The 139,370-nt window shown below is 41.7% G+C and overlaps 2 protein-coding genes across 5 annotated transcripts; one reads left to right on the top strand and one right to left on the bottom strand.

Moving 5' to 3' along the window:
• The first annotated feature begins 19,366 nt into the window (after nucleotides 1-19,366).
• Nucleotides 19,367-44,624, top strand: LRP3 (LDL receptor related protein 3). 2 transcript variants are annotated; one of them, XM_014881969.2, is made up of 7 exons: nucleotides 19,367-19,479; nucleotides 24,467-24,514; nucleotides 31,780-31,918; nucleotides 40,041-40,249; nucleotides 40,535-41,621; nucleotides 42,756-42,888; nucleotides 43,793-44,624. In XM_014881969.2, exons 1-7 carry the CDS (start codon nucleotides 19,413-19,415, stop codon nucleotides 44,597-44,599), a joined length of 2,490 nt encoding a protein of 829 aa, XP_014737455.2. In that variant the 5' UTR covers nucleotides 19,367-19,412; the 3' UTR covers nucleotides 44,600-44,624. The 2 variants fall into 2 exon arrangements, with proteins under 2 accessions (XP_014737455.2, XP_088027950.1); XM_088171824.1 differs by lacking the exon at nucleotides 19,367-19,479 and adding an exon at nucleotides 21,107-21,128.
• Nucleotides 44,625-53,195: 8,571 nt separating this feature from the next.
• SLC7A10 (solute carrier family 7 member 10) lies at nucleotides 53,196-93,437 on the bottom strand. 3 transcript variants are annotated; one of them, XM_014881981.2, is made up of 11 exons: nucleotides 93,305-93,437; nucleotides 69,956-70,160; nucleotides 63,575-63,726; nucleotides 62,738-62,863; nucleotides 61,665-61,818; nucleotides 59,957-60,080; nucleotides 59,758-59,861; nucleotides 58,644-58,740; nucleotides 54,947-55,096; nucleotides 54,511-54,688; nucleotides 53,196-53,544 (listed from the first exon to the last, which is right to left on the bottom strand). In XM_014881981.2, exons 1-11 carry the CDS (start codon nucleotides 93,435-93,437, stop codon nucleotides 53,420-53,422), a joined length of 1,548 nt encoding a protein of 515 aa, XP_014737467.2. In that variant the 3' UTR covers nucleotides 53,196-53,419. The 3 variants fall into 3 exon arrangements, with proteins under 3 accessions (XP_014737467.2, XP_088027951.1, XP_088027952.1); XM_088171825.1 differs by lacking the exon at nucleotides 93,305-93,437 and adding an exon at nucleotides 92,984-93,005; XM_088171826.1 differs by lacking the exons at nucleotides 59,758-59,861; nucleotides 59,957-60,080 and having other exon boundaries at nucleotides 93,305-93,410.
• Nucleotides 93,438-139,370: the final 45,933 nt, after the last annotated feature.

The raw sequence follows: 139,370 nt of genomic DNA, 5'->3' as shown, positions 1-139,370 counted from the left end.
GAGCAAGTCCAGAGAAGAGAAAACTCATTAAGTGTCTGGAGAATTAGTCAGATGAGAAGTGGCTGAGAGAACTGAGGAGCTGGGGAGCCCAGGGGAGCTCTGTCACTGTCCACAGCTCCCTAAGGTGGGCTCAGGCTCTTCTCACAGACAGCCAGGGACAGGACAAGGGGACACAGTCTTAAACTGCACCAGGGAGGTTAAGCTGGACATCAGGAGGAATTTCTTCACAGAAAGGATTCTTAAACATTGGAAGGCACTGCCCAGGGAGGTGATGGAGCCATCTCTGGATGGTTCAAGGACCAACTGGACGTGACACTCAGTGCTCTGGTCTGGTTGACAAGGTGGAGTTTGCTCCAAAGTTTGACACAATGATCTCAGAGATCTCTTACCACCTAATTGATTCTCTGATTCTTTGAAATTAACACCTGGTAAAGACAGGGAATCCTTTCAGGTGAAGTATGATAAACTATAACCTTTTATAAAAGGATTTTACAGGAGGTCACATATTACCCTGACCAATCTATACGATAGACACAAATCCCTAGAATTGTTAACTGTTGTCTGGTCTTTTTATCTAAAAAGCACACAGTGTTCTACAGTTTTAGAGCTATAATGAATCTCTGAAATCATATTAAGGCAGAACCAAAAAATAATTTAATTGCCAATAGCAAGAATCCTGTTAAATTATTTGAGCAGGAAGAGCAAATCCACCTGCCTTCGAAAATTTGTAATAAAGTTAATGGTATAAGTTCTTTAGCAGCAATTGTTTGGGCTGGCTCTGGACATAACACATAGGTAATTTAACCATGATTTTCTTGTATGGTTCCTAAATTGCACTGTGTTTTCTTAATCATTGCTTTCCTTAATTTTCCAGCTTGTGTGGGCAAGGACAAAATATACGAGATAAAAATTCATGAAGAAGTCAGGAGGTTCTGGATTGTTCACGGTGACCCAATAATCATACAGTCAGTCATACAGCACAATCTCAAGCTCAGCAAAAAGATTTTCAGCACAGAAAAGCAGAGTTTTTTTAATCAAATATGTTACCTTTATGTATTTAGTGGCTATTTCTATGATGCCTGCCTTTGACTTGCTCTTGCAGGGTTTAAATGCAAGACACTCAAAATAAATGCCAAAAGAACTCAGTCAGGTGACTCCAGCCTGAATCAGTACACCAGTGCTCTGGCCAGAATCTTTTCATGTTTCCATGTGACATTCTCATCTGTTACAAGTTGAAAGTGAAGTCTTGGCTTGAATTAGTCTAATAAGACATTTTCCTTCTGGAATAAAAAAGACAATAATTCCAATCTTTTCTGAAAGCCTTGCAAATTAACTTGGGAAGAATAAATAAAAGTTGTTTTCATGTGTGTACTTGGAAGAGAATTTTGTGTTCCAGAAGCTTCTCATGATTTATCCTAATGTTGGCAAATGTATTGAGATGAGAAAGAGAGAAGCAAGGAATCTGCCTGCCTGTGTGTTTCCTCTTGCTGTCTAACAGCAGCTGCATCACTGGAAAATGTGTTCTAACGAGAATATTTATTTTTTCTACAGGAGACTAAACTGCTTTATAGAGTTCTGGATTGAGCCAAATGACTTTTAAAGCCCAGAAATTAAATTTTGAAATGTGTCAGCTTAGATTCTAGCTTTGTTTTCAGCTGCTGCAGGTTTTCTCTTTTGGTGTCTAACTCACATACTGTGTGAGCACTTAATAAATAATTTGCACATAAGGTGGTGGAAAAAGATGATATATTGCCATACTTTCTTTGACTTAATCACAGCCTATGCAGTACCTCTATGGATTTGTAGGGAATAAATTTAAGTTATCCTGATAGGTATATTTTTAATAAGCTTTTATCCTAGACAGTTGCCAGAATGTGATCTGTATCTGTTATTGATTAATAGCTGAATTAGGAGCACAAAACTAACCTGTTCTTGACAATCAGCTCCTGGGATTCTATCAAGCTGCTATGGAAGAATACCAAGTGAAATAATATATTAGCAGCTTAGTATTTATATAAAAATTTGAAGTGGTGAAATAGAAAGCCAGTATCTGACAATTTAACGAATTCTACAAGTGCCAGAATTGCTGCAGAAGATCTTTAACTCCTGTGCTGTTGTGATTAATAATTTTCTTAAGCATTTCATAGCCAGCTTGCTCTGTGAAATTGTATCCAGAACTTACCACAATAACAGTTGAGTATTACTTAACATAAGGAAGAATCTAGACTCAAGTTGAATCAGACTGACAGTGTATCTGGCCCCGTGTCCCCTCTAATAACTGTGCCCAACAGCACATATCTAGGGCAGAACATAAGCACAGGGCAAACAGGCAGCAATATTTTGCCAGAGTACCCTACCAGCCTCTGGGGATTTCCAGCTTGGGGTCTTGAACTTTCAAATACAGACCTGATCAAATTTAATTTTTCATTCTTCCATGTCCGTGAATAGGAAAAAGTGAAGTGACTCCTGCAGGCAGATTTGCTTATTGGAGATATCTTTTCTCAAAGTGGCAGTTGCCTAAAGAAGGGAAGTGTTAGAGGCTGCCAAATGTTTAGTGGCTGTTTATTGCAACACTGACTATTGGCTTGGGGGAAGATATCTCCAGTTTGCCTGGGAGCTGGCACTGCTGCCTGCACATTATTCACAAAGATTTGGGTGAAAACATTTGATAAAAACATCAAGTGAAGCCACATTGCCTGTTGACCCCCGTTTTTGGGGCTGCTTTTTTGTCTTTGCTGCCACGCTCTGCTGTGATGTGTCACTCCTCAACAGACACGTTCAGCTGCACGGTGTCATGGCTGTGCAATGTGATGTTTGTGTCGTGGAGGGATCTGCCACAGTGTCAGCTCTGGCTTTTGGGGGAGAACTGTTTGGGATACTGCAGTCTGCACATGGGGAAACAAAGACATTTTCTAGTTATTCCTTTGCTGCTTGTAGAAGATATTGATGGTTTGGTTAGTAAGTAATTTACACAACATATACCTGTTGCTTGTATGCTTGTTTTAAGGTTTTCATTGTCTGTTCTTTCAAAGGAAGCAATGACATCAGAGAGTCTTATTGAGCAAAAAGTGACTTGCCTCCATCACCCAGCAGAGATGTCCCTGATGCATTTTGCAAGTGATGTTTACAGAGATGAAACTGGCCTGTGAACTTGGAGACAGATATGGTAGCTATCCCATAGTGTCACTTAAAAGACAAAATATGCAACAGAGGCCACGAGGGGAGAATGAGCAAGGAGACACTGAGCAATTTAGATTTTTTAGGACCTGTGCCGCTCCATTCTCCAGGCAGCCCAGCTCATAAGTACACCAGATTAAAGGAAAGAGTTTTTGAAAGTTTGACTGTATTTTGGTTCATAATAAAACACACGTTTGTTCAAGCAGGGAGCATAGCTGGCTAGTAAATTGCAAGTTGTGTGCCTTCCTGCAGCAAAACAGAAAAATTTTCATCTAAAAGGCTGAAATCCATAGCCACAAAACATGAGGTTCTGTGGGACTGATGGCAGAAGAGAGGCGGTTTTGGAGGTGTTCTTTGACCTCTTTGAAAGATGGTTTTTCATTAGCTGTGCTTAGCTCGTGTGCAGAATTCTCTCCTTGTGTAGGTGTTGTTTTCACTTCTTATATTTTAAATGTCTATTACCCTACCTTGGCAATTTCTGTTTGTATTTTTTTAAATGGTGAAGCCATTACACTTCAGTTTATTTTCAGTTTACCCTTCTGCTTGAGAAGTAGTCTATAGGGATTCAAGTAACAAGCAGTCCCCCATAGATCCAGATGAAGTCCAGTGGTGTAAGTTTCTCTGGAGTGCACCATTGTCATATGCCAACTCATTGCAGTGATGGCATGCACAGAAGGAGAACAAACTGTAGATAATTTGGTTGCCCACCTCTGGTGAGATGAAGAAAGTTTCTCTTCTCCTTTGGGCCTGCATCTCAGCTGTGAAAAGACTGTCCAGGTTTGTCCAGCAATGTAAAGAAGTGTCCCATGCCCTGCCAGTACAGACCAGTCTGGGACCTTGGTATTGGGAGCAAGTGCTCTCCTGCTCGAGAGAGAGGGGTGTCTCAGTTTAGAGACAAATTTTAGGAGAACCAGAACATTTCCTCTAAAGAGCAGGGCTCCAATAATCCCTTTCTGCCAATGAGAGGAATGAATACCCGGGCATGTGTGGGAAGACAGGTTGATAGGATAATACAGAAGGCAATTTCTCCCAATGAATTCCAGCTGTTCTGGTTACTGAGCAGTGCAAACATCTGTGCCTGCCCAGTGAGTTTGGGTGGTATCAAAGAGTGGCTGGCTGGCTACAAGTTACAGTTTGGGTTGGAGCTTGAGACCCGGAGTGTGCTGGCTGTGCTCTGAGGAAGGGACATGTGGTGGTGTCAGGGACAGACAAGGTAAGAAGATGCTGTGTGAGGACAGACAGGGTTAGGTGGCTGGGAAAGGGACAGGTTGGGGTTTAGTCAGTCATGCAGAGAGGAGACAAAGTCAGAGCTGTGTGGAGCTGCCTGTGAGGAAAGGAGTCAGAGTTGCATGAGAGAAGTTCATTGAGAGAAGGCACGTGAAGTTTTTAATAAAGGACTGATGGTGATGCTAGTCCAGTCTGTCTTGACATAATTGCAATATGAAGGAAAGTAAAAAATAATACAACTGTTAATTACAAAGCAAGATACCCACAAATCATGGGAGAAGAAATGGAACCTTACACTGCAGCCCCACGTTGCTGCATGGCCAAGGGGCAGATGTTGGCTGCCCTGTTTGTCTCAGGGCATGGGAGGAACAGTGTTCACATCAGCCTGTTCCTCAGCTCGGGCAGAGCAGTGGGAACTTCTCTGCTGTTTGTCTCTTTCTCACAGCAGCAAAATTGACTGGTGGGTTTTAGGGTGCTTCCTTGTGCTGGTTCAGATTCTCTGAGATTGGCTCAGGACTGCCCTCCACCAGCTCCCTGGATGGGCTGAAAAGAAAAGCAAGCCAAACTGAAACAGCTCAAGGGATTAAAAAAAAATCTAAAAAAAAAAATCTGTCAAGAGGATTCCTGGTACAGCCTCCAGGCTAGAGGAAAGGAAGAAAAAAACCTTCTTGCTTCAAGGTAGCAAAAAACCGAATCCAACAAAAGGAACAATGTAATGTCCCAGTCTGTGCTGCTGGAGCACCTGGAGAGAGAGGGTTTGAACAGAGCCTGCCCAGCTGTCAGGCTCCAGCCCTGTGCCCTGGTTCCTCCTAGAGCTGCAGCAGCTTTTCTGGGCATAAAGCAGATGCCTAGGGAATAGAGTACCACCAGAAAATCACCCCGAGACAAGGGGACACACCAAGAGGTAACCCGTGGTTTGATCACAGAGAGTGCATGAAGAAGTGGGATGGAAACCCCACCTCTGCCCTGGGAGCACAGGGATGGGAGTTGAGAGGAGGAACAGCCACCACAGGAAACTCTTCAAGGATGCCATTGAGACCTGCAGGGGCAGAACCCATCTGTTTCTGGGCTGGCAGGGGTATCACCACTGCTGACTGTGCTGGAAGCTGAAGTGAGCCTGACCAGCAATGAATGGCTAAACCCCCCAGCACGACTCTCCAGAGGCCAGTGTGTATCCTTGGCATAGATGACCTCAGGAGAGGGCGTTTCAAGGACACAAAAGGACATCACTGGGGTTTTGGGAGAGCTGCTGTGGAGACAGGGGAAATTAAACAGCTGAATCCTTTGACTGCTATGGGACTGCTGAGGCTTGAAGAACAGGTACTGATGGCCACCCCAACAGTCCCCTGTCAGCAATATGGCACCAACCAGGATTTTGGGACACCATACGTGGGATGATCCATGAACTGGAGAGCTGGGAGCTCTCAGCAAGACTTGCATCAGTCCAGTGGAGACTGACAGTGGACTGTCATGGCCTGAATCAAGTCATAAACCAAAGTAAGGTTAAGAAACCTGCCCAGGAAATTCAGTTTCTAGGAATGAATTAGCAAGATGGATGTCATCAGATTCCAATGGATGTGATTAACAAAATCTCAGTTATGTCCCCATAAACCATCAGGAAGGAAACACAGGCTATCCTAGATGCTGTGGGTTTTTGGAGGATGCATATTCCAGATGACAGTCAGATTGTCAGCCCTCTTCTCTGTCATGTGACATGGAAGAAGAATGCTTTCAAGTGAGGTCCTGAACATCCACAAGTTCTTGAACAAATTAATCAGGAGATTGTTCATGCAATAGCCCCTGGGCTGATCAGAACAGAGGCTAAAAACTGTACACTGCAGCTGAGGAGAATGGTCCTTCCTGCAGCCTCTGGCAAAAAGGACCTGGGGAGACTGGAGAATAATCTCTGGGGTTCTGGAGTGGGGGATACAAAGGATCTGAGGCCTGCTATACTCCAACGAAAAAGGAGATCCTGGCACCTTATGAATGGCTGCTTCAGAAGGGATTGGCACTGAAGCCCAGCTCCTCCTGGCACCCTGACTGCCAGTGCTGGGCTGGATGTTCTGAGAAGTCCCTTCCACACATCCTGGCCCTGATGCTATGGGGAGTAAGTGGATCACTCTGATCCCACAGCAACCTGGAATAGGAAACCCCAATTGTCCAGGGATCTTGAAAGTTACCAGGAACTGGTCTGAAGGTGAAAATCTTGGATTATCATCATAAGAGGAGAAGATGATGTGCTGAGGAGGCCCCACCATATAATCAGGTACCAGAAAAGGAAAAGCAATTGCTCTCTTCACTGCTGTATCATAGAGACACACTGAAAATGAAGAGGAGGAAATACACTGAAAATGGAAAGCTGCTGCATGGGGTCCTACGGGATGAGTCACAAAAGCTCTTTGGGACAAGGTGGATCAAGTCAGGTTGCAGAGCTGAAAGCATCCAGATGGATTTGGATATTGCTGAAAGAGAGAAATGGCCAACACTACCTCTAGACTGACTTGTGGATGGTGGCAAATGCCCTGTGGGGGTGGCTGGACTGATGGGAAAAGAGCAGTTGGCAGCACAGCGGGGAAAGCCACCAGGGCTGCTGAACTGTGGCAAAACATCAGTGCCTGGGTAGAGAACAGGGCTGCCAAAGGACATCACAACAGACAGGTGCCTTGGGCTGCCGGGTTAAAGTGTCTCAGGTGGATCTGGACTGGCAGCACAAGGCTGAGTTATTTCTGCTTTGATGGGCCCATGACACCTCAGGTCATCAAAGAAAAGATGCAGATGGGTTTGTGCTCGAGGGGTGGCTTTAACCACAGGCACCATGTCCCAGGTTATCCATGACTGGACCATGCACTGCAGTCGAGCAGGGCCAAGGGGGCAAAGCCTCTGTGGTGTGGGGGACAATGGTGGAAATTTCCCCTGTGCTCAGCACTGGTGAGGCCACACCTCGAGTGCTGTGCCCGGTTCTGTCCCCTCAGTTTAGGGAGGACCTTGAGACACTCGAGCACATCCAGAGGAGGTGACGAGGCTGGTGAGGGGCTTGGAACACAAACCCTGTGAGGAACGGCTCACAGAAGTGAGAGACCACTTGTGAGCTCGTGCAGCAGGCAGCACACCAGCTCTCCTGACCTGGGGGACATCTAGGATAGATCACACCATGGACCCAGATGTTGTTTACACCCCTTCATGTCATTGCTGGGGCCAGGAGGAAGGGACCCTCTTGCTTTGGAAAAGAAGGGTGTTCCTTCCTGTTAAGAACCATTTTGGGCAGAACAGTCTCGTGTTTTGTTTATTTTTTTTTTCCAAGTAAATTGTTTCTTTGTCTTACCCCTTTTGTTATTAATATTGTTGCTGTTACTGTACGTTTTCTTATCTCATTGCTGTTTCCAGTAAATTTGTTTTACCTCAACCCATGATCTTTGTATTTGCATTTTGTGCTTCCAGTTGGAAGGGAAGGGGGCAAGTGAGTGGCAGTGATGCTGTGGCTCTAGTGAGAGCACTAAATTGGAGAATACTATCCCTAAACCACAATCCATGGACAGTGAGTGTGGATTGCTCAGATACCACTTGTGAGCTCCTGGTGCAACTTGCAACCACCAGACAGCTCATATTGTCCTCCCCTCTCTCCCCCTCCCTCTCCCTTTACATATACATGCATATAAGTCTATACACATACATGTAGTTGGAAGGTGTAGCATCTGGCCATGATGCAGATGCTGTGGAAAATGTCCTGGTTCCAGCCAGTATGGCTTAACTTTTGCAGCAGCCTGGAGGGGCATGGCCAAGACCCTGGGGTTATCCAAAACCACCCCACACCATCTGCAGTGATGTTGTGTCTCTGGTTTTCTGGAGTGTGGGCTTGGCACAAGGTTCTGTAAGTGACTGTGTGTGAATAGTTCATCTGTTTTGTACATGCCCTTATTGCTGTTCTTGTTAATGTGCATTTTCTTACTTCATTGCTCTTTCTAGGAATTATTTCTTATCTCAACTCGTGATCTTTATATTTCTGTGCCTGCAATTCTCCTCTGTCCCACTGCAGGGGGAGGGAGAAGTGAGGGAGTGGCACATGGGCTGGGCTGTTTCACTGGGAACACGAAATCGTTCCTGAACTGTGACATAGGGTCTCCTACATGTAGCATTCCTGTTTGGCCAAAGAACCTTTCAATCCACAGATGAGTTCGAATTTAGTATATTTTGAAGGCATTTATTAATGGCTATGGTCTCTCTGTACATCTCTTTCATTATGACAGAGACGTGCAGACAGACTTGTGGAACCTGCAGCACAACTCTTGCAGGTTTAAGGCTTTTTTTTTTTTTTTTTTCTAATCCTAGAGATGTGAGATTGCTCAGATTGCATGGGTGTACGTGTGCTGCTAGAGGCCTTGTGGGAAGCTCTGTTCACATACTGAAGGGCCAGCACGAATGTTACTGTGCAACTATCCCAAAGCCTGCAGCTTCTCTCTTGTTTTACATCATTTGAAATATGACACCTGGGGGAGGCATCTGTCTCTTCTTTTTTTTTTTATTTGCAACAGGACTTTTCTTTCTTACAAAAAACTGTAGTTAAGCTGTGACTAAGGTTTAAATATACAAGGTCATTTTTAATATTATTTGGAGAGGTAATCAAGCAGTGACCTCACTTGACGCTGATGACAAAACTCCCACTGACTGTGCCATAATGAGGTTTTCATTCAATAAAAATGCAATAAAGGATCTGATTCATAATGAAGGGAGGAAAAGATGAATCAATTCAAGCTGTGTGGCTTTATTATTTCCTGTGCTGTTAACTTGTTGTTTAACAAAACAAGGTCTGTCCTTATCTCCTGTAGTATTTATGGTTGTTCTTTACTTACAAATGGCTAAACACAATTAGCCCCTATAATTAGCTGTTTGTTGTCTATGGAAACTGTTGGGTGATGTTTTTTTCTGAGAAACCCCTTGTTAATACTTTAACATGAAAAATATTTCGAAATTCTCTGAATTACAGCTTTTAAAAAATAATGTAAGGTTTCACCACGTATTGTTTGTAGACATTATTTTAAGCAAATAAGATTTTTAGTATGTATATTAAAAAAAGAAATATATATTCACTAGTATGTATACATCAGAAATCTTTCTCTTTTTATCCAGTAATAATAGTTTAAAATATCGTAATAGTTATAACCATCATAAGAGCAAATACTGTGACCATTTATACATATTATTTCATTTGACATGTCTTGGTGAATAAAAATGCTAGAAAGTCATAGTTCAGAAATAATTTATTATAGTGTGCCTAATTACTATGAGTATGGCTTAATATTTGAAAAAATTACTGACATAAACTATTCAATTAACTCTGCATGTTTATTTCTGGTTAATTATACTATATATAGTGCTTCTTTATTAAAATAAATACTTACTGTCAGTAACAAATATGCAAACTCAGGTCTGTTTGGCCAGCCCTGTGTTTTTTTCTTTCAGTACTAGACTTAAAGTTTTTTTTTAATTAACGTTTTTATTTGCATATTATTTTCAGGCAGAACAGAATCATTCTCTTTTTTTCCTTCTTATGGGTTATGCACTTTTATTATGTGTTTCTCAAGGTAATTTGAGTTATGTTTATGTAATAAATATGTATTGAAGCACTATCTTATTTGATCAGGGTACCACTATCCTTTTATTTCCCGACCTTTAAAGCAAACCAAACCCAATCCTTATTCAGTATTATCTATACTGGCTGAGTTCTAAAGTTTGCATCTTGAATTAAAAAAACCCTCAAGACTTTTACTTCTTGACTGTAACCAGCTGAAAATATACTCAGGTTCCTGGTCTGCAGTTCTTTGACTACAATCTTTGAAAACTAAAGCTTTGGCTGAACAGTTAACTTGGGACACTTGATCAAAATGAGTAAACTGCCTTGGCTGCCACGGGCAGAACCTGCCACCCTTCTAAGAACAACGTGAGCTTCATGTGCTCCTTTATATTGTTTGCCATGAGGTCAATTGTGATTTCTTCATCATTTTCTCTGGCTGTGGTCTGTGGAAACAAAACCCAGAAGATTAAGGGAGAATCAATGAATTTATAGTTGCAAACACAAATTTGGAATTATTAGAGCCCAAGGCTGTTATGAGATAGCACATCTCTAAAAAAAAGGTGCTAGTAAGACCCATAACACTGTTGTTTAGATATTGTGGTCCAAATTCAGTGTCACATGACTATAAATAAGAGAAGGATTTAGTCCCTTCTTTTGATACTGTCTTGTTGAATCTCTGACTTAATAGTTTCCAAATGTTTTCACATAAACTGATTATGCAGCTGCTGCTGGTTTCTGTATTTCAGCAGCTCTAAATGTGGGGCCCTTAGGAGAACATAAAAATAGATTTGGGGCTGCCTTGGCACTTTTGGCTTTAGGCCTGCCTGCCAGTGATCATGGCTAATGTGGCTGCAGAGCTCTTGGTTGGTACTGTACAATCTAAAATTGATCCACACATTTGCTCTGCATCTGCTCTTCCCTGTGAAGAACTTCAGGATGAATAGTAATAATAATAACCATGGGAGTGAAACTTGCCCATAAGGAAGAAGAGCATATGTTATGCAGTAAATACAAATATTTCTGAAACAAAGTTACATTGTGGGAATATTAAGATGGCAAGGCTTGCATATCAAGATTTACATATCACTGGTGGGTTTTGTGTTAACGTTTTGTGCCCTTGACTATGGATAGAGCTTTGCAGAAAGCTGAGCCCTTCTGTGCTAGGATACCTCAAGTAAATTACCAGCAAAACCAGTGAGACTGATGCCAAGCTAAATGTGGGCACTGCAATGAATATTTGTCACTGTTTCCAGCTGGGATTAGTACACTTACAGTCGATGTATAGACACAGGATGAAATATTTAAAGTTGCTTGACAGTTAAATATTTGCTAGTGTGCCTTGCTTTTGAGAAGTAGGAAGCCTTTGTGATTTTTCCTTCTGTATCACTGTAATAAATGGACACTGCTTTGCCATTAAGTTCAGCAAATATAGGATTGAAAGCAAATTAACTCATCACTATACACCAGTTCTTTACAATAGGGGAGGCAAAAAGAGTCGAATTTGTGATTGCTGTACCTGTGGCCGTGGAAAAGGATCAATGCCACGTTAGTTAATTAAATAATGGTATTAAATATTATCTCTTTGAATCACTACCTTTGTTCAAACTAGTACAATGCCATTTTGATAAACATAGCTAGTAGTTAGAGCAGAAGAGCAAGGAATGATTAAAAAGAACAATTAAAATTAAAATACGATTTTATTACGATTAAAAAATAACGATTGTTGTAATTACTGTCATTTATGAAAGCTGCCAAATTACTATAGTAAAGGAATATTTTAAAAGGTGTAGTGCCATATTTTTGGTAGTCAACAACACAAATGCATACACACATTTTTGTTCATTTGTTCCAAGGGGGTCTGTGAGTAATGATAGATTCATAAAAACTAATTACAGTTATCGCCCAAAAAATCTGGTTATGTGGGATAGTAACTGAAAAATCTATAACCATCTCAAAAGTCTGTAAGTGAGTCTGACAATGTGAATACAAATTTAAGTGGAAATGAATACTTGGGTATTTTATTCAAACAGGTTTTACAACTGGTTTAATCTTTACAGCACCTCCCCTGACATGGACCAAACAAACACTATAATGCCATGGGAAGAAGTGCTCTAATGAAGCACTAATTTGAACACTGATCACTGTAGATGTATACACCAATCTGGGGATCATGGGATTTTCTGTGCTATGTGTACCTCTCAAATCTGTACAAGATCAAAGAGCTTTTCTGTTAGCTGCTTTTAATTTAGAATTTGTGACCCCAGTGGTTCTATCAGCTTGACTGCTTTCTGTTTAAAAGAATTTATAAATGTGTAATATATAAATATAGAGCAACATATGTATAAATTGATTTTATTATTGTTGCCTGTTGTAGGATTTTCCCCTGTGCCCTCTGAAATGTGATTGGCTCTGAGGTTTCCCAGAATGAAAACTCTGTACAGAAATTATTTATTTAGAAAATTTGTAGTTTCCTTCATGTAATTCTGATTTTAAGTAGGTATCCTTTTGCAACATTCCTGTTCATTTGCCACTACAGGCACTGGTGGATACTCCTAAGTGCTTTCACTGCAGTTTTCGATTTTATTTCCAATTTTTTATTAAAATAGTATTTTTCATTAATTTAGTTGACTTCCCTATCTGGCACCTTTATCTTCAACAGAGGAAATAGCTGGAATGTATTGAGACCACATGGATATTCTGGGAGGGGATCCTCTGCATGCAGCCCTCAAGGAGAAATGATTGAGTGTCAGCTCAGGGGAGCACCACTGATCCCTCTGGGAAGTTGATGCATATGAAAGAGGATCTCAGATGACTCAACCTTCAAAAACATGGAAGTGCAAGGGCAGAAACATTCTCGATTTTGTCTTTCAGTTTTTGACAATATCTCAGTGCCTCAGGCATTGGGTTTACAGATGATGTTGTATCCTAACAATATGTATAGTTAAAGCTTGCTCTCTTAAAAGTTTTGATCATCTCAATCACTCTTTATTCTCATACCCACTGTCTTTTTTTTTCTCTCTAGGCACACTTACAGCCAATATGTATATGAATCCACAGGGCTGCCAGTCTTGTTCACTCATCGTTCAATTGTTGAAATTATTTTCTTTTCTCATTCTTCAACCCATTTATCACAGGCTCTCCTTTTATTTTCATGCTTTGGTTGGAACATACAACTAGGATCCACAGCTCTGCTGCACAGACTATGTTATAGTTAATGGGAATATTGGATTACAGGGTTTTCTTTATGCACAAGAAAATGTGACTTTTCATGGTTTTAAACTCCATTGAATGTTGAAGCAGCTCCAATTATTCTACAAATCTCTGACAGTAGTTTTGTTCCATGATTTATGCTTATCCTTTTTTTTATCCTGTCTATAATGTGGTCTGAATAAGCATGCTGATTTGTGAAACTATTAATGGGTTTTATATTCAGATTTATAATCAGATAATTTATATTTATAATCAGATTTCACTTGTATGCTTCAGACAGATATTACTTTTCAGAAATTTTGTACAATGTGCCATGATAAAAACAGCCTAAGTAGCATGGAACAGAGATGAAAACATGACACCTTCAGGGCAGGTATAATTTCAGTAATAATTATTCTAGTTGATACTGTAAAATCATTAGGACATCTAAAACTATGTGGGGTATTGCAGTGAGTAAGAAGTGCAACACTTCATGTAGAATACTGTAAGAGAAATTTATACTCTAAAACATACCAATGGAACTTTAAAAATATAACTATAGTGGACAAGAGAAAGAAAGCCATATATCAGTCTTAATGACAACCCCTGAGACAGGTGAAACACAAATTGCATTTTCTAGCACCAAATAAAATCTAAAATCTAAAAGTATGTATCTGGGCCAAATTTTAATGAAGACTAGCTAGAGATGCTAAATTTTAGTTATTGGTAACACAAATAGAAAAAAATTTAAAAAGAAAAAAATATTTGTTGATGAAACAGAAGAAGCCTGGTTATCCATACCTTCTATTGTGCTTTTCCTGCTGAACTGATAATTGTGTACAAATAAAATGGCAGTCTATAATAAGTATACTGTGTAGACTGTAACTATTATTCAGGTTACAATGGAATTGCTGCAGTGCATGCAGTCTGGTTCAGAGCTGTACTGTCAGTATTGCTGTGATTTTTTAACCCAGTGCTTCTTGGTGAAAGAGCAGAGCACCAGCTCTGAGTTTCTTGCTGCACCATTCCTCAGACAGCAGCTGCTGAACAGCTCTGGCTAACTTGTCTTTGCACAAGTTGTAAGAATGGATGGAAGACAGCTCTAAACATTATTAGTGCTCCTCACTAACATTACACCAAAGAGCATTTTCTGGGCTGGTAGGGGGAACACTACAGGGTGGTGTGCCAGGGGAGCTGCTCTGCAGCCTCTGCATCTGCACTGCAGTAGTTTACAGCCCTTCTCCACAGTACAAAAACCAGCCACTGAACTAATTGGAAGGTGTCTATCAGTCCTAATTATAAGTTTTGCTTTTCTGTGCATGCTCCATTTTAGATAAGCCCGATTGTATGTAACACTTTGATTAATTTCTGATTTTTTTTCTTTCTTTTTAACAGAATTGGAGGCTGGGAGCACATTGCTGACCAACCTCAGGTGGCTATTTTCATCTGCTCTGATAACAATATGCATTCTGAGCAAAGGTATTTGTTCTCTCCCTAGGAGATAGCTTTAATGCACATTCACTGTGTTCATTTTGTGAGTTGAAGGAGTTTTATGCTTCTAATTCCAATCTGTTTGATCTCCTACTTAAATTCTAAAATAAGTCTAGCAACTCTTGCAGCTAGTGTATGTTGACTAAGAATGTATTGATAGTTTGTTCCATTTCCTTCTGTAGAAAAGAAGTAATATAATAAAGACAACCTCAGGCCCTGCTGAGCCTGTTATTTCTCTGAATTTTTGTAGGTGAAGGGGAATCTGAAAACACATTAATTCACCTAAAATGCGATTCAGCCTTATTTTGGTACTGCTCTTCTATCATTTACAAGCAGAAAATTTACTTTTCGAGTTACTTTAGCCTTCATTTACCAAACATTTTGTATGTCAAGGAGAATAGTAAATCCTTTAAGACTCCAGCTACCAGAGACAGTAAGCCCCTAATATAAGCAAAGCACAAAAGGATTTTGTCATAAACTAAATTAAATCATCCCAACTCATCTAATCAATAGATATGAAGGAACAGCCAGAAGAGAGAAATCAGTTTAGCATCTTAGTAGATATGGGGTCTCACTATTGTCTTGCAGTGCATTTCTACTGTGTAGATAATAAAACCCAGCATCAGCACAGTTTAAATCAATCCAGATACAGTTATTAAAAGATTAAAACCACCAGGGAGGCAGGAGATGTGGTGAGATGTCGAAACAGACTTTCACTGTGGTGTCACGAGTGAAATAAATGTGTAGGAGCTGTGTCCTGGTGTAAAGTGCAGAATCCCTGTGCTGGCAGGGGACTGGGAAGGTGCTCAGGAGATGCCAGGGCACAGAGCTGAGGAGGGTGCTGCAGGGAATGAGTGTGTGCTGGCCTGGCATGGATGGCAGCCTCCTCAAACAGCTGACAGAACTTCTGACATAAAGCAGCAACTTCATATTATGCTTTAAAAATGGAATCATACTGAAAATATTTAAAGCCAAAAAAAAGAGAGAAATAAAACAGTGCTGGCTCTGGCCTGGCTCTTTCTTTCAGGTGTCTGGAATGACTTGTTGTCCAGTGGAGCTTATTGATAAAATGCAGCTTTAAAAATTTCTTAAGGAACCCTGATAAAATTCCTCTGATATTTCTGTAAGTATTTGACATGCAGACAATTCTAATCCTTTCCTGTAATTATGCTGCATGTTTCAAAAATCTGATCTCAATAACACAAACAAAAATGAGACATAATTTACTAAATGGAGCGGGTTGTGTGGACTTTCAGTTTTGTTAAGAGAGCTAAGTTACAAGTGTAAAAAAAAAAATATGCAATTAATGGCACCTTGATAGTAGTTACAAAGATAACTGAACCCTTGCAAGAGAGAGTAATTTTATTTTGTTTTTCAAGCAATTAGCCTAATGTAATTGCCGCTTATGATCTGGTCTGTTGATACAAACTCAGGATTTCATAGAATGTTCAGAGTGTCAAAGGAATATCACAGCTTTGCACTCTCTTTGGCAAAATGCCTGTTCATTGGTGATGTTCTTGAAGTATTTCTCCATCAAACGATTAGGATTTGCCTTCCTGTGACACCAAATTGCTCATATTTATTCCCATCACATTTCATAAAATGAATGTGAATTACAACAGGGTTTTTTCAGCTCTACACAGAATTCATGAATAATAAATTCCTAAAGAAGAGGAAGGAAAATAGATGACTGTGAAGTTTAGTAATAATCTATAATGGATCAAGGCAGAAATAGTGTTAAAGTTGGTGCAGCAAAGTACCCTTGAGAATTTTCTTCTCTTTCAGGGAGAGTGTAGTTGTCACTAAATGTAAACCTTATTAAATGCAGCTTCACAGTGCTGTGCAGTGATACAATAAAACTAGAGATGAACAGTGTGAAGCTGAGACAAATAATGTGTTACCACATCTACTGTTTTCTACCCAACTTTTCTTTAATGCTGGCTGTCAAAAGAGAACAACGGTGATTATATAGGATTGCAGTCTTGCTGATCTGCACAAATCTGTACATGCATTGAAGCTGATATATGCTGATAAAGAGATAAATGCATATAAATTACTTGTGGAACTGGTAAAATTATTGTCTTAGTTTAAAGAAATCTCAACCAAATTAATCCATAGATAGAGATGCTTATAAAAGAAGCATAAGCTTTAACTAGTTACAAAAACTAGCTACAGGGGGAACTGATGTGAATACAGTAATAAAATGACATGTAATCAGAATAAGACAGATATTACACACATGGACAGGCTAAGGTTCCAAGTTATTTTAATGTTTTCAGTATTAATATTGACAGAATCCATAATCTTTGTCAACATTGCTGTATCATTCTGTCTTCATTTCTCTACTGCGTATTTTAAAAAATTGTAGTATCTTTTGATTACACTCAGTAAAACTTTACAAAACTTTATTTTGGTGGTGTTACATGACTTTTTTGTGATCCAGTTCTGTCAAAAGCATTAAAATGAATGAACATATATAATGTATAATGTCTACCCCTGGAGCCATCTCGGTAGCAGACGTTTTGAAATGAAGGCTTGACACTTGGCTTGAGTGATGGTTTAGATTGGTGCAACTCTTTCCAAATAATTTTAAAACAATCTGCAAACTGCTCAGAAGCAGAGCACTTAGGATGGGTTCTGCTGGTTATGTTTTCAAGGTGGATGTTGTGATGTAATAATTAATTCCCCATGGCCAGTAGGTGCTGGAGCATACACGTGCATACCTTCATATAGAGTTTTATAATATATATATATTTATGTGAACACAAAAGTGTGTGACTGAAAATTAGGTCTCAAAATTTAAAATTAGTCCTATATGAACATCAAAGTAGGACTGTAAACTGAGTGGATTTTCTCTTAAGTTAGTTCATGGACACAATCTGTTATAAAAAGAGTGTGCATCCATGATTCTGCCTTCAATCCTATACAGTCTACTGTTTTGGTGAGATGCAAGGGTGTTATTTAATGAAAATGAGATGCAATTTACTCATAATTATCATAAAAAGGGTTAATGCAGAATGTAGAGGTGAGTAGATTTTTTTTTAATTACAATAATAGACTGAGGAAAAATTATTTTATGAAACATTCCATTATTGCTTTTACAGACCCATAATTTGAGGATTACTGCTCAAAAACAGAGACGAACCGATTTTACAATCATGGGTCCATTAAAGGTTTAAGGATTGTCTGGTTAGATTAGGAAGAATTTAGTTGTGAAAAAATGTGTGATTTACTATGCTATTTAAAATTGCACAGACACAGGTGAAATAGGCTGTATCTGCAGAGCAGTGCTGAATGTGGGGCCTTCTCACCTACAGGTCAACTTTGCTTGTACTGACCCACTTATTATTTCTGCATCTTTAGCCCAGCAGAATTGTGACATCCCTGTTATTATGACATCCGTTTCTCTCATTCCAGGTACACACGAGATGATACTATTGATCCTCAGGCCAATCATCCACCAGGCACTCATTAAGAGCCAAAGTGACAGGCAAATGCGAATTACAATTATAATAATTCCAACAAAGGAACTGATAAGGAAAAGATAAGGCACAGGTCTGTAGCTCAGTGAGGGTAAGGATCCCCTCAACCCCTGATGTGCTACTACAGCCACGTTTTATATTGCTGAAATATAAAGGCCTAAAGCACTGGTACTGGTTCTCAGGAGCAGTATGAGCATCTACAAATGGGAAAACAAGAAGTTCAGCAAACATGTGAGGCAGAGCTGGTTCACTGAAGCTGTTCAGGGCAACCCGAGCAGGGGTACCTGTCACCTTGCACTGTTTTGCAATTTTCTTCATTAAGTTCTCAGTTAACTTCTGTCGTTTTGCTGCTTGTAAACACATTAAGCTTTGTCCATTTTCAGCGGGACAGGACGGGTTTCCGTCGTTTATACAAATCCAGTCTGGCTGCCTTGCTGTGGATGTTACCTGTTTGATGACCAGACTTGTTTCACGGTCGGCAGGGCCTGCAAGGGTCCGGGCCTGGGTCCCAACACTGGTACGAGTGAAAGAACTGCGAGAGCTCTAAGGACAGCCGGGTTCCAGGGGAGGCTTTTCCCCCTGCGCCCATCACCGATCGCAGCGTTCACTCTCGGCAGCTGCAGCGAAGCCGACTCAGCGCAGCACCGGAGGAAACTCTGCCGGGAAAAGGCATCCGGGTGAGCGACCCGCTGGGCCGCGCCTGGGGGGCCGGAGCGGCTCTGGGCGCGGCTCTCGGCACAGGGGCGGCCCCGCGGGGCGCGGCGCTGGGCCCGGCCCGGCCCGGCGGGCGGGAGAGCCGCCTGCGCCATGGCCTCGGGCGCAGGGGCGCGGCGGCAGCGGGGAGAGCCGTGCCTGACAGGAAGCCCGGCGGCCGGCGCTGCGCGGGCGGGCTCGGCCCTCGCCTTCCCTTCCGCCCCCGGCCGCGCTCCGCCCGCCCGCTGCCGGCGGCCCCTCAGGTGTGCGCGGAGCGGAGCGGAGCGGGGCGGCGCTGCGCTCGCTGTCTGGCCCGGCCGCCGCAGCTGCTCGGCGGGCCTGTCACGTGGGGCAGCGGCGGCGGCGCTGCGGTCGGTGCCGTGCCACCTGCCCCGGAGCGGCAGCGCGGGCCGGCCATGGGGCCGCCGCCGCGGCGGGCGCCCGCGCCACTCCCGGCTCCCCGGCGGGCGGGGGCACCGCGGGCCGGCGGCGCCGCCGGCTCCTGCGGCTCGGCGTAGCGGCTCGGCGGATGCGGAGCCATCGCGGTTCCCCCCGCGCTGAAGGGCAGGCGACAGCGGCCCGCCATGGAGAAGGCAGCGGCCGCGGAGCTCCGTCAGGGCGCGCTGGCGCCGCTCACTGCCATCTGCCTGGGTGAGTGCGGCCCGGCCGCTCCCTGGCGGCGGGGCATGTCCGGGCACGGCGGGCATCGGCTGTGGTGACTGCTGTGGGGACAGCCGGGCCCCCTCCTCTCCTACGGGAAGTGACCGGGACGGGACGAGGCTGCCACACACGGAATGGTGGCGGCGGAACCCCCTCCCGTCACCCCGCTTCCGAACGGGGCGAGGGGCGGCGCGGCCGCGGGTCGCTCGGCCACCCGCTCGGGCTGCCATGCCCGGCGGTGTGGGGCCGTGCAGAGCGCTGCCAGGTCCAGCGGAGCCCATCGCCTTGCCCTTGGCTCTGGGAGCGCTGCCATAGCTCTGAAAAAAAAAAAGTTCAGGAGGCATCACCGGTTCTTCCTGGGCTATGCGAGCAGCGGCGCCGGGGCTCGCTTAGGGACTGCCCGGTACTTGGCCCCGCTGCGCGCCCGCCCGGCCCTTGAGTGCAGCGGAAAGAAACATTTTCTCTCCCTTCGTGTCTCTGCCACATTCTGCTCTCATCCCTCCCTTCTGCTCGAAGCCGTTGCTCTCCGCTCTGCTTCTCAGCAGGTGTTAAGTTATGGCAGCGTGATGAAGCGTGTTACTGGTTTCCAGTCTGTCAGCCCGTGCAGCCAGGAGAGATGCTTTTTGTTAGGCAGAGGCATTGGAGCCTAGCTGTGACTAGAACGAGCGAACGATAGGCCTCGCTATTGTTTAACGAGGCACGTTGAGTAATTTTAACATTTAACAGGGGCACTGAAGTTAGGAGTTAGCAGAGACGAGTGCTCCGTTCCTGCGCCCTGCTAGAGGATTCTGGTGGGGCAGCTGAGCAGTGCTGGGGCTGCACTCGGCCCTCCTGACACTTACTTGGTAAACTGTCGCAGCTCCTTGATCCAGAGTGTTTTAACCCATCTCTCTTTGCTAATGAAGTGGATTAGAGTTAATTTTTAATAATCCCAAGTGACAGTTACTATTCGTTATGTAAACGATCACAAAGGGTTATGCGTGGCCAGACTGCTTGTTCTGTTTTTGTGAAAGTGCTTCCTTAACACCAGTGCTTACCTAGAAAAATGTAGGAAGTTGAAGTTTTAAGGTTGCTGTGGTTATTTCAAATGTAAAATTAAAATCTAATTTTGATTAATGTAAGTACAATAAAAAGCTAGCTAAACTACAAAACAGTTTGAACATCCAGGTCATACAGCTCTTGTTTTTTGCCGACTCTTAATAGGATTTCAGAGATGTGCACAGCATGAGAATAATGTGCCTATTTAAAGTTAGAGAAAGATACATAGTTTCCCTGTATCTCTGAATTTCTTTTTGTTTTTGGGGGGTGTTTTTTTCACTTTGTTTAGGTTTTGGTGGGTTTTTTTGGTTTTTTTTTTTTGGTGGCCCAGTCAGACCTTTGTTAAACCTTTTATTAGTTGACATAAACAGCGTGGTTATTGTTAAAATGACTAATGAGATAATAAAAGATTATGTAAACTCCAGAGCTGAAGTGAGAACGCTTCTTGTGTTTAGGTGTGGGTGATTTCAGGTTGGAAGTTTAGTAGATTTCTGCTTTCTATGACTTCTAGAATTTCACTGTCTGGCTCTTCTTTTCAGCTGGAATGTTTTATTCCTATTCCTTGCACAACTGACAGTAGTGGAAGTTGAGAAACATGAGAGGTGGGAAGCTTGTAAGGTATTTTGCTTCAGTGAACCAATAAGAATATAATGCTGCTACTTTAACTATATTTGTATTTTACTTCCTGCTTATCTGTCCTTTGCTTTCATCCTTGTTTTTGGTTCTTGCTTCCTGCCATTCTTTTCTTGTTTTCCCATGGCCTGTGTGTGGGTGTTTGGTGTCTGTATCAATGCACTGCCACTGACCATTGCTGTGTGACTTCATCTGTAAACTGCTGCTCCAAAGACTGGAATTGGGTTTGTTTCAACCCTTCCTTTGTGAAGCCATTTTGCTTCTCATTCTTAAGAAATTCTGGAGGACATAGAAAGTTATCAAATAAGAAGGAATCAGTGAAGCTGATGTCTCTCCTTCTGGCTGTGGGGAAAGCCTGGTAGCTGTCATTTGGTTTGGACGTGCCAAGATGTAAATTTCCCTTTTGATCCAAACAGCCGCTTTCCCAGCTGAAAACCTTATCCTGGGATTTATTTAGCAATCCAAATGAATGGCACAGTAAGTTTCTTACATGGAGTTCAAGCCAACTGAAGCACTTCCGGGATCTTTTTCTGGCTTTCCCGTAAATGCTCAACAGTTAAAAAAAATGACATCTAGAAAACTTTTTAATACTCTAGTCTCTCACCTGTTTTTATTTTGACAAGGTTTTGTTTTGACAAGAGACAAGAAAATCAGCAGGGAATCGCTCTTCTTTCTTATGAGCCTCTGACAGTTTTGAGATGTATGCTGGTTTAACAGTGCTCTTGTGGTTTGATTTGATGGTCTTGAGTGAGCAAAATCGATACCGGAAACTGTAAGCTTATTCAGTTGCTTGTGAAAATTTCTGGTGTGAGACTTAGATTTTATTTTAAAGAACTATTTCTGCTGAATTCTTGATATAAAAGAATTTGAAAATGAGAGCAAAGAACTTGCAACTGAAGCCAGTAAAAGTTTTTTGCAGAGATAAATGAGTATTTTGGGGGGTTCTCTTAGGTATCTGCCAGGTGTGGTGTGCAAGGCTGCCTTTTTGCATATGTGGTAGTAAACTGGGGCTTTCTGTTAAACAGTCCTCAGTAATGTAGCTCTGAGTTGGCTGATTTCACTCTATTATGCCCCTTGTCTTTATCCTACTTATTTCCCTTTAAAGGACATAGGGGCCTCTTACAAGCCATGTGAGGAAACCTCTGCTTCAGAGCTCGTTTCTCTAATGGCTGTTGGGAGTATTCAGGTAGGGAACACATAAAGAAAGATTACAGTGGTAGTACAGACACAGACTCTTCCATATAGTGTATCTTCAAACACTGCTTTCAGTTGTGCTGATACTAGTTATGCAGAGTATATTCATGTACTTTCTTTGGAGCAAGACCAAGTATTTTAATTCTCATGAATATAAATTTGTGACATAATCACGGATTAATTTCATATCAGTCTTTAGGACTATATTACTATGGTTACAGAAATAGTGGCACTTCAGTATTGTATGAGGAAATGTTGAGTTGCTGTTACTGCCGTGATCCAGAGTTGGTCACAAACGGATGTGCTGCTGTGCCAGAGTTAACAGAGCTGTTGTTTCCTGGTACAGAATGGTATTGTTGCTTCCAGGTAGGCTTACTCACCTAACAGAGCAAGCTAGCACTGTGAAAGAGATAGTTACGTGGCACACTGTTACTATCATATAACAGTTTTACTAATGTTAGCTAATTATGTCATAAAATCAGTGCTGTTAGGGTCCTTTGAACATCATAATAATGCTTATTAACACAAATCTATGGTCAGCTGTGTTCTCATCAAACCGTAGCATTACATACACTGCCATTTAATGTATGTAATACAATACCCAAAACCTCCTTGTTCCTAAAAGCTTAATCCCGAGGCTACTTAGAAGGAGGGAGAAGTCACTGCCCTTGTCCCTGTGGTAGAGCCCTGAAGCCTGTGACAAGTGACACCAGAAGCAGTCTTCCTCTCTGTTTTGCAGGGCCTGGCCTCAGCCTGAGGTCTGTAGAGGAGAGGAGGAGAAAAGAGAACATCCAAACTGTGGATAGCCAGATATAAGTCAGGGAGGGCCAGCTGTAGGCGCATGGGCTGCTGCAGTGTGGTGACTGAAAAACGTGACTGGGCCTGAACTGGAAAGCTAAGGGATTGTTATTTATTTCCATCCATTTAGTGTCCGGTACTTTTTGTACCTCTTGTGCTGGTTTAAGTTATAACAGAAGGTAGTCGGGGCAAGGGTCATTGTTTTCTGATGTGTTTAGACAGTGTAGAAGACAATGGGGGCCCACACTCTGAGCCATAAATAGTGTTAATTGTCAGCTGCTTCCTAAGTGACTGTTGGGAACAGGGACGGTTTCTCTTCCTCTCTTCTCCTATTGTTGATTTCTAAATGATGTTTTTAACTAAATTCTTGCCTATTGAAAGACTTAGGACTTAACGTATTCAAAATAAAGCCAAAGTGAGTGCTTGTGCTGGGATATTGTAAATTAAGTTTTTGGTAACATTTTAAACCTTTTTAATCCTTTTAAGCATGTGTCATTTTACTAATAGGCTATCTTTGTAGATTATAGATTACTGTTGAAATGAGAGCAGTCAGTGGAACATGTAATTTTTAAAGAAATGCCTTAACGAATGTGTGGGGAAACTAATAGGGAACTCCATGTTAATGCTGACTTCTGGAGCAACAATGACATAGGATAAATTTTCTTTGGTGATAACTACTCTTTCCAGATAACTTTAATGGTATACACTGTGAGAGAAGACTTGAGAAAGTGAAGAGTCTTTGGAACTTAATTTGCAAGTCAGATCTGTATTGCAAGTACTGCCTCATCCTGTTTTGATTGTATTAGTGGACCTCGTTGAAAACTTCATTGCTTTTGCTTAGTCAAGGCAATCATGTTAGCTTTAGCAGCTGATTTTCAAGGTGACATTTACCTGAGGGGAACAAACTTTGCTTTATTCAGAGAAGTATTTAAGGATAATAATTGCATTTTTTATCAAGCATTTAACCAGGTAAAGTCACTAGCCATGATGATAAATGTTTTAGTGTGATTGTTCTTCTGTGTTCCTCAATTAAAATTAATCCTATGGAAGATAATTTAGAATAGATTGGCAGTTGTTTCTTTTGGTAGTGTGTTTCAGAGATACTAAACTTGCATTGTGTATTGACTTGTTTTACCTACAGTGAAGGATAATAGTTGATTACATGACTTGCGTGTGCAGATAAGCAAAGTTCTTGTTGGAAAACTGCAATGCATTTATGCTAACACCCCAGCAAACACCTAGGAATGGTTAACTATTGCCTGCCACCCTGTACCACTAGAATTCGTCTGAATGTTATTTTTTTATCTTTACACAGTGAATCTCTTCCTGACTGGGAAAATAGAAAGTGCTGTTACCTCATTAGGTAAGACATACTTTCCTTACCTGTATTTACTGTTCATTTGAGCTATTACTGTTTCTTCCCCATACAAAGAGATGTTCTAATGAAAGAGTGACTTTTTAAATGATGTTTAAGACAGACTAATGAAGACGTCTTAGGAAGTTTAGGACTTTTAAGTCTTCCTGGGCTTTGTCCTGGTGCCAGGCAAGGCCAAGGATCGCTATCCCCAAGGCCCGGATCGCTGTCCTGATGTCCCCAAGACCGGAATCGCTGTCTGTCCCGCTGTCCCCATGCCCGGGTCCCGTTGTCCTGTGCCAGCAGGCCCGCGGCGCCGGGCACAGGCCCAAGGCTCCGTGCTCAGGCCCCAGCATTGGGCTCAGGCCCGAGGCGCTGGGCTCAGGCCCGAGGCGTTGGGCACAGGCCCCAGCATTGGGCACAGGCCCGCGGTTCTGGGCTCAGGCCCGAGGCGCTGGGCTCAGGCCCGAGGAGCTGGGCACAGGCCCCAGCATTGGGCTCAGGCCCGCGGTGCTGGGCTCAGGCCCGAGGCGCTGGGCTCAGGCCCCAGCATTGGGCTCAGGCCCGAGGCGCTGGGCTCAGGCCCGAGGAGCTGGGCACAGGCCCCAGCATTGGGCTCAGGCCCGCGGTGCTGGGCTCAGGCCCGAGGAGCTGGGCACAGGCCCCAGCATTGGGCTCAGGCCCGCGGTGCTGGGCTCAGGCCCGAGGCGCTGCTCAGAGGCCGCGCCGCCGTTTCCGTCCCCTCTGTTCTGTCCCAACTCAGAGCTCAGTGCGGCTTCACCTCTGTCACCGCTGCTGCCCTTAGTGGGGCTGCTGCCACTGGCTGCTTTCTTACCTGGTCGCTGTTAAATTGTTATCTCAACCCTTAATCTGCGTTTTATCTCTCACCTGAGGGGATGGGCGGACAGGAGTGGCTGCCTGGGGTTTATTTTCCAGTTGGTCTTAAACCACAACAGGATTATAGACTGCATCATTGTCATTGTGATAGATAAAAATGGTCAGCTTGAGGCTAAGGTCATAGCTCATGCTGATATGTTTAGGGGAAAACTCTGTGTTTAGGAAGCGTGCCTGGGAGCATCAAGTCAGGGAGAGTGGCTCATTCCTGAAGAAGCTAAAACAAGAATGTTAAAAACGTCTCATGAATGTCAGCATGGAAATTCAACCAGAATTACAGCACTTATTGTAATTACCTTCTCTCTAGCAGTGCTGAGACTTACTGACATTACAGGGATATTGCAGTCAGGGTCCTCTTAGTGATAAGGACCCCCTTGTGACTGTCAATACACTGTCATACGTGTAGATGTACTTTATTCCCAAAGAGACTGCAACTTATATTTAATTAAAAAATGGCAAATAGGGGAGATGGGAGGAAAAGATACTGGAAAACGGAAAAATAATTCTGGGACAGTAGATTAAATGATGTGGGAGCTTGAGTGTTCAAGTCATTGAACATTGGGGGTTGAGAGAAGGTTTAAATCAGGAGAAGGTAGTAATTTTATGGTTAGGTAACCTGCTTAAATTAAGCTTAGAGGAAGTGTGGATAAACCATGTGGACAAACATGTGTTGTTTGCAGCACAGTATTTTCCATTCTTTCCTTGGAAAAAGTACAGAGTGTCATTTATATCCTAGTATGTTCTGCCTGGATGGTTCTTTAGCTTTGATGGAGTTTGGCATCTGTTTGGTGTATGGTACCTGAGTTTACAAAGTGTAAATTAAATAATTACACAGTTGCTTACTTAGACTGGTGATACTGCCTCAGCCTAAAATATGTAGGGCTTCTTCCAGTTGGCTTTGCTGCTTTCTAACACTTTGTTTCACTATAAATAGTGTTGTAACATCTGGCTTTTATTCCACAAATATGTTGAAAACCTATGAGTATGTTCAGTTACCTTGTCTCCTGATGGTTTAACTGCAGCTTAGGATGAAAATGATCATCAAAGATCATTGCTACAGAAGGATCCATGTGTAACTTCTCTTGGCTGTGCTCTTACCTAGCAGAAAGCTAGGTGGGCCTATTGATGGAGCAGCGTGAACTCGGGTTTTGTCACATCTGTGAGTGGACTCTGCCTTGGCTGGTTCTGATCGGGGCAGAAGCAGCCAGCTGGAGACTGGGCAAAGCAAAGGGGAGCCTTAAGTCTTCTTTTTTCCACAGGGATCTGCATTGAACCATGTGTGCAGCCCCTCCTGGAGGGAGATTGCAAGAACTTGGGGAGAGTTTCCTGCTGATTCTGAGACAGCTGCTTGAGGAAATGTATATTGCCAAGCATTTGATTTTGAGAGGAGGTTCCTTGTGCAAAGTACAAAACATCTTTATCCTGGAGCAGATGGTTGGGATGTGTTCCTTGTGACTGAGACGGGCCCTGATGCCAAATTATGTGAAGTTGCAGGATTTATTTTCATCTGAGATATCTGAAAATTTATTCCAGGATGGCATAGTGCTGTCTTTCGGTGAAGCTCAATGTCTGTTTTATTACAGTTGCTGTTGCAAAAATAAGAGTAATATTATTCATGTAAAGTTTTTGGAAACATCATTGCCTGTATTTGTGGTGTATTTAACTGGCAGAGGGTATCTACTGCTGTTTACAGTATAAGAAATCCATTTCATTGTTACAGAAAGCCTCATTAAGATTTATGCTCTCTTGACAGAAACTCTCTGAACTCAAATATCTTCTGGCATTTGTTTAAAGTGTGATTTTTTTTTTTTTTTTTGCTTGGTTTTTCTTGTTGTTTAGGATTTTTTTAACTGTGGAAGATTTATTATCGTCTGTCATTATAATTTATCTTTTCTTTAAAAGCACCATCTCAGTAAGATTTTTAGTGGGTTGATTTGCCAATCCAGGAATTGGTATTTTTATGTTTCTTCACTAATGCTAAATATGGGAGATTTAAGCAGTTTTTAGGTTTTAGTGAATTGGGATTTCACGTTTCTTCTAGGTTTGTGTAGAAAGGCACAGAATTGTTGAAAAAGTGTTATCACTGCTATTCCTACGTGTTGTCACTGATGATAAAGTCTTCAGAATCCAGGACTGTTCCTTTCTATTTAGGAACTTCCCTTTCCTTTAGATGTTTTGGCAATTTGAACAGGCTTTTGTTTATTTTCCTTAAGGAATCACAGTGTCATGCTGAAGCCCAACTTAATAAAACACTACTTAGGCACGTTTGTGATTTTGCAGATTTCATGGTCAGGAGCTGAGGAGGGAAGTGGGACCCTTTTATTGATATTGAAACCCCAACAACAATAAAATTCTGCCCTTGTGTGGTTTTACCATTTTGTTGTCAGCACTGAAGGCTGTGTTTAGCCAAGGTTTTTCTTTCAAAATTTATGTGTGTGAAGAAAGAGCTGCTGAAAGCTGTGCTCGAATACTTCACCTTTTCTGCCTTGCAGCAGTCAGTGCACCAGGAGGGGAGAGGCAGGAGCTGCTTTAGGAAGGAGCTCGATTGATGTTTGCAAATGCTATAGTAATGAGCCTTGGTGGGGAAAAAAAAAGGCGTCAAAAACATGAGGCAATTAAGTGAGGTTTGGGTAAACACTGCAGTAGTTTTGGCAGGGGTGCATATGTGTGTGTCCCCGGTTTGCTGCGACAGTTTTAGGGGACTGTGGACATAGCGTTAAAACAGCGTAACTAAGTTTTGGCAATACGGTCTTGATGTCATTGCTAACGATAGTGCACCCCATGACCATCTGTGCCCCAGACCCATGGCTGTGTGTGTCAGGAGCCGTCAGTGTCTGTGTGCGCTGGGTGTGAGTTCGCTTTGGCGCAGGAGTTTCTAAAAGCCGCCCGAGCAGGCTGCGGGGTCGGGGGTGACACATGAAGGGAAAGCTTCTACAGCCCCAGACTCGGTCTCCTGTCCTCTGGCCGTTCAAAGCCGTGCTTAGCCCTGGGCTCGGCCTGGCCCCCTCCCCGCGGGCTCGGGAGCCGGAGCCCGGTCCGGCTCAAGGCCTGTCTTGAATGTCCCCGTCTCCAGCAAGACAAATTCCCTCCGTGACTTCCCGGCCCCTGAATCCCAACAACTTCAGTCAGGAGATAAGGGGGGCGGTGGGGGAAAGGCTGACACCGTCTCCCCCTTTGTCCTTTGACCTGCACGCTCGAAATCCAGGGCACCGTCTAGGGGGGTGTTGTGAGAAACGACCCTCGCTTTTAGAATTTCAAAGGTTTATTAAACCTTAACAAAAATGCAATAAAAGACTGAATAAGATAGGAGCACATGTGCTCACCTACAGAATGGATGCTCTGATTTTATACCCCTGGGCCCTCCCAAAGTCTTGTCGATTAACCCCTTCTCTGCCATCCATTGCTGGAGACTGCTTCCTTACACCTTGGCTGCAGGTCAGGTGCAGTGCAGAGCCAGCCCTCCCCAAATGGCCCGACTAGCCCAGCTAGCCCATGGCCACAGCACAACGGGGAGGGGAAGAGGACTAGGGGAGGATATATTACAATAACATAAACATCCACAGAACTTGACATACACACACTATTCATCCCTTAATTGTGAGAGCCAACCATCACAGTACTCATCTATAACTGTGCCAGGCAATTTGTTTTGGGGAGTCCCCAGGATTAAGCAGTTCTGTATTTAGTCGTTATGTGCTGTTGTTTCTGACTTTTGCTATTCTGCTTGTTAGTAAAGGGTTATTTTTTCACTTAATTTACTTACATTCTTTACTTACTTGGACCCTTAAGGGAGATAGCTAGACCCAGAGGCTTCTCCTTTAAATTGTCTTAAACCAAAACAAATACTAATTCAGATTTGTGGTCCATTCAAATCAGAACCCTTTGCAAGAGCCAAGCAATCTTCCTTTTGATTTTGAGTAGGACAAGTCTGAAATGCTTGATATGTGTCAGAGGGGATAAGGCCATGGAAAGTATTGGCAGCAATAGCCATTGTCAGATGAACTGCCAAAAATGCACGTAGTTTCAGTGCAGCCCTTAACTCGCTATGTTCTTAGATTTGCACAGCTACAATTCTTTTGTTAAAATGAAAAATCTGTTTCTTTTGTCGCTTGGTTTTTTTTTTTTTTTTTTGCCTCACATTTATATCAGATGTGCAGTGTGAATAAGAAAAAGCATTTCTCACCGAACACCTGAACTGTGATGTTACAGCAGATCCTCTGTGTTAGAAAACGACATTATTCCAAAAGAAAAAAAATGCAGTGATATTACTTCAAAAAAGCTGAGATACTTAAGTGACTATTGCTCAGAGTCTTTGTAATTACTTCCTAAAACTGAGAAGCAAGTATTTGGGAGAATAACAGCTCTTCTAACTACACTGATGAATGTGTGAATGGACTTGCTCATGTGGAGCCATCAGCCTGTCAGTGGGACTTCCTCTGAATGAAAACTAAATAAGTTTTGTGTAATTTTGATTCTGATCTATTGCAAATACTATGAATAAGGGATATTAATCCAGAACATAATTTGGTACAAGGGCAGCAGAAATATTTGCACAGGTGTTACTGGAAGCTTCTGGATAGTGCTGCTGCTGTATTTGTTCTTTCACTTTGTGTATTCTGTTTCCTTCCCATTTTGAAGTGTTTTTAACCTGGCAGTTAGGAAATGCAGCCTTTCGAGCTCCTTTGTGTTTGCTAGCTCTTGTTCCTCTTTTGCTGCTCTGATATGTTGGTGCAGTAACAAGTATGGGGAGGAGCACAATTATAGACCTGAAGAAACTGAGAACTGGAGTTGAAAAGTCCTGTGGATCTTGCATTTGCTTTTGTAACTGTATCATTGCAACTGCATCTCAATATTTTCCAGCATCTGGCGTGGAGCTGCTCTGGTTTTAGAAATGTGATAACAAAAATGTTCTTGTTTTTATAACTTCATTACTGCAAAATACGTGTTTAGCAACAGATGTTTTCATGTATTTATGTATTCTGTATGTTTTTATGGCCTTTGAAACTAGTAGGAATTATATGCATTATTATTTCAGTGGAATGCTCTACCTGGAGAGTAGAAATAATAGCATTTTTATGTTTTGCCTCAGGTAAGTTACTCACCTCATGCTTTTCGTATTCCTGTGACTCTCACTTCAGAAGTGCTTACTGTGAACAGAATAGTGCCAGGCCTGGGTTTCCTGGAGGGGACATGCTGCAGTCCAGCCCCAACAAGGAGCTCTGCAGGCAGCCCTGCCACCTGGCTCAACTGCAGCTTTGCTGGTACTCCTTCCATCCATCCATCCCTCCAGTGCAGCTAAATCTGATCCTGACTGGGAATTGAGAGTGGTGTATTTATGTGGCTGGATTTCACTGTAAATACTGTAAATCTCTCATTTATAATGCAGTGTATTTGTGTATGTGTGTGTATGAGGTGACAAGATGTAGGCAACCTTTTTTTCCCTTGCTACATTTTTCAGCTATACAAGAATGTAAGCTTTTGTCAAAAACTGAAATATTCAGCTGCGGTCCACAAGTCATGCTCTAGATAGTAATTTGTTTTAAAAATAGTTTAAATAATATTTTTGGAGAATGTTCAGAATAGCTATTGCATTACAGAGAATTTTCCCTCTTGTAGTCTGCTTGGAGTACATTTTCCTATCAGAGCAGCTTTTTAACTTGTCCTTGAAACATTTAATTTTCATTTTTGAATTGCTTAATTACAAATTACAAGTATCTGATGTAGCCTACTGTTTTCCATAGGAAGAACTAAATGTGCTTTGAAAATGCTGAGCTTTATTTGGCCTTGTTTGCTTCTTTCCCTGTCTTGAAAATTCTTCCCATCTATATGGGTTCAGAAGGAATGCAGAATACTTCATTAATGTTCAGTGAAAACATTTAACATTGGACTGCAGTTTACTTTTTTGTGGGAGGGGTGGGAGTGTGGTGGGTGGTGGTATTTTTTTAACCCTTACAAATTCTTCATGTGGTTAAGAGAATAATCAACATGTCCAGGAACATGTTACAACAAAATGAGCTACTAGCTAGTTTACTTTTATTTTTGATATGGATCTTCTTCACTTGCTGGGTGACCTACCTAGGCTTTGGGAAGCTGGTAAGAAGGATTTCTGTATCACATCCTCTTGGCAGATCCGTGCAGTAATATTGATTGTAGCCTGTGGTAGATTCGTACAAGATTATTGATTGGTCCTGCATTGAAATGCAGGTTATGCTTACCTACACTTGGTGTGGGTGTCTTAAAATCCAGGGCAGGGAAGAAAGCAAGAGGATAAGCTGTTGTCTCTCATGTGTCTGCAAAAACTGATGAAAGCTCTTGAAGTGAATATGAATTGTTGATTAGGAAAAGCATTAACAATATTATTTTTCTCCATTTATTAACAGCTGCTTGCAGTGGAGAGCTGGAACAGCACACAGAGAGACGGGGAGTCATCTATAGTCCTTCTTGGCCATCAAACTATCCTCCAGCCATAAACTGCAGCTGGTACATTCAAGGAGATCATGGAGACATGATAACAATTAGGTATGGTTTGATATTTGTGGAGGTAAAGGATTGCTTTGCTGAAATAAAACAAAATGTGAGTTTAGCTGACACACCAATGTGAGCTGCTTGGTAATGGAAGAAAGCTGAAATTGGTTACATTGGAACAGGGTTCCAGCTTGGGCACCTCTCTCTGTTTAAAAATGCTTCACTGTGTCTTGTTCCTGTAGGCTGCTTCTGACATCCATTATTACAGAAGACACTTGTGGTCTTTTAATGTATTTATCTTCACAATGCCTGTGTGAGATTTCATGTAGCCCTGACAGATGAGAGAGTGGGAAACAGCAATATATTTACTCACGTTAGTCTTTTTCCTTTCATTGCTTATAAATAGGAGTAGGTGAAGGCTATAAAACCTGGAACAGCTTCAGTGGGCATGTAAAATTCTTAGAGAAAAAAACATTTTTACTAATGTATTGAAATGGTTTTATGTTTAATAGACAGTTGAAGATAATTATTGCTTATTGTTACTTGTTTACCAAAAGACACATGCTTTTCTGCTTAATATTTATTTCCAACAAATCAAATAATAGTTAGCATTTGTGGTACAATTTAGGCTCATTTCTAGAAAATGCTATTCACTAAAGACTAAAATTACTGCAAATGGTTTGTTAAGATTGTTTAGGATATAATATGAGCATACTGTGAATATGCTTAATTTCTCTGGGCTAATGGTAGGATCCTTCACGAACCAAGAATTTCTTACTTACCTAGGAAAAGTTTTTTGGGGGGTTTTAGTATTCTTACATTTGACACCATCTGCTCATTTTTTGCTCAGCTGCTTAAAAGGACTGCAAAACCTCTTCAACTGCAGATGCTTAGAAATTGAAAACAAATCTGCCACAGGTGAAATAATAGGAAGGCTCCACCATCCGTGGTTCAAAATAGGAAATACTCACCAAAAGTAATGAAGTAAACACCTGGCAGCATTTGAAATTCATAAATAGAAACATGCTTTTAAACCCCATTACATTACATTGGACGTGGGGAATTTGTTTCACAGCAGAGATTGTTGGAAACTGGGAAAGAATACAGAGGAGACACAGGACTTGACTCTGGAGAATAATGCTGCAGTTTATGCTATGAAAATGTCTCAGAATTCCAGTTAGAATTAGGGACTCTTCTGCAAGTGTGAGTGTGACACAGGAACGTGAGGTATGGCAACTGGCAATAATGTGTGTGCAGTTCAGATGTGTGCACAGCAATATGACTTGAAAGATTTCTTCTTGATGGGTTTGTTTTCTATCACTGAGTCCACAGCCATATCCTGCCCTCCTGTGCACACACAGACAATACAAACTATGTGTTTACATCCCAGGGACTAGTTGTTGTGGTGTCATGTTTCTGACTATAAATGTACTTGGAATGACTCACTCCAGTGTATGAAATGCAAAATGTTACAGCGTCTGAGGATTTCTTTACAAGGCTGATGCCCTTGCAATGCAAGGATGTAAAAGGAGCTGACTTGCCTAAGCTAGGAGATTTTTTTCTGCTTTCCAGTTGGATAGGCTTCTTATTCTAACTATGTGTTGATAAGGGCATTAGAGTAGCTTTAAAAATTTTCTTAGGAAAATCAAACATAGTTCTTGTGCTAACATCTGGGTTTTGAAAGATTCCAAAAAACCCCATCTCCTCTGTGTTGTGTCATTCAGTATGCACTTCCTTTGATCTCGTTGACAATAAGACAGCAGTTATGTAAGTGAGATACAGCAGGAGTCATTAAGGGACAAAATTGCAGTTGAAATTATTTTTTATTTCTAAACTGTTTGCATTTGATGGTTATTTTTCTAAACCTATTTTTCACCAGCTTTCAGTAGAACAGTGACCAGATCCACGTGTGTATGTGGATGTAAGATGCTGGCTTCTGTGACCACCTCCTTCATAAGCTATGTCTTAATGTCTGTCTTTCATGTGTATATTGATTTTCTTCATATCCTCACATTGCCATGCTTATTGTTTTGCTTTATAGTTTACTTTTTAGAAATCTTAGAGGGAGCTTTCCCATGAACAGGAGGTATATGTTCTTTGTGCTTATACCACTCTATATGCATATTTCAATACTTTATTTCAAGTTCATGTGTCTGATGGAATGGTTCTACTGAGACCTGTGAGCAAGTCTGTAGTCACTGTCTTCCAGGACTTTGTTATGTCTCTTTAAATTCAGGTAGTCAGTTGCTAGTTATGGTTTTGGAAACGACTTCATTTTTCCACCCATTTTCTCTATTTTTATGCTTCTTTTCACAGAGAATTACATAAAATCATGTAAGATTCCAAGATAAACATGTCATATGTAATAACTGCCTTTTTACTATTGTTTTATAGGCTTTATAGGTTTGTTTTCTCAGATCTAAGAAAGATTTAAAAAATTTTTGTTTAGAAGTTGCTCTTACTTGATGGTTGTAATTAACCCTGGTGTGGGTGGAGTATAAATTTATTGTTTTATTGCTGGAATTTAGGGGACTGTGAGTAAAATGTTCTCCATGTGCAGAATTCAAGATAAGTGTATTGAAAAGTGATGCACTTAGTGACTCACTCAAGCTGTCCCTTATTAATTGAGGTGAGGGGATCACCTTCATTGGCTTCCACTTCAGTGATTCCTAACACTGGCTTTGAAAAAAAAAAATTGTCAGATACCATTTGAGTTTCAGTTTCTGCATAAAATTGAGGTCTGTTCCTATATTCCTGCTGGTGTGGAATTGTGTGAAGAGTTAAAGGGACTGCTTCACAGTCTGTTTACCAAACTCATAGTGCTTCAGGACTTGACATTAATTGGAAAAAACCTCATAATAGCCATTTACTTGCTCAGCTTTTGAAGAAATAGTCCCAGTGTCTCTGCCTAAGGTTATGCAGTTAGCTGGTGCTTTGGAGCTGGGAGTAGAATGGAGCTTTCCTGACTTCAGGTCCTTGTGCTTCAGTGGTTAAGTAGAAGTTTTTAATGAGCCAATTAAGTAATCAGTTGTTCCAGTCTACACTTTCTGTGAGAAGCTGGCAAATAGAAGTAACTTTTCTTGCTTAATTGGTCGATTGGTTTTATTTTGGGACTGTGCTTTACTGACCTAGCCATATTTATTGTCCTATTTTTAAAATTAGTTTAGAAAGCCAAATTGGACATTTACTTTTTTATTTATTTACTAATTGCTTTCATTCAGATTTTGCATCCCATGTTTGTTCTTTTCCAGTTACTAAGAAAGCTTTCTTTTTCTTTAATCTCTCATCCCTCGTGCCTAAATTACTGAAAGGGTTGTAGAGAATTCCCTACATTATTTAGAGATGTACTTTTTTTTTCCTAGCTGCTACTGTTCCTTTCAGTGCAGATGGCAAAAAACTAAGCTCTGCTAAGCATTAGTTTTGCAGGAAGCACATTTTTCTCATATATAGCCTGTTAATGTGTGTTTATGATAGTCTGGTTTAATGAAGTACTTTGCAGCAATGTAAAATACTTGTCAGATAATAGGAAGATACCACTGTAGGCTATTACTTCATGTGAATACATAGGTGAGAACTGATATATATGACTAATCCTGTAATTTTCTGTAAACTCCTGGAGTTCTGCTCACTGTTGGAGGTAACCTCTTTTTTCAATATCATGCCACTGGAAAAAGAATCAGATGAGTTTACTGATTTCTGCAGAATTCAGTAAAAACAAGACCTGGTGCTGTGTTTCTCAGTTCACATTGAGTTGTTCTGATCCTCAAATTCTGAATACTTTCAGTGGTTAATAGGCTGTTGTTGTACTATTCCATAAAAATGTGGAAGAGACATTCCAAGAGCAAGATAATAGCATCTTTCAGGAGAAACAAAGCCTGCAAAATTTGGTCCAATTATTTTGGTCTTGTACACCAGTCTCCTTCTATATTCCTATATTGTTTTGGAGATCCACAGGTAGCAGGGAGAACAGCCTAAGGGCCAGGCCATTTTAAAGGATATTCTGTGATGGGTGTTGTGTTTTGTTTGCATTGCAGTTCTAGTGCTGGAAATATCAATGTTTAACTGCTTTTCCTCACCCTGCCCTGTGAACTAGGGCTGTGTGTTCTGGTTGTGAGAGGGGAAAAAAATCCTGGAGGAAAGCCAGGTTCTCCTTCCCTTTATCACTGAGTGCCAGGATGCCAGAGCAGGGGAGCATTGCTGTGGAAGTGAAGCTCTTGTGTGGAGGGCATGTCTGGAGCAGGTGGGTGCAGGGGGTAAGGCTGTAGCTGAGGAGTGCCAGGGCTGCAGTTCAGGTGCACTGTGCACTGCAGCTTGCATGGCAGGATGGACCCCTGCGTCCCCATTGCAGTCCTGCAGAGCTGTCAGAGGCCTTTGCTGGAGAGGATTAGTGGCTGAGCAGACCTGTCTTTTGCTTTTCCTCTCAAATCCTGTGCTTCCCTGCCCAGGGTGTTTAAAAATCTTGTGGTACAGACTGGTGCTGCATGAGGTATGGATGATGTTATACATGAGTCCTCTCGTTTCAGTATGGCTCCTGTTTCTTGTTCTAGTCACAAAAAATGATGCAGTCTTTTGATGCCCAAGGTCTGAGACTTCCCTCAAGAACAGCAACTACAGACTTCAGTACTTTTCCAAAGACTGTGCACTGTCTGAGTAGTCCTACAAGCAACAAGCACAAGTCTTTGTCCCATATTTCCACTGTATACCAATGCTCATTCAACCACTGGACTTACTCTTTTGACAGAAAAATTTGCATTCCAATTTGAGAAAGCTCAGCTGAATAAATAAATGTTTTGTGGGTAGCAGGATTAAGTTATTCTTCAGACTATAACAGAGCAGCTCTAGATCTAATTAGAGATGATGAAAGAAGTAAAGCAGTAGAGGCTGAGTGCAGTATTCAGGACTCTTGGCTAAAATAAATCAGTTGGCTACCAAATGTCAGAGTAGAAGGGAAGAAACTTCTAACACAAAACCTTTTTGTCACAAAGGCATTATAAAGTGAAGACAAATTTTATATATTTCTAAGTGCAAACATATGTATTCATATTGTTTTCTTATTTCTTTAGAGGGTAGTGTTTTTTGTGGTGAGGACATGTTCAAGTATATCATGCTTTTGGTCTTGTGTAAAATCACCATCAATGTAAATGAGGAAAAATTTGCTTCTAGTAGGGGAAATATAACTTGAAAGGCTGCTGAAATAAAGTGACAATGCCTCATCAAAGGAAAGTTTGTTGAAAATACATCTGTTGATTAGTTTGCATAAGGGAGACATAATTGCTTTGACTTTTATTTGGCTCTTAGCAGAAGAAATTTTGTATCTGCTGTGGTATCTATTACACATAAAACTTCACATTAGAACTAGGAAATACACAGAGAAATTGTGTTTGAAACTTCTAGGCACTTGGGATTAAGATGTTTGTTTTTGTAAAAGAGTTTGTTCTTGTGAATATTCTGTATTGCCCTTTTTGAATACCAAGGCATTTTTTTCAGTAGCTTGAGGCTACTGAAGAGGCATGGTGTTCTTAGGAAATCTGTTAAACACTGTGTTTCCTTGCAAGTCTATTCTCCTTCATCACCCTTGTACTCTGTGGCTGAAGTTTGGATTTTTTAGTGAAGAAATGTGGGGTTCTGCTCTGAATCTGTCTGAGATCCACAAGTGACACTCAGGAAAATCAGTTATCCTCTGTATATGCTTGGGCTTCTGTATTGGAAGCTGGAACTAAAGGTTCTTCCTCTTCCACAACTAAAAAAACCTGTTTATTAGCAATGTACAGTGCTAGACTTTCAAGGTGCCAGTAAAAGGTATTAATTATACACAAATGCAGGTTGTTGAGAGGTATTGCTGTCATCTGCAAAGGAGCTTATCAACTCCTTTGGTAAAGGTATGTGCATGTAGCTGACTTTGCTGTATTCTTCCTTTGTATGAATTTTAAAAGTATTAATTTTTTTTCTGGAAAGTATTATTTTTTTTCTGCAGTCTGTGTTGTGTAACTATGCTATGGCTGAATTATTTACTTGATAGACAAAAGCAGCTCTTCAGCAGAGTGAGGAAAATGAGTGTCTGTGGGACCCAGCTGGAGTGCTGGGAGCTGGGTAAGATAGGAGAACAATTTGTTTGCCTCTTCAAGGTTCATCTTGGCACATCTAAAATAACTACAAAAGTAAAGGATTTAGTAAAAGAACTTGTTTGTATCATACAAACAGAATATTTTTAGTTATTCCCACCCCTCCTTCCCAGTTTTGAGTTTCCATTTCTCGATTTAGTGGCTGTTCCCTTTTCTTAAAAACTTCTGTTGTTGGGCAGATAGGTATTTCTAACAGTCAAGAAGTTTTCATTTAGAAATTCCTATGAACAATCCTCCAAGTAGATGATAGAAACCCTCCATGATGTGCGGTGCCAAAATGAGTTACAGACAGCAAAACTGATGTGGTAGCTCAGTAATGCTGTCTCACATTTCATGTAACAAACAGACTACATGTGAGAACCTGTAGTTCTGTGATGCTTTGGGTAATTCCTTTTCATGATGCAGTGGCTGTTCACTTTCTTGGTCATTACAAACATTTTAGGCAGAACACCTCTAACAAATACTCTGGTTTATCTTTGAATGGCTGAGTGCTTAAATCTTTTTATTTTGGCTGCACAGTCATATAAAGCTTCCTTGCAAAATATGCTGGTTGCAGAAGCTTGTTGAGATTGCTTATAGCAAAGAATCAAGTGCTGTGGGAATATTTCTTCACAGCTGTGAAGACACACTGAGGTTGGTGGGAGAAAAAGAGTTAGAAGAGGAAGGACATTTCTGGGTGGATTGTCCTTGCACATACATTGTTTGTCATCTCTTAATTTCCATTTTAACTTATCACTTTCGTGCTCTCTTGCTTCTCATGCACTTGCTGATAAAATTTTTATTTGAGTTATTAAGCCAATGTGTTTGGCAGAAGCTACAGGCAGGCTGAGTCTCCTGCTTAAATTAATTAGCTAGTTTACAAAGTTGCTGTTCTTTCCCTTTCAACTTCAAAGGTCAAGATCTGGCAAGTATTGACAACCTTTTGTAAATACACATTGATATCAGAAAATTATCTTTCCATATATCTTTTTCAAAGAGTTTGATGTTTAGGAAAAACCCTTTAGGGAAGGAGGTCTGTATTTTGCAGCAGCTTTTCTGCCTTTTTGAAAATTCTGTCTATATATTTGCATGGAGTATGCACAAACTTCTACCAAGTTTATTTGATGTAGCTGAGTTACATAAAAAAGGACCAAAATTCATTTCTAAATGTTCTGAACAGTGTGCCCTTTCCTAATGAGTGTGCTTTTCTGTGCAGTCTGCAATCTGCTATTGTCGTTGCAGATTGCTGAGTAGAAATGCAATCTGTTTCATCAGAGAACAAGTACCACGTGTGGTTCCTGAGCCACAGGTTAGGGAGTATTACCCTGTTGTGTTCAGTGTTCTGCAAACAGGGTACCTCTTTGCACTAGATAAGCTTCTCTTGAATAATCACTTGGCTTGTGTCAGCAGAAAGGCAAGAAAATTGACTATAAAAGGTTATAGTCTTGTTTGTTCTGCGTTTGTGCTCCCAGAAAGGCAATATTTAAATCTTTGAATTAAAAGATAATGGGTTTAGATTTTAAGTTCCATTTCCACCCCTATTCTCTTCTTGATCTCTCCTTGCCCATCCATGGCTCAAAGAGTGGATTTGTGTCTCTCATACTTAGCCCCTTAGGGTTCTTTGTACTGCTTCCTATGGTTCTTTTTCCAAGACACTAGTCAACCCTGTCATCTCTAGTTTCATAGCTTTTGCAGTTGGAAATAACTGGTGAAATTAATCTGATTTCTGTATAATGTATTCTGGTATTTTGCTTTTCCTCATGTCTGTATTTTAGGAAGCAGTTTTGTTTAAGGACTGAGAAAAGAGGGCTCATTCTTTCAGCTTTTGGAGCTACTTTGGTATGATGTTTATGCTTGTGAGATGGGTGCTTTTCCAGGTTGGGGGATGTGCTTTGTTTCTGTGTACTCAAGGTAGTACATAGAAGGTAGATGTTTCACTGTCTTTGAATGTGATACCTTTATGTCGGCACTGCTTGGTGCAGACAGTGAGCCATTAGAGTCTGTTCTTTCTCTGTCAGGTTTTGTTCCAGATGCATGTTCTCTTTGTAACTTGTGCTTTCTTTTGTTCCTAACAGTTTTAAGAACTTTGATTTGGAAGACTCTCAGAAGTGTGCAGTAGACTGGTTGATGATTGGCCCATCTTCCAAGAGGGAGGAGTACAAAGTGTGTGGCTCTTCCATTCCTCCATCTTTCATCTCTGCAAGGGACCATGTGTGGATATTTTTTCACTCAGATGCATCAAGCTCAGGACAGGCTCAGGGATTTCGCCTTTCTTATATTAGAGGTAGAATTTTCCCTTTGTTTGTTGGCTTCCCTTTATACTTTCTCTGGCAAAACTTGGAAGACAGCAGTATTTGTTTTTGACAGGCATCTTGGGCCGTTGATGACTGTAAAGTATTGGTATGGTACCACTGATATTATTTGCATGTGACTTTTTAACAGTATTGCTGGAGTGTACTGGCCTGACTAATTAGCTTGTGACATGCATGGTAGTAGATGTTGAAAAGTGATATCAGATAGTTCCAGAAGTTTTGATAATGATTTTTTTTCTCCCTGTCCTCTTTCACAGGAAAGATAGGTCAGTCTGTGTGCCAGTCAGATGAATTCCGTTGTGCAAATGGGAAGTGTATTCCCAGTACTTGGAAGTGTAATTCCATGGATGAGTGTGGTGATAACTCAGATGAGAGAAATTGCACTGTCCCTCCAACAGACCCTCCATCCAGCATCTGTCCCTCAGGAATGTTTCAGTGCAGCGGAGCCCACTCCACCAAATGCTTGATGAACGAGCTGAGATGTAATTCAGTTAAAGACTGTGGTGATGGTTCAGATGAAGAGAATTGTCCTGATCTTTCCTGTGGCAAAAGGCTGGGTAATTTTTATGGATCTTTTGCTTCCCCAGACTTGTTCCGTGCTGATCACAGCAGGTCAGACCTTCGTTGCACGTGGTATGTGGACACACAGGACAATCGGCATGTGCTGCTGCAGCTCGATTTGCAGTTGGGCTACAATGACTATGTAAAGGTGTATGATGGCATTGGAGAGAGAGGTGATAAATTAATGCAGACGTTTTCACACCACAACAACAGGCATTCTGTGAGTGTGGAGTCGTCCAAGGGCCAACTCACTGTCTCCTATCATGCCCGCTCCAAGAGCACTGGCCACGGATTCAATGCAACCTATCAGGTGAAAGGCTACTGCCTTCCTTGGGAGCACCCTTGTGGCAGTGATGAGGAGTGTTTCACGGACAAGCAGCATTGTGATGGCTGGTGGCATTGTCCAAATGGCAAGGACGAGGAGAACTGTCCTGCTTGCCAGAAGAATGAATACCCATGTGAAGGAAACAGTGGGCTTTGTTACTCAATACTTGACCGCTGTAATAACCAGAAGAACTGTCCAGATGGCTCAGATGAAAAAAACTGCTTTACTTGCCAGCCAGGAAATTTCCATTGTGGGACAAACCTGTGCATCTTTGAGACTTGGCGCTGTGATGGCCAAGAAGACTGCCAGGATGGGAGTGATGAGCACAACTGCCTGGTCATTGTTCCCAGGAAGGTCATCACAGCTGCTCTCATTGGGAGTCTCGTGTGTGGCTTGCTGCTAGTGATAGCACTGGGCTGTGCATTTAAATTATATTCTCTGAGGACCAGGGAATACAGGTAAGTGTCTTGCTTTGTTGATGTTTTCGTAACTGTGGTGTTTTTTTCTGTTGTGTTAAAAGGAGAAAAAAATTGATTCTTAACCAGGGGATTTGCAAAATACTGTGAAATCAAATCCAAGGACCTGATGACAGGTAAATAGTAATCACTGCATTAGGCTTAGAGAAGATTTCTGGCAGTAGTGAGCGGAAATATCAGCTCTTTTGTAGTGTGTGAGAAATACATGTTTGTTTTGTGGTATGGCAGAATCTGTGTCTAACCTAATCTGTCTTGAGCAGTTTCCTTTGCCTTTTTATCCCCTTGCAACAAACCCCTTGCCCCTGCCAAAAACTGAATGCTGAACTGCTGCAGTGAAGTCTTCACTGAATCTGAATTGAACATCCCTTCACCCCCTCTCATATTCTCCAGTTCTCAGTTCTGCTAAAAGTGATGTCCTGCTATCAGGTGGGGCCGGTTCTGAGCAGGAGTTGTCCGTGGTGTGAGCTGTGCCTCTTTCTCCTGGTTCTGTATGCTTCATTTGAGGTGTGCTCTGTGTGTGTGTGTTTCTTTGCCTCTTATGTGCAAGTGGGGTTCTGCCTTGTAGGAGAGAATCAGAAGGGACTTTCTGGCTCCCATCTCATCGTGTGCACCAGCTCTGTGTTTTAAACAGTGTGCTTTACCTTCTCTCCTGATCCAATCTGCATGATTAAAGACCTGCAAAAGAGCTGCTGTGCTAAGGTGGGAGCTTCAGTGCCTCTGTTCTGGCAAACCTCTCTGCAACTACAGGCTGCCCCTGTTGTGTGATTGTTTCCAGTTCTTAATGTCTTTTCCAAAAATAGCCTTTGAGCCCTTGCTGAACAGGTTACTGCTGTTACTGGCACAACAGTTACTGGCCAGTTGAAAAAGCCTCACTTGCCACAGTGTCCAGCCTGAGACTGCACTAGAGAGTTTGCTGATTTGATTCATTCATATTTATACCCTGTACTCTTAGTCCTTTTGTTTATTTTTGCATCCTGATCAGATTTTCACGGAGCTTAGTGGAAAGTTTGTGGTTCTACTCGTAGCTTGAGCCCTTTGGCAGTTATACATTAGTGTCAGGGAGGCTGGAGAAGCTGTTTCTTCTCTTCCATGTTTTCCCTGTGGTTCTGTTCCCAGAGCGTTCGAGACTCAGATGACACGGCTGGAGGCAGAGTTTGTGCGGCGGGAAGCTCCACCCTCCTATGGACAGCTGATTGCACAAGGACTCATTCCCCCGGTTGAAGACTTCCCCGTGTACAATGCATCACAAGTATGCACACAAGTGCCAATGAATATTTCAGCTGTCAAACTACTAGAAATTAGATAAAATCAATCTGGAACTGTATTTCAGTGGCTGTGCTAATTATATGGAAGTAATGGTAAAAATGTGCATGCATTACATGGAGCTGAAGAACCACAGTTCTGCAGGTGCTGAGGGTGGTTTTGAACACATTAAATGTGTTTGTTGGGGAGCAGCAGTGAGATAAGCACTTCTGCTGTACATCAAGACAGAATGAATAGAGACAGAAAGGTCAGAAAGTAAATAGAAAAGAAAGGCTTTTCAAGCTGAAACTGTAAATGCACCTGAAATGATAAGAAAATAAAGTCTCTAGCAGTATTTGTGGAAAATTCTTAGTTTTTGAAAATGATTACACTGGCAAGCCATTAAGTTATTCCATTTCATTGCTGAGTACCCAGAAAACTCCTGTACCCTGTCAGAAGTATCCATCTGAGATACAGTTCCTAATGTGATAAAGCACTTGTAGTTTGTTTCTCCAGTGGAAAATTAACTTCTTGGGCAGACAAATAGAGCTTAAACTCATAAAGGAAATACTGTAAGGGACAGAAGTTGTGGCTGCCCTTCCCTGGCAGTGTTCAAGGACAGGTTGGATGGTGTGTTAACCAGCCTGGTCTAGTGGGAGGTGTTCACAGCAGGGAATTTGGAATTAGATATCTTTAAGCCAAACCATTCTATGAATGTATAAGGGTCTTTTGGTACAGGCAGAGCTGTCTTTGGTGTTCTCAATTGGATTGTCAGAAAACACACATTTAAGAAGGAAGCACAGGAATCAAGTCTGAGTATTGTGATAAAGTGGAGATGCTCGTGGGGAGAGCAGCGTTTAGAAATCTTTTGAGGATATATGAAGTGCTAGTTGGCTGTCTCTGTGTTCCAGGCTTCTGTGCTGCAGAACATCCGGACAGCCATGAGGAGGCAGATGAGGCGCCACTCGTCGAGGAGGAGCTCGTCCCGGCGGCGCCTGGGCAGGCTCTGGAACAGACTCTTCCACAGACCTCGAGTGAGAGGACAGATCCCCCTCCTGACACCTGCCCGCACCTCACAGACTACTCTGGGGGATGGAATCATCAGCGGTGCTGATGGGACTGCTGGGAGTCCCCCACCTTCCCCAGAAGGACCTAGCTCAGAGGCAAATGGCCAAGCCAGGGCCCCACAAGAAGCTGGATGTAGCAGCTTGCAGCCAGAGACTGAAATTACAGAGCCATCGCCTTCCAACACCTGCCAGCCAAATACCTGCACAGCAGCACATGCAGAGCCTGAGGCTGGACACAACAACAAATCTTTAAGTGCTGACTCTGACAGAGAGCTTAAGCAGTGCAGTAAAGTAGATCCAGGAAAGGCTTTCAGAGATCCTTTATCTGAAAGTGTTACAGAAACGATCCATGGAGGGTCAGTATCCAGGAGGACTGTCCCAGAGGACAGTAATTTAAGTGGAAGTCATCCACTGAGTGAAGATCCATGTAGATTACCCTTAAAAATGTGGGAGTCTGGTTATCCAGACAGCCCTATGAATGTTCATATCCAAGTGAATGGACAAAACCAATGTTGCCCTAACTCGTACCAGGAGGAGCCTTTGGGTGTTCATGCAGCTTGTTGCCATTCTGTGGAAGTGCCAATGTTACAGTCATCTACTTCCCTCTCTGAAAACAATACCAGTGATGATGAATCTTTACTTGTTTGCTAATAAAAATTTTTGTTTTGTCCACGTAGATTTTGTAACTTCATTGTTTTTGTGGCAATGCACTTTGATGATAGGTGGGATGTCTGTGCTCCCAACTTTCTCTCTCAAATTAGTGTGCTTTAATCCCCCAGTGAGTGCAGTACAAGACTAAATGGGACAAGTTTATGTCACCACTGCTATTCCTGAAAGAAGTAGGCCAGTATGTGATGTTAAGGGCTAGGAGAACAGGAATGTGTCGCTGCAGTTTGGAGGCATCTCAGTCCTCTAGTATTTCTTTTGTACTTTTACTCACTCTGCATTCAGTGTTTCTTTGCCTTTCAGTGCTCTTACTGAGCTAGAGAGCTCTGTTGGAACATGGGGCAGACACCAGTCATGGTAACTCTGAGCTACAGCTACAAATAACATTGTCTTTTTAGGCATAATAATTTAATTAAAATCTAATAATTTTAATTAAACATACTTAGGAGGAATTAAAATCCCTTGTAGCTTCCTCTTTTATAGAAACTGCTCACTTCTTTTGCTCCTTTCGGCAATGTTTTGATAGCCATATGTAGCTCGAAGCATCCACTAAATCCAAGGTTTCTGTATGGAATACCCAGAATGGTGAATGGTGTGAGTGAATGGTGTCTTAGCTACTAAAGCTTTGTAATGAGAGTGTAGCAGTGTTCAGTATCAGTGCAGTGCATTGAATCCTAGTTGCAGCAATATTTCTTTTTTGCATTGTCATGTGTTGCATTTTCTTCATAGTGGTGTTGTGAGTGTTACAGAATTGTTTCCTCCTTCTCTGCCTTTTGTCCTCTCCTCCCTTGTGTTTCCAGGGGCTTTCTGCTGATACCATTCTGAGGGTGCCTGAAGGACACTGAGGCTTTACAGCTCTTGGAGCTGCACTGGGAAGCACTGAGCACTTGGTCAGGACCAGACTTCTGTTCTATTTTGAAATAAAATCTGTCTCACAAGTTTGCTTGTAAATCTGCTATGGAAGTGGCAGATGTATAAGCCAGTGATTTTATTTATCTTTTATTTTTGAAGAATATTATATTGCTTTTTAAATTTTGTTCTTTTTTCTTTGAAGAACTGAAATATATCAGTGCCATTTTTAAAGCTGACACTGTGTAGATTGTACACACTTAAATGTAAACTGGTGCCTTTTTGGTTTTTTAGAGTGTAATTAAAAGTAAGCAAGTTATTTACCTGTAAGAAGGTGGCATTGCTTAACGAGGAGTCCCTGCAGAGTGCCAGAACTGTGATGTGTGACAGCTTGGTCCTGTTCTGATGGCTGGGGCCAGGCTCTCCCTACTCTAACAAGAGCTCTGCTTCACTTCCCCTGTGACACAGTGACAAACAAAAATGCTGTATAAAGGAGTTAACATGGAAGTTGTTGCTGCTGCTGTGAACATCTGAGTGCTCCAAAACCTGTTTGTTGTTGTAGGAATTCAGGTTTCCAGAGTTATTAACTGAACTTGTGAAATTGGGGGTTTTGGCATGTGTGGGCCTGAGTTCTGCTGCTCACAGGACTTTCCTGGCTGTAAAGGCAAACAGACTTTGGCAGTGAGCAGTTAAGTTTACATCAAAGTGTCAAAGATTTTTTCCTTTAAATGGGCTATTTTTTTGCTCTGGATCTTTCACTAGGATTCCCTTTGGGGGAGTGTCTTGAGAGAAACAAGGTCTGCTAAAATGTAATATGGAACAATTAAATAGAAGGTTGTTTTTCTTTTTTCCTTTTCTATTGTGAATTGGTTTCATACTGTGCATTCCAGAGTTAGGAGATTCAAATTCTTAAGGGCATTAATACCAGGAAGGGCTTGTGGCAAAATGCACAATAGGAGTTGTAGTTGCATTAAATAAATACTGCTCAGTAATTTTTTTCCACGTTCTGCAATCAGAACTCATTTCATGAAAGAAAATGTAGTTTTAAAAGAGATCTTGCTTTCCTAGCATTTGTAAACATTTTGGGTACATTCCACCTTTGCAAGGCCATGTACTGTAGTCATTGCACTGCCAAAGTAATTGTTTCCATCAGTGTCTTGATTTTTTTTTTTTTTTTCTAAAGGTAATTTTAAATCCATAGACTTGTATGTCTAAGGTAGTTAAGTATAGTTAGGAGAAAGATTAAAGGTTTATATTGTGTGGATATGAAGGACCTTAGAAATACATGTATATTTATTTCTGTTACAGAAAAATATTTCTATAATAAAATAATGCTGATCGTGCCATGCCTTATACCATCACCATCATAAGGCTCATAAAATTGAAATACTTTGGAGTAGTGCTGTATTTTGGGAACAACTCTGAACAGCTAACACTATTTTAAGATGTGTAACTTCACATTATTTCTTAGGTTTATCATACATATTTTGTGTATTGATTCATTTGGTAACTCAGTGAAGATTTCACCGAGAAGGTTTTACTTTCAGAAACTTAAAAAAAAAGTCCAGGTTAATGAAAAATGGATGTTGAAGCATACAGAAGTGTTCACAGCCCTCATTCCTGGATATACAGCTTTGCATCAATGAGGAATAGAAGCCTGGTGCTCTTAATAAGCACTGATTCCTGTGTGCTGCAGGGCTCCTGGCTCACCCCTTGGAACGACAGAGCCACAAATTCACTAGTAATTTTACAGAATAAATCTCTGTATTTCACTGTGAGCACAAAGAGGTAAATTGCAGTGCCCTGGAATGTCAATACCTGCATAAATCACAAAGTCTGCCTTAGTGCCATCTCTTGTAAGTGTTAAACAGGGAATCAACCATCCTTGAAGGCATCTCAGTTCTGATTCATACCAACTGCCTCCTTGTATTCAGAACTTCTTAAAGTTAGAAAAAAGGAAAAAAGTGCAAATACAACAATTTAAAGACTACACAACCTTAAGTTAATCAGGTAGTAAACATGTTAAAACGTTTGTTACTTTAATAATGTTTTTCTGCACTCTCTAAAGATTTTTGCAGACAGCAAATAAAGTGTTTATTTGTTTGGTTTTGGTTTTTTAAGATACAAAATTCCCCTGTCCAAGCAAGCCGAAAAACCCCAAACCAACCCTTCTAAAAAAAAAAAGCCCCCTTCCAAACAACCCTCTGAATAGAGAAGAATAGCTACTGGTTTAAAAAGAGTGCAAGCTCATAGGCAGCATAAAGGGGAAAAATGATTCCCTTAATATTTTGTCTACTGCTATTAAAGCAGGGAACATTTCTGTTAGAAATTCTGGTACTTTACAGCTTGTCTATTTACTCTGCAACATCTCTTAAATGTACTTGTTCTCTGCTTTTTGGCTTTCTTTGTTTGTTTTTAATTTGTGTTATATATATAAATTTAGTTACATTTTACCATAGCATGTGCAGGCATATGATTCAGGTATGGCATCATGTTTGCCAGTGTCCACTGCTGCTTCCTGAACTGAGCAAGATACTAAGCAAGAAAGATGCTGGACATCATAGTACTTTGCCTTGCTTTGGATCTCTTCATTTTTAATAAAATTTCACTTGCCCAGAGCCTGTGGGTTTCTGACTGTCACTCTTAACACCTAAACTTGAGGATTCCTAAACTCTACTCCCACAGTCTTAGTTTGACTCAGACTCTTATGTGTCAACCCATGACTCCATGTGTTGACATGAATTTGGGGTGTGAGGGTGTGTTTTGGTTTGATTTTGTACCTCTGGGGTTTTTTTATCATCTGCCTTTTCTGGTAGCTGAAGCTGGTTGAAGGAATATCACTTTTTAAATAATACCTGTGGAATCTTGGTACTGGGAAATTCATTGTATACAGCTGCCTTTAATATGTATGTATGCATATATCCCAGCTAAAAAAAAAAAGCAGCCCTGAAGTGTATGACTGTTAGGCTGGTTAAAAAATTAATTTCTGAGGCCAGTGCTTGTTTTGCTGATGCTTCTCCTTCCCCATCTCTTTGAGGTACTGCTGCCTCTGTCCTGCTCTTTTTCAGAAGAAGGTGAAGGCTGAGTTATTTTGTGTTGACTGTGTTGGCAGACTTGGAAATCTTTTTGTGTATTGAAGAAAATTGGACAGAATTCATGGTGGTCCCAGATTTCTCTCTAGCCATGAAGGATGGAAGGACCCAGCTTGATGCAGAGAGATAATACCTGCTAGCCCAGCAGATTTGATTTGCTCTGCCATGGAATGTTCATCCAGCTACAGTGGCAGAAGCATTAATGTTTCAAACCACACCATCATACCCTGATGTGAGGCTGAAATGAGAATAACCCATGAAATGGAAATAGAGTAGTAAATGATAGCTGAGGTGTTTGCAGGTCTTTTGACAGATATGTCTTACAACAAACCCAGGGGCAGACTTGAGAAGGGAATTGGGGACCTTTTAATCAGACCTTTCTCTGAGAGGAAAAACTGCTTTTGCTTATTTAATGTTTCTGGACTTGGCTGGAAGCTGAGTTTTAACCTCCCAGGTAAGTGCTAGGATTTAAGATCCAGTACAAATAGCTGAACCTGAACCTTGCAGCAGCACACCTCATGTCCTGTCCTTTGTCAGTCTCATCCTAGCAAACAGTTCATGGGCTGTTCTTCCCTTTTCAGATTCTGGCTCTTGTGTTCTTGGCTGCAGGGATTGAATGGTTACCAATGCTGAGGTGAATGGTGGAGGTTTACATTTTATTCCTTTTCGTTCTGTGTGCTCCCTGCTTTATGATGCCTTCTGGATCTCCCTCCCTTCTATTGCTGTGTCTTACTATAGGACTTTAAAACAAATTTGGTTTTGGCCTCTCATCATCTTCTTACACACTTTCTAATCCTTTTTCTTGGGTTTTCCTTTTCCATTTTCCAAGTGCAGAAGTTTCTCATGGAAGGTAGAACGCTGGTGATAGATGTCAAGGACCAAGGAGAGGAGGTTTAAAAACCAGTTTGGTTTGCCTGTATTTCACAGTTGGAGGTGGGAACAGGAAACAACTCTCTGAATTCTAAAGCTGTAGGAAAATACAAATTCTAAGCAGAGTTTAACCTTCATTTTTCTTTCAATACCTCTCATAGAACAACTCAGCAGGTGAATAGCTGCGAGCAATTTCTGATTTGGTTCTTGGTACAAAGGGGCTGGAAACCAAATGTTTTTTTCCAAGGTTTAACAGTAAGTAAAACGTGTGAAATACCTTGACAAAGGCCTGCAAATGTGAAGCATGGGACAGCAAGTGTGTTGGGGCTGGTTGGTTGTTCGTTTGTTGTCTTTCTTTTGAGGATGAATTATTTTGTTCAGCAGTTTCTCTCACAGCATTAGCTTGTTTGGGGCTGTGGCAGTGGCTGTGTCCTGGCTCCCCAGCCCACCACAGCACCTGGCCAGGTAGAGGAGCTGCTCCTTGGGGCCACCAGCCCCTGTCCTGAGGCTGGCAGCTGCACAGGAGTGATGGAGCGTGGCTGATGAAATCTTGTCTGCATTTTTTTGGATACGTGTTTTGTAAAGATGCTTCCAAGTCAAATATATTATTAAATACACAGGGACTCATCTGTCCTTGAGCTGGAGGAAGGCTCTGAGCTGGAGCAGCATGGTGCTGAACCCCAGCTTCAATCCCCATATGGGCCAATTTCTTAAGAGCTGGATTCGATGTTCCTTGTAGGTCCCTTTCAACTCAGAATATTCTGTGATTCTCTGAGTCTCATCCCTTAATCCTGAGATCAAACTCTTCTGGTTTATGTACTGATGTGAATGGAAAACAATAAATTCCTTTATCAAGTTTTTGAAAATGCTTGGGGGTGGCCAAACCAGCAGAAGTACCTCTGCTCATTTTCTCTGTGCTTCCCAACAGTGCCCACTCAACTCCTGGAATTTTATCTTCTCCCCTTCTCTTGCAAAGCATGTAGCACAGTGATGGCTGTGCTCTGTTGCTGCTTTTTTTCAGTCCTGTGATAAATCAGGTAAGAATAATCCCATCCATTGTTTATTGCCTTTGCCTTAGGCTGACTTACAGGTAATACTCTCCAGAGTATTTTTGTGCATTACAGCCTCTGATATTTTATGCTACATAAATATAATAGCACATCATATATAGGCTTATATAGTATGGCATTGCTATTCAAGCCTCATTTAAACTCCTTTCTGTTGGAAACAGCTTGCCTTTCTCTATCAAGTATCAAAATACTCTCAACATGCTGGTAATGTCAACTGTTTCAAGGTTTTTTTTACTCAGTGGGGTTTAAAATACTAGTAATTATGTCTCCTTTGAAGCTAGTTGCCTTGTCTTTAGGAAAAATCTCATATGCATTGAGTTGCTGCTAAATTTCATTTGCAGTATGAATGTATATTTCTAATTTTGTACGTTGATTTCTATGGTTAGAAATTCTACACATTAGGCACTAACCTTTGCAAAGCATTTAATGTATGTGATCCTGGGAGCAGAGATGAAGCTGTTCCTAAAAATGAAACATCATGGAATGCTTTTTGGGGTCTGGTGTGTAATTCAAAGATGAAGTCCAGTAAATCATTCTGTTCTAAATTAAGCCTTCTGATTAAATGCCAAATGTTGTTACTTTTGAAGCATGTCAGTATAATCAGGGAAAACTTGAACAAACTCAGTTAACAATGATGAGGAATTTGTTCTTTAATTTTGCTTTTGATTTCCTTATATAACAGCCAAGAAAAGCCTTGGTAGCTGTTGCAGCATTACTACTACTAGTACTATTACTATTACTAGTAATAACTATTATTATTGCCTTTCTCATTACCATACAAACTTGTCTCAAGAGCTGCAAAGTTTCCCTGCTGGCTGATTTCTATACCTTAATTGTTTAAACAAACAAAAATAAACCCACACCAAAACTTAGCAGTTCTGAAAGCAATCAATATTTCCAATGCTGTAATCCATTGGAAATGATACCTCAGAAAGTGGATTTTGAGCTATGGAAAAGGAAACTTAGTCATAAGAAATCTGACATAAGTTAAAGGTTCAGGTGCTGCTTAGCCACAGGGAGGTCTGCTCTGAACTTTTTTATAAAATCAAGCTGAATATTTATGATTTCCATTAGCAAACTATATATTCATACTATTATTTAAAAGGTGGAATCTTTCTTTATGTGTGTGCATATATACACACAAAACCACACCTGTTCTTCTAGCTAAATATATATTTTAATCTCTTAGAGATAAGAGCTTTATACAAAGAGAAGAATGTAAGCTGTGTTTCTTTTTAGTGTCTGTCATCTGAAAGTTTGGAGAGAGATGAATAGACTTTTAATATATAGATATTATTATTATACTACAAAAGTATTTCTGAATAATTAACTAAGAGATAATGAATCCATATTTTTTTGTGCCAGGACCATGAAAAGATACTTTTAAAATTACATTCAGATGGCTGTTACCAAGGCTACTGAATGTGATAGGTTTTGTTTTCAAATAACAGTGAGAGAATAGTAGCTCAGAGCTGTTCTCACATTTTGCATTTTCAGAAGATTCTCTGGTGTGAAAGTGGCCATATTGCTACAGCAGCAAAACTATATATATTAATTAAGTGCATGAATGAGATTTTTTTTCCTAGTGTATTGCACATATAAAATATGCAAAGCACTTTGTAAGGAGCAGCTGATGTGTGAGTGATTGAGCCTTGTTGGCTGAGCAAGGCTGAGATGGGGAATTGTTCTCTGACAGGAGGAACATCAGGGTCCTTCCCGTGTTTCCTTGGAGTTCCAGAGCTGAGCCCACTGCAAACCTCTGTGTGGACACACACATTGAGAGAGCCAGGGAATTCCAGCTTGGAAATTCTTTCCAGGCCTGGATTTCTCCTGACTCTCAGCTCCATTCCCAGGCTGACAAGCTGACTGCAGCTTCAGTTAGGGAGGAGTCTCCCAGGGTGACAACATGGTGACAACAGAGTGGAATTCATCATAAACATTAACCCCTGGTGTCTTTCCCGTGGGACACATCCTGAGGTGCTGTCCCAAGGATGTTTTTCCCAATTGTCCAATGAACTCCTGTCCTGTCCTGGCTGCACTAACACACTTTAAATCCGGGCTGGCTGTACAATAAATTGGCCTTTTTCCCCCAAAGAGCTCCGTGTGTGTTGCTGTCCTTTCTCTCTCTTTGCAGAGCAGTGACCACACCTCTGCAGGTGTTCCTCCTGCCCTGGCTCCTGGATGCTGCTGAGCTTCCTGCAGGAGTTCTGGGAGCTGCAGTGAGCCCTGTCCCATTGGGGTGCAGGACACCACCTTGACAGCAGTGCTTCAGAACTGACACACCTGACATTTTACATCCCTGCCTCTCTATCTGGTTTTCACGAAATGCTGCTGGCATGCTCCAGATGGATTTTGGTGTTGCAGCTTTGACTCTGTGGTCCGTGCTCAGTGCAGTGACCCTGCCCAGCTGTGCTGGAGATGCTGAGCTCCTCCAGCTGTGGGAAGGGCTGATCCTTTGGATTGTGACCTCTATACTCGTGTTCCGTGGCCATCCACCCACCCAGGGACAGCGAGAGGTCTCCTTGCTTTCTCTTAATTTCTGGACTTTGATTTTGTGTTGGAAACTGCCCTGGTTTTGAAATGCCCAAATTTGTATATCTCTGGTGGACCCTCATGGTGACTAAAATCGGTATTCCAGAGCTGTGTCTGCACTGCTTTCCCCTGCTGAGCAAGATCACTGCCAGAAAAAACCCCAACCAGTGCCTTATTTTACATTTTATTTCTTTTCTTTGTTTTTTTTTCTTTTTCTTTTCTTTTTTCCTTAGGGAATAACTAAAATCTACAGAGGCCATAAAGGATGTAGCTCATTTTATGGGCTTCACTATTGGTGCTCTAAAACAATTTTTTTTTCCAGAAAAACTTTTTTTTTTCAAAAATCAGCATGTAAACAAGAAGCCACTTCAGCCTCGAAGGCCACGCTGCTGTTATTTCCTCAGTGCTGTCTCGCTCCCCAGCTGCCAGGAGTGGGCTGAGGATGCTTCCTCCTCTGCACTTCCACACTGAGGGTACACCACAAAACACAGCTTCTGCCCCCAGCACGTCATGGACTCTGCAAGGAGCAAAGGACCAGCGGTTAATGGGTGATTATGGGCTGCTCGAGCTCCTCCAAACAAATCTTTTATACTGGGAGGAGGCACAGCCCTGCTGCCACTGCCTGCCCCCTCCAACCCTGCCCACCCCTGCTCAGTGAGCAAAGAGTGTTCCTGAAGCACGGGCAGATCGAGATGGGACAGATTTAGGGACACCTTTCAACAGCACAGAGGGCACAGAGCTGCCAGTGCTGATGGGATTGGGATGGGATCCATGGGATTGGGATGGGATGGGATGGGATGGGATGGGATGGGATGGGATGGGATGGGATGGGATGGGATGGGATGGGATGGCTGCCAGCTCTCCTGGCACTGTGTCAGCCTGGCTGCAGTGGCCACTGGCCTCGAGGAGTGGCTGGCAGCAGAGCCAAGTGCAGCTGATGGAAACCCTCCAGTCAGAACAGAGGGCTGCAGTGTGCTTGTTTGGAAGTCCTCATCTTGGAGAAAAGTGATTAAAAATCAAACACAACCAAAACATAAAAGACTATTTGAAGTTTTAATTTTATATGAGGGATAATGTAAGGCTTTATAAGAATCTTTGGAGTATGAGATAGCTCATCATGTCACACAGGGCTTGGTGCACAGTGCTGGTGGCACAGTGAAGAAGGCAGAGCAAAGGTCAGACAAACTCCTCAGTCCCTCTGTGATTGCTCATTTAGTCTGTGTGTGTGTGAAGTGACACCCTGGTGTATTTGCCACAGGACAAGCTTCTGTGAGCAAACTGAGTGCATGGGCACAGAGGCATGAGAGGAGGCAAATGTACCCAGGAGTGAGCAAAACACCTCCCAGAGAAAAGCGGTGCCTGGCCCCTTTGTGCCCAGCAGCTGCCCATGACTGAGTGGTGGCCAGGCTTTTCCTGGCTCTTCTGGTGCCAGTGCATCAGAGTTTGGGCAGGGAGGGCAGGGAGGCACAGGGTGCTGGCTTACCTATTAGCCTATTTACACACTTTGGTTTATTTCTCCAGTAGACTCCAAGGAAAAACACTGGCACTCCGGTTAAAATGATAATTAGTCCAACCCCACAGACGACGGGCTCAGAGTATAAGCTGAAGACCAGCAGAAATGCCCAAAACGCCAGGTAGGTGATGGGGATGAGGAGGTTCACCTAGCAGGAGAGAGCAGAGCAGAGCAGGACTGTGCAGAGCAGCAGCAGTGGCTGCCTGGCTGTGCTGGGCTCAGGCAGTGCAGGCTCCAGAACCCCCCAGGCTGTGTCCCCTTCCCTCTGCTGCTCTTGTCCCCTCTGCCCATCCCAACAAGACATCTGCCTCTGTGCCCTTCTTTTCCACTAATGGTTTGGGAGGCGTTCCCATCCCACCCTTTGCATCACTATTGAAACCAAGAAATTCGGCTTTAACAGTGTCACCTTGATTGGTCTGAAGATTTTGGGTTTCTTCCATCGTAAAACAATCAGGCCCATAATTGTCACTCCATAGCAGAGGTAGTTAATAAATGACACGTAGTTGATCAGTGTGTATGTGTCTCCAACGAGCATGATGATGAGTGTGGCCAAGCACTGCAAAGAGAGGAGCACAGCCTGCTTTAGCCATTACTAGCAAAGGTAGCTTAAAAACAACAAAACCAAGCAAAAATCCCATTAAAGCATTAAAAATCCTTTTGTTTATAGCACCTGCTGGGTGTGTGCTGCTTCCTGTGGCTCTGTTCCTTAGCCCCGAGCTGTGCCACCAGGGCTGGGGCTAAATGGGTATTTAGGGTGATCTGTGTTTATAAATACCCTGGGGTGCTGGCATGGGTGTCTCTGCTGCCCATGACCAGGCAGGCAGGGCTGGGAAAGTTGGCAAAGCCCCCACACCACCTTTTTCTGTCAAGTGTTTTAAAAGCTATCGACCCTTATGGTGAGGACTCCAGGGGAAAGGGTTTCTTACACTTCACATGTTGTGTTTCAGGCCCTATGTTGTTGCAGGTGCTCTGTACACTACAAAGAATTAAAGGTTTGCCCTTTCTCCTGCTGGCCCATGTCACAGCTGATCAGCATCATCAATCTTATGAGCATTACTAATGTTTGCAAAGTGGCAGATGGATGGTGGAAATTTCTGTGCTTTTGCTTGCTTTTTTGAACTCTATGCCTGCCTAATACTGATACTGAATTGATTTTTACCTTTTTTGCTTTTATAATTCTGCACATTTGTAGCACTGTAGCCTGTTATAGTATTCATATCTAATTTTTTACCTACTCTGTTAGGCAGAAAGACAAAATAAATTCACTAGTGGTTCCAAGCTGGGGGTGCAAGTTTAGATTATCTGGGAAGCAAAGGTTGAAAGTAGCTCTCCAAGACACATTTTCATTAACAAAGTTTAGTTCCTATCTAAGTGGCAGGGGGGATTCAGAAAGGGTTGAACTGAGGGGAAATTACCTCATCATTTATGCCTCTAATTGAGGATTCTTGTCAGTGATGCTAATTTGCTAAACATATAAAAATTGTCTGCACTTTATGTTACATGTTCATCTTTGTTGCTTTCCACCTGGCAAGTTGTGCACCTGAGGATCCTTATAAAGGTAACCCCTTTTTATCACCTAATTGTTTCTAGCTTGTGATTTTAGGACCAGCACAAAGGCATCAAAACTGCAGACCCAGCAGAGCTGACCTGGAGTCAGGGCACCTCACTCTTGGTACCACAGGGACTGAGCATCACCTGCACAAAACCCCAGTCCATGAACACTGTCTGCTGGAGCCCAGAGCCTGAGGAAAACTACATCTCCAAATCCCTCCAGAGAGTGCTCAACGTTTAGTTTGTGTTGATCCAGGCTCTCTTTGTGCTTATGTCCCTTTTTGCTTCATTAGCTGTTTCAACAGTAAATTTCTACCAGGAGGGAAGATTTCTGCACCTCCAGCACCAGGAATTAAACACCACCACAACCAAACACCCTGTTGGTCCCTCTGTTCCCCTATTCCAAGCCTTGCAGGTTTGTCAGGGGCATTTCAACACCTTGAACTGTCTCACCACAAAATGGATTTAGAATTGGCCACCACCTCCTGTGGCTGTCATGTAACGTGGCCACTGCTCTGCCCTGAAATGTGCACTGTGCCCTGTGTGTGCACAACTCCCTACTGACACTTTTTTGTGGGTTTTGCAGTGAGTGAGGGATCTTGGAGTGGCAAGATTCCATGTGTGCAATCTGATGTGCCAGGTTTACCCACAGTGTGGGTGTCATCCCCAGTGGCTCCTGGCTGAAGAGGGGGTGCTGCCCTTGGATGCCCTGGCCATGGCCACATGGCTGGCAGGGGGGCCAGCTGCTCCCCACCATCTTGCCAAAAAACTGCAGTCTAAATTTGCCATATAGCTTGGCCCCTTGATTTTTGGAAGTAAAGGAGTGAATCAGTAACAATACTGGTAGTGTTGAAATAGCCATTCTTCATGTACAAACACTTCTCTCCATGCAGAGAGCTAGGTGTGATTCAATGGAAGAGACAAGGAGCCTGATGTATTAATTAGGTTTGCCTAAAGTATTACATACTATACTATTATTATCTTCCTATTTGTTAAGAAAAATACTTCCTAGCAGCATTTGATATGCACTGAGCTGCATGAAAACACCTTTGAATGATGAATTAATATGCTATGCTGGCTCTGTGATCTGCACTCTGTTTCAAGGGGGAAGGGATTCCACTCTGATTCAATGGCATGGCATGGATCAGTCAGCTCGACAGGCAGCTTGCTCTTGGTGGGGCTGTTCCACAGAGAAACAGCCTCTGACACTCAGCTCAAGTATTTTCGAGGACAAAGGAATTCTGCCTCATGGGCCCCTGTAGGACACAGGATCCCATGATGGCTGCCCAGGGCAGTTTATCCCAAATCTTCAGTGGCAATGCACAGCATGTTTGTGATGGGGCACTAAGCCCCAGCAATGCTGTAAAACCTCAGCAAATGCATATTTTGTCATAAAAGCAAAATGAGCAGGAGGCTTCTTTGGTGAAATTTTGTATGGGTGTATTGTGCCAGAATTGCTGTTAGAGCTGGAGACATACAAACATGCATCTTTCTAGAGCATCTGGGGTCAAACCCTGTGGTTTTGATATCAGTGACAAATCTGCAGTTGGCATCCATTGATGCAGCCAAGATTTCAAGCAAATGCCCTTTGGGAATTCCTTTGCTTGGGCCCTGCAGCCATGGACAGCAGCAGTAGGAATCATTTTCCTCTTTATCATCTTCTATGCCACTGTAAAACCCATCACACATTCCAGTTTCACTATTGGTAAAAGCATTTGAAGCCCTTTGTTTCAAATAATGACTACCCTGAGTCATTAGGATTGTGGAAATTTCTACTGAAATTCTGAAAAGTGAGGGGAATCTTTTTCAGCAGCTGGAGCAGCCCCCAGCACTGCCAACATCTGCTCAGTGTCTGGTCCTTGCAGTGACCTCTTGTCTGCCTGATGAACCATTCTGCACATGCAATACTCAGGGCCACTGTAATCATTGTCCCTACTTAATTTTTTTGGAAACAAGGAATTTCTGTGGAAAGAAATGCCTTCAGAGAATTTCCTGACTACCCCTCCCAAGATGTCCTGGTTGTTGAAAGTCATTTCAGGAGCAATTTGTCCTTTCCCTGGGACCCACCATATCTCTGGCTGTGGTGGCAGAGCAGCCACCAAAATAAGTAATGAATAAGGTCACTGAAGCAGCCTTGCCTGAGTGGGATTAGCAATGACCATGGAGATTTCCAAATGCCTGTGGGAAGCAGGCAAAATTGGTCTAAGGGTCTCGTCTTTTCTTAAAAGAAGCATCCTTGTTTCAAAAGCCAGTCCCTATCTCTTGCTGCAGGATAAGAGTCAAGACCAGAGACAAGCTCACACTGCAGCTCAGGTTATGAGGGAAACCCTTCAGGTGCCAAGGGGATTGGGAGGAGGAGGAGGAATTATTTCTGAGGCTGAAGGCTGCTTCTCTCTGGGGCAGTTGGAGCTTCACAGCTGTAATTCAGGGTGACCCCCTGCTCCTCTTCTGGGGTAAAACCACCTTCCAGGGGTTTTTCCAGCTCGTTTTTCCAGAGGTTTAGTGTTTCTACAAGCAGGTTCCATGGTGACAGAGCAGGGATGGTAACTTACACAGATGAGAAGGGCAGGAATGGGTGTGCAGTTCTTGACGTGGATCATGGCCAGCAAACTCGGCAAATGGCCTTCTCGAGCACCAGAGAAACACAGCCTGGAAATAAGAGGAGTAATGATGAATGCACTGGGTGTACAACAGCCTCTGCAGTCCCTAGACATACAACACCTCTTATCTCAACCACCTGCTTTGGTCTTCTCAGGAAGGGAGCTGTGGCTGCAACTGCAGAGACAACTAGAGACTGTGTCCCCTGGGAAAGGTATTTAAACTAAATTAACCTAAACCCTCCAGCCTTTAACAGCTTATGTCACCTGGGAAAAGACCTGCTCTGAGATGCCAAAGTACCTCCAAGGACTATCTGCTGGCCAGCTTTGTCTCTTTACCCAGTGAGGGATGAATACTCTGATTTACAGTGTCAAAAGGAGTTTGGGTAAGGTTTAACATGCCTTAGCATTTTGCTTTTAGGTGTATAGCCTGTTACAGGTGCACTCCAATTTGTTGCATTTCATCATACCCATGAAAGGGCTGGGATAAATAACTTCCCCACGGTGCTTCAGCTGTTTCCTCAAAAAACCTTGTAACTTCTAAATTAAATTCAGACAGGTCAGTTATTATAAACAGACTTTATTGATTACAATCTTACAGACTTTACAGATTCTGGCCCAACTATCAGCACTATGCATGCAAAGCATCTTGATTGAAAAGTGATTTTCCAGCATGGCCATGAAAATGCCTGTAACTGAGTACAGCACTGGACCCTAAAACTCCTCTTTGAGCAAAGCACAGTTTGGCTGTGAGCTACTGCAACTTTATTGATATAAAATTACTTTGGTTCCATGCTAAAGCTGTGTTTGGCTCCTACTGTGAATTATTCCACATCTGCAAACACTTTCAATAACTCATGAGGATTAATTTGCAAGAAATTTCATGATTCAATATTACATTTGCTGATTTGAAACCGAATAATTCAGAACTGATTGTATCCAACACACCCAACAACAAACTCATGCTCTACAACATCCAAAATGTCTAGCTAGCATTTCTCTAGCAAATGCAATTAAAACAGCCCCTCCCCAAATTAGATAATGTTCATAAAATTGTACTCCATCTAACCTTGATGAGGTAAAAAGGTATCCATTTATTCCTCCAAATGTAGATAGGGCCACTGAGACTGGCATAACCCAGGAAAAATAGCCCAGTAACTTTTCACCAAATGTCTAAAGCAACAGAAGGCAGAGAAACTGAAACACACTGCAAAGCACAGTACTGAAATCAAAGTGTATTTGATACATCCAGGGAATGGTTTACTTACTACAGCCACAGCGTTGGAGGACAAGAGCTCTTGGGGTGACATGGCAGTGAAATATGCAATGTTGGTGAACGTATACACAAATGTCACCAATGGGATGGATATGAATATGGCACGAGGTAGGTTCCTAATAAAAGAATTAGGAGGGTAGGTAAGAAATCACAATCGTGCACAGTGAGACCACAACAACTGTGTGCAGCCCAGGGATGGGCACTCAGCTGGCTGGGGTCTTTGCCTTTTCTCTGGAGGGAAGCAGTGCTTCCATCAGCTCCCTGAGCCACTGCAGGCTGGAGAAGGCTGAAAGTGCTCTGAAATGCTCTGCCTGCAGGGAGCTTCCTGGGACACATACCACGAGCATCCTGATTGGGGTGGGGACAGACTGTTACTGAAAAATGAAACATCTGGGTGCAGGCACCGTGGTGGAATAAAATGTCTTGCTTTGCTTTACCCTCACCTGCTCTGAAAAAGAAGGGGATGCTGTTGTTCAGCTGCTGCCCTGGCCACTGTGTGCCCTAAACCTGGTCTGCTCATACCATACCATGGCAACTGACTGTGCAGATGGACTTGATCTCCAACCCAGGGACCTTCACAGAGGTGGACACCTGAACTGTTCTGTACTTAACATAATGCATTTCTTCTGTGTGTCAGATTTGTTTCAGAAAGCATGTTTAACCTTGTGAATTGGAACAGATTTAGTAAAAATAGGAAGTGGTTTTGGTTATCCAATTTTTTTAATACTTTAATTTCTCCACTAGGGCTGCAACAATAATTAAAGAAAAAAAAAAAAGCCATTTGCTCCATTCTCTATTCATTTCTCAACTAAGGCCATATTTACCTTATTTAAGTAATAACTTTTTTATTATTCTGCTTTGAAATCCTGGTGGTGCATTAAAATATTGTTGTTTAATAAGGAAACACCACACTTTCTTTATTCCCACCAAGATCTCTGGACATGCACTCTGCCACTCACTGGTGTGCAGAGATGCTCATAAGGCTCTAGCTTTAAGTCATTCCAATGCAAGCTGTAATACTTTACATTTCTTCTTGTTTAATTGCTGTGTGCATTGGATGCCCAGAAGTAACTAATGCTCCCAGAGCTGCTCTTGACATTTGTCATTTCACTTTATTAACTCAGAAATGTTGAAACATTTGAGCTTTGCTAAACTAAAATTCCGTTTCCCTCCAGCCTTCTCAGCCCTCTGTGAGAAATCCTTTCCAACCCTTCCCATACCCAGTGTAAGTTGGTGCCCACAGCTGTGCTGGGGCAGAGAGTGCCACTCCCTGCACAGCCCATCTTCTCTTTCAGGTGTCTGTGGGAAACCTTTGGGTGAAAAAGCAAAGCAACTTCCAGGATAACTCAGCTTTTTTATGACAAAGAAGATTCTTCCTGTAGATACTTGTGTGGTATCTCATCTATGGTTAATTTTCTGCCATGGAAGATTGACTATAATTAAATAATGACATAAAGATACTGCCTTGTCTATAGGCTGCTTTGATTCCATTAATACCTTGTACACTATTTTTTCAATTTCAGTGTTTCTGTAACCTGCCTGCCATCTGTTCTACACAAAACTGTCTCTCCTTTAGAAAGACCAGTCCCACAGACATGGAATGACATTGCAGCATCTTCTGACATGAGCAGTGCTACCAGACAGCTGCAGTGCCTCAGCACCTCCGGGATGGATATGGGTACATGGGAATGGACACTTGCCTGCGGGGATCAACCAACTCTTCTGTGACATAGTTCAAGAAGTTCCAGCCACTGAATGCAAAGGACCCTTGGAGAAAAGCTAATGCTAAATGTCCCACGGATGGAGTCATCCAAAATCTGAATGCGTTGCTTGGTGCCAGCTCTTTGTAGTTTCCTGCACAGAGAGGGCAAGCCAGATGTTACACCTGCCTACCTCACACACTTTAAAATAGGCAAGCTTTCACTTTTTATTCTTTATTCTTTCTTAGAACTGGGACTTTGTGCTGTTCATGCCATCATGGGCTGACATAGCAATTGCAGGACAGTGTCCTGGTGAGGCAGCTCGTGCTCTACAGTTCAGCACTTCTCTCATGAGACCCTTTGGCAACCTGGGGATCCTTGGCACTGTAAATTCCTACCTGCTCTTAATGCAACTTTCTTTTACAAGAGCTCGGTGTTGTTTAGTAGAAATCCTTGAAACTAAAGTATCTGTGGGTCTGAAAGATTTGTCAAGACTAGTACCACTGGGAAAACAAGATTTCTGCTCTCTGTCATATTTCTTCGTCCTTTATATGACTCATCATATACATGATAAAAATATTGTAAGTCTTTTGTGCTTTCAGCTTTCCAGTAACTGGTGAAACAGTGAGACATTTTACACCTATTGTTTACCTAATATTTAATGTTATAAGTGACTTTTTGTAGGAAACTGGACTAGTGCCTGAAATGAAGCAGATATCTTCCTGCCCTAGGCAAAAGCATTCCTTATTCAATTTACATCCAAAGCACTTAAAATTCAGGGAATGTACAACAGATTAAAAATTTTAAGTAACTATTCCGAAACACTGTGAGCTGCTCTCCTTTATTCTATCAAATCCTACAAGGTGGGCTGGAAAGGGACTACTTTAAGGGCATACAGCTGATTTCTTCCTTGTGTCATACTTCCCACATCTGTATCAGTATGCAATTCCACAGCTCGGCAAAACCCAGCACACCTTCAGGTCAGTTTGTAAGGAGGAAACATTGCAGTAAGGGGGAAAAAATCAAGACTATCAGCAGTACCATACCGATGTTAGAGCTGTCTCACAGAGTACCTTTAAAGATCTGCATGAAGCCCACAATAATGATAAGGGTCAGGGCTAAGAGTTTTCCTGCTGTAAATATATCCTGAATGCGCGTTGCCCATCGCACACTGGAGCTGTTCACCCAGGTCAGGAGGACTGGAGAGCAAAAGACTGAATTCAGTGAAATTAAATTATGTTTATTTAAGAATATACAGTCAAAATACTGAAAACCACATGCATGTTGCTGCAGGGAGGAATTGCCTTTCCCAAGGAGATTCCCAGCTGCAGGGGCATCCCTGGCAGCCACAGCCCCTTGGGTGCTGCCAGCTGGGGCTCTCCCCTGCTCCAAAAACTCTGCCTGACTAATAACTGTGCCAGCTCCAGTAACTGTGCCTGAGTAGTTCTCAGTGTGCAAGGATCATTGTCTCCTCACAGGAGCTGTGAAAGTCTTCAGTCCTGGAGCTCGGGTTTGCTTCTGCCAGCTCCAGAAGTAGCTAATGCAGAGCTGGCTGCATACACACTCACATTTGTGAATGGGAAAGGAGACTAGGAGGGAGAAGGGCTCAGAGGGTGGTGGGTCACCTGTGCCCAGTGCCTGTGTCCCATCCCACGTGCTCACTCCCAGCATTTTCCCTGCACCCACAGGGATTCAGGTGCCTTTGTGCCTCCCTCCAGGCCACTGCACTTGCTGCAGGCAAGTGGAAAGGGACAGAACATCCCCTGACAGCAGTCACAGTGGGATATTCTCCTGGGACCTCCCCACTGGTCTTTGGAGTTTTGGCCCTGACCCCATCCTGGCTGGAGTGGCCCCTCAAGTGGTCCCTTGTAAAACCAAGATGAGTGTGAGTGCAAGAAGCAAATACTTACGTAAACACACCATGGAGAGGATCCTAGAGGCATTATAGGGGGGAATACAGTTAGGGAAGACAGGCTGCAGGACATAGTTTGAGAAGGTCAGTGCAATGACAGCCAGACTAGTTGGGTACATGATAAGCACTGCACTCCACAGCAGCAGAAACCTGGAAAGACAAGGAAAAGCACAAGAAAGCAGTGCTGGTGCTGTGCTGGAGGAGACAGCACACACTCAGCTGTGCACAACACAGCAGGGCTGAGCACCTGAGTCCTGGGCACACAGAACACCCACTCACTCATGACCCTCCTCATCCCTTTTCCCGTGTTCCCAGCACAATCTGTATTTTAGATGAAACTTTGGAAAGCAAAGCATGATTTAGACTGTGTGGAAGAGTGAGGGTTATGACCAGCAGGCATGTTTTGGTTTGCCTGTGTGTGTAGATGAAAGGAGCTCTGCTGCTCCTGGACTGACATGTCACCACAGCAGACTGTAGTCCCTGCACTGAAGGCACCTCTGAAGGGTTTTGGCTCAGGCAGAGGCAGCAGCTGTGCTTTTGGGGCTGCTACCAGCTCCCTGCTGCTCACTGGGGGGTTTCTCATCAGGGTATTGTGCAAATATGAAGTTTGAGATATTTTCATTCTGTGTAAAGGAAAAAAAAGTTAAAAAGGCAGCAGCAGCGGATCAGGCTAGTCTTTAAAAGTATTTGAAGTTATTATTATTTCTATAGTGAGAAGCAGTCATTACAAGAAAGTGAAGTTTTTCTTGCCCTGTGTATGTGCACACAGATTACACACACAGTCATTTGTTCACATACATGCACAAACACAATGTGCAGGGATGGGTGATTCAAATGAGGATTTGAAATTATATTTCCAAATAACACGGTTTAATTTCTATATTACATGGGTGGGTCTTTAAGGGTCTGCACCCACCCAGTGTGTTCCCTGTAAGTCTGGCACAGCAGAGGGAGCCTCTCTCTGTGTCATGATCCTGAGGGAGTCCTGCTTGCTGGCTGCTCCTCAGCTGAGGTGGTAAATGTCCCTCAGTCCCATCCTTCACTTGGCCCTCTTGTTTCTGAGAAATATTATTAGCAATTAGTAGCTACCACAGTTAATTTGGTAAACCAGACCAATGTAAGAGCTGGGTACCTTCCCAACCGGCATTGTAGTTTTTACAATAGATTCAGCAGCTTTTTTTTCCCTTCTCTTTATTTTGTTCTGTGGATCCATTTTTGGTTTTATTTTCTGTCAATTTCTAATGTTTTTCATTGTGGTTCAGAGCAGTTTTCTTCAGTGATTGCTTTGTGCTATTTGGTGATGTTGATGAGTGGGACAGCTCTGCAGATCCTGCTTGCTGAGTTAACTCAGCTGGTCCACGCTGAAGAATAAATAGGACCTAAAGACTACAATAAGAATTTGCAGAATATGATTAGGATGATGATGGTGCTGCCTGAGGTGAAGCTGTTTTGTATGGCTGATAACTGGCAGGGCCTTTGCACAGGCTGCCCCTTTCCCCTGTCATGTTTATCTTCACCCACACAAATTACATAGGCTGTGAATTGCGTAAACCACTCAATGGGGAGAATGACTCTGAAAAAACTATTTCAGGCAAAATTGGCCCTGTTTCTATGCTGTAATATGGAGTGGGGTATAGATGGTATTGGGTAGAATATGGTTTAATGGGAATAGATTATTTATGACAGTCATGGAATGGAAATGCAGGATTGATAACTCAAATTAAAACAAATGCATAATTTTAGCAGAAGGGGGACAAAGTTGCACTGTCAAATGTGAAGCTCAAAAGAGAGATGGCAGTAAAACAAGAAGGAAGCTTGCCTAAGGTGTAGGCACACTTTTGTCATGTTTCAACAGGTAAGTTTTAATCAAAACCTATTTCTGAGAAAAAGATCCCACACTGGTCACTCAGATCACATTCCCACCCCTAAGCAGCCAGCTGTGGGGCCAGGGTGCAGGGCTGGCACAGGCCACGTTGTCACAGAGCCAGCAGCTGCCAGAGCAGGATGAGGAGCTGGAGGCACAGCTGGCACAGCTGGCTCTGTGAGAACATGGCCTGTGCCAGCCCTGCACCCTGGCCCCACAGCTGGCTGCTTAGGGGTGGGAATGTGATCTGAGTGACCCGGAGGCACAGCTGGCTGGGAGTGGCTGCTCCTGAGTAAAAAAGCTTGTGGAGAGATGACACAGCATGGCATACCTGGAATTACTTTGTTCTTCAGATGGAAAGTGGCAAAATTATTGCCCTGAGGGCTGAGCTATGGCACTGGAGATGGAGATGGAACTCCAGCCTTTCACAGTTACTCAGTAGCTGTGATTACAAAAATAAGAGAAGTTAAATCTTCTCTTGTTGCTGACTGAGAAGTGATCAGATCTTTATAATATGTTTGAGACAGCTGAATGTAAAGAAAAAGGAAGATGTAGCTGGTTGGTTGGGTTTGGTTGATTTTGGTTGATTTTGGTTGTTTGGTTGGGGTTTTTTTCTGAACACTGGAGTTTGCATGAGAAATCTGAGCTCCTGCACGTGCTGGTGAAGAGCTGGTAAAATAATCTTTACCTGTGTTCTAGCTACTGTCTGGATGGCCACTGCTGTGTTTGGTTGCCGAGCCTGGTCCAAAGCCCACTGCAGTTAATGGCACCCATCAGTGTGTATATGACAATGTCTGCTCAGAGCCCATCCCCTGTCCCAGGGACAGGCTGGAGTGAGTGCTGCCATGTGCTGCCCTTGGGAAGCTGTGGCATTCCTGTGAAGTGCCTGTCATCCCTGGACCAAAACTGAATTTTTTTGCAGATACTTCTGCATAGTAATTTCCTCACCTGTGGAAAGAAATAAGTAACATGGTTTCATTTGGGTCCTAAAAATTTAGTGGACTTGGTGAAATTGGTACTCAAATATCTATTTGGGATGTGCCTATACTCCCACAAGGATCTTGCATTACATATGTTATGGATTCAAAGCAGTCTGTGAAAATATAAAATTCCAGTGTACCCTACTTGTGCATCATTAGCAAAATAAAACAGTGTGAAACAGGTGCTGTATAGTACAATTCAGGAAAAACTGAACTGGTTTCAGTTGGAGCCAGTTTGAATACTATTAATGCCATCCTACTTTGCTGAAAGACTTATTGCCTTTGGAAAATACAAAATTTCGCAATAACAAAAAAGAAACGTAGAAGTATATTTGAAGCATGTTATACTTGTAGTTTAGAGTGACACTTGTCAAAGCTTTGGCTGAAAACTCTGCTGACTGATTTTGAGAAGGACACAGGGCCAGTCACACTATGCAGTGTGATAGCTGCAGTGTTATTGCTGAGCATTCACAAGGTGTACTGATCAAAAACTCACTGGAGGGTTTTTAATGAAGCTGAATTTATTCATTGTCTTCCGTGCAGGAACAAAGGACTTTTGAATGATAAATTAATGTGATTATGTAGAAGTTGATTTATTGTTTAATTTCTATTTTAGTTATATATTTTTAAATTACTGTTTATACAATTATGGATTTTTTGATTGGTGTTTTTATTTTGTTTATGTGCTTTGCACACACTTCGCAGGAAATATGACTGGTTACAGTTTAGTGTTTTACTGTCTACTTTTATTTTGTTTTTTTTACATTTTGGTATTCTGTTTTTTAGTTTCTTTTTTAAAAAATTTAGTATAAATTGTGTTTCAGGAGCTTTGACAAATTTTAGAGTGTTTGATAAAACAGCAGAAAATCAGCTAAAAATGCCTGGGCTGGTGCACCTGGTATAAATTATGGCTTAAACTATTCAAATACATTGCTACACTTCTGCAAGAATACCTATTTAGCTTTTATTTATCATTTGGGGTAATTTTTTTTATGACTCACACAGACTTGCCAGCCCATGTGTGAGTAAGGGAGAGCTGTGCTCAGGTGGCTCCTGCATCCCCTGCAGTTTGTGTGCTCTCACACACATGCTGTTTAAAACCAAATTAATTCCTAAACAGAGACAAAAGCAGGAACCCTTCCTCACCCCTTCCCTCTCCCTTGGCCAGAGGAGCTGGGCAGTTTCTGTGCTCAGGGCTGGCTCCAGCCCAGGTTTGCCATCACCACCACTTCTCAGCAGTGTTTCATGTCCTTGAGCCAGGCTCAGCCCTGTCCTGCCTCTGCCATTCCATTCACCTGCTGACATCACACCCAGCAATGTGGCTTTTGTAATAAAAAGTTATGTGTCCAGCTATCAGTACTGCCAGCCACAGAAGCTGGGGACTGCAATGGCTGTTACAGCCAAACAGAATTTCTTTGTGCCTTATATCTGTGCAGGAAGACATAATAAATGGGAGGATTTTGGGAGCCAGGGAGAAGACAATAGAAGTGGAGTTATTGTGGTCTGGGTGGGTACAGCATGTGTACATAACAAACACCTTTTTATGAACAGACCAAACCATCCAATTGTTCCCTGGGAAAGTCAGATGCATGGGGAAAGCAGATTCACTCAGACTTTGTGTGCTGGGTTGGATGTGCTTGGCTGTAGAAGGATTAAATCAAGGAGACAATCAGTGGATTTTAGCTTAGGGCAGGCATGGTGCAGGCCCCTTTGAGGCTGTGCAAGGCCAGTGCTGAATGGGCACTCCCAGGTGGAAAGCTGCAGGTGCTGTCAGAGTTCCCCAAAGCTGCAGCCTTTAGGGGGTGGCTCAGCAAAGTGCAGCAAGGCACAATCCCAGCTTGGCTTTACTGCAAAATATGACCAAATCCCCCCTTTTTACATCAAAACCTACCTGATGGCTTTTGCCTAATTCAACCCTTTGTCATAACAGTGGGACTGTTTCTTTTCTTGAGAGAAGAGCTGAAGTTTCTACACAGGAAGAATGGGAACAATTTTTGATATTGATTGTACATGACAAGCCTGGACACCAAGTAAGTGCTGCCCAAGCAGAATTTCCTGCCCTGGGAGGTGAGACTGTCCCCAGGTACATGCTGGGTAGTGATCAATCAACTGGTGTGTGGTTTGTTACAGCAGCTGCTCAGCTCAGGGTTTGCAGGGACCAGACAAGTTCTCTGAATGTGGCAGAGGCAGCTGAGCAACAATTTAAAGCCAGGTTTAGTTGTACTTGATTTCTAAGTAGTTTCATTTTCTCCCCTAGAAAGCACAAAAAATTATTTTGGTTTAGTGGAACTCTCATGTTTCTGGCCTCCTTCACAGTGATGTTCCAGGAATGTTCCAGTGATGGTTTGTGGGGTTCTGTGCTCTCAGTTGCCTTGTCCCTGCCTGCAGACACTGCTCCTGTGAGCAGGAAATAGGGAACCTCCTGCCTGCTCAGTGCCCTGGAGAAGCAGGAGCTCTGCTCTGCAGCTCCAGCCCCCAAGAGAGAACAAACCTCAGTGGAGTTGAGCTTAGCTCAACCAAGCCAATGCTGTTGTTACTTCAGTCTGGTCTAAGTGGGACAGCAGTCAGAGGAGAGATTCCATCAGCTAAAGAAACACAGATTTCATGAACCAGCATAAGGCAATGGCTGAAGTTTGAGGCATCAGAAATGCACCCTGTGAGCAGGCAGGTCTGAATGCTGCCTGTGTGCCTGAGGCAGGCACCAGAGCACAGCCTTGGGACAGGGTGACAGACTGCCTGTGCTATGCCTGCTCTGATTTGGCCTTGCTCAGCAGTCAGCTCAACTGTTATAAGCTCATTTTCCATCTCACATGAGAAGGAATACTCTGCTTTGGTGGGTTTTTTTTCCTTACTCTTTCTCTGGTTTTCTGTACTTATTCTGTGCTTATTTTTCTTAACTAAACCATCAGCATGTGGTATGGCCTCTCTACTCACAATAAGAGAGCTTGTCAGGATATTCTGGTGCTTCCCTAGTAGTCTGTGAGTACAGGCTGACAGCTTAATTTATTGTGTTGAATACATGAAAAAGCGTCCACGCAAATAAAAAAGATAACCTCCTCTCACTTGTGCCTTCCTGACTGAGCCACACTACTCCAATTAGTAGCATTTTGAAAGAGAAATCCTTCCCTGAGTTAGCATTCCTCCCCTCTGTATTCACATCACTTGGTTATTCTGTACAGCTGCAGTAAATGAAGCAGCTTTGCTTTATTTCTGCTGAGGAGCTCCAGCCTGGTCTCCCTGCTGGGCAGAGCTCTTCAGCACAAGGCCCTGCTCACTCCTGACTTGGACACAGCATCACCCTTTTCTGTCATGGACTTTGAGGGAAGTGAAAGGATCTGTCACCTTCCCTTGGAAAACAGCACTGGGAGGTCTGTGCAGGGACAATTTGATATTTCTAACAGAGAACAGAAAGATTGATTTTGCTGAAGCATTTTTATTGACAAATGTTGTCTCTTCCAAGCCAGGCGGCTTTCCCACACCAAATACACAACATAAAACGTGGTTTCAGGTTAGTTTATAGAGATAAGGTACTTACCCAGCCAACCCACCAAAAATCTCAGTGACATAGGAATAGTCCCCTCCCGACCTGGGGATGGTGACTCCCAGTTCAGCGTAACAGAGCGAGCCCAGGGCGGCCACGCCACCTCCGAGCACCCAGACAATGAGAGCCAGTCCCACCGAGCCTGCGTGCTCCAAAACTCCCTTCGGGGAAATAAAGATCCCAGAGCCAATGATGTTACCTGCAAAGGACAATATGTTAGCAGTCAGGTCAAACGAAGTAAATAGTTTGCTGTTATTTGTTCACAAGAAGGTAACGAGCCCGTAGCCCCCACTCAAACAGAAAACAGCGGTGCCAGCCCTGCACCCCCTGTTCAGATTTTGCATGAGTGCACTAATTCTGATTACAGCCTGGCAAGTGTTGCCATTTATCAGCAATCAAAGATGGTAAGGGTGTGCTCAGCTCTGCTGTCTCAGCTGAGGATCTGAGACTTTTCTGGCACGAACTTCCTCAGCTTGCATAACTGTCTGCTCTCACCTGCCTTGCCCGAGTGTATTAGTGAAAGCAGTTAGAAGTCACTTTGTAATGAAGATTTTTCATCCACTCCTAGGAAGAATTTGCAAGTTAAGGCCCATTTCCACAGAGTTTAGGAGGTCAAAAAAGAAAAGAGTAACATTGTCTATAACGATGGGCCCAGAAGGTGTGCATGTCACTAAGGATGAATTTAAGATTTTGTTTGAAAATGTAATCTCAAAGTCTGAAATACTAAAAATCCATAAGCATTTCGTACTTGCAATACCTGGGCCGCTTAGTCATCAGTCATAAAATTTAAAGTTATAATGTGGCATGACTAAAATATTGGACAATATGAGACAACTGAGATGATGTGAGTTGAAGCTGGGTATAGAAAAGGAGTGCTGGATACCACCAGGTGCTCTTTTTTCATGTGTGTGTTACATGATGGGTGAGCAGCTGGCTCACAGGTCAGGCACAAAGGGTGGCAGTGGCTGGGGTGACATCAGACTGGGCCCTGTCACCAGCTGGGCTCTGCAGGCTCCATCCTCAGCCCTGTGCTTCCAACATCTTCATTAATGATCTGCACCCAGGGCTCCAAGGAACACTGAGGAAGTTTGCTGGTGACACTGAGTTAGGAGGAGCTGTTGACTCCTTGGAGGGCAGAGAGGCCCTGCAAGGAGAGCCAGACAAATGAGAGAGAGGAGCCATCCCCAGCCATGTGAAGATTCACACAGGCAAGGGCTGGATTCTGCCCTGGGCCAGGGCCCCCCTGGCTGTGTGGGTGCACTGGGCAATGAGAGGCTGGGGAGCAGCTGCAGGGAGGGACCTGGGGCTCCTGGTCAGTGGCCACTGGGATGTGAGCCAGCAGTGCCCTGGAGCCAGGAGGGACATCCCTGTCCTGGGGCATCAGGCCCTGCACTGCCAGCCCAGCCAGGAAGGGAATTGTTCTGCTCTGCTCTGGGCTGGGGCGGCCTCACCTCCCAAAACTGGGGCACTTTGGGGCACCACAGCACAAAAAAGACCTGGAGCCATTGGAGAGTGCCCAAAGGAGGCCATGGGGATGGGGAAGGGTCTGGAGGGGAAGCCCTATGAATCTTTGGCACTGCTGTGTGCTGCAGTATGAACAGTTGTACTCATGCATATGGAAAAAGGCCTTAAGTTGTAAAGATAAAAATGATCTGCTACCTGCCAGCATACTTGTCTGTGTATCTGTATTTTTCACAGATCAATGTGCCTGAAAACATTGCACTTTTTGGAGAAGCTGGTGGTATTTTGGGGAGCATGCTAAAGTTCAGACATACTTTTCTTTTTACCAAAAGAGATCTGTAGGTTTCCATTGCCTCTTTGGGATGGAGCCATATTCCTTTCTGACAGTACTGAACAAATACCCAAAGACAGAATAACCCCTAAATGGGTCTGCTGGTACTTTCATGCCATCTTCTCCTGCTCACCACCTTGTTCACTTTAGCTCAGATTTGCTGCTACTTTTGGCAGCAAAGAGCAGATGCAAATGCTCCACCTTCAGCAGGCTCTCAGTTTGCACCCCAATCCCTGGGGCCACCTTTCCATTTTGTCCATGCACGAGGAAAGGATGCAATCCAAACACAGCATGGCATCCCTCAAACTGAGAATGGACGAGAAATTGGGTGTCCCAGCATGTGTCTGCAGAGCTGTGCTGCATGGTGCTGGCAGGATGCTCTGCTCCCTGAGCTCTGCTGTGGCTTTGTGCTGGTCAGGGGTGAGATGGGGGCACACCTGGTGTACCTTATGGCACACCTGGTGTACCTGAGCTGGGGGCACACTGGGCTTTCTGTGCCCACTCAGCTGCTGTGGTGTGAGGGACAGACCTGCCCCGGGCTGGGAAGGGTGGGGAGGTGCAGAGAGAAGCAGCAGCAGCACCGTGGGAAGCAGGGTGGTCTGGCCATGTCGTGATGAGCCCGGGGAAGAGGGAGCTTGTCCTGGTGAGTGTAACTCAGAGGGAAGGTGACAGCAGTGACCTGGCACAGCAGGGCCAGCCTGCAGCCTTAAGAAACAGTCACTGATGTGTTCTTCGAGTGCTGGCACTGGGCATGGTCAAAGCTCTCTGTGTTTCATGTTCCTGCCTCCAGGCTGGGCCCTGGCAGGGATGGGCAGTGGGGGGCATTGGCAGCAGGGCTCTTTCTCAAATCCAAGTGGCTGCAGGGAGGAGGTGTCTGTGCCTTAGAACCATGGCTCCTGTCATGGCACCACTGCCAAAGCAGTGCTCCTCATCTGCACCTCTGTCTGAGCTGGAAACAGCCACAACTGGCTTTGTTTAAGGAGAATACTTTCTGGGTGCAACTATCTGAAGGAGCAGGACAAGGACCAGACAGGCTTTTGGACACACAAACTTTCTACCAATTTTGTTTTGTTTTGTAAATTAAGTAGCGAATCATATTAAAAAAAAAAAAAGTAATATCCTTCATGAATGAATAAAGAATAAGACAAAATTACTTTCCAGATTCATTATGGATTTCATATGACTTTGCACTCACAACATGTGCAAAAGCTGTATCAGTAGGAGTGGAAATGCTACAGCCTTTCTGACAACAAAATGTTCTCATGAAAATCTGCCATGAACGTGGTAAAAATGTACCCAAAAATACCTTCACTTCACTTGGCAGAGGACATGATTGAAAATAGGTATGGTGGAGATACTGAAATGCTCCAGAAAATACAATGTCAGAAAGTGCCTGATGAGAAGCAGTTTTCAGGAGGTCTTGGTCAGGAACTGGAGGGAATTTGGTGAGCAGCTTAATGGGTGAGAAAATGCAACATGCACTCTTCCCATACACAGCATGATATTTTGTCATCTCTTGTTTCTTGGTGTTTGTTGCCTTTTTTTTTCTCTTTTTCACAATAATGTGGAATAGTTGGTATAAAAATACCATGACAACTCAGCTTTTGTTTAAAAATTATGTTACTAACCCTTATGAGTCAGAAGGCAAACAAAATATCCTGAAATATATATATCACTTCTGAGATCTTATCCAGTGGCATGATTATTATTTTGTTTTTGGACAATGTTGAGAGCATTTTCCACATCCTAGAAAAATAGGAAATGGGGGAGGGGAATAAAAAAACCTAAAAAATTGGAAACTTGCTGGGTCCTGGGTCGGGTGAGCCCAAACATGGGTGCACCGTGGGTGTGAAGTGGGTCCAGCCTTTCCATCAGCCATGCTCCATCTCTGACTTGGTGGAAGTGGGTCCCAAACCTGGTTTTCTGTGAGGAGAATGCTAAACCCCCCATACTTTCAAATCTCCAGTTGTTCATCTAGTTATGTTTAGGATCTTTTGTGACCTGGCCCTGGAATGGGTTTCCCATCCACTCATACACATGCAGCATGTAGTTTTGCTCTGAGGTCAGCACCTCATGTAGAGCTAAACCATTTGGGAACTGTGGTAATTATGTAAAAATGGGGACATTTGGCTTATTGAAAAATCCAGTGTTTTCATTTTGCCTTCAGCTTTTGAACTATGAGAGTGTATTTGGGGTGAGGTACTGGGTTTTGATGTCCTTTAATATAACTACAAGAACTGAAATTTGTATCTTAAACCAAAACACTTCAAGAACTGCACTTTGAAGGAAAAGAGTATCCCTGTGCTTGTGAAGAAATAAAGAAACTTGGTAATACTTGGCCTATTCACTGAATATGCAAAATCCTCAGGGCATCTTTTATTTATCTGCAGCACACAATACACACAGACTATAAAAATAATGGAGTTCTGTAAGAATGGACTTGTATGTAGAGACCATATTTAGTCTTGCTTGGATAAAACCAAGCAATTTCTGGTATAGTTAGCAAAGAAAAATATCACTCATGCCTTTTTATTGCATGCACATTTCTTTAAAGATCTGTTGGACATCTGAAATTCTGAATGGATCAGTAATTTGCCTAAGAAGCTCTTTCCCTTAAAAGTGAAGTATTAACAACAAAGAAATTCTGTGCCTTTTCTTTTTTTTTTTTTTTTGGCCACAGTCAGGTAAATCGGTTTGTGACTAGTTGTTCAGTGAAGGATTATAGCAGGCAACATTGCTAAATAACTGTGCATGGTTCATTGCTGGATCCCACAAACCTGGGGTTTTGGGCTTTCTGTGCTTTCTGACACTGACCCCCATGAGAACACTGCTTTGACCTGAGGCCTTGGAGAAAGCTTCCAAATTTGAGTTAAAATTGTGTAGTTAAATAGGAATGTGTGCTTTCACATGGTGAAGAGTTTTAAATTTGGGGTTTTTATAATATAGTAGTAGGTGTGGGACAAGATGGAGGATTTTGGGTGGTGTCTCTATCAGTGCTCATCTTCCTTCTCCTTCATGGTTTCAGGCAGCAGTTTCTGGTTGGTCAGTCAGTGTCACACTGAGGGTCACGGGAATTTAGTTATTGGGTTAAAAGTATAAATAATATAAGTGTTATTTCTCTGTTAGACTGTTTAGCTTTAAGAAACCTTGTAGCTCGCTGGATCTTGCTCTATTTTACTCACTTCTAGCTGGTGACTAGGAGTATTGCTAAACTTTCTGGACTTTTGATAAGATTTAATAAAAAACCAAGCCCAAACACAGGAAAATCAGTTTCCTTCGTGTGTTTTTAATGCTGGCTCTGAGTGAAGGCAGAAGAGACTGAGACAAACCACTGATTAAGTGGTGCAAAACTTCCAGCTCATGAACAGGAATCCTGCCACACTCGTGCTTTCAGCAAGGGCAGTGTGCTGTCCTCTGGAGATGGCACTCCACACTCAGGTGGGGCAGGAGCCCCAGTGCACAGTGCAGGTGGTGAGTGGGGAGCTGTGGTGGCCAGAGGGGATGCCTGGGTGTCCTGCTTCCTTCAGCATGGCTGTGGAGGAGCATCCCATGCTTATCAAAGCAGAGCAGGAACTGGTAAGACAATAATCAACCACAGTAATCAGCATCATCCAGGATTACATCCCCAACTGCAGAGTGGGTGTTTAATTGCTGCAGTTGTGACAGATTCTGTGTCTGGGGATATTTACTGTGAAGGGCAATTCTGGCACTCATTTCTCAGTGTCAATGTGAGCAAGCTGTAGAAAATGGGAATTTTTTTTCTTTTAAAGTAAATGTTTGAGACCAACTTGATTTCAAGTACAGGTCTCTCTTGATATATTGGTATATTGTATCCTCAACAGCAGATACAGGCAGTTTTCACTGATAACAGAACAATAATCAAAAAGTTCTCCCATCCTCTCAGGACTCTCACATCTAGGTAGACATTGCCCAGGCCAACAGGATGACAGTCTGTGTCACTGCTTAAAAAAAGCTCTCTTATAAACAAATGCTGAACCTTTGCATCCTGCCTAGGAATTACAAATAAATATACCTTTTTCCAGTAGAAAATATTGTAAAGAATTGAGAATCCTGTTTGGCAACAGCAACAAAAAAGCTTAATCAAAAGAAATTGTGTTTTGCAAAGTGTTTAAATCCTAATTAAATACGAGGTGGATTATGTCAATAATGGTGAGGGATGTAACTCATCATGGATATTTATTTATGTATGTATTTAGCAGAAATCTATTAAATGAAGCAGCTTCTGGTGTAGCTAATTACCAGTTAATTGCCTCCCAGGAGTTAAACACTCCAACTTGTTAGTGACCAGTTTTGACTGCCACTGCCTGTTTGTGAACTCAGGGCATGACACAGCCACAGAACCAGTCAAGAAATAAAACGCACAGCTCATAACTCTGGTGTGAACTGTAAATTTTGTGGCAGCACAGACAGTCCCAATGGCTGTGTTTATTCACAGTAAATAAACTTGCTGCTCTCTGCCCTGGCTGGGCTCAGGCTCTGGCTCAGCCACGTGCCAGGAGAGGTGGCTGCCATGCACCACAGCTGCCAGGCACAGGGTGCTGCTCAGCCTTTGTCCAGCTTATTAACACAAGTGTAGCATCCAAGGCAAGAGATCATAAGTGTCCCCTCCTCCCCTACTGAAATACAAAGACTAAATGAAATTTTGAATCAAGAAAACAGGTCTAAAAAATTGCTAGCACAAGGTGGTACTACTTACTAGTTACTTAAAAATTAATAGGCTGTAGGGACTCGACAGAATTAAAACCATTAAACACTTCAAGTGTGTTTTCTTAACCTCTAGTCAAACATGCATTTAAGCTATGTGGCAGTTATGGTATTTAATGCAATTTCCTGGATTTTTTTTTTCTTTTAAATACCATTCAGAAAACTCTTAATGAAAAATGGATGAAGAATGAAAAGATCTATAAAGCCTGGCATTAAAATAATAGCCATTTAACTTCATAGGCAAGTAAAAAAATGGAACTTCTGTATCAGTGGAAAATGAATCATGGCTGCTCTGTTAATATGCTTGCAAAAATACCCCTCAAAAATGGCTGTAAAAATAACAGCGATAATTTAATGTCTGCAGGGATTAGTATTTAACAAAATTAAACAAACTTAAAACCTGACTTCAAATATTTATGTAAAAATTCCTAGCAAGCAAGAACATGACCAGCCATTATAAACTGCTATTCCAGCATTCCAACTGGATTTTACTGCTTTAAGAATTCATAATCTGATTATACTACACACAACTTTAAAGATTTTAAAAATCAGTCTGCTTCAAATACTGGCAAAAGTATTTCCCTTAATTTCTACTAGATGTGTAAAAAAGATTATTTGCCTTCTGAGCACTAATATGTGGGTGTAGTCCATGAGGACTTTAAGAACCAAGGTTTTCTAACAATAAAGGTGTGGATAGAAGAGAAAACTGAGTTTAGGGAAGTAAATATTTCAGGCATAGCTTCACTTATTATACCTGATGCAGCCTTACAGGTGTGCAAGTCTGTTCCAGTGATAAGGGTTAGATTTTGCTATTGCATGAGGTACTGTGGAGATCTGTAAATAATTTAAATTTCTCTATCTTAAAAATCAATACCTGCTCAGCAGGGCACAGCTGTGCCCTGCCCAGCTGCACAAAAGAGAGGGAAAAAGCAGTGGGAAATGGGCTGGAGGTGTCTGTTATCTGTAACAGATATATCATATAAAACATATCTGTATGGGCTGGAAGTACCTGTTATTCACTGTTACCTGCTGAATCCAAAGAGCTGTGGCAAGGATGGATTATCATTCTTATCCTGAATTTTAGCTAATGTTACTGTGGGTGCCAAATTTTTGGTTTGCTGTTCTCCCCAGTAATCAGGCAGTCTGCAGGATAATAGCATGCATCCTTCCCCAGAGAGAATAACCTCTGCCTCCTCATCTGTTACTTTAAGAAAATATAAGATTTATTAAATTGCAAAGACCTCTGATAAACAGAACTAGCAAGTGGATACAACTTGTGCATGCCAGCTGCAATGTTGTGATTTTAGGAGTGTGTTAGGCTGCTGTGTTGCAATTAGATGAAAAAATTCACAATCTAGAGAGGAGCAATCAAGGCAAATTTGTGCTAACCTCAGCCTTCACAGGACCTTTAATAAATCTGGGGCCATTTGAATAGTTCTTTAAAAGCAGTAAGCCACACATTTGGCCCTGGCTTAAGGTATATAAAGTGCTTAACAATGATAGTTTGTTTGGATTCCCTTTCCACCAGTAGTGGAAGGCAGCCTTAAAGGAAAGCAATACTCTAATCCTGCAGGATGCATTTATGGGACTGCAGTGCTTTGCTATCCAGCTGAAGCTGTTTGCCATCCTCAGTCCAACCTCTGCCAAAGTACCCAACAGCTTAAACCCACAAAAACGTGGTGGTTTAAAATTTCTATCTTTTTGTAAAATTAGTGATAATTTGTCAATTACTTTACTTCTACAGGAGCAGGTTAACCAACAGAAACTTCATCAAGAACGCTTTCAAGCCTCTGTTTTGGTAACATGGTGTTCACAAAATAATCTGCTGCTTCAACAGCATTCAGAGGAGGCTCTTTGGCATGTATTATCTACTTGTAGGAAGGATGCATCTGCACCATAAAGACCTCACTAAACGAGATACCATGGGGGATATTCTCATTATAGTACTTGAGTCAAATACAAATGTTCCAATAACCAAAAACAACACTGGAACCTCTGATGCAGTTCTCTGGCTTACTTCCTGATTATGTATGTGGGCATACACTAGGTATGGTAGATGAATTTACAAATCCTTTTGTCCAAAATTGCAGGGCCTAGCTGAGAAGGAAACCTGGTTGTCCCTATCAGTCAGTGCTAGTGCTGACCTGCTGGAGACCAAACATTTAGGTGATGTATGCAGGCCAGGAGGTGCTGGGGATCAGGCCTCTTGGGAGCATGTGAAATAATAAAGATGACAGATGTCTGCTAGTACATGGTTTTATTCAGTTTTATTTGAATAACACTGTTACAGTGTGTTTATTTCAAAGAAGAAGTTAAAGTCTGTATGATAGGATTTTGTTGTTCTAAACTGAAACTCCTTTTATTCTGCTAATCCTTTCACAGGCTGCAGGCTCTGTCTCCTCTTTTCAGGCACACAGTCCACTGCTTTATTTCCTGCTCCTCTGTTCTGACTCTTGTACTTGGTCTGACTTCTCTACTTCCTTAACTTCTGACTTGCTCTCCTCTTCTCTTGCCAGCGTTGGGATATGTGGGCTGCATTTCATTACCATGGAGAGGAAACCTCAGCCTCCCTTGCCCTTCTCTGTAAGCTGCAACGATAAGGCAGAAATATCAGGAAAAGCCTTCTCCTAGGGACTAGGTGACATTTTCAATGGGATATGCCCAACGTGAGCTCCCACATGCTGCTGCACTCATAGCAGCCCGTGGCCAGGAGGGGATTACAACCTGCTGCTTTTGCTGAGCTTCATACTGCACCTTCCTCTTCTGCCTTATTCCTTGACACCAGGGACCCTGAGCAGGGTTTATTGCAGGGCAGGGCTGCCAGGTAAGGATGAGGGAAGCCTACAGACTGCAGAGCAGTCCTTTTTGGTGGCTCCCACTGCATCCCCACTGGCAGTGGTGCATGGGTCTATGGGGAACAGAGGCTCAAACTTCCCTTGACTGTGGGACTTCAGCACATAAAGGAGCTAGTGACTCCTGAAGCAAAGGAGAGAAAGCTTCAACCCTCCTACTCATTTCCAAAGAGAAGCTGAGTGCCAAACCTACCTTGGTGTTGTGAGAGGGATGTGGAGGAAACCTCTGTGATATTCCAGAAATGCCTGGACTGCCCTGGTAAGAAAGTGCAGCACTGCACACTGACTGCTCTCTATAAATGGTGCAGCTTTATCTTGTTTTGGCCCTTGTTACCTGTCCAACACCTGGTTTCTGTGCTCTCTGGATCTCATTATCCTGACTTAGAATTTCACCTGCAAATGGCAGAAATGTGTTGTTAAATCCCCTGATGTAGAAATAGGCAGTGTGTAAAGCTCTGCTCTGCAAGCATGCTGGAGGACATGAGGGCCTTCTGTAGGACACTGTGACTGATTACTAACTGATAAATTGTGATTTTAAGGAAAGCAGTGGAGATTGGTCCTTCTGTAGTGGCTTAAGGGGCAGATGCCAGCCCATTCAGCTGATTTAATGTTTGTCCCTCGGCTGAGAAATCCCGCAAGTGACAGCTCCATCTCCGGGAGCGCTCTCACAGCGCCCTCTACACCTGAAACAATTTTGGGTATTTACCAAGAAGAAGAGCACTTACAAAACGCTGCTGTAAATAAAGCTCACCAACTCAGCCATAAAAACAGCCAAAGAGTTCAGCTGTGTCGGGGAGTGCTGTGGCTCAGACAATATGACACATGCAGCTTTTTAGCAGGACACTCTTCAGCCCAATAGTAAAAACCCCTGCACCATCTTTGAAGCATAATTTGTTTTCTGGAAAATGCCGGATTTCCCCCCTTTTTTCTCCCCCTAACTCTATTCCTTTTGCTCATTGTGATTGATCACGGTGAACAGATTATTCAGTCTGGAAAATTCATCAGCAGCTGCTGCCCAGTGGCAAAGCCTCTTGCTGTCCATTCCTGAAAACTGTCACTCCTCGTGGATGTGTCATTGCCCGAATCAGAAAGATTAAATAGAACATCAGTATGCAGTTTCGAGAGTTACACAGCACACAGAAGGATTTTTTGTTAGACAAATCTAGGCTCTAGCAGAACAAACCAGACTGGAAGTTGGCACACCTCTCTGACCCCCACACTGCTCCACACTCCCTGCTTACCTCGCATCTCTGCAGCTTTCTGCTGGGAAAAATCTTCCTCCTTGTGAATTCAAAACTTTGTTTGCATTTCTGGTGTCCTTGTAACCCTCAGCTTATGGCTACCAAAATCCCATGTGTGCTCTGCACCACCCAAGGGACAGTGTGAGGACTTATGGGGCAGCATTACAAGAACGAGCCAGTCTGAAGAAAAGACACAGCTTGAACTTGATCAACTGCAAATGAAGCAAAACCCTATTCCCACTCTTGCCTCTGATTTTCACGGGGTTTTATGCCTTCTGCTCTGATCCCACAAAGATGAGTCCTGCAAAAGTGTCCTCAGACTCAGGCCAGGTGGGGGATTTTTGACTGTGCTTACACAGCTTCTGCAAACTTGGGATCCATTCAGAGCACCTCTAAACCAGGCATCACTTAATCCATGATTTCTGAGGGGGTAGAATGGGAACTTCAGTATGCTGAACTTTTAAGGTAAAGCTTATTCTTCAATATTGCCCTGACTAGTAAAGGCTAAAATGTTCAAAGTGCCTTCCTGAATTGAAATTCCTGGCAATACATATTTAAAACAAAACTGTATGAAAATGGCAGTAACAAATCATCCAAACACATCAACTGTTGTGTTACAGCTCATGTTATGTCACTGAGAAGAAAGATTGATTTAGAGTCTCCTATAAGGTCTACTGCCATTGCCTAGGATCTTACACAACCTTATTTTGAGTGCAGATGTAAACAAGACACGAACTTCTTAGCAAAGCTTGGGGTGGTTGCAGGTTTTACACCTCCTTGAACAGAAATAATTCAATCTCTCAAGTTTACATTTTTCTGGCTGTAAATCTATGTTAGTGTATTCTGTGTAGTTAGTTTTACCTCTTAGCATGGTAATCTCAGAATTTATGTCTCTCATTTACATCTCTAAGTGGCTTTATCTCTGTTTAATCAAAGAATACAAAGATAGGCTATGGTCAATGAATTGGGGTGGCATATAAAAGCAAAAAAAAAATAAAAATTTATGCTTCCTGGCGTGTGTGCAACTATTTATTGCACTTGCACTTAACTTGAAGTGCACTTTGGTAAACAGCTCAGTCTGGGTTTAAATAAGATTTACAAACACCTATCAGCTCAGTATACACTTCGAGAGACACTACTTCTGATGCTGTGTTGCTGTCCTCATGTATTTAGAACCAGTGCTGACTTGTATCTTGACTTTATTTTAAAATATATAATTTATTTTAAAGAACATGTTTAGAATTTTACTGAGTAGAACTAGAAACTCCTGGACTTCCAAAAGAAATGGCAACTTTTCTTGCAGTTCTTAAATATCTATGATCTGGGAATTTAGGGACCTGTTGTAATATGACCAAGAGTTAGCAATATTGCTATATAATATTCCTATGCATATATGAATACTGTATTTTCAAATATCTCAACTATCTTTTGAAATTATGTATCTTCAGAATTATGAGACTTCATGTTGCTCACTGATATCTTTATGTATCAGGTTTATCTAAGCAGTTGAACAGCTGTGTAAAAAATTCATCAAAGGAATGTCGCTCCTGCCCATTGAATAGAAAAAACTTTTTCACGGAATACTTTAAGTACACAGAAACATGGAATTGAATCAGCTAATCCTACAAAATAGATGTTAACACAGACCTGAACACTGCTGCCAGCACAGTGTATAGGACTCTGGTTATAATCCACACTTTCTGTTCTGGTTTTGCAAGAGAGTGGAGATCAGTCTGTTTACTTCTTTCCCAGTTTCCTAAAGTAACAGACTTATGTTTGAAGCACGTTCTTTATAAAGAACTTTATGAAGTTTGAAGCATGTTCTTCTTCACTTTACAGGAGTTTTCTCCTTGATTTGGGGTTTTTCAGTTCCAGTGCTCCTGAGTAGCTCAATCCCAGCCGAGAATTCCTCGAACTATTTCAGAACAATTGCTTTGTTTCAAAGAGAAACAAAGGGATTTCAATTGATGGTACATTCATAGACCTGTCTTTAGGGGGGATTCTGGGAGCTGATGGCTAGAATTGAATTTGCTCCTTTTGGCCTTTGTGTGCCCTTTTCCCTGTCTGAAACACAGAGGATGATCCCCACCTGCTGCAGAGGGCAGCCAGGACACTGCTCCTGTCCCCTGGCTGTGTTTGGTCCATGCCAAGTGTGCTCATTTGTAGATTTGTGGTAAAAAGGAGTGAATGGGAATTCAATGAATGAGAGCAGGTTACACTTGCTGGCATTGCTCTCTGCTGTGCAATTTGACCACAGCAAGGTTCATTCTCAGCTGCTTCATTGTGGCGTGGCTGCCACCTCGCTCAGGTATGTGGGCAATAAAGGATTAATGTGCTTGGCACCCAGCTGCTTTAATTTAATTTAATTTAAAGCCTGATCCTATGAGGCAATCAAGTCCTCCACTCTTGCTGCTTTCAGTAGGATTTGTGGGACTTGGGACCAGTTAAGAAAAGGGTATTTAATTTTCTGTCAGGAGCACAAGCATGCAAAGGAGAGCTATTTCTTCTTTATGCACTCGTAATATGTACAGGATTGGGCACCTTTTGTAGTCTGCTTAAATCTTACTGTGTTGCTAGGGAACTGGCCCTGTCCACAACCAAAAAACATGGAGACATTGTGTCCTACTGGTTTCTGGCAGAGTTTACCATAAGAAATGGCTTAATTGCAACAAGATCTACTAGCAAGAGTACAAAAAATGTGATTTGTCAGCTTTTTTGTCAGCCTTTTTTAAAAATTACAAATATTTTAATTCTATCATACACATGGAAATCCGTTTCAAGCTGAAGGCTAGGCATGTGAGGACACCACCAGAATCAAACACTTCTTTCCTTTATTCTTTAAAATACTGATTCAGCTATTTTTAAATTTACTTGAGTCAAAGCACAGTGTTTGGAAGCTTAACAAGCTTGGATACTCTCTGCTCTTTTGTACTAACTAAGGCTATTACTATTTTCAAGACTCTTAGAAAAAGACTTGATTATGGATGTTTCCAAAATGTATGGCTTTTCAAGTTTTCAGACTGCATTTAAAAGTATGAGAAAAAACAAACCTATATTTATGAAGACCTAGAACGACATTTCTGATACAGTTTCTTGTCCCTTTCAGGACATCAGAACTGTCTACATTGTTTTAAATTAGTGATAAAACAAGGCTTGAAACCTCAGATACCAAAGAATAAGTCTGCTATAAAAACAGGACAAAATCTGGGCAGAGAAAAATAAGCTATGGGGAAATGGAAATGAAATATAGTCTGAGATGACCTCCCTTAAAACAAACAAGTAAATCCTGTTCTATTAAGCTCTCAGGAGAGCTGCTAAGGAATTTTGAAATAATCCAGACAAGGAACTCAACCCCCCATTTTCATTTTTATCAGTCCTTTTCTTGCAACTCCCTAAGAAAAAATGATCCCTTGTGTGTTTTGTACAAAAGGATGAATTTTTATGATACAAAAGCACACACTTTAAAGCTGTTAGTCCTCATTCCTTGGCAGTCATTATCTTCAGGTTTATGGAGAAACACACATTGATCCTTCCCAAGGCACAGGTGGGCAGGGAGGCCAGGGACACTTCTGGAATCATCAGCCTACTTTGTGGGGCCTGGCCAGGAGCAATCTTACAGCACAATGCTATTAAAAACCTAATATATATGACACCTGTTAATAGATTTTTCTCCTTCTCTCAGGATAGTTGGACAATTTAACAGCAAAAAGATGGAAGATACTGAGGAACTGGCAGACTAGCCAAGTAAGGATGTTTTTTCTTGTCAGACCTGTAGCTTGTAACATCATGCACGTGTGCACAAGTGCAGTGGCCTTTTCACAAAACTCCTTGTGCTACAGAGAAGGCATTTCAATATTTAGACCTCAACTTTTGCCCTCCACTGTCAGGATGCATCTCTATAAGAGAGCAACTTTTTACACTGACTGCTCATCCCTGTGTGATGTTCTAACCCAGAGTTAATGTACAATAATTAATGTACCTGTGTGTTCACCAGGGCTACCTGTGAATTAGAAATTTTGTGATGATCAGCCTTGTGACATTCATTGCCACAGATCACATTAATATTGTGGATTTTAGCTCTCTGACCCAGTGGATTCAACTGAATGAGATTCTTCCTTAACTTGATTTCCCCTGGTATTTGTGGATGTAAATAAGGCCCTTATATTGTTCAAACATAATTTTTTGTGGTATACTATATTAAGATGTTTGGCTTGATCTAGATTAAGCAGCTTCATATAACTGATGAAAGAGCTATTGTTTTTCACAGCAGAAAAACTACCACTCATCCAGATCATTGACCTATTTCTTGGAGTTAGAATTAACCTTTCTAAAGTTTTACTGATTTTAAATGGTATGTTTTATTCTATTGGTATTTTGGTCCAACATCTGAAGTGTGACTATGCCACTATTTAAGGATAAGATAAAAAAAAGTCAACTTGATTTTCAAATATAGGATTTTAGTGTTCTGTAAGTTTTGGTACTATTCTAAAGAAAGTGTTAAATGAATCAGAACAATTTAGCTCTGGGGGTTATTCCATTACTCAGTGATTCAGAAATTCCTCAGGCTTAAACATCACCAGTATAGTCCTCACCACTCTTCTTGCTCTGAGATCCAATGGAATTTGTCTCTATTGCCTGAAAGAGATGATGAGCCATGTCTAGGAGCAAGAATTTAAACAGCTCACCCTAACATTAGATTGGTTTGTACATTACCCTGCAATCAGAAAATCAGCATCTACAAGTTTCTGAAGACGGGAACAGTTTGTATTTAATCACTCTTCAAATCTTGCTTTTCACTCCTGACTTGCTAAGGCCAGTGCCACAAGAAAACATCAGGAGAATAAACTAATACTGCATAAAGAGATTTTGTGGAGGCTGACATCTATTTACCACTATACACATCTTTCCTCTGCAGGACAATAAGGCTTGCATATTCCCTATGCTTTCTCACTATACAGAGAGGGATACAAGCATTTAAAAAGGAATTGGGGTTTTGAGATGCTCAGTCAATGTTGGATTGCTGGCTCCCTGCTCTTTGCCATGGAACATCTGCTAAAGAACTCTTTGGGAGACTTCTGGGTTTTTAAGGACCAGCAGAATAACACAACACTGTTAGGATGTTTTATATTTGGGGCACTTCAGTACTGACAAATGCCTTCTCATTTTATCATGCTGCAATCAAGATGACAAAAAAGTGTGGCAGCTAGTAGAAACTCCCCACACAGTACAACAAAAAACAGGGTCTCAAAAGGAAAAGTTTGGCACATGAAAAGCTGCAAACAAAAAAAGAGCTAAACCTCCACCAAACCATTTCTGCTTGCTGTGAGCCTGCCAAAGCAGAACAGACTTTCTCAACAGAAAAGGCTACATTATGCTAGAAGGAAATGAGCTGCAAGGCACAGGAAAAGGGAACACGAGTGGAGATTTATGGCACTGCTGAAAGCAGGCACTGTACTGCCAGATCAGGAGTGAGACACTTACCAAAGGATGCTACCTTTGTTAGTTCATCTGTCAAGGAAGGAGCTTCTGTTGCAGGGTATCTGAACTCCTGGCATTCACTGCAGAGAGCTCATCACTTCAGCCTTGTGACAGACTCACTGGGTCTCAGTCAGAATTTTCTACTGTTTTTAGAAGGTAGGAAGGTAAAAACCCCCCAAAACAAGCAAAACTCACCCTAACTAAACCTGCTCAAACCAAACCCATCACTGAATGAATGCTTGATGGCTAATGACTTGGAATGACAATTGTGTGATAATTGTTGCAGAAAAGTAGAAATTTAAATATTTTTTTTTCTCTTCATATTACACATGCGGGATTTCACATGCTGAATTCTCCTTGACAGAGACTGCAGCAGAAAGGCATATCTGTGGACAAATAATACCCTTTTCTTTCTCCAGAAATATTCAGTAAAGAAAAATGTAAAGTTAAGGCTTTTAAGGCTCTTTTCCCCCCACTCCTTTGCCAGGAATTTCTAATTACAGCTCCTTTTTAGACTTCCTCTGTAAGTAAGTTTAGTCTCAGAGGTAAGCTGCTAGCCCAGAGAAGCTGCAGAATCTCCCTGAATTTTTACCAAGCTTAATTTGAACTTTGCCATGGTTTTTACTTTCAAGTGAAACTGCAGCTTGTTTTCAGCTCCCTAAACTCAAGTGAAAGGTGATCCCAAACATTTCTGATGGAGAACTGGAACAGTCTTGTAAGAATGTGGGAACATGGTATCACTCCTAAAATATCATGCCACAAATGTAATTTGCATTTTGGATGGGCATCTGCTGTGCCAAGGGAAATACAGGCTGGATATCAGGAAAAAGTTTCTCATGTTAAGAGTGATGAAGTACTGGAATGGTCTGCCCAGGGGGGTGGTGAAGTCATCATCCCTGTGACTTTTTTAATGTGTTTAAAAAAAGACTGGATGTGGCACTTGGGGCCATGGTCTAGTTGAGGTGTTAGGGCATGGGTTGGACTCGATGATCTTGAAGGTCTCTTCCAACCCAGTGATTCTGTGATCTCTTTTTCCAAATGCAGGATCAGATCTTTTTCAGCAGTATGAACCTTTTTTCCTATTGGGTACCATACCAAATTATGGATACCTATCAGCTTGAATGTACACATGGAACCTGGACATGCAATTTTCAGTAGTTTTGAATCTGAGCCTAAACCTCTGGGCTAAATGGGAAAAACATTCACAAGTCCCTCAAAAGTGTCTGTGGTTTCTCACTAGTAAGGAATACATACCATTTATCTGGAACAAAGATTGACTGCTGACTGTACTAAACCACAATTTGCATTTATGAGAGGACAAGATACTGAATTACAGTTCTCTACAGTCCAGAATTAGATCCTGAACTATCGTGAAAAAAAACCCATTTGCATTTGTAAATACTTTGTGTGTAACATCAGTAATGCTCAAAATATTAGTTAGCAAGATGGGTAACAGGTAAGGAAGGCTGACTCTTTTCAAAAGTGTTTCAAAACATTTTTTTTTGAGAGAACCACTGAAGTGTAATCTGTATTACTCTCACAAGTCACCAAACAAAAGTGTGTCCTGAAACTTCAGTTAGATATAAAAGTGAAATGCTCTTGCATGGATTCAGAGAGGGAGAAAATTCTTGCTGCAACAGCACTGTTTTCTATGACTCCAGGCAGGGTCACAGGAATCTGGAAAAGTCATTCAGTGATGTGGGTGGTGGCTTTCTGCTGGATTTTTCATACATCTTTCTTCCTGCTGCAGTCCTGGAACTTGGGTACTACTCCAGTCAAGTCCATTGGGTCTGACTAGGAATGATCTCCTAATGATTTGATCTGCTACTTGATTAACAGATGGATCTGATTCCATGACCAAACCCAGCCCACTTAAGCAATGGTGGCCCATGACACATGACCAGAGAGGATACAGCAAGTGCAGTGCATCAATACCTATCCATTTCCACTTGCACACGAGGAACATGAAGGCTATTCTCACTTCCATGTGCTCTCTTTCCCCAGTGTTAAGGTAGCTGAATCCTGTAGATTTCTGCTGATAAAGACTATCTGTGGGATTTCAAGGGATGTTAGAATGGCAAGAGGCACAGTGGTAAGGAGACAGCTAATTGACACACAGGAAAGCTGGCAAATAGTTTTTTGTTACTGACAAGGAGGAAAAAAGCACATTGGAGTGCTGTACTTGGAAGTGATATTTATGCAAATAAAAACTTCTGTGCATATGCATATGCAATTATTTGTATGTAAGTACTGATGACAGGCAGATATAAAGACAACCAAGGCAACTCAGTTGTTCTCTTGATGGATTACCATGGTGTGGGCAGTAAATTGCACTAGGACAACCCTGACTAAGGAAGCATCTCTAATGGAAGGAGGCTTTTCAGCTTGTAGGCATTCTGCTGAGACATGCCCTGGGTGCTGACTGATGTCAGCTATGAATTATATATTGATTGATTATTATATATGTATATATTATGAAAGTAAGCGGGTGCTGTTGTCTGGGCAATGTGGACAGATAAATTCCAGAAAGTTACTTTCAGAACTAGCAAAAACTGAACATATTGCTCACTGGTCAGCTGAACATAGTTTTGTTACTATCACTGGACCTGAATCAGGAACCAGTTTATAAGGGATCTTATATAAAATTCATGTGTGAGTAGAGTAAGTACTGCAAGCATTTTTTAAGCAACACCAAGTCAGCTGATGCAGATAACTTGACTGCCTGCACTCAGGAAAATAAGGAGATGTATTTAGTTTTAGCTGACATGTTTTATTGTAGTTGAATTTGTAAATCTTCTAGTAGGTCTCATATAAGCTGATATTAAATCATTTACAAGTATACAATAGATTTCATCATAATGCTAGTATGACCCTATGGCTACTTGCATGTAGTTTTACAACCACATAAATAAAGGTTTTAAGAGATGTTTAACTGTTTCCTTTATATAATGTTACTTGATCTGTATTAAACAATCAAACAACCCTTTTTACATGTGTTGTATATGCAATTTGAGTATAGAGTTAAATATACATTGCTAATGTAAGAACAGTGAATTCTGAAGAATTCAGAAGAAGCAGGCTGCTATCAGACACTAATTAGTCTGCACTTTCTAGTTCTTGTACTTTTCTAAAGAACAATGGAATCTGGTAGAAATCACACAGAGACAAGTTCATTGAACTTCTTACTTAGCTTTTCATCTACAAAGGCAAAACTCCAAGGAAGGCACTGTAGAGCTAAGATGCCTGAAAATACACATGCAATAATCTTAATTACATACACAGTTCTACAAATGAGATGTAAAGCCAGCTATGTGTATGTGCATGAAACAACTGTTCAATTAAATACAGTATGGAATTCTGTGTCTGCTAAATAAAATCTAATGTGGATTTCAAACAATTACAAACTATCTATAAGTTATTATCTGGGAGATAATAACACATATATGTCACTACTTTTTAAGCTGTATAACTTCATCTAAGTATTGGCAAGCTTGATTTGCAGTGCATTTGACTGCCTTAGATTATTAATGTCTGGAGCCCATGAAAGATTTGTTTCCACTGTACATAACCACGTTGGAGACAGAGCAGTTTGGGTGCTTTTAAAGCATTTCTCAGGCACTTTTCAAAAGTGCTCTTTCTGTGACAGAGATGAATTGCCAGAAAGATTTGTTACTACTACTAAACACGGCTCAGTTTTACAGTCATGAACTAGCAGTCTCTTTTTAGAGTTAAAAGTTTTTGTATTTAGTTCCTGCATTTACATTAGGAAACGCAGAAGAGCTGTTTTCTGCCTCAGCGTGAAATAAACGTTGGAAATAGCCTTCTTCTCTAATCAGGCTTGTTTGTAAACAAGTTAAAAATATAAATGAAGTAATGAAGGATAGACAGGTTGTATGAAAGCTAGGCTGCTGGAAAAGATCAGGAGACTGTTCTATGGGGTGGATACAGGAAAGACATATTCCTAGTTTAAAGTAGTTTATACTTTTTTTTTCTGCATAGTTCTTTGCTAGATGAACTGGTATTTCTTATGGCAAAACCTTTCAAACGTCTATAAATGGAAGATAAAAATCTGAAAGGATGAGTTTTGTGAGTGCATTAAGACAGCATAGCAATTTATTGTGTTGATGAACACCTCGGTTGTAAAAACAGTAAGAAAATTGCTTTACAATACAAAACATGGCAAGAAGATTGAAAAGGAAGACCTGTTTGCCAGGGAATTAGCACAGGGGATGGGAGCTTGAGGACAACTGGCAAGATACAGGCTGTGTGTGCCCTCCCTGCTCCCTGCTCCAGTATGTGCCCCATATTCACAGGGCAGGCTGAGCCCCTCCTTAGCTCTAACAGCCAGAGGCATGGCATGTTCTGGATGACATCATGTACCTGTAGAGGCTGTTTTTACTCTCTTGGTTGCAGCTGTGATGGACTGACAGACTACAAAATATCGGGAGATCCACTATTGGCTTCCTGAGTGCTCCCTAGCACAATCTGACCCCCCAGCTCTGCTACTCACATAATGCCTCATTTTAAACAAGCAGAATTAGTGTACAGAAGGTAATCACAAACTTATTAATCACCTATTTATAAACTCATATTTACAGTATTTTTCAAATACTCTCTCCTGTTTCCTCTTAATTAGTACAAGATTATAATTCTTTATATCCATCCCACAGCTGATAGGAATTTTAGAAGTCAGCTAAACCAGAACATTTAGTGTAATGCTGGCAGATCACAGCATCAAACTTCTATTCGATAATATAAAAATATGCCCATACGTTTTCTGTACTTGCAAGAACATCTAAAGAAAAATAAGAAAGCATAATCTTTATGTCCATACAGAGCAAGAAGAGATTTTTCTCAAAAGTGATTTCTGGTTTTCTTGGTGTTCTCAAGCAGTATGACTTTGCTGTGGGATGCATCCACAGAATCTGATGCCTAAACCCTTGAAATGGGTTTCCCTCCTCCACTCAAAACCAGGAAATCCAGTATGATGGTTGACATAAAAGTCCTGGTCTGTCCTTTGGTCTGTTCCACAGGCTCTGACACACTGACTGCATCTGTTTTTTCCATGCCATTCAACCACTTGGAAATAAGTCTTCTGCCTATGTTAAATTCTATCAAACAGAAAATTTGTGAGTTAACTGGTTGCCTAATATCAATTTGAATCAACTAGTTTATAATTTTATAAAGACGTCTTATATAAGATTTCACTTAGTTAACTCCAGTAATGGCTTGCAAGCCGATCTGATGTAATTTGCTGTGTCCTCTGATTTGAGGCTGTCTTGTTTTATGCAGTAACACCTGCAAGGCTAGACTATATTCCTACTACATATTACTTTGTTACAGAAGACTTTGATACATGATGTTATTTCATGCATCTGCACACAAGCGAATCAAACTAAAAAAATAGGATACTGTGGTTGTGTTTCAAATGTCTTCTATGAAAATATGGGGGAATTTGCAGAAGAATTTTTAGGCTTTATGTGGCAAAGCATGTAACCTTCTTTGATACTTAAACCACTTGAGACTACTACAGTTTATCATAAATGTCAGTGCTTTTCCCTGCTCAGATGTCCTTGATTAGATGAGAGGCTGTTTTACAAGATTTATTTTGGACAGGCATGACATATATGAATTCTGCTTGCAAGATATTGCAAATAAGGTTGATGAAAGGCTGACAGGGAGAGAAGGGTAGCAGTCTCAAGATACCATTCTCTAATACCTAACAAACGATACAGATGTCATAAATCTTCTCTATAGCCAGTAGCTACTTGGGGAATACCTAACCCTGGAAGTGCCTTACCTACAGCAACGTGCAATACTTCACTCTGATACAAGCTCATCTGTGCTCCACTGAGATCCAGAACCTAGATTTTCCCCCTTAAATATGCTGAGGGATTCAAAATAAAGAATAAAGAATAAAGGTATCTTTGTATATGTAGAACACATCTTCCCACAAAAACTGCAGATATAGATTTTAGTGTTTCACTATGGGAATGGACTGGTGTATTTTCCTTTCATGTAACAGCCTTGCTTACAACGATCCTGTTCAATGGCATTGAATTTTTTCTTTTTTTTTTGCAAGACTATATCCATCTACACTGGACATAAAGGCATACATGACTAAGAGCATAAAACTGCAGAGGGCATTATGATCACCTATAGGAAGCATGCATGAAGTCCTCTTCCTCAAGCTTGGTGACATCAATCACAGAGACACACGGGGGTGTCCCAGCCAATCCTGCTAGTGAACAGTGTATTCCCATGGATGTGGCACGTCCTGCTGTGCCCGTTGTTACCTCTCTGTGCTGCCACGGACCTGGACACAATTGTCACTGCGAGTCTTGTCCGCAGGTCTTGGTGAAGGGAACGTCTGGGTTTCCTACAGGGTTTTGAGGCTCACTGGGTTAGTACAGGCTGCTTTTATTGACCTGGGCAAATCTTCCCTCCCCACGCTGGCCGCGGCACCCGCAGCCCGAAGGGCACAGGGACGGAGCAGCCGGTGCCCCGATGTCCCGGAGCAGCCGGTGCCCCGATGTCCCGGAGCAGCAGGAGCCCCGATGTCCCGGGGCAGCCGGTGCCCCGATGTCCCGGAGCAGCAGGAGCCCCGATGTCCCGGGGCAGCCGGTGCCCCGATGTCCCGGAGCAGCAGGAGCCCCGATGTCCCGGGGCAGCAGGAGCCCCAATGTCCCGGAGCAGCCGGTGCCCCGATGTCCCGGATCGGCCGTGCCGGGAGCAGCGCGCTGAGCGCCGCGGGCCGAGCGCGGTGCCAGCCATGGCTGCTGAGGGCGACCGCCACCGCGGGTCCCGCCACACGCGCCGAGCGCCTCCGCAAAGCGCAGGCTGCCACCTTCGCTCTGAAGAACCCCGGTCTCAGACAAACGAATCAATCTGGCTTAGCCTGAGAAGGAAGCGCCGCAGCAACCCCAACACTCACCGGTCATTAGGAACAGACTTTAGGAAACCTCACGGTTTTGCGTTCAGATGAACGACTGGGCAGAGGGGGCTGACTCCAACCGGCACCTCAGCACAGACCGTGTGTCACAGCCACAGCGACTCCTCGCTCAGCTCGCCGCTGGGCGAGCGGCGCTCCGCGCACCGGCGGCTGTCACCCCGCCGGTCCGCACACCTGCCCGCGGAGCGCAGCATCGCCAGCCCCGCCGCCTGTCCCCGCAGGTCCCGGCCGGTCGCGAGCCCCCGCCCCAGCGCAGCACAGCGGAGCGGCACGGGCTGCAGAGGCGGGCCGCGGTGCCCTTACCGATGATGATGGCACAGGCGCTCACCAGCCCGATCTCCTTCTTCAGCGCCACCCGCTCGGGGCCGCCGGGCGCGCGCTGCTCCCCGCCGGCCATCGCTGCCCGCGCTGCTCTGCCCCGCGGCCCCGCGCGCATGCGCCGAGCGGTGCCGGGGGGGCCGCGCCGGACGGGGCCGGGGGGGGGGGCACGGAAGGTGCCGGGACCCCTCAGGAGCGGCGGTGCCTGAGGGCCGCGCGTCAGTCCTCGGACACCTGCGAGTGTGTCCCAGGAGCCGCAGCGACAGCAGAGCCGGCGCTGTGCGGTGAGGGCTCAGCACCGAGCGCTGGGCTCGGACATTCGGCGTGTGGAGCCGCGGGTCCTGCCCGGCGCCACGAGCCGGCCTGGCGCCGTGCCGGGGTCCCTGGCAGAGCCGGCCCCGCACGGGCTCCGCGGCACCGCCTCCTCCTGGGCTCTCCTGGTTGAGATAGTGCGACAGCGTAAAAAATAAAAGTTTTACTGCTTGTCATCAGTGCTGCCAGAATTAAAATCAACACGGCAATGCCCAAGACTGGCTGGTTTCTTACTCTTTACGTTATTTCTCCGCTCTTTCTTCCCACGTTTTTTCACAGGTCTGAAGGGATCCGGCCCCAGCCCGTGCCTGCAGCGGCTCCTTCGCACCCGCGGGGCTGAGGGGCTGCCGGGACTGCCGGGGCTGCCTCCCGTGTCCCCCACATCCCCCGGGACTGCCTCCCGTGTCCCCAACATCCCCCGGGACTGCCTCCCGTGTCCCCCACATCCCCGGGGCTGCCTCCCGTGTCCCCCACATCCCCCGGGACTGCCTCCCGTGTCCCCCACATCCCCGGGGCTGCCTCCCGTGTCCCCCACATCCCCCGGGGCTGCCTGGGCCGGCAGCTACAGCTCGGGTTGTCTGTCCAGGCGCTTAAGTAAAGAAATGTTTTCTTTCCTCACACCGGGGATGGAGCTTAAATGCTGGGATCTGTGCCTGTTCCCAAATCTTTTGCTCTGTGAACAAATACCCTTCACAAGAATGTCAATAAATGAGATCTCTGCTCTCATATGACATGAAAAAGCTAAATCGTAGCTTGGGAAACTGGGCTCTTCCCTCAAGTTCTAACATCGAAGGGTTTATTGATGGAAATGCCCCGTTCGTTACCTGTGTAAAAGATGAACACCTTGCTGAGACCATTTCTGAGACCGTTCCTATGTTCAGAGAAGAATCCCGTGTAGGTGAGCTATTCTGAAAACGCTTAGTTTAAAAATTTTCCATCAGAAGATTATGTGGGAGCTGGCAAGGTGCATCAGTAGGGGAACAGTGGGAATTGGTTGTAGCGCGGTGGAACAAGGAATGTCTGCTTGTTCACCTCAGTGAGGGAAGCTGGGAAGTTTCTGTGGTGACATCTATCTGATTTTATTTGGCTTAAGAGTGAAAAGTATGACCTGACAACTGGTAAGCCTTTTGAGAAAATCCATGGACTATTCTCAGAAAGCTGATAATTGTGATTTTACTTTATACTGCTGCTTTTATAGAAAGGCTTACTGATTTTCTGAGGCTGAGACTTGCTTCCTAAGCTGATCTACCACTCTCTTTCTGATTGATACCACTTAAAAATGTTCTTTTATTGAATTACTATGTGATTTTTATAAGAAAGTTTACAAGAAGTGTTACTTTTTGGACTATATAAACAGTATTACTGTTCACCTTTTGAAGACTAGGAAATATGTACAAAGACTGGAAACAAAGTTTCAGGTATTCAAAAGTAACCTGATGTATTAGGTGTTTCTTCTAGGTGCCTTAATTGATTGCTTCCTATCTTTGTTTTTTACTCATAGCCACTCATGTATCTTCTAGTAGATACCTCTGAAAGTCTACATTTTAGCCTTACACAGACATTATAATATATTTGGGGAAAGTTTTCTATCATAGTATATTTCTTTCATAAAAGCTAAAAAAAAAAAAAATCCGTTTGAATATCATTAAAAGAAGTACGAAAGTCAATAAATATGTGAATGAATAGTGTTTCTAACTCTACTGAGTTTCAAGACCCTAATGAAATTTAGGCTCAATTAACCCTTACAGAAGAACCACACAGTCTGTTAAATGAATGATACTTAGAAGGATAACACTGTGCTTGTTTCCTTGGCCGTGGTAAAAATGTTGGTTTGCTCTGAAATATGTGTATAATCTTTGTGGTATTGTGAGGAATACAGGGATCCCAGTCAGCCCTCTTCTACTGATTACTGAGCAACAGAGCATGCTGTCTTATGGGATGATGAAAATGAATACTAGAATTCAATTAACTCTAATAATCTTCTTCAAATCAACTGATCAGTAGCTGCAGGATTTTTTTTTTAAATATTCTGGCCAGTTTAGAGGGCTTTGCCAGGGAAAATGCGAGATATTTGTACTTGTGTGTACTCTGCCTGCTGATACAAATATTTTGTTCTCTAATTTTTCTTCCTTACTGAAAGCCAAGAGGAACGACTAAGTGACTATACTGATTTAAAAGGTAATAAGAAGGAAAAAACATAACAGAAGAACACTAAAAATCTCTCCTTAGGAGAGGTAATCAACAAACCATTAAAGCTGTGAAAAACAGAGGGGTCTTAAAGTATTTTATCTTGCTATCCAGTTTCACCTCAGGAGCATTTTGAACAAGGCTAAAAGAGAACCATGGGGTGAAAGCTTCATCCCAGTAAAACCTTTTGCAGCAAAACCATTAATGAACTGCCACACCTCTCTGTAGCTTAGAATGGCAGCATATTGTCTATTCCACCTTACAGTTCCAGCACCACGTCCTGGTTTGTGAGTTTGAGGGCAGCCCTTGCCTTGGTGTGGGGCTGCTCCCAGAAGGAACCCTGTGGGAATGCTCCCTCTGTGGCTGGGCAGGGTGTGCTGTGCTTCCCTGTGCTTCTGACACAGCACACCCCAACTCTCGGCTGCCCAAGCAGGCACCTCAGAAATGTCCATTTGAAGGGACCTGTACCCTTGGCCTGAGAGCTGAAATTCAAGGTATACACTTGTTTTCTTCTCAAGATGCTTAGCTTTACTTTCATAGGTGCCTCTTTGTGGTGTCTCTGCCAGAACGTGCTTCCTAATGCAGCTCATAAACTTGTGAGCACTTTTGGTTACCTGGCGTGCATGTGGGGTTTTGGGTGCAGGTTTTGGGTGCTGGTGAGGAAGGAGGATGGTGGCTGTGCAGCAGCAGCACAGTCCCTTCCTGCCACATGAGACTGACTTCATGCCATATGGATTAAAGGTTATGGGCAAGAGGGTGCAGCCAAGAAATCTGTGCCAGTAACTTAATTTAGGACTGTAGTCCTGGAGCCCTGTAGAGAACTTAATTTTTCTCATTTGTCCCTGGACAAATTATTTCTGTAAAACCATATAAAGAACACTGATTTACTGATTCTTTCCCCAGGGTGTGCATAATAATTTACTTTCCCTTTCAAAGTTTTATATGTTTTACTATTGCTGAAGGATTAAGCAGGTGGCTGTTTACAACACAAATTTTCAATATGCCCACATCCATAGCAGAACACTGGAGTGTAAAACAGCAGTGAGCCAGAGACCTGTTGGAAAAGACAGCAGTGACAAAGGTTGCCCACATGAACTGCCAAAAATTGCTCTTTTTTATTTTCTTCCCTTTTTTTTTTTTTTTCAGGCTGAGTGCCTGCCTGCTACATGGTGTTTTTTTCATGAGGGTGAAGAGAGGACTTTTCTCTATTTGTGGTAGTGTTGGCTTATTTAGGTTGTATATTTTGTCCTATTGTTAATATAGTTTCAAAATGAGCAAGTCAGAGGGCATGCAGGTTCTAATTAGTAGTTATCTGAGGCAACTCTCAGGGCAAAAAACTCATTTAAATTGTTTTGGATCTGAACATACTGTATCTACTTGAGTGACAAAACGTTAGAAAGCAAAAAAGCCAAAGTTCTTTGTCGGAAGGCAATTGCTGCATAGCAACTGCATAGAGAGGATGCAGTGAAGCTTGCATGTATTCTCTTTTGTTGCTATTTTTGTCCTTATTTTCTTCATGTTCTGAAATGTACAGAAATTATTGAAGTTGTTGGCGTGACTTATTTAATTCGTTGCTACTTATGCTTTTTAAAAAAGAAGCAAATAATGCAGTTTGAGTTTTGTATTTTGGGAAGAAAAAAGGAAATTTAATATGCTATTTGTGAACAGATGTTGTGACTGAGTTTTCAATTAATGTGATCTTTGATATATGGAAAGGAAGCAAGGTTAAAGGAATATAATGATTCTCCATGATAGCAGATATTCTTCCCAGTGTCCCTCCCTTTTTGTATCCAACTAAATAAATTTCTGTTGTCTCAAAATGTAACCAACATTTCAAAACTGAAACTTACAATGCTTATTAAAACATAATTCAACTTTGAATTTAATGGGGTCCATGAACAGCAGCTGGGAAATAGTTACTTGGAAGAATAACCTGTTTGTTGTATATCATTAAATAAAACAGTGGGCTGGCTGGTTAAGCAAAAGGAAATTTGGAGAGTGATGGGATTGTAAAGTGTTTCTTAGTTGCTAATAAACTTGTGAATAAGGTTTTCCATGTTGTATAGCCTGTTGAAAGCTCATACAAAACGTGGGAGACTGATCTTAACTGTCCTTTGGCTGTGCCCTGCACAAGTTCATGTTAGAGGGGTTTGATTTGGGCCTTTGGGGTCCCCCTGCAATGGGATTGCCGTTCTTGTGTTTCATCATGCTTTTGTAGCAGGACAGAGACTTGTAGAGCATTAGGACTGAGCAAGAATACAAACAGGAGACGGCCACCCTTTAGTGGGAAGTGACATCCGTGGGAGAGACTCATAGGAAGCCTTTCCAGTTTAATGTGGATTAGTCCCAACAGGTAACTCTAAATCAAGCCCAGGTGCAGGTGGATCAGTTACTTGAAAGCATCCTACTCTCCTTCACCGTTCTCTATTGTGTTAAGTCTCTAAGACAAAGGTGGAAAACGGAGTCCTTTGTATTTCTAGTACAATTTTCTATTGTACATCTGTTTTCAGGAAGCTCTAGTAGGGGAAGATGCATGAGTATGTGACTTCTGTTTGACTCCCCAGTATCTACACAAGAAAATGGGGCATGCACATTTGAAAAGGAAAGGCAGAATCTTTTTCTGTAATTCTGTAAAGTAGGAAGATGTCCAGAGTAGCTTTTATTGTGGGTAGCTACTCTTGGTAATAAGAGCAACAGGAGAGAGGTTCCCTCAACTGTGGTACTGTTCTGACATTTATGTTAGAGGCTCGTGGAGTCATAGACTGTGCTGAGTTGGAAGGGGCTCCAAAGGATCATTGAAATCCAGCTCCTGGCCTTGCACAGAACACCTCCAAGAACCACAGCACGTTCCTGAGAGCATTCTTGGACTCTGGCAGGCAGTGGTGTATACCTTCTGAATTCTACTATGTACTGCATTTGTTGGGCATTGGGAAGAGGCACAGGTAAGGTTGTCTGTTTGCACTGACTGATGTAATGGTTCCACGACCCTCTGCAGGATCTGGGAACTTTAATTCTGTAATTTAGGAACTTCAGGAGATTCTATAGGCAGTGTCAATGTGTTTCATGTTCCTCTAGCAGGAATGTGGGCGTTAAACACAGCAGGGGCTTGCCTAGTGTTGAGAACTCCATAGCTTCTATGAAGGAATGTATTTTGACAATATACAGAAAATTTAGGGCCAGCTGCTTCACATCCTTTGAACAGCACACTTTTATCTGTAAATTCTAGTGACTGGAATGTTTGCTGTCTTTTAGCTAGATAATTCATCAGGTATGAACTACTAGATACTTAGATACCACTGGACACCTAGATATCTGTGCAAAAACTCTATTTCTAAATTTCCATCTGCATTAAATCGGTCATTTAGTGTTCAAATTCTATCCTTCCTTCAAAGACATTTCATGACAACTCATGAGTAAGTAAATTATGTGAAGAGCTATTTGTGGATTGTTGATGAATGAGGTTTCTGGAGGTAGAGTTATTGAAAGAACCTAGCTTGAATTAAGCATTGGTTCATCTGGTGTGTTATGAGAGTGCCTTGAAATGCAGGGTGAAAGGGAATTAAAGGATGATCAATTTCAGAATAAGCACTTGTTTTAGGCATCTTTTTAAAGCTCTCTGACCACACTGTAGTATTTCAACATTTCATCACTATAAAAAGCAAAAAGATTGTCTTAAATCACCAATCTAAATTGTGTCTGTTGACTCAGGCATTTAGCTTGAGGTTCACTGGAACTTTTCATATCCTTTACAGAAGGAAGAGAACCACTAGGTCCTTTTCCTCTTCATTGTTACCTACCTGTCCTTCCCTACTCTGGATATATATGCTAGACCCTTTCTTTCTTCTTGCACAACTTTTTCAGCTAAACATCAGCATCCTAACTTCATACCATTTCACCAGTCAGCTGAGATTGTCCTGAATTTTATCCCTCACTTCTTTATTTGGTGAACTCATGAATAATTAGTCTCTGTTTGGTCACTCAAAGTGAATTATACTGGTCCCAGGATAGATTCTAGGGGACTTACTTAGCAATTTCCTTCTGGCTTGCCAATGCATTTTGAATAATTAAATCAAGAGGGGCAGGGGGTTTTATTCTTATTTTTTAAAACTAGTTACACAGGTAAGATGACAATTAAAACTTGGCTCTATTTTTATAATCTTGTTTACAAACATAACACGTTTGGCAGAGTTAAAAGCTCTCGTTTAAAGGAAGCTAGTTCATCTCTACCACTTCCTGTTTATCTACTGAAAGAGGTTCCCTATCGGACATGAAAACCACGACATAATGCCTTGCCTCTGTGAACTCTTGTCACAGAAGTGCACTAGATGGCACTCTGGATCTGTATTTTACACTAAAAGTGATCTCAATTGCCTCCTCTGATGATTATTGTAAATGCTTACTTTTTGAAGTCTGGCATCTAAGTTTAAGATTAAAATTAGTGTAGCAGTAAAAGTCTTGTGTAAGTGGGTTTGTGTTCATGTTGTCATTAACTTCCCCCCTGCCAGTAATCCTTTACCATATATTTGTAAAGCACAATTTTATGCATGCCATTGAGGGAGTAATCCAGGTGTGTGAGGGCAGATGAGACATGTTCCAGTGTTGGCTGTGTGATGCACTTGTGTATCCATGTTTGATGCATGAAGAAGCAAAATAGGACGAGCAGAGGATGGGGATCATTCTCCCTTGTGTTCTCCCAGTCTCAGTATGGCTCAGATGTGATTTGAATGAAGGTATGAAGGTTGATGAGACCAGCCATTATTACCATGATCCATAGGTCCAAGGAAAAGGTGTAGTCTGGGCTAAAGACTTCAGGTAACATTAGTTTTGCTAATGGCATTAGCTCTGTAATTCTGTTTCTGATTGTATTTAAGTTGCCTGAAACCATACCTACTGCTTCACTTTGATAACATAATGTGACCACAGCTTGGATCTATTGATTGTGCTCATGCTGGGTGCTCTGTAGGCTCCTACAGTGGTTTGGGAGGTGGAGTCTGGACCCTGCTTTCTCTGGGCCCAAGGCATGGCTGTGTGGCTGTGCAGATGTGCTGTGGGCCTGGAATCAGGGTGCTGGGACAGGGCAGCTTTCTGCATGTAGGGGGCAACTCAGCAGCCAGAGGAAATCTCCAGACTGCTACTTCAATGATTACCAGTGAGACATGATGGGGCACACTGCTGTTTCCTGCCTTTTTGAATAATGTCTTCCTGATAGTAGATTTTGTTAAGGCAAAGTCAGTGGTGCTTAACTTACCCTGTCTTGGCTTTGCCTTCAAAGGGCAATGCTTAGGATGCCAAGTTCACTTCATTCATCTAGGATTTTAGAGCTCCCTCTTAACTCTTCCTGACCTGTGAACACTCCTGAGTCTTCCAGGACAAAATAAAACAAGTTAGCTGAGCCACCTGACAGTGGTTTGAACGAACTTGTTTGATTTTGCCCTAGAACTGACTAGAAGTGCTTACACAGCCGGTTACTGGCACTCAGCTGTAAGATGTTAACAGCAGAGAAACAGAAAGGAACAGCTTTTTAAAAGGCCTGTGAGCTGTGTGCCCTGGGTGAGAGGCTTTATATTAGCCTATTCATTTTCCCTGGCAGAGATAAGGTGTGCTTCTATGGCTTGTTCCACAAGAGGAATTCAATAAAAAGCTGTCAGGTCTCAGCTGTACCTTTCCTGTAAAGGTGTGTTCCTTACCTGTGCAGCACAGATGAGATTTCTGTACCTAAGGTGTCCAGTGGAGCCACACAATGTGCTTTACAGGCTGCTTGCAGTGGAGGCTCTATTGTAGAACCTTCTTTTGCTGTGTACTTCAGAGAATGGGGAAGGCAGTTTGGCACACTAGGTTTGCTAACAGCCTCTGAAATACAAAAATACTTTTTCTTCTCACTTAATAACCTGGTGCATCTATTGGATTGTGGAATACTAAGGAAATCATAACACTTTTTATCTGTACAACATTATAATTTTTGAGAAGAATAACAAAGTTAGAACATGTATCACACTCTTCACTTAATGTATTGGTGAATATGTGCACAAAGAACCACAAATAAAGTAGATTCCCCTATTGTCCACAAACAAATCTGTCTGCAAGATGAAGAGTTGTCTTACAGACAGAAATCTATATTTGGTTTAAGTGATGTAAGAGCCTAATAATAAGAGAAAGGCTCCAAAAAGCGCTTTGTCATTTTGACTGCTCAACAACTAAAAGGCTTCCAAAAATGCTTCATCATTATGTCTGCTTATCATAATCACTCGTGAGCACCTGAGAACTGCGTGGGGTGTGGACCGTGGGTAGCCCACCTTGAGGCTCAGAGTAAGGAAGGCGAAACTGGTGCAAAACGCGGAGGGGAAAGCGAGGGGCAGAATCCCAGACCTTTGCATTCCTCTCCCCCCAGGCCTCCAGGAGCCGACACCTGAGGAGAACCCCCCGATCCTGCAGTCCTGGACCGAAGCCACGAGTGAGTTGTGGAACCCCTACCCCTGCTCCTGCTGCTGCGGTGAGAGCACCCCGAGGTTCGGCTGCAGAGCTCCTACATCTCGGAGGATTCGCCGCCGCATTCCAGCTAAAGGGCTCCAGAGATCGGAGACGGCAGATAAAACGCTTCAAATAGCACGGAAAAAAAAAAAAAAAAAAAAAAAAAAAAAAAAAAGGCAAAACTGCTCTGCTCTCCCCACCCCGTCTCAGCAGCACCGAAGGTACTACGGTGTGGTGGTGACCTATCCTGTGCTTTTTAAAGTAACTTTGGCTTTTCCTAAACTTTTCTCTACTTTATCTTTGCTTCCCTTACTATTAAATAAAAATATACAATTTTTTTTTTTTTTTGGCATCAACATGTAATCTCGTTTGCTTTTAACCTTATTTTTGGGAATATTTTGGACTTTCAAAGCTCTTTCTGGTTTATACGTAGAGACTTAGCTTTCTTTGTTCCTCTGGGTTTAAATCAGATCATAATAAGTGCACTGTGCTTTAGAGTTCACACATGTCCCCTCCAGTACTTACTTATTAAATGAGTTCACAGAAACTACACTGTGAACCTGCTGGAATAATTTTTATGAAATAATTTGCTCTGGTAAAGAGGGAAAACAGAGCTGCAAGGAAGTTAAAACCTGGGCTTGGCTTCCCCACTAATGACAAACTCAGGCCCCAAAATTTGCTGAGACAGAGATGACAGGCTCTCGCAAGTACATTGGGTCATCCACCTACCCCTCCTTTCTGCTTGCTGCAGGGTATGGCTGCACTCAGACAAAAAGGACTGGGTTGCTTTTGAGCTTTTTTGCTGCTTTTTTTTATGCTAACATATAAGGCAGAGCAGGAGTGAGATGTAGATAGTGCTATACACCTGTCCCATTCAAGTGTACTAGACCAGCACCACCAGACCTTTTTTTACTCACACTGCTTGAAGAATATGGACTGCAAGAATACTGCAGCACTATTGGTTTTCTGTCAGTTCTGGGTGGCCATTTTTAAACTGTCAGTCTTGAGTGCAAGTGCTTCCCAGTAAGAACCATTTGTGTTTAAGGAAAAGCTGTATGGGAGCAGGGATGCTGTGGGTAAGTAGGGTTCACTCACATCTGCTATGAGCACCAGCCCAGAAAACGGTGAACGAAGCTCAGATACTGGTGCAGAATATGGTCTAGGACAAGCTTCTTACCTCTCTGGACTTGGTTGCCTACCTCTAAACTAGATGTTTCCTTCTGTTGCAATCTGTCTGTAGACTTGTATGTATTACATTATCCTTTGGTATTATCAGTGGTGAACTTTTTCAAGAAGAGGAGGCACAGAGCACCTTTTCTTTGTGTTAGGCTTTCTCAGTATCATTGCAGGGATAGGGGATTTGCTGTGGAGTGCACCATCACAAACATTTTTGATGATAGCATCAGATTTTTCTCCTACTTGCTCTTTTCCTTTGGAAGAAGTTAGGCTCTTTGGGTGTTGCCTGATGAAATTCAGGAGGCAATGGGTGGGTGCAATGGGATTTTTTGGCCCCACTATCTGTAGAGTTACTGACAGTGCAGAGGGCCCTCAATCCAAATAGCGAGCACCCTGCACAAATGCAAGTAGAAGCAGAAGATTCTCCAAGGCAGCTCATTTCTTCTCTCTGGAGCAACTGGCCAAGAGAGAGGAAGATTATGTTGGCAGCAGCTGGGCTGTTCTCTGTGTGTGTGTGTGCATTTGGCTAATGATCCTTCATGTAATCACATCAGCCTCATGGAAATATGCAGTTTCGGTTGGGTGTTGGTATTCACATGCTGTTGGTACATCACAGTAAGGAAATGGGAGCTTGTAAACTATGAAAGGTTGTGTCCCTAACAGAAAGGAGGATCAGAACCCAGGGATCATCCTTTACTGGTAATCTCACTGATCGGTCTTCCAGTAGTATTCTGTATGTTAACAGACAAAGGCTGCTGCTTTTTCACTGTAATTTCAGTGGCTTCTCTTTACCTTTCTTCAGTATTCTGCCTTTAGTACTCCTTTCTTGATACCCTACATATGTGCTTGCATTCCTCCTGATCATCTTCATACTCCTTCCAGACTTGGAAGATGTGGACAGACAGGCATACACATAGCATGACTGCAAATTCTCATTTTCTTAGGAAATCTTGCTCAAAGGTTTTCATGAGCAGCTAGTCCTAAAGTACTGAGGTGCAGGAATCTGGCACTACATAATGCATAGTGTTGTGAATATTGGTAATTTAGATCTTGTATTACCTGTGGAAATATAGGACAACAGACTGTTCAGCAAGTGTGTTAATGAAATGTGCTTAAGTGCTCTGTTGAATTGGAACCATGGTCTGTACTGTGGCATATGGAACCTTTTCAGCTGGAAGGTCTCAAACTGTTGAGTCCAGGCCTGTAGTGTTTTAGGAACAGCTCGGGAAGCTGCTGACAACTCAGACAAAATGGTGTTTTTCTACCTGAGTTGTTGGACATTCAAGCTGAGCTCAACCCAAATCTTTGGGGCTTTGGGGAAGCCAGTGACAAGTCAAAGAATTTTGTTTAAATTGGTTGTGGCTGAATGCTACACTTGCTTCTGAGGCTTGATATATTCCTTTAATTCACAAACAACATCTGCTTCTTTTCCCTGACAAATCCTAAGACGACCTCTTGAAGGAAAGGGAGCAAGCACAATTTTCTGCTGTGCTGGTGATTCTCCATGGAGCAACCACAGGTGTGTGCAGAAGGCCAGAGCCAAGATGAACACCTGCATGCTTTACCTGCTTCTCTTTGGTTACCCAGCAGTGATTGCCGATGGCACCACCTGGTGCAGGATTTCAGGGTGCTCAGCTCCTAAGATCTAAAGGGCAAGGTTAAACACCTTGCTAGGTCTGAGAACCAACATTTATCTTCTTTCTGGGTGTTCTTTCTGGTACCTGATCTTAAGTGCTACCAATACTTAGCAACATCTAAAGGCTAGTGCTTTCATTTCTGCTACTTTCTAGTTGCACTATTTTCTATCTTCATATACATATCTCCCATCTGTTCCTCCTGGTATACCCACCATGCCTTATATGTGCATTTTATCTTACAAGGACCTGGGTAGAAGTTTTGTTTGACTAGAGGCTTCCTGTAAATGGCAACCAGAGGGCCTAGCCCACCCCTGTGGCACAAGCTTTTAAAGTCCCATTATTGCTCTGAATCACACCTTCATCTCCACACCCTGAGTCATATATTAAAATAAAACTGTGGGAAATAATAAAACCCAGTTATATGAATGCATTTTTTTATTATAAGAGTTCTTATTTTATTTTATTTTATTATTACTGCTTTGAGGCTAACTCATCATCTTTTGTTATGTTCATTACAAAAGAGTTTGCTCTGGTCCCTATTAACTTGAAGGGAGAGGAACAGAGTGCACAGACAGAACAGTTCCTTGCTGGCATCCATTCCCTTGTCCTCAATATTCCTCAGTCTTTACCACAGCTGCTGTACAAGAACCTCCTGGGGCAGGCTGGGTTACAGGGAGGATTGACAAGTCAGGTTTGCACAAGACTACTCACAAGAGGGGGGGCAGACCAAGTTCTCTTTAAGTCCCATATCTAGTTTCTGGCCTGTTTTTCCAGGTACTCCTGATACAGCTACTGTCGTTTTTCAAGCAAATAAACAGTTTTCAGCTTTACCCCAGCAGAGTGAGAAGTTTTCCTCAGTCACAAACAGGTAAAAGATGAGATTGGAGGGGAGGAAAGAAAAAGAAAATAAAAGGCAGAAGTCTTGTTTATATTTACTAATTAGAAAAGTAGGTTGTTTCCATTTAAAGAGGAATACTCTACAAGACCATGTTTTTGTTAAATATTTGGGCTCTGTAGGTTGGGGGAATAGATGGAGCCCTTTTCTTTCTTGGGCTTTGTAAATGAAAGTGTTTGTATCTTGACTGAAGCTTGAGAAATTCCTTTTCATCTTCAATTTTAGATCATACTTGTTGATCACACCAGTACCAAGACTCCTTGCTCAAAATACAGCACATAATCTGTGCCATTTTCTCTCACCCTAAGATGTAGCTGAATGTACAGAAACTGAGTCCTGAACCACTGCCACTGGAACCTGGCATCAAACCAAAATAATTCCTTTGTGCACCTCTGGCTACAGTTTCCACCTTCCCCCCACAGCCACCACCACCTTTTCTTTTCTTTTTATGTGTCTCTGCTTTCTCAGGTAATAGCTCAAGCCTTAGCCTTTATCCAGGTTATCTTAATTTCTTTTGTCTTTTCAAAGAACAGGTGCTTCAGAGACTACAGCCTGAAGGTCTGATGCAGCAGATTCTGATTTACTAAACTATTTAAATTCCTATTTACTCAATGGAGAGAGAGAAGATGCTAAAAACTTCATTACAGATTTGCTGTAGCTTTTTTCCTGAATTTTCTCATAGAGGCACTACTCAAAAAGATATTTTTATGACGTGGGCTTCTGTTACTCTAAAATTCTGCTGCCAAACTCTCTGTTCATACAACACCCAACAATTCTCTGGTGGTGAGGACTTGTGGTGGTGGATGACTTCCCAGTAGATTTTTTTATATATCTATTTTTATCTGTTTCTGAACATGGATTAAATAATGCTCCATCATCAGAAATGCATTAAATGTTCCCTGATAGGCCATCCACAAATCATTTTAATAGCGTTCTTCTGTTTTACTGAATGTCTTTTGAGACATATATTATTCTCTGCTTAATAAACCACGCAGGATCTTAAACTGTGGCAAGTCTATTTGATCTCCAAGGATGGCATATATTTTAAAATTATTTTACCCATAGACTCATTAAATCATGAGACATTTTCTACTTCACAGCTAGGAAATAAATAGAAGTTCCTGTCAGGTAATTAAAAATCTCAACAGACCAAGGAACTGGCTCTTGAAAGACACAATAGATCAACAGGATACTCCCATGTGGACCAAATGCCTGGAAACAGAGAGTAAGCTGAAAATCATCTACACAATGGTTTAAATCTCTGGACACAGCTGTGAAATCCCTGCAGGTATTTTATTCTCTGTTTCTCAGCAATTCAGGTGACTTTTCTAAGGCTAATGTCCAGAGAGCTCCCATGGAAACAAGAACTAATGACAGAGCTGAGGGAAGCACGTTACAAAGACTTCATAAAATCCCAATCCATGAGATCTAGCACATTCTATGGAGAACATTGAATAATGGATTTGCTCACTGTACAAACATAAGGCTTTTTACAGGCCCCTTTCACTTACTGCCATTCTGAAACTGCTCATCCAAGCTCCAATGCCCACCCTTTTTGGTCTGGAGTTATTACAGGATTTATTATGAAACTGAAATACTGGCTGCTTCATTCTTTCTGTTTCTGTGGTTTGTCAGAGCTCCTGCCTTTCTGAAAAGAAGTGTATTAAGGGAAGTAAATGATAGCTTTGAATCTGGGTGTTTATCCACAGGGAAGCTGTTTGTGGTCCTTTTCTTTATGTGAGTAATTGGTCTGGTCCTGGGCACTCAGTATCTAACATTTTACATACAGTGAATGGGTGAATGACTCATATCTGTAACAGTGGGGCCTGTGGGAAGATAGAATAACTGGGAAGTTCAGTTCTTATAAATCTATAAAAATATCTAAGAGGTGTAATGTACTGTAATACTGCCACATTAATACACACTGGGCTGTCTTTTTATTGTTTTGATATGCAGCAGCAGCTTTATAGCTGCTTTGAAAGGTGTTATAAAGCTTTGTTTCAACATGGAGGATATTTCAAATCCAAATTTTGTTTCATTTTTATGTGGTTTCAGAAACCTGATATTACCTAGAATACATTTGCATTTGCCCTGCTTGTCACAATTACAAGGCAGGTGCAGAAATAATGAAAGTTAGTTTCATTTAATAGCAAAGATTCAGCAACGTTTGTGCTATCCAACTGTCTATTCTTTCCCTTATAAGTGAGAACCAGATATATATTCCCTTATTTTGAGAACCAGAGCTTGTGATGCACAATCACTGTCTTCAGTTGCCTGGTCTTTCTTTGCCTCTCTTTCCCCAAGTCTCCACAGGGTATCAGGAGAGCCTGGTGTGTAAGACAACTAACACTGAGAATCAAACATGCAAAAGGGTGTCAGGGCCCAAAGCAGATGGAAGTAAGGCAGCCAAACGTGTGTTGTAAGGTGACAAACACCAGTGCTCTTTTATTCCTGAGACAGCACCTCAAAGAGCCCTTTGATGGTCACTGGTAGATATGCTCTGACTCTCCCCATTTAGTTCACCCTTCTTCCCCTGCAAACAAGCTCTGGACTGCTCCTTACACATCCAGTTTGTTCTTCCTCCTCCTCCATCCCTTTCAATGGAAAAGGCTCACTTGTTTTTGTGACTTACATTCATCATTCTCTTCTTCATAATTTCCATTCTCTTCCAGACAAGGAAGTGAGGAGGACGTGGCAAAACCCAGAGGGGACTAACACCAAGATAAATCAGGTTGCATGTGAACACATACATAGTGTTTCTCCTCCTGAAGCCCACAGTTGGACAACTGTCAGGGTCTTTCTTTTGTTACTCCACCATCCTGCTGCAGAGCAACAAGCATTTTTTTGCACCAGTTCCCGGGGAAGAGGTAGCACAGAACACAGCAGAGAAGCTCTGTGGTGTGACAGGCTCTTATTTGGATCTGTTGGCCATCTGCATGATGTCTAGACCAGGGGCAGAAGCAGTCCTAACAGGGAGCCAAGAGCAGAACAATTTCCACCCTAATAATGACTTATTTTACTGTTTGCTCTCTGAAAAGTGAAACAGCTTGGAATGGTAAACTTACCTCACCGTGCTCCTCTGAGAAAACACCCTGACGTCTCCTGCTGTGGTTTTGCTAGTTTGTTTTGCTAGTTTTTTTGTTTGTTTTGGTGGTCTATGTATTCTGCTGTGTTCATAAGAAGGAATTTCTGTTCTGTGACCCCGAAAGCCGGACTAGAGCAGTGTCCAATGCCTACCTGGAAGTTTTCATGCTTTTTTGCTACCTACATGGGAAGTTGCTTGGCTGAGGCTGACTTCTTGCCTATCTCCATGCTAGCACCTATCTGCCATCCTCAGCATATCACAAGTGATAGCAGTTAAAGGGGTGGGACTTCAATCCTTTCCTGAATTTTCAGTTGCTTGGCTCACATCAACAAAGAGAGGATTTGGATTATTTTAGTCTGTATAACTGAGAACTGATGAGGAGACACAGCTCATGATCTTTATGAAGCTGTCAAGGGAGGACACCTAGAACAAATGTTTCCACTTAGAATTATTGCTATGCATTCTGGAAATACCATGTACATATCATTCCTCAGTGGTTTAGGTTTGTGTCTGTCCAGCTGATTCTGGCTAATCCTGTCCTGGGGCTCAGACCTGCAAAGCAGTGAACAGTTAGGTTATTGTGGAGAACTTGAACTCCCTAACACAGAGGTTGAGAAAATAAAGGTTTCAACAGACAGTTGACTTAACATTCTGCATGTATTTCCTGTCTTCATGTACTCTGTTTAGTGTCACATGTACTTCTGGTGTTTAAAATAACAGTAAGTTTACCTTTCAGGTAAGAAATGCCTTCTGAGGGTAAAATTTTCTTATGGCTGGGGTTGTATAGGAACCAAATAAATTCAATGGGCAAAGCAAATCATGCTTAGTGTTTTAGTTCCAAAGATGGCAAATGTTCACGTGCATTTAGCCTGTACTTCACATTGTTAGAGAAATAAAATTGAGGAGGTTTGGATCTATATTTGGTTGTTAAGGGGAATTGTTTTAATGGTAGTCCAGGAACTTTGCCCAATTTTTGTTTGTTCTCTTTCTGGTCACTGGAAATCTCAGGTTTCTTTCCCAGAATTAAAATAGGGATCATATGTCATTATTTTTTTTTGTGTAAAATTTGACATCCATGTCAAAGTGATTCTAGAAAGACTGCTAAAAATGAGCAAACCACCTTGGAGATGGTGACCTGCAGGTGATGCAGGCTGCTATGATGTCTGTAATGGCTATTTTGTGCAACTCTTCTGTAAGAGCTTGTTACATTAGAAATATCAAATTTCTCCTGAGATTGGCTGAGAAAACAATATAATCTCATATCTTTTAACTGACTCTGCTTTATGTTGGTACAGTGTATATATGGCTGATCATTTTTCTTTTTCATTATACCAACAGACAGTAACTCCAGCTGGAAAGTATCATCAAAACAGTATTGATGAGGAGAAGAAGGATGAGTACTGAACACAGATTTTAAGTGGTGGGTGTTAGAAATTAGTCCTAAATTCTTTTACAGTATAGGTAGTCCTAGTTAATATCCACATTTCAATTTTAGTGATAATACCGATTAGATCACCCTGATTATCTCGTGTGATAATGCACAAATAGACATATTTTGCCAGAACTGTGGAACTGTGATAACAGGAACCATAAAAGATGGGGTGAATTTAAATCTGTATGCTGTGTTCTGCTCCGTGCTGTGTCTCTCTGCATCTCTTCCTGTGCTGGTAAGAGAAGGGCTGACCTATTCCTCTCTTCTGACAAGAGAGACATTGCACACATTCTTTTCCCTCTACTCAGAAGTGAGCTAGGGTCAGTACTTGGCTATGTGAGTCAGCTTGCATTCTTTTCCTGCACTCTTCCATGCTTGTCTTTCAAACAAACAAAAAAACCAACCAACCTGAAACAAAAACCTAACCCTTCCTCCTAACAAAACCCCACATTTGCCTAAAGCAGGCCTATTTCTGGTTTTGTGGTGTATGAAACTGTGATTTCACTGTTGATAAGGCAGCTGGATAAAGTCTACCTGCTTTCCATTAGGGCAATACAGTATTTATTCCTTCATGGTAACCCAGAGCTGTAGTGGGATTTCATCTGCTTCTGCACCACTCTTTATCAGAATCAGGCTTTATCAGTGTATTTTCCCTGGGGAGGGGATAATAGGAGGAAAACATATTTCAGGTCAGTATTTTCTATCTTTTTTTTTCTTCAAACATTGTTTTTACTCTGATTCCAATACAGGAGCCCACAGTAGTCAGAAAATCTGTTTTACTTAATAACAAATGCAGATAATCCTTGCTTATAGAAGAGCCATTTCAACTTTCTTATTACTGGCCCTATTTTAGATTTGCAGAGGAGAATATAGACCTAGAGTGCCTTAACTTTTCAAAGTTCTAGTGTTATAAGAGTTGCAAAAGTTCTTGTCACGGCTTGCTTGGGTTTACTTTAACTTTTGGGATTCCTCAGTTGTTGTGGATCACATGTACTAAATGAAGGGGTTTGGGTTTGTTCTTTCCTTGTCAGCAGCAGCTCTGAGGGAAAGTTCAGCACTTAAAAAGTTTTAAATGCTAGAAGTATTTCCAAGGAGGAATTGAAAGATGAATGTAAACATGAATGTCAAGAATTTTGAAGTACAACACCCCTGATGTGATTTCTGATATGAAACTGTTTTGAGACCAGTGAATGCCACTGAAGGAGCTGATTTGGTAAATTGAGAGTAATGCCATGAGGTGCTGGCAAACCAGGTGTTAAACTCAATAAGGAGAATTGAGGCCCCAAATGTGACTCTCTCGTTTCTTCTTGAGCTGTGGGTGAGTATGCTGTATGACAGCAAGGTTGCTGTAGTAATTATTCATTAGCTTTAAATAACAGGGTAATTATGAAGTTAAAATTCATATACCCCAACACACCCTCTTTTTCCTAGCTTTTCAATTTCTGAAGAATGCCTACAGCCGTCTCCTTTGTGTTGTAAAGCAGGGCACTAGCCCTAGTTGTACGTGGTTGTTTCTTTGATTTTTGCGTGCTCCTTGCAACAAGAATGTTAACTGGGGTGAAAAGGTAACATGAATCAGGGAGGCCAGCACTAGAAGAAAATAAAAACTCGTTTTCTCCCATGCCTCCAAGGATAAAGAAGATCACTCTGGTACTCATAAACACATGTATACTCCACATAGGACAGGCTGCTCCCTGAAATTCTTGGATTATCTGGTTATGTTTAAATTTCTGTTCACTTCTTTTATGGGGCAAAAAACAGCAGAACAGAAATGAAGAGGACAAATGACAATATTTTGGAATGACAGGATCCATTCTGGTATTCTATGTGCTAGGTATTTAACCATCAGCTGCTTTTGGGTGACGAGGCATAACCAGTGAACTTATGTTACACAGGCAGAACAGACAGAGTTGGAATGCTTCTGAATAAAAGTTCAGATCCAGGAGTCGGTTTATCTCACATAGATTGAACCTAATTCAGTATTTTCAGAATCTTGGAATGAAGTCTGCAAAAATTACTGTCTTTATATGTGTGACTGGGGACCATTGGCTATGATATGGTGTGGCTTTGCCCCATAGGTTCTGCATGGCAGCTCTGATTTCCTGCTCTCAGGAAGGACTGCTGCAATTTGTGGGGCAGGGTGCCCAGCCTGTGATGTGATGTGATGTGATGTGATGTGATGTGCAGCCTGTATTGACAGCAGGGGAAGGGCCCTCTGCACACCTGTGCATAACCATAAACTAAGACAGCCTCCCCCTACAGCGCCTGTGCTGGAAACCCCATAACCCTCCTTACACAGAGCCCTCCACCCTGTGAGAGGGGAGGGTGATTTGGCAAGGGCAGTGTGCTCAGCAGTGCTCTCCTGGCTGCCTCACCAAGGACACACTGTCACCACTGGCTTCTTTCACTGAAGTCCTTCAGTCTGCTGTTCTTGACAGTTTAATTTAAGAGTTCATTCTCTGTTTCTTGCACATCATATTGTGAGCATCTTATTGTGAATGTCCATGGAATGGACAGAGCTGATGCCTTTAAAGGTATCTCTGGCTAGGGTACCCCAGATGTCTCACATTGCAGGTAAATTTTCGGTGCACTGAACTGATGGGATAGAAGGGGTCAGCAGCAGTATCATATTTGTTTGTTTTCAGATGTGTCTTCTTCAAGGTCCAATCTGGTAAGTCTGCTCTAGGATCTGAGCTTTCTGAGCGAGATCAACAATATGGTTCTGAGTTTGTAATCCCAGATACATCTTAAATATGAAACTAAGCATAATGCCTAGTGCTCTTGCAAATTTTTTTTGCCACCTGATAATATTTGCAACTTGGTATCAGTAAAGTGCTAATAAATTCTAAGTGAGTCATCTGAGGAGTTAGGCAAGAACTTAGGATCTTGTGTGGTAATTGCATATAATATTTTTCTGTTCTAGTGGAAAGGATGTGAGCAAAGATGGGATTCTAAAAAGACCCGTGTGGACCATGGGCTCTGATGTGTTCTGAACTCCAGAGTTGAAATAGTTCTAGTCTGGTGCATTTTCTAAGGTGAAACACTGCAAGAGTGGAGAGTTGGATAATTGTAAGAATTGTAAGGGAAGAAATAAATTGTCAGAAACTCGAACTTTCTGAAGAAAACTGGTGCTGTGTTGGGAAGTATGGAGAGCAGATCTCTGTGAGACTAAGCATTTGAAAACAAAATGGCAATATTACTTAGCTAGCTCTTGGAATCTAGTGGAGGCCTTTCAACAGTGAGTGCTTTTTTGCTACAGTGTCTGGGTGCTCTAACCCTGCACTAGGGCTTGTGTTATTTATTCAGAGATATCCTATTATGTTGCAAAATCTGGTTTTAAGAAAAGCTGGAAAAGAAACAAGCTGTTGGATATCTTCATGTGCAGCGAATGGTTTTCATGTTTAAAAAAATCCAAAACAGATCTACTTCTGCTAATTCAACTCCAGCAAAAAGTCTTTTTGCGTTGTCACTGAATAAAAAAAAATAACAGTAAGAGTCTAGGCCTATAAGGAATAGGAGAGCTCCTATGCAAGCAGCCTGGGCAGGGTGATTCTTTTTTCACATCCTGAGCATTTTGTTAGTGGAGTTTTATCTCTGCCTGCTTCTGTTCATCCTCTTGCTTTTTGTCCTCAAAGCAGCATTGTTATTTTTAAACACCTTGGCAGCTTGGGAAAAAAAAATCTTGTTAGGATTTCTATAACTATGTCTCTCTATCCACCTGCTCTGCTCTGCCCTCCAGCAGAAATGGGACACTCTTGGCCATGCAGTGTGTAGGTGTGTGGAGGGGAGCTCAGTGTTCCATACCACAAGAGTGTTTGAGACCTCACTGAACTAAGGCTAATAGAGCTGTAAGAAGTACACTGAATAAACTGTGTTTTACATAATAGGAAAGTGGACAATGGTACAAAAGCAATTGGTAAGAGATGATCTGTGTTTGTTTGCAAAATGCTAAGAGTTAAAATAGAAGGTTGTTGTGGTTTAACCCCAGCCAGCAACCAAGCCCCATGCAGCCCCGTGCTCACTCTCCTACCAGGGGGATCTGAGAGAGTATTGGAACAGTAGAAGCTGGAAAACTTGTGGGTTGAGGTAAAGACAGTTTAATAGGGAAAGCAAAAACTGCACATAAAAGCAAAGCAAAACAAAGAATTAATTGACTACTTCCCATGGGCCATCTCCAGGAGAGCAGGGCCACATCTTGCATATTGGTGACTCGGGAAGACAAAATCCATCACTCCAAACGTTCCCCTTTCCTCCTTCTTCCCCCTACTTTATACACTGAGCACGATGGCAGATGGTCTGGAATATCCCTTTGGTCAGTTTGGGTCATCTGTCCCAGCTGTGTCTCCTCCCAGCCTCTCATGCACCCACAATGTCCTTGCTAGTGTGGCACTACAAAAATCAGAAAAGGCCTTGGCTCTGTGTAAGCCCTGCTCAGCAATAACAGAAATATCTCTATATTGTCAACACTGTGTTCAGCACAAACCTAAAACATAACCCCATACCATTATGGAGAAAATTAACTCTACCCCAGCCCAAACCAGCACAGAGAGCAAAACCACCTAGGTTGTTTCCTTGCACAGTTCTATAAGTTGCACACATGTGATATATATAAATATATACCTTCCTTGGGCCTCACATTGTACTGTTTCATAAATAGAAACTGTAAATGTTTATTGTAGTAAGCCTTTGATTATTTTTATTTCATAACGCTATCTTTTTTTTTTTTTTCATTTGAAAGCACGTGAGAGCCAAGCAGGTGTTTATAGGAAGCATGTTTACCTGGATTGCTTTAGCCAATGGCCTCTGATCCTATCACACATTTTGCATCCTAGAATGACAGTGACATTAAACCAACTCAAGAGTCCTGTAAATGTTTCAAGGACACATTTTGAGTCTTAAAGACTGAGGCCTTTATATGTGCAAAGGAAATCTTGAAAATTTGAATGCTTAGCTTTGGATGATGATGACCATGATGGACAATCAGGAGCACAGTCTTCTTCACAAGAGCTATTGGTGCTTTGTATCTCTGAGAGTTTAGATGTCTTGGGCAGGATACCATGGACTAGCACTTCTGTGGATCCTAACCTTACCCTGATGAAATTAGCCCATGATTCTTACAGACTGCTGATGTACCAGACATGAACAGGAACTTTTCTCTTTGCCCTTCAGTGCTCTGTGCTAACCATAGAGTCATTCTTCTCGTGTTGCTCCAATTAAATGATTGACATGCCAATCCTTTACTTCAGAGGTTAATGGCTACATGGAAAGTAATAAAGCAGGCCCTTGTAGCAAAACAGAAGCTTGTCACAGAATTTCCTTTCTGAACCCCTGAGTTTTGACATTGAAAAGAAAAAAAACTTTTTGTGTCTTGATTTCTCTCAGAAACTTTCGTCAGTGAAACTAGTATTTTTCAAGTGGAATTAATTTAATTTTTGTGCTTCTTTTTCCTTGCCTCTCCATTAAAAAACCAAACTAAACCAAACCAAAAACCAGTTTGTGGAAGTTTCAATTATTTTGTTGATTGAAGTGAATAAAAATTGGATTTTAGACTCTGAGGAACTGAGGATTATAAAAGCAGAACTCTCATAAAAAGAGTGCTTATTAAATAGGATTAGCTCTGTCATGCAAGTGTTCAGGTGTAGCAAGCACAAGCAGCAAACAAGCAATTTTCTCACCTTTGTGGAATGGTATCCTATCATACTCCTTATGGTATCCTGTGCCATTGTAACACTATGATTTCAGTTAAAAACTCTACACTTAAAAAAATAAATACATCCCCCCCCCCCCCCCATCCTCTTGATGTAAAGACTCGGCAAAATTGCAAAATGTATTTTGAACAGGAAATGTTGCTGGTAGAGTAAGAGAAAGAGGAAGGTTTTGTTGCTAAATTAGGAAGTAGAAGTTCATCTGAGAGATGTTTTCCTCAGGAAAGGATTGGTAGATGTGAGGCAAGGTGATCTGCTACTGCAATACAGCAGCTTTCATCTCTCACTGTAGGACACATATTGAGAAAGTGAGAAAATTACAGCCTGAAAAATATTCCAGGCTGGAGCTGCTCAGCTCTGTTCTCAGCCCATGAGCTGGTCCAGCTCAAGGCTAGGGAGAATTTCTCCCAGGGTGATAATTTGGTCAAAATAAAAAGGAATTAAGAACAAGGTAGAACACCTGTTGGGGTACGTGACCAGGCCCTAAGCATGGGGTGTCTTCTCTCTGAACCAATCACCTTTTCTCTACTCTTGGGGTTGCAGTCATGCTATAAAACCAAGTGTGTTTCTGAATAAACTTGGCTCTTTCTTTCTGTCATGACAGACCACCATGTAGCTGTGCATCTTATTTCTGCCTCACTTAAAGGGTTAAAACCCCTTTCCACGGTTACATTTCACCTCGCCCCCATCCCAACCCAGAGTTCTTCCAGGATCACAGTTTTTCTGTGTACCTTATGGATCTAGAACCCAAGCAGTGACAGCAAAGGATTAATTTCTCTAGGATGGTCTGGGTGGTAACTGAGGGTTCTGTAGGTATTTGATATTAGTGACTGCAGTTATTGATGCAGTATTTTGCCAGCTGGTTTTTTGTGCATTAGTTAACTTGTTTATTCTGGGATGCATGCTAAGGTTTTTCTGTTGGTGATTCCAGCTATTCAGTTTAATTGATTACAGTTTGATCATAAGCCACATGAAATACCTAGTTTTCAATTAAAAAACGCTTAGGAAGAAACTACAAAACCAAACATCCTTACTCTTGTGGGTTATATGGACAAGATCCAGGAGTTCAGATACCAAACACTAGTCATGTCATTGTGAAAAAGGAGCCTCAGTGAGGAATTGTTTAATACCTCATTCTACTCAGAGGGATGCAACAAAACACAAGGTCAGTGGTCACATATCATAACAACAAATATTTCAACCAGATATGAGAATTTTTTCTTTTCACTAGGGTGGTGGCTCAACATTAGAACAGGCTGCCCAAAGAGATGGCAGTCACGGCTCCTGGGGTGCTCAAAAGCTGAGCCTTGAGCAATCTGCTGTACCTAGACTGGTCCTGGGCAAGGGGCTTGGACTGGGGGCCTCCAAAAGGCCCTTCCAGCCTCAGCTCTTCTGTGATCTGTATCTCATTCTGTGTATCTTAGTTCCAGAAATGACTTTTTAGAGATCAGATTTTTAAATACTGTGTCACAAAAATAATAGGTGGTTTTCCACTTGTCAGAATGTGTAACTTTTCTATGAAAAAAGGGTAAATTCAGCAGCCACACTTTTAAATAGACTTAAGCTTGTCATGTATTTTCGTAATTTTAAGCATAATGATTTGTCCTGTCTATTGTTATTTCCTTATTCTTGTCCTTTTATGGATGGTTCCGATCAGATTTGTAATTTTCTGTCTTGCTTTCCTCCATGTGGAAAGGACCAGTAGTGTTAAACTGCATGTAAATGCTGTCAGCTTTGGTTGTTTGGCCAGTGGGAATTATGTAGGATATAGGACCGTGAAAATTGAATTTTCTTTGGAAGTTAGTGATCGTTTTCTCCCCATTTCCCCAATGTCCACATTATGTATCATATTTTTAATGAAAATCAATGACATTTTGAATTACACTGATGGAATTAAACATCCAGAATAGTTAGTTCTTGCAAATGACATTTCTTCCTGGGTGACCTTCACGTAATTGCTGTGATTATTAAATTTGTGGATATTTTTCAAATAATAGAAGGATATTTGACAAGATTCACTAGTTGAAAAAAGCACTTTCTTCTACCTTATAGTTTAAACAACTATAAGCTAAGGAAAAAAGAAAAAAAAAATCTCTTTTGCAGATGTTACATTTCTTTTAATGTGAAATGTTATTCTTATGCCTTAGAAAGTGTTTATCTTTAGTCTAAACAATTATCTGGTTGGCACCTTCTTTCTTTTTCATCTCCCACTATCTTTTCTCTTGTCAGAATTCTTCAGCTTCCCTCTTTCTTTCCTGAGAAATGAATAATTATTATAAGTTTAATTAAAATACAGTTAGTTAAATACGTATATTTTAACAAGTATTTTCTAATGGAAAGCACTACTTGTGATGGCTGTTGCTATTATGTGTATTTTGAAATTTTTCTAGATTTGGAAAATGCATCTTGTGTGGACAGACAAAACCTTTCCCTTCCAGAGGTAATTTCTATCCTCACAGTGCTTGATTCAACATGCTTAGACTATGTATGAGATGAAAACCTGGGGAATGGAGAAGCATATATAGAGCCTGAAGAAAATAGCCAGTTATTAAAACAATTTAGCTCGTCATTAAATCTCAAATTTTAGAATATAAATAGGTTCTCTTCCCTTTGCCTCATCTGTCGTTTTACTATAGCAGAAAATCTGATGCTGGACAGAAGAGGAAGGGCAGCTTAGCAGTTAAAATAGAATTTGAAGCCAGGATCTTGATTTTTGTTCTGACTCCACCAGCCATAAACTATTGTCCTGTGCAACTTACTTAACCTCTGAGTCTCACCTACCATTCTAAATATCATATAACTACACAGGATGCTGTGAGGTTTAATTAGAATTAATTTTAGTCTTTCAAGTACCTTGTGTTTCTCAGACGAAACGTGCTATTCAAGTGTGAAGGATAATTATTATGTTGCATCTGTGTTTTTCTGATACATTATTACGATTTTATTAACCATGTTTTGGAAAATAAAAAAACCAAACAAAACCACCATACTTACTGCTTTTCAGTTTAAAAGTTAGTCCCTATGAGCACAGTAAATAATTAAACTAATATTGGCATTGAGATGTGAGGTTGTTTTATTTGAGAATGTTAATGAGTGTTAGCAGATTGTCACAAAATGTCTGGCTGTTTGGAGACTTTGAGCACCTGAAATCATTCACTTAGGTGTAAGGTGGTGAATTATCCCAGCAATAGCAGCCTGGAAAGTCTCTGTTAGCTTCCTTGTAGCTGGCCAGGCTTGACCCAGACACCATTGGGGAGCAATGGTTCAGAAAATTGTCCTAACAATTGTGCTGCCTTAAGGTTTGCCAGTCCTGTGGGGAGCTGAGCATACCTTATGCAACAGGCCACTCCTGTTTCTGCTTTATTTCAGCTCACTGGAGTCCAGGGAAAGCTGAGATACTAGAGGATGGCACGAAGCACATGGAAGCTCACTGTCTTGGTGGATAACTGTGTTGTTTCCAGATGGAATTATGGCTACATGAGAAATAAAAATAACTGACTGAAGCAGCAACTCCACATCCCAAGGACATAATAATTCAGAAAGTGTTGAGTTATAAACTGTTCTTGTACTTTAACATGGATTGGAGCATGTGATTGGGCTTTTCTTGTAGCTGAAAGCCTGAAGTAGAAAGGCAGTATTAACAAATAAGATCATTTGGGGATAATGAACTTCTTTCAATAAGGTTATTGTTTTATTGGCAGGTCACATTCTTTTTGTCCTCACTTGCCATGTACTATAAAGTATGACTTTAACACACAGGACTTCTGTGTTAATTGCAATTAGACAGATGTGTCTGGAGACAGTCTCTGCCAGTCAAGGTCACTGATGTAACCAATTTACCTTGCTCATAGACACACTGGAAAACTGCCTGAGCTGCTTTGGTGCCATCCTATTCCAAAGTAGGTTAGAGAATAAAAATAAAAAGGAATTTAATAGGTTTATGCTATTCTTACACTTTCTAAATACAGCGAGTAGATGCATACCACAATGCTACCTAAGCAAAATGCAGACCCCACTCATCCACTGAGGCTGCATTTTTATTCTGCTTTAATAAAGCCACAGTGAAACAGAGCCCTTCAGAGTGACAGTCTTACTGGTGTCGTTGTCTCCACTGTCCTCAGGATAAAGTAGCATTTGATAATCCTGACAGATGTGGAGTAGTATTGGCCAACGTGAGCTTTGTCAACTCTATTCAAGAGTTCTTTGCCTGCATAGACCAGCAGTAACTTCAAGACTCCAAACAAAATATGTATCTTAAATGCTAATCCAGCCCTGATTAACAGGTACATGGGAACTCCAGGCTGACAGCTAAAAGCCACATTTAGTTGGCTATTCTTTTGCAAGTAGGCATCTTGTCCTTGGTTTACCTGGCAACTTGTGTATATGCAGGGTAGGATGCTTAATGAAAAGGCATATGCATTTTGTAGGGCTTGTTAGATAAAAAATGTCATTTGACACACATTGCTGATCTCAGGAGTGTTATGGCACTGGAACATTCTCAGAGTGGGGATTAGGCACAGGTACACTGGATGACTCCAGCACTTCCTTGTCTCTCCCTTCCCGTGTGTGTCAGCCAGTGATGCTCATGTTAACACGTGCGATTTGAGACCTGAAGCCACATAACAAACGATTGCTGATTGTGCTGTAATGCCCGGTGGCCACTGGGATGTCTGGGACACCTGATGGGGCTGGCACCACACTGGGCAGAGAGCAGTTTGCTGTCTGGCACGTCTCTGTTGCCCTTTGAGGAATAGCTGGTCATGGGCATGGACTTAGCAGGGCCACTAACAAAGAGACTACCAGGTCTGTGAATACACTGACAGAATGAAAGGAACTGCAGATGGGTACTATGAATTTGCAAATGTTTATTATTTAAAGTTGGCTACTGGGAAATAGATAAAATGAAAGGGTCAGAGTAAAACACTGTGCCTTGTTGGCTTTGCCTTTTAGATTTTAGGAGATCAAAAAGAAAAAAGGAGGAATATGTCATATTGCAGGTAATTAAGGATTCATCAGGAAATAAGGAACACTTGGTCCTTCTCATAGTTTTGAGGACAAAAGGTGAAGGGTAGCTGGTATAATATCTTCCATATGTGGCATGCTAATTAGAAGAATAGAAATGAGGTATTTGGAAAGCTGAATCTAAGCTCTTATAAATGGAAATTGCTTTTGCTTAATGAGTTTGCTGGTAGGCTCAGTGCTTTACACTTGGAAAATAAGAAAATCTTCTTGATTATATGTTTTTAAATTAGAGTTAGCCTACTTGTTGAGTTAGTCCTAAGGATTTAATAACTTATAAGTGTAAAATTGTGTTTTTTTCTTTCCCTATAAATACTTGGGATTTAATGATTATTCCTTGGGATTACAGTATCTTCTTACCAGTGCCTTAGTCTAGGCTTTGAGTATTTTAGTTTAAGTCTTTCCAGAGTTTTGGGAACCTCACATTAGGAATGGCATACAGGAATAGCTTGGTTCTCAGACCTCAGCAAAGGGAGAGGCTTACTTGGATTAGATAAAGCTTTCTCTTTGAGGACAAAAGAACATCACCACCACTTTGTTTTGCTAGACACCCCCTGGCCCAGAAACTTAGGTGTCTGTCCAGGTGAGTCGAGCGAGTGGAAACACCTTCTGGGTGGTTATGCCCTGCAAATGTACAAGTTCGTCTGGGATGGAGAGGGCAGGACTTCCCTGTGAAAGGGCTGTAACGTGAGAAAAGTCGGGAGCCGGAGTTGCACATTATTCCCGCTAGATGGCAATTAAACCCCGCTGGATAAAAGGGCTGGAAACAAATGCTTTCGGGTATTGTAGCAAAGTCCTGAAAGCTGGACTTCGGAGTAAGATTTTGGGGTATCTGTATTTTCCTTGGACTAGAACATGCAATAATTTCCATATGACAAAGGAACCGAATTTTGGATTGCATTTTTGGATTCATATTTTTTGGCAATTTAGTAAAGGATGTATTTGGTTTCTGTGCTGTAGAACCCCCCACCTCCTTGGGGAGGGGGAGTAGTAGAGTCAGCAGCAAGTAGGAGAGCTCTTGGCAGGGTGGCCAATTGGAAATTGGCTGCCAGAAGAGCCCTAATTAGGCAGGCAAGTAGAGCCTGATCCAAAGCCTGCCGAAGTTAATGGGAGTATCTCGGGTTAGTGCATTTTATCCTATTTCCAGGCAAACCGAGCAAATGAGTGTCTCCTCTTAGCAGTCTGCTTTATATACATTACATCATCTACTGCAATTGTTAGTATGCTAGGAATAAATGCATGTCTGTACTATTTGTAATGAAGATACAGCATTCATGTGCTCTGTATGAGTAACTTACCAGAGTACTTGTGAGGTAATTGAATTGTTTTTCTATTTTTTTCCTAATTAGAATTTGCAACAATATAACTTTCTCTTTAACATGTATGTTGGAGAGTATAATTTCTTTTGAATGAAGGTGAGGGAGACCTTTTATCCTGACTATTCTCTCAATATATTTCAGCTAAAGTTCTAATTAAATGTAGAATATCAAAAGTTGTGCTGCCCTAACATGCACCCAGGGACCTTAATAACAGCTGGTTCTGGACTTGTAAAATGTCATAGTTAGCAAAATTCAGGCGAAAGCTAATATAGCCTTTCTTCTCTGTTTAAAGTTGCTCCAGTACTGGCAGTACTCATCTCAGAGATAACTAATATAAAATACTGGAAATTACTCTGCACTCTATAATCAGGAGAAAAATCCCTTTAGATTCAGTGGGAATACTGCCTGGGTAAACCCACAGGTATTGTGTGAGATTGCGTGCAAAGAAAGATCATCCCTATAAACTAACTTTATGGCTTATTTTTTAAAAAATCTAAATAAAGATTAATGGAAATAGCTTCTCTGATTACACCACTGCTTTATGCTTATTTGAGCAACTTTAAATAGATAAGAAAATATGAGTTTCAATCTGTGCCTGGTGCCTGGAGTAATTGAAACTCCCCTTTGTTGCAGAAGTGCTGGCTATAACCACTGTAAAACTGCAAAATGTCTGCCAGTTATTCTTGCAGAATTTTGGCTTTGTTTGTCAAGGCTTTTTCACCCTATTCACACAGTTAGTGTAAATTTTATGCTTATTTTAAAAGATACACCTAATCTTTTCATTACAGCAGCACAGCATATGAAAAAATGAAAGATAGCACTGTCAGATTTTCATATTGGTCAGTCACAATTGGATTCAGGTAGCTTTGCACCAGGTTTTGTACAGAGGTGATTTGAGATTGCAAAAGGACACTAGTTTCCTAACAGCTGACAGTGACTGCTACACATGACACACAGAGAAAGGTTTTCATGCTTTTTGGTCTGCTTGAGTTGATGTTGCATCCCTGAAAGGCTCAGTTTTCTTCTACAAGAAGCTGCACTGCAGCTCTGAGGAAGTAAAGAAGTTCCCTGTTTGTAAGGATGGGTGATGTAGCTGTCTTTGACCTTAAAAACAGATGAGTTTGTCTGTCCCCATCTCCTCTCAGCCAACTCTACACACTCTTCAGGCACTTTCTTATTCTGGGCTTGGACTCCCTCCTTATCTTTTCAGTTCTTCCATGTTCTCATTGAAATTCTGCCATGCCATCTTTTGCAGCAGAGTGGACAGAAGTGATCTGTTTGCAAAGAATCGTGGCTAGACCCATTTGGAAGGGAAATGCAAGGTTTGGTGCTTAGTGAGATGGGAGAAACTGTTGATTGGTGTCCTCTGTCTAGAGCTTTTAGACTGGAGGGTGGATCCAGGTGGGAGTGTAGTTCCTTAATGCCCTGTGTGGAGCAGTGCAGGGCTGTACAGTGGTACCAAGGCTGCACAAGCTGGTTTGTGTAATAACCCTCAGGAAGAGTGCAGGGCACTGAATCTTTAGCTGGAGATACGTAGGCAAGTGGTTCACTGGGCCTATATGAGGCAGAAGCTGTGGATTCATTGCTTGAACAACCTTCCCAAGGATAGATGCTGGCTCAATTCTTTCTAAAAATTAAGCAGAAATATTATGGTTTAAAAAATTATTTTAGCCACTTTTGTATATAATAATCCATCAGCTTAATGAGGAAGCCAATATTCAGAACCTCCTCAGGTAGGAGAGTCTTCAGTCATCTTTCTTCTCCTGGGAGAGCTGTGTCAACTGCCTCTAAGGAATACAACACAGTGTGAGAGAGTGAGTGCAAGGAAGGGAATGAATCTGTCAGTTAGTGACTAAAGACTTCACCAGAAGTCAGGGTTTTATCCCAATTCAAGACAGTTCCCAGGTGAGCACTTTGGCCACCTGGCTAGGGAGATAGGCTCCTGTTGGCTTCTCTTTTTTTCTGGTCCAGTGAATTCTGAATTCCTTCTTGCACACGAGCACTTTAGCAGAATATGCTCTCTGACTGCATTTTGAAAGAATGAGGGTCTTCTGATGCTGTCAGGCATGAGACCATTTGTCAAGTCAAGAGGCTTTGATGGGCAGGCACTGAATTCTTGCATCTTCGTTCATGTTAGCAGTTGCATACATGCTGAGCAGAACTCGAGGAACAAGAAAATATTGTAAAAATTAAGGGTTCCTCTGGAATTAGGGTGTATTACAGAATATGCTGAGTTGTAAGGGGCCTACAAGGATCACCAAGTCCAATTCCTGGCCCTGCAGAGGACCATGCCCATGAGTCACACCAGCTGCCCAAGAGTATTGTCAAATGCTCCTTGAGCTCTGTCAGGCTTGCTGCTGTGACCACTGACCAGGGGAGCCTGTTCCAGACCCAGCCACGCACTGGGGGAAGAGTCTTTACCTAATATCCAACCTAACACTCCCCTGACACAACTTCAGGCTATTCCCCTGGGTCTGTCACTGGTCACCAGCCAGAAGAGATCAGTGTCTACACCTCCTGCTCCCCTCATGAACAAGCTGTAGATTGCAATAAGGTCTCCCCTCAGCCTGCTGCTCTGCAGGCTGAACACACCAAGTGCTCTCATCTGCTCTTCATGCAGCTTCCCCTCAAGGCCCTTCATCATTTTCATTGCCCTCTTTTGATGTTCTCTAATAGTTTAATTTTTATATTGCAGTGACCTAAAACTGCACACAATGTTCAAGGTGAGGCTGCCCAGCCCGGAGCACACAGGACACTCCCCTCCCTTGCCCGGCTGGCAGTGCTGGGTGTGATGCCCCCAGGACAGGGATGTCCCTCCTGGCTGCCAGGGCACTGCTGACTCAGATCCAAGTGGCCACTGACCAGGAGCCCCAGGTCTCTTTCCGTGGCGTTTTTTTCCAGCATCTCATTCCTCAATCTGTCTGTACATCCCAGGCTGTCCCAGGTGCAGAACTGGGCACTTTGTCTTGTTGAACTTCATATGATTGGTGATTACCCACGCCTCTGATTTGTTGAGGTCTCTCTGCAGGGCTTTCCTGACTTCGAGTGATGAGTCGACAGCTCCCCCCAGTTCTGTATGTCTGCAAGCTTGCTTAGCATCTAGTAGAGGTATCAGGTTTTTGTATCACACTTTTGTATTAAGGTACCTTCTCCCCCTCGTATTATCCCCTTCCTCCTAAACGATGCTGTGAAATGCCTGCATCTTTCATGCAAGTTAATTCTTAGATCCCTACATATTTTTTGTAAACTAAAGTGGCATCTTATTTGGAATGCTTGTATCTACTACTTTAATTTACTTCAGTTCCTTAAGAATATACACAGGTCACAAAACACCTTATACTTTAACTTAGTTATTGCAAAGCCTTGAGTGACGGGTTCTAGGTCGAGTGTACAATGACAAAAAGGAAGTGTGAAAAAATACAAGACAATATGACAGTACAATTCCTGGACTTTGACTGTCAAAAATTCAGAAAAGCATGTGTTTAATTACTGTACCTGACAGCATATTAACTTTATTTCACTGGTGCTTAAGGATAAATTTTATAGGATTTCTTGTAGTGTCTGAACTAATTTGAGCCTCTACAGGACTGAAATGTGCAGTCTATGTTAGTGTGAGACTTCTTTGCCCTGAATGAGGTGCTATGACAGATCCTACAAATAAAACATGGAAGCTTTCATTTTGTTGGCAAAGGAAAATATGAGCAGAGCAAAGGCCTTACAGAATAGTGTGATAACCATTGGAGGATCCTTGGTCAGACACTGATGTGCTGATTCATGCTCTGGCACTCCTAATGATTGTGCTCCTTGTTGGCAATCACTTAATTGTATCAGTAGAACTGAGGTGGAAAAAGGCTAGGAATTCATTCTGGCTCTTCATTAGACTTCATGACTCCTGGCTGTATTCTGCATTTCAGTATCTTCCTGCTGCCAGAGAAGATTTGAAAGGACCATGTGGCAATGCTCCCTGCCAGCAGTGAGCCTGACACTAGATTGCTCGTGGGCCTCGAGCCCATCTCCTCAAAACCACAGGTGACCTTCAGTTCCCCTTTCTTTAGTAATTCCAGGCAAGTTAATGGTTGCTACTGGAGATTATTGAAAAGGCAGAGACATGCCCAGAGAATGCAAGGAATATATTCCCAGTGAGTAAGTCATGGAACAGGAAATGTGAGAAGACCTGGGTTTCAGTAAAAGCACTTCTGCAGAGTTGGTACTTGTTTGCTGTCTTTTCCTTTGTCTGTGAAATGAAACTAGAAGTTTTGCCCCTGCTTTGAAGCAAAACATTTGTGGATGAAAGGCTAAAAAATCTTGTATATTGCTGTTCATATTCTGGGGTCGTCTCACTTCAGATATAAGCTCTGAAAATACATCCAAAAAAACTTCCCTGTTTAGGTGGATTTATTTCAGGTGCAGTGGAGTTATAACAATATTATAGTGCTGTAGTGTTTCAGTTTCTCCATCCTTGTATGAAGGGAAGACTTAATTTTGAAAATTGCCAGAGGTTGCCAGACAGCAGAAACAAATGAAAACATTATTACAAATAATGGAGGTAACATTATTAAAAGTAATGGGCAATATGATTGTACAACTAGTATTTAGTACAACTTAAGTATTCATCCTGAGCTGTGTTGGGTTTTTGCTGAGGGATGGTAAGGGAAGGTGTAATGGCTCAGCAGCCCGTTTGAAAGGTGCTTTTTAAAGAATTTTGTCTGATAGTGGAAGCAAAGGCCACACGTAACACTCAATGTGTGAGAGGATGAGTTCAAAGCTGATCTGCTGTGTTGCTGTGTTCCAGCAGCAGTTTCAGTGGCTGTCTGCTATGGTTCTGCTAGGAAAGGCTTCCAACTCTTCCAGTTATATATATAGTATGAAGATATGTTTTAGTAAGTACATCTTCTGTGTGTTATCCTCAATGGTATGGGTTACTTGTGTTTGACAGTCAGCTCTTAGCTCTCTTTCCTGACATGGGTTATCCCATTTGAGATGTTTGGGATTTTTCATGGTTTAGTTTGTTAGCTTAAAAGTCTTTTCTTTTCAATTTACCTTAAGGCAGCAAGTAAATACATCCCATATTATATGAATTCTGTGATGTATGCTCCAAATGTTCATTGGGAATGTGTCAGGAGGAAAGAGATCAGCTGTGAATGTTTGTATGAGCATTCAAACATAGAAACTCGTGTCTCCTTCCTGTCAACTTTGTTCTCTTGCAGTTACAAGTTTTCTGGTTGGTATCCTGGAGCAGAAAAGGGGCTAATTATGGCAAAGAGAGCAGGTAAGTGACAAAGAGAGCAGCTTGTGTCACATCAGTCCTGTGACTGCTGGTGTCAAGGAGATTCCATCTGAGTGCTGTTTATCTTCACCTGTCCATGATGATTTTCCACATCTTCCAGTAGGACATGGAGCTATTGGAGTTCCAGTTGAGGACCAGTGTGAGATGAAGATCCTATGAGAACCACACTACTGGACCCCTGTTGATCTCAATCTGTACACTTGGACACAGTGAAAAGAATCCACACCAACTCAGTCTGACCTGTCTTCAACTAAGTTTCCTAGGGCAGCTGCAATTAAGTATCACTTTTTGGCATTCTTCACCTCAACTTTAAAAGTGTGTCTCAGTGTTAAATTTTTTTTAATTTTATTTTTAATCTTTTAATTCTTGCCTAGATTGAAAGGTGATAATAACAAGTGTCATTAAGGCAATTTCTACAGTTTATAATAGTAATTTTCCTTTCATGGCAAAATTCTGTAAGTTCAGTTTAACAATAGAGTGAAGAAACACATTAAAAATTCAGTAGTTTAATAGTAGCTGCAATAAATAAATTCAAGCAGACATACCTCTGAATTTCTTGTGCAAACATTGTGTGACAGAATTGGGTATATGTTTGTATACTTGTCTATACAAATACCTTTATGGTACCTGTCCCTGCAGATACTCTTATCCATATGTGGTATTTGCATATGCCAATTTGTTCTTTGCACAGAAAGCATTCTTCACTGTCTGGAAGATTTGTACATGATGCTCTTATTTTTAATGTTTTCATTGGAGATTGTAGAAGAGTAAAAGGTAAATAATTGTTCCAGGAATTAATATTTAGAAAAGGCATTAAGATACAGACAAAACTTGAATTTCTGTGATGTTTTAGGAGAAAAGAAAATCTCAGCAGAGAAATCCTGAAGTCAAGAAGTACGTGTATAGAGGAGGATGATGCCAGTCTGTTGTGGAAGACACACGTGTAGCCAGCTGGAGAATGAAAGTGCACACTGCAGCCAGTGCCAGCAGTGTGAGGACAGGGGACAGATCTCAGCTAGCAGAGCTGTGCTGTTCCAACATGTTCAGCCCGTCTGCACCTCCTCCAGTAACACAGCACTTGCCTTTGCTGGCTCCCTTCTCAGTTTGGACGATGCCCTCCAGGCCAGTCCCCGACAGACTGAGCAGACTGAGCAGACTGTCAGCTGCAGAAAGGGTCCATATGAAGGGTTTGATCCTGCTGAGCAAACAACAGCAGTCATGTTGCAGAAGATGACCCAAATCTGTTACATGACTTCTTGTGCTCATGAGATTTATCTGCCTTAGTGATAAAATCCCAAAAGGGAGGATGACAAAAATCTGATGAGTAGTGTGCTTGCAGAGGTGATGTGTAGATCTGCTTGTATAGCACACGTATTGATTATGCCAGCATGATGATTGATTTCAGTGGTACGTGCAATGGTTAATGTCACCCTTTGGCAATGGTGTGTGTCTTAAATCCCACATAAGGTCCACACAGAGAGTTTCAGTTTAGCAGTGTGTGAGATCTGCCAAGAGTTTTTGTGCTGGAGGAGTTCGGGTTGACAGGATCAGCCCCAACACGTTAAGTGCTGTTTATGGTATTATTATTGCTTTGTGAATTCATTTCCCGTAGAGACAGACTGGAGATGAAATGTTCAGATTCAAACTTCCTCTCTGCTCTGGGGTGTCAGCTCCATGGCTTAGATTTGTGCCCATGTCATTCTAGTTATTAACAGCAATAGTCACTATTGTGATTATAGACTATAAACTGTATGAGGAATGCAAGCAATTTTCATGAAAAGGCTAGGAAGATAGTATTTTGAAGAATAAAAGGAACATAATCACCCTTCATAGGTAAGATATGTTATTTACACTATGGGGATTCATGTCAGTACATTTTAAGTAAGTTGCTTGGCTGAACTTGTTATCTAGCTGCCAAGAACGGAAGTGAGAGAGAAGAGCCAGATAGAATTATTGGACTCTACACTCCAAACTTACATCATGTAAACATTTATAACATGACTTTTATTTTCAGCATTGACCATTCTTGTGGGGGTCTCTTTGTTTCTTTATTGCTGGCAGACTCCTTTTGAAGGCACCTTTTGGCTTACTTGTGATGATGCAGCAAGCCAACAGACCTGGACCCACATGGTATTTGCAACATGTACAATGAAAACTTCTATTCATGTCTTTCTCTCTCCAGGTTCCCAGCCACAGCCAGCTGCTTGGGTTTAAGCACTTCCTTATGCCCCTGCTGCTAATGCTCACTTCCAGTGATCAATGGCCCCATCCTGCTTTCTCAGCATATTGTGCTGAAATCAATAATCATGCATGAGAGAGAGAGAAAGAGGTTGATGTTTCCATTTCTCCTTGTTCTCACAGTCTCACAGTTACAAAAAACAATATAAATTTGAAAAATGTTATTCTCCATTGAAGAATAGTAACAGATAACAGTTTGCAGTATACCTGGCAACCTTTACCTTGGCACAGGAGACAATTTTCTACTGCAATCCAGCCTTCCTGCTGGTACCAATAGTGCTTTTCTTTTTCATAGTATCAAGTCATGTACTTCCCAAATCCCTACAGTTCATGTTAAGGATGAAATGCATAATTCAACAAGTTATCTGTTTCTTCGAGATGAATCTTGTCTGTAAAACAATATAGAGCAGAACATTGGGAAAGAGGAGAATAATTCAGGTTTTTTCCTTCGTGCAGATTTCAGATTTCTGATGATGCTACAAGTATCTGACCCAGTGCAATTATGTGGGTAAACTCCATAAGTTTTTCTTAGCATTTTATTGCAGTTCATCAGTTTGTATTATTTAGGCTGTAACCACAGCTCAGTTTATACAGGAGTTTGTTTGTTGTTGTTGTTTTCAGAGCCCCTTAATGCTCCTCACTGACCCTTTTATAAGCTATAACTTTTGCTCACACTCCATAAGTCAGGGAGTCTTTAGTAAAAGAGCCTATCAAGAAAAAAAATCTGGGATGCTTTCCAGGGAAACACATGTATAATAGAGAATTCTGGCAGTTTTTCATCTGGCGCTAATTTATTACTTCAAGCTGGCTTGCTCTTTAGACTATAATAAACAGTATTTTACATCTAACAAATCACTTTTAATATCCCTGACCTTGACAATGGGTATCTAGTATGGGTTTAAAGGAAAAAAATGTAACCAGAAAAGCAGTGTGTGACAAACTGATGTAATCATGGTTCTTTGTTAGGTTTCAGAGTTTCTGGTGAAATGAAAGAGATATGGAAGAATAGGTTGTTTTAATAGAGACATCTACTATCTCCAGCTATGCCATATATGCTAAATTTTGGAGAGTACTGTCTTAATGTTTAGTCTAAAAGAATTTGAATTATGTAGTCATGGAAGAAAACATTGAATGCAATGAAGTAAAGGCAGCATTTTGCTGAAGTCAGGAGGCTGCTCTTTGTGTGCCCTTAAGAATTCAAAGAAATACTGTACCAACACACTCAAATGTGTTTAGATGGAGGTTGCATTCATTCATAAGTTCCTTACTATGTCAAAGCTAAAAGGGTTGCTCTTACTTTCATTAAAAATGATGTGTGAACTCCCAAAAGAGGACGGTGTCAAAAAGTTCTCTGTGCCCCTGGGACCTGCCATCTTTCTCTTTTAAGACAAGTGGTAGCTAGGGAGTTGCTTCTCAGGTCCCTGGATGGGAGAAATAATGAGAAGTTGAAATATATCTTGATTAAAGAGCAGCAGAAGACCACGTGCTTCATGATCCCAGCAACAGTTTGATTCTTCAACTCTTTCCTTTTTCTTAGGAGTAAGTGTACCCCTTGAATGCCTCAGATGCATTGAAACATGATACTGGTCATTAGGCAAAGGTTTTTCATCTTTTTCCAGTTTACATCATCTTCCTTTTATAGTTCTAGACCAATTAGGGTAACACAGGTAGATGTTTTGCATAATTCATAAGAATGTGCTATGCATGTATAGACACACAGAATCATACACAAAGTGTGTCAGTTTACATTGCTGTTGGGATTGTCTTAATCACTTAATTGATAAAAGAAAGCTGTAAGCCCTAGCTTATTAAGACCATTCAAGATGTAAAGAAATTACTTCTTATTTGTGTAATACTATTAGTAAACCTGCTCTCAGAAATGCTAACCCACTGTTTTTCTTAATAGCCTGCAACTGGTTTCAAGGCTCACTGAAATTAAGTTTATTAGTTCTACTCGTGTCGTTATTGTGCAGACACCTGTTCAGTGATAGCTCTTGTACTTTTCTCTCTTACACCCTTTTCCCCCTTCCTTTCTTTCTTCCTTCCCTTCTTCAGCCTTTAAGGTGAGTCTTGGCTCTGCTGTGCACACTTTTCATTTCAAATTTAAGATTGTTAGTTGTCTTTCTGTCCTGCATTACTAGTATTTTTCTAGGGCATGAAGATGGACAGTGGTTCCCAAAATAAATGGTAAATGTTTAAAGGCAGAATAGTAGCCAGCCCTTTCTGTGATGTTAATGTGTTAGTGATTAATTAGTTTGGTATTGCTTCTCCTTAGCATTTCCTTCCACCAAGCTAAATGTGTGCATGTGTATTTAAAATATCTTTGCAAAGATGTTTTTGATTTAAAACCTGAATGACATAAGGTATCCTTTCTTTATTATTTTAGAGATTAAATAGAGCTTTCTAGTGTAAATTTAAGGTTTCCTGGATAAGCTATTATGAGATTTTAAGACCAGAAAAAAGAAGTTGTGACAGCTGGTAGAAGCTTTCCAGCTATTAATTATTTTCTGCTTAACCTGTGTAAAAGAAGGAAACTAGCTGGCTTTTTCAAACCCTGATCAGAGGGGCCCAGAAGTTTTGGGGCCCAAATTCAGCAACTCTGTGGTCAGGATGTGTGCACAGTATGAGCACACTCAAAGAATTTAAAGAACAATCTATTATGATTTTTAAAAGGGGATGTTGGATAAATCCTGTGTATCTTATTCAAGCACTCGCCTCTCCTGAAGACAGGAGATTGATTGTATGGGCAGAAAATGGTTGAATGTATGCAAAATGTAATGTAAAGTTACAATGCTAAATAGAGGAATTAAAAGAATTCTAAAATATGCAGACCTCTAGTCATTTTGGGCAGCCTGACTCTAGTCATTGCAGCAAAGAAATTAGCTTTTGTCTCAGCTGTTGAGCTAAAGTTAGTCGAATGCTTGTAGTATGCGAATGCACAGAAAAAAAAAGCAGCTTTTAAAAGAAACAATTTAGCTAAAAATGTGCCAGATGTTCAGACTAAAATACCAGTTATCCAATTTTCTCGTGAAAAGTTAATCTCCTCTTACATTTAAACCATGCTGTGTTATGTGAGGTTATACTGGAGTAAAACATGAAGGAGTGGAGAATGCCATATTGTCAGTAATACAATGGAATAGCTTATATTTGAATGGAGAAACACATCTTCAGATTTGTGCCAGGAAGATTTGCACATTTTAAGTTTCATTGGGAAAGTCAACCAGATTTCACAAGCTGTGCTGTTGAAGAACGAATTAACATTGACTGGGGCCAGTGCCACAATATTATTCCTCAAAGTACAGCTTATGTATTAATTAACATTTGTAAAGCACTTTGAGGTGCTGGATGAAAGGCAACATAGAGTACAATGTTGCTATGATTAATTAGTTATCACACTGGACATGTGAAGGGCTATGTTAAAGTGTTGCAAACGGTTATTTATTAATTGTTGCTTTTGCCAGTGGCCACCTTAGTTCTGCCCTTTATGAGCTGTCTTACTGGCCTTATTATGCACATTCTTTGGGCTGGAAGGGAATGCTTTGACCTGTATGGCAAAGGCCAAGACATTCATCAAGCAATACCTGCAGGAGACCAGTATCCTCTACTTATGTGCTAAGATATCTGACCTGGATGTAACAACTTTAATACCACATCCCTAACGACTTGGTTAATCAGCACTGCTAAAAATGCATGGCATGTATTTATTCTGCCTGTCTGAAGCATATTCTGTCTTAGCATCCTATTATTTGTTTGTCTGTAGTACTTACTCTAATATCCAGTGCAAATACAGGAACCAAATTTTCCAATTTTTCAAGTGGATCCTCATGTGAATGCAATTGATCATCAAGAACATAATAATCTACTTAGTACATGGAGATTGGATCTCATTGCTAACAGGGGGCATCTTCAATAAAATACAGCCCATTCCTATGATCTTGGATTTGCACACTAGAAAACACCTCAGTAACTCAGTTCAGCATGTTTTCTTAGTTTTTCAGGAAACTAGGTTATGGAAAGAAAAGCCTAGTCCATGGTCCCACTAGGCTGATACCTTTTCTGTAAAGAGAGAAACCAAATCCAGACTGTGACTTGGTGTTTTCAGGATTATGAAGGAAATACTGGTACTTGTTTTATCATTGTGTCATTGGAAGCTGAGAGTGGGCCTTTGCTTCTCTTTCTCTCTTTTTCTGCACTTTTAATAATAAGAGTAGAAAACCTGTATGCACTAAGATCATTACTACATGGGGGGAAAAGCAAAGGAAAGGCAAGGCCTTTTGTTTCTATTTCTCCTCCTTTCAGACAGAGAGCTCTGTAAATTGTCCCAGAGGAGTCCAGTGCCTGCAGGTCACTCCATTCCACTCCTACTCTGCATTAGAGAACACTAATAGCTGCAAAATTTGCTTGATGTTTTTCCCAGAAGGAATCTTTTATGGACCTGAAAATTCCTTACTTTGTACTTGATTTTTTCTTATTTGGAGACAGTTATGGTTCTTTCATTTTATCTGCACAAATCACAATTTCTAGCTCCCTGAGTGTTATGGTTGTTGAATTCCTGCCTTGCTCCACACCTGAGCAGAGAGCTGTAGCATAGAGTACCAGTAGCCCTGGCAGGAGTGGGTGGACAGGGATGTAACTTTCTTTTCTTTGCATAATGTTCCTTCTGGCTTCTCAAACTGATGATTGTTCACTTTACAACAGACCAGTGTTCAGATTCCCCTTCAGCCTGTCACTTGCCAGGCTTTCTCTTCTGTATCTAACAGTCATTGTCACATGTCAACCATCTTGTCCTTCTGGAGTTCATGACAATGGCAAAATAATAAAGATAACAGTAAGTCTCTCTTTGAATAACATCTTAATTTTCTTATGTTTTCATCCAAGAGAAACCCAGATAGAAAAAAATTTCTCATGATATTGAGTATCTAGCAAACTGTGGCAGCAATGGGTGTAAAAAAATTACATAGGATTGTTTATGTCTTAAGCAATTTATTATGACTCTATTGGGTCATTTGACTTCTACAATTATTTGGACATAAAGCAACTTTAACAATATTATTTTTATTAAAAGGGGATCCATTAACTAGATTTCTGTAAGAGTGGCCATCTCATTGTCTTTGACTGTGCTAGTTGCTGACAGTTGACAGAAAAGACAAGGTTTTCATTTTCTTCCATTGATAAATTAGACTGGACTTTTTTACATGGCATTAACATTTCCTAACAGCTGAAAGAACCTTTCCTGATCCATTTTGGAAGTACAGATGTCTCTTTAGTCTTGGCATTGTGTTATTGCTCCATAATAATTCCACGGGCCAGGTCCTAAACTTTGTTGTTGCAATTGATGAACTCCTAGTTCAGACCAAGTCCTAATTTATTGCAGTTCTTTGGTTATTAACCTGGTACCACACGGCTGAGCCTCTTGTGAGTTCCAGACACAGGATTTTTAGAGTATCTATTCTGTGCCTTGAGGAAGTAAAATGGAGAAATATAGCAGTACTCAAAGAAGACTTGTCTGGGACATAAATACCATGTCACTTATTATGCTCCATGCTTCTAGGAATGGCCAGAATACATTTTGTTGTCTCACATGTGCCAGGCAATAAATACACTACACTGAATTTAAAAAAAATGTTTCTTTAAAAGTAATTTGTCCTGTTTGCAAATTCCTGTGACCTCTTTTGAACACATTAATCTTCCTAGTTGAAAGCTACTTACCTAACCTGTAAGTCTTGGACAAGCTGTGTGCCTTGTGTGTATAGATCAGTAAGGAAGGTGCAATGGAATACAGAATAATGATAGGGAGTATCATTAGGGAGACTATGAGAGACAGGGGAGTACTACAAAGATCTTTAATGGTGTCTGCTTGAGTCATTATCCTGTAGTATCTGGTAATTACCACATCTACACCAGATATAAACGGAGAGAAGAGAAGAGAAGAGAAGAGAAGAGAAGAGAAGAGAAGAGAAGAGAAGAGAAGAGAAGAGAAGAGAAGAGAAGAGAAGAGAAGAGAAGAGAAGAGAAGAGAAGAGAAGAGAAGAGAAGAGGACTATGCAGTGCTAAAAGATTAAACAATGGTATAATTCATTAATTGCAAGTGATGAATTTGATCATGACTACAAACACCTTTAATTCCTTAAAAGTTGTTACACAGATGGAAAAGCTCAACCTGTGGAAATGGAGAAAATTCTTGGATTGCCTCACCCTTGCATATATCTTCAAAAGCTATTTCTAATCTTGCACAGGCTGTTAATGTAGAGATAGTAGCAGTTATGAAACCTGGGCTGGATTCCAGATATGTGGTATCCAAGTGTAGAATGAAAAGGAAATCAATAGTCACTCTTCAAGGAAAGTTATGCCAGAATTGTCCAGTATGGTCTATATTAATCAAAGCCATAACAGCTTTTTTTCATTAATAGAGCATTAACAAGTAAACAACACTCCTGTTTTGTTATTTAGTTACACTAACCTTTTTCAACAGCTAGGCCTAGTGATAAGTTTGGATTTTCTCTGTTTATAGAAAATTGGTACATCAGCAGATTGAGTACAACTCAATATTTATGGAGTGCTGGCTTTCTGGAAATGGAGGAAACAGTTATTACTAGAAGAGTTCATTAAAATGTAAACAAGAGTGAGGAGACAGCAATGACAATAATTATTTATGTGTTTATATTTGGGTTTTTTTGCTATTGTCTGATTATGCTACAATGTCATGCTGTGACTTGAAAGTGGGAGTTGTTTTGGGCAGTTTTCTGCTGACTGCCTGAAAGGAGGTGAATGCCAGCAGAGTGTAACATCTGATTAACTGATATATCAGTATACAGATGTGCTTGAGCAGGACTTGTCTTCTGATTATGATATGTCCCTGTATTAAAATTAGAACTGTTCTATTCTTGTGGCATCTATTGTGGTATTTTAAAGAAATTATTACAATAGAGAGGCTGAAGAATATGTTTTGTAAATGACTGGGTGAGTTCCTATCAAGCTGAGCACTTTAAAGTAACTTTGATTTAATTGACTAATAGCTGATATTTTCTGAATCCCAAATAGATAGTATATTTTAGCTGTTACACAAGCCTAAAAATACATTTAGTAGAAGATGACAAACTACTTTGGCCAATTGCAGTAAAAAAAAAAAGGAACAAAACTTGTTTTACAATTTGTCATCTGGGGAAGTGAGAGAGAACATATTCATAAGTAGATAGTGAGCCACATATATTTTACCTATTGTTTTTAGTGTTGCTCAAGCCTTTGTGAGGAAGGATTTGAATGAACAAAAGATGACAGAGCAGCACAGATAAGAGAGACCAGGAAAATAAAACTATTCTTAGCATAAAGGGGGCAGTGTGGAAGTGACATGGAAAAGACTGGGAAAGGTGTGCAACTAATTTAGTTATGAAGTTTGTATGTTCTTAAACCAAATTGGGGCATGGAATGAGATTTCTGTCATTCTATATAAAAAATATTTGTAGGATATCTCAGCATTGCATTCTTCCCAGTAAACAAATGCAAAAGCTTCAGCTTTCTCCGTGTTAAGGTAGAGCTCCTGTCTGCTTCTCTGAGAATTTCAATTGCCTGCTGTACTGTGGCAGGGCTTGTCTTAATGCAAGTGGCCAAGGGCTTTTCTCCTGATCTATGGAATGATTCCTGTGACAGGGAGCTCTTGCCTCAGGATTCTAGAGCTTTCATTGAATTTCTTTGTATACAGCTTTCAAAGTGCTTATGGATGAAAAGTACTATGCAAGTGCAAAATATTTATAATTAAGACTGTGTTAGTGTGTAGGGATTGTGCATAATGCTGTGTACCACAGGAATCCCTCTTTTCAGCTGACTTATCTATCTATTTATCTATCTATCTATCTATCTATCTATCTATCTATCTATCTATCTATCTATCTATCTATCTGCCTACCTACCTTTTCAAGTTACAGGTTACTTATGCAATTCATAAGCAAAACTGTGCAATTATCACAGCACAGGTAATCCTGTTAACATGCACGATTAACTAAATCTTATTTTAATGCAAATTTAAGGAATCATAATGACTTTTGGCTTATTTAAGCTATCCTGAAAACTCAACACAAATGTCATGTTTCCTAAGTGGTCACCATGAATATAGGGTACTGCAAAGGGTTCAAACCACTCCTCAGCTGTGTGGTTGTTACTGATCACACCAACAATGTGCTGTTAAACCACCCTGGGATATGTTTCAAGGAGGGATATTAAAAGATATTAAGAATAAATAACTAGAAAAATACCCATTTTTCTGCTGGTGGTATAAAAGAAGCAAGAGATTATTTAAAGCAATTCATAATATATTCTGTCTTTGCTGTATTCAGAAATAGGGCTGGTTTTAAGTCCTGAAGATATTTTATATTGCACACAGAAGCTTCACAGTATTAAAGATGTAAAGATCCACACTCTCACACAACTGGCCCTCTTGAACCACCTGGGCTACTCATGTGCATCAGGCTGAATGGGTTTGGGTCCTCAGTATGTTCATCTGCCCCTTAGTTGAAGTGTTCTGGATTATTAGATAGAGAACCTTATCTTCACACTGACAGTCATGACTGGCTCAACAGAACATATGAGTACATTTCAGGTAAACTGAAGTGTGAAATGAAAAAGTTACTCAACAGAACTGCTGTCAGTCAGTGCAGCTCAAGACTGAACTGTGTTTAGAAATATTGATGGTTTTGACCACATTAGAAACTGAAAAATATAACAAAGACCCTAAAGTTAACAACTGAAGTATTTTCTGAGTGATATTTCACTGTAAAGTCTCTGAATGCTTTTACTATTACAGTTACTTAGACTGAGTGATTCTGAGCTTATGTATGGATGAAGACTGAGATGAGTGAATGAAATCATGATTGCATTTACGTAGTTAGTTTGGTTTTATTTTGTAGGAGAAAGTGAGGGAATAACTGAGCAGTGCTGAAGAACCTGCTTAACCTAAGGGCATGCTCACAGCTGGAACAGTCTGTGCAGGTATCTTAGATCTGGTTAGGGATCAAAGCAAAGCCTGGTAACCTCAGCACACTCAGAGTGAAATGAGGGAGGGACAAGAGAACGTTGCCAAAAGAGAAATCTGAATTCTGGCAATTCTGAGTCTTAAATGTAGGTGGAAGATGGTAGATAAGAAGCAGGTGTGGTAGAAATCAAGTGAATGTTCTACTCCCATAACAGAGAGGAAGAAATCACGTGTCATGGATTCCACATGCCTGTGGTGCCAGAAAGAAGAGGGTGGGGTTAGCTCTTCCTCTTCCTATCCAATTTTTCCTTTTTTCCTTTTTTGAT

Source organism: Sturnus vulgaris, chromosome 12 (genome assembly GCF_052056855.1).
Source record: "Sturnus vulgaris isolate bStuVul1 chromosome 12, bStuVul1.hap1, whole genome shotgun sequence".
Lineage (NCBI taxonomy): Eukaryota > Metazoa > Chordata > Aves > Passeriformes > Sturnidae > Sturnus > Sturnus vulgaris.
The sequence above is the reverse complement of the archived record's forward strand: the minus strand, read 5'-3'. Positions and strand labels throughout refer to the sequence as shown.

Excerpts from the sequence above, each read along its gene's own strand:
- LRP3 (XM_014881969.2), top strand. The coding sequence starts at position 19,413 with ATGGAGAAGGCAGCGGCCGCGGAGCTCCGTCAGGGCGCGCTGGCGCCG. Across the intron at positions 41,622-42,755 it reads CTGAGGACCAGGGAATACAG|AGCGTTCGAGACTCAGATGA; the intron begins GTAAGTGTCTTG and ends TTCTGTTCCCAG. Across the intron at positions 42,889-43,792 it reads CCGTGTACAATGCATCACAA|GCTTCTGTGCTGCAGAACAT; the intron begins GTATGCACACAA and ends TCTGTGTTCCAG.
- SLC7A10 (XM_014881981.2), bottom strand. The coding sequence starts at position 93,437 with ATGCGCGCGGGGCCGCGGGGCAGAGCAGCGCGGGCAGCGATGGCCGGC. Across the intron at positions 63,727-69,955 it reads ATTTTTGGTGGGTTGGCTGG|GTTTCTGCTGCTGTGGAGTG; the intron begins GTAAGTACCTTA and ends TTGTCTTTCCAG. Across the intron at positions 62,864-63,574 it reads CCTCTCCATGGTGTGTTTAC|TCCTCCTGACCTGGGTGAAC; the intron begins GTAAGTATTTGC and ends TTTGCTCTCCAG.